This window comes from Haemaphysalis longicornis, unplaced genomic scaffold (assembly GCF_048455015.1).
Source record: "Haemaphysalis longicornis isolate Haplotype H1 unplaced genomic scaffold, Haemaphysalis longicornis Haplotype H1 scaffold_3, whole genome shotgun sequence".
Taxonomy (NCBI): Eukaryota; Metazoa; Arthropoda; class Arachnida; order Ixodida; family Ixodidae; genus Haemaphysalis; species Haemaphysalis longicornis.
Window position 1 is genome coordinate 106147316 of NW_027526335.1, and position 144179 is coordinate 106291494.

The 144179-nt window shown below is 48.4% G+C and overlaps 1 protein-coding gene across 1 annotated transcript; it reads right to left on the minus strand.

The window, feature by feature from the left end:
* Positions 1-22544: 22544 nt before the first annotated feature.
* Positions 22545-96561, minus strand: LOC144175362 (cytochrome P450 2A12-like). Its single transcript, XM_077704444.1, has 8 exons — positions 96317-96561; positions 74280-74488; positions 65972-66096; positions 59096-59202; positions 52906-53210; positions 48493-48608; positions 36965-37223; positions 22545-22680 (listed from the first exon to the last, which is right to left on the minus strand). The coding sequence occupies exons 1-8, from the start codon at positions 96362-96364 to the stop codon at positions 22545-22547; spliced, it is 1305 nt and encodes a 434-aa protein (XP_077560570.1). The 5' UTR covers positions 96365-96561.
* Between the last annotated feature and the right edge of the window lie 47618 nt (positions 96562-144179).

Genomic DNA, 144179 nt, shown 5'->3' on the forward strand with positions numbered 1-144179 from the left:
GATGTACGACAGGTGTCTCACGGCCAATATTGTATTTATTAGTGAAGCTTAAACGAGTCTGCACTTTTTCAGGCATGTTACCGACAATGGAAGCCGCATGCTCCAAACGTCAGACGCAATCGAAGGTCAGCGGCCCCTCAGGACCGCATCAATGCATCAAGTGACCAACTCTACTTGAAACCAGAAAGGCGTGTGTGACAACGCTTTCTTTATTTTCAGTCATTTCAACCACAGAAAATTGACATCACAACGGAAACTTAAACATTGCTGGGTGCGCGGTGCAGTCCGGACGGACGGATGAACAAACGAGCGAGCAAAAGAACGAGCGAACGAAAGAACGAATCCTCTCTGTCGTGAAGACGCAGTTCATATGGAGGGTTTTGTTTCCGATTTTAACAGCAAAAATTTGACATCAGAACGGTAACTTAAACATTGCTGGCTGTGCGATGCAGTCGGAAAGGGCGGATGAAAAAACGAGCGAGCGAAGCAACGAACGAACGAAAGAACGAATCCTCTCTGTCGTGAAGACGCAGTTCATATGAAGGAATTTGTTTCCAATTTTAACAACAGATATTTGACATCAGAAATGTAACTTAAACATTGCTGATTGCACGGCGCAGTCCGGACAGACGGATGAACAAATGAGCGAGCGAACGAACGAATCCTGTCTACAATCCGTGTTGCAGTTTATTTCTTCTACATCGGGCTTCTCTTGTGTGTCCCTTCCACTGTGCATTCAAGATTCTTCCATGTGCATTAGTCATCTAGTTTCGTCCTACTGTGTTCACGCCTCTACACATACTCCATCAAGCACAAGTTCGTCCCACCCGGCATTGGTCAGCGCTGTGTTTGTCTACTCCTCTGTTGTCCCGTTCTTTCGTGCTGTTAATCTCAAAAAGAATCCTCTCTATTGTGAAGACCTAGTTCATATAAAGGGTGTTGTGTCCAATTTTAACTACAGAAATTGGACATGAGAATGGTAACTTAAAGGAGCCATGAAGAGAAAACACAAGTTTGGTTCATTCGAAAGATTGCCTCGTTAGAACCATAACGCCACCACTTATAACGCAAAATTCGCTCAAATAAGCTACATAAATAGGAAAAAAGGAAATGACCATGCGACCCACCAGGTCATTTTCCGCAACAGAACCTATGATGTCACCCGAGAATGCTCTGCGATTGGCGGAGGCCGGCAAAAGCAAACGCATGTTAGGCAGGGCTTACAGTTTGCATAGCGAGCTAAATGCTCGTGAAACATACTGCACATTCTTTTTATGACAAAGAACGGTGGAGTAAACGGTTGAAGTTCCGAACGAACACGCAAGCGTGTGCGCCAATGCGTACGAAACTACCGCCGGCCGAGCTCGACATCTCGCCGTCGCGCAGACGAATTTTCGGGTTCGAGGCTCTTAGGGGCCAACGAACCGTTCCAGCACGTACAGCCGCAACCGTGCTTGGTATCTTAATCCCTTGACAGGAGGTTGGCCGTCATATCGACAACCAGCAAAGGCAAAAATAGAAACGAGGGGAGTAAGGAACAGCAAGAAGCGACGAGATAGTGCCAGTCGTCGCAGAAGTTTCGAATGGTGTTGGCTTGCTGCTGTCGTTACGAGCTCGTTTCCAGTTTACAACTACTGAAAACTTCAGTTTGTTCGAGTACTTTACAATGAAATTTCGTTGCTGCGTTTTGAAATGCCCATGTATACGGGCAAATCGTCGAGGGAGTGCGACATCCCCGCCGGTGAGGAGATCTCCTTTCATGTGCTGCCCAACGACGAACCTCGGCGAAGCAAGTGGCTACGTTTTGTGAACTTTGCAAACGGAGGAGAAAGAGAGCTAAAGGAAGTACGAGTGTGCTCGCTTCATTTCCGAGGAAGTGATTACGGCAGGGACCCTTACGTTAGCTCACTCCTGGGACATGCTGGCGCTCGTCGCCGATTTCGTCAAATCGCCGTCAAAGCACTCTGACCTTGTAGGAAAAAAATGCCGTACACACCGCGCATTGACGCTCGTATCTTTCTGGTCGAAGCAGAGAGCTCGCGCGAACGGTTTTCCATACACGACACCGGCCAACTGGCATAAGCGATACTGCTACTGAAATTGAACTATTATTAACCGTAATAAAAATACGGCACATACGTACCAGTCTGTATTCGTCCGTCGCGACGGGGCTGATGAGGTAGCGGTGCCGACGGCTGGGCGTTCGTCTGTTGTGGCTATCGCGGAATGGTCGCTTTCCCGTCCACCGCGTATCCCATAACTCTTGCCGCTCGTGCACTTAGAAGCATTGAGCGTTCTAGTGGTGTGAGGTTGTTAAATGCAAGCCCGAGCTCCTCGGCGAGAGTTTTGTTCTCCGAATCAGGCGATTCCATGACTAGGGCTGCGGGTGCACTAGGTTTTACTAGTATTTTTAAAATGGCCGCCATCTCGGTCAACTCCCGCGTGTGGGTGCTATATGGAGTCGACATACTAAGTATCTGTTTCATGGACCGGCTCGTATGACGCCATTGTTCACGTCACGAAATGTGCAATTTTAGCGGGAGATTTAAAATTTTGGCTTAAATTGCCTTATTTCTCAGTGAATAAAGCATCATTTGCTTCCGGGAAAGCGCTTGGGGTACTATGAAACACCTAATCTTTCGAGTAAAACAAACTTTTGTTTTCTCTTCATGGCTCCTTTAAACATTGCTGGCTGCGTGGGGCAGTCCGGACGGACGAATGAAAACACGAGCGAGCGAAGGAACTGACGAAAGAATCCGCTCTGTGGTGAAGACGCAGTTCATCTAAAGGGTTTTCTTTCCAATACATGCTCAAATTGGCTGTTAAGCGGAGCTAGTAATCACTAGCTAGCAACTATAACTAAATGATATCTGCAGCCAACACTGTTTCGAGTTCATTGGAGTTATCACGTTCATAGTAAACGGGAAAATTTGAGCACACGGGTTTGAGCCCGTTTGATTTGTTAACTCGCGTGGATTTTGAATTCTGAATCTCTACGAATTGTAAGTCCTTGACAGTCGATTTGAGTTCTGCGTTCATGTCAGTTCTGAGCCCGAGTGAGCTCTGAGTGTTGCGCTAGCTGCGAATTCGTGTTTGAGTGAGCGAGCACGAGGACGCGGGTTCTATTCCCGGCTTCTCGGCCGCGGCGGTCGCTTTTCTGGTGTAGAGGAAAACCAAAAACGCCCGTGTGTAATAGATTTCGGCGCACGTTAAAGATCCCTAGGTGGTCAAAATTAATCCGGAACCCTCCGCTACGGCGTGCCTCATCGCCTGCGTTGCGTCGGCGCTTTAATCCCTACAATCAATCAATGAGTTTGAGTGAGCTTAGTTGGGGTGCTCAGCAATGTCCCTCAGTTTAAGTGAGAGGAAACTCCAAAATCAATTTGTGAGGTTTAGTGAGCCCGTTAAACTCTGCCGAGGTATGCAAGTGGATGAATAGCGACAGACCAAAGAAGTAGATGGTACTGCTGCATCTTGCTTGTCGGCGGTGTCGAGGGGATTCGTGGCAGGAGCGGCTTTGTTGCGTTCAACGCCACACCCTTGGCCGTATTCTGGGCCTGTCCTCCACTTCTTGTGTTTCCTGGACACGGGTTAGCGGAGGACGCCGCAACGCTTTTGCAGACGGAAAGCGCTCTCAAGGAATCACCTCGAGTGGAGAAGTGATTCAGAATACCGAGTTCTGTCTCCCTTCACCCGCGTTTCAGATTATCCTGCGTTGCGCCCTCTCCCTTTCTCGAGAGCGCTAGTGTGTGTCAAGCACCGTCGCCAGAGCAAAAAAGCCCCACACCATCTTCCCTCTTACCGACACCACACTGCAACTTCACCGCGCCATTTCCCACCCGGTTTTCGGCACACGCCCGAAATCCTCTTTGTTTGCGTTCCTCTCTAATTATCTTCGTATCGCAGAGCCTTGGCTAAAGGCCCTGTTAGCCCATCACCTAGCAGTTAACGTCAGATGCCCGTAACGTTGACTTTGACCACAGCCCAAGCAATGTTCAACCTACTGCACGCCAGGCTGCAGAAACCCGTTTATCACGCTACAGCTCAAAGCGTAACGTTGCGCCTAAGGTGATGCCACCACATACCTTCGTTCGCATTGCCGTCCGCCCTCTTTTGCAACAGCGCCGTATGATCGCAAGTTGAAATTGATGCCTCATGATGGCACTACTGCTGCACGTCACGCAAAGAGGACATGTAATCGAAACATGGAAACCTACGTTGGTTTCCGCATTCAGACTACTTATGGAACTGCCATGCTCAAATTTGTTAAGTGCGGCTCGATATACGGTATGTCTCTAACACATGTTTATGACGTATGAACCCATACCATAGGTCCGCTCTTTATTCAGATAGAGCTTTTTAGCCGTGGTGGCGTTGATGACGCGTATTCATCGGCCATCTCGAAGCTCTGGGCACAATTTCAGCCGGGCCAAAGTTTGCCCAATTCTCTCTTCATCAGAAGTATTCACTTTTGTTGTTCCGGCGCCGTGTCAAGGCGGCAGTCGGGGCTACGGTGGCCGCTTTTCTCATGGACGCGAAAGGTGACAACGCCAGCGTGTGAAGATTCACAAAGGATAAAAATATGCATGGGGGGCGGGAATAAATTCGGTGCCGTGAAGCGAGCGTAGTAGTTCCATCAGACGTTCCCTGTATAATTTTCTTGGCTCGATCAATGTTAATGTATGATGGTATAGCGTCGTGCACATGGTTGACGAGCGGTCTTATTGTCTTGCTAAGTGTTTCTCTTGCTTACAAATATGCAGTGTAAATATACTCAGATTGAAGGCGGGCCAGTTGGTACATAACTAACTTATAAAACAGCGCTATAAACAGGACTACAGAAAGGGCCCTGTCCGTGTGCCCTTTCTGCAGTCCTGTTTATAGCGCTGTTTTATAAGTTAAATATACTCTTCCCGTTGTCATCTAACTAAATTCATCCCCATCATTGTCACTGTGTCGACACTGCAGCTAAGAGTACGCAGGCACTAGCAACAACCTCAAATATTCTGTGAAAGGAACACGAAGATACTCTGCACTTACAACCAGCGTGACTGGATATGAATTTCCTGTAGCAACGCTACGCTTAGTTAAGCAAGTCTGCTTATTCCCGAAATGTTAATTGTGCCTTCATTTAAATAATAGTTTTCAGATTGACGCAATATGCCTCGACTTCTTCAAAGCCTTTGACAAGGTTCCTTACAGGGGATTATTTAATAAATTATCACAATTAGGCATAAATTATAACATAATACAGTGGATAGGTGCGTATCTGACAGGTAAAACACACTATGTAGAAATAAAGGGCGTCAAATCTGAGTCACTAAATGTTAGCTCAGGGGTACCGCAATGTTCAGTTTCAGGACTGATACTATTCTAAACTTAAATAAATGAAGTTTCATACGGCATAGTATGAAGTACTACAGTGCGACGTTTTGCAGACGACTGTCTAATCTATAAAGAAATATACAGTGAACCTTATCATAAAACGCTTAATAACATTCTTGATGCTATCAGTAATTGGTGCACAGAATCTCAAATGGAAATAGATCAAACTAAAACAGTTGCGTGGCACGTCACCGCCCGTTTACCGTCAATGCAATAAAATATTTAGGTGTAACAATATCCAGTAATCTCAATTGGAGCACCCATTTGGAAAAAAAATTGTACGGTGACGGGGAGGAAACTATGGTACTTGCGGAGAAAGTTAAGACTTGCTTCGACTCCAGTTAGGCTGGCAACATATCTTACGTATATTCGGCCAACATTAGAATATGCCAGCATTTTATGGGATCCCTCTGAAATCGGCCTCATTAATATGCTGGAAAAAGTACACAGGCGAGCTGCCAGGTTTATTCGTTCAAAGTACTCTTTGACCGAGTCAGTATCAGAAACGTTACGCTCTCTTCAACTGCCCACTTTAACCGAATGTCGGCAATTGGCAAGGATGAAGTTCTTATTTTTGTTGTCTCAAGAAATAGAATAAGTATCAACACAACAAAATACTTAATGCCACGCCACGGAGGAAACCTCAGAGGTATAAAAGATTACACATACGAAGTGCCGCAACAGCGTGTCAATGTATATGCGAATTCATTTTTTCCAAAAGCAGTTCGTCAGTGTAATGCTTTGCCATTACCAGTGGTTCATTGCGATTCACTGGAAAAAATTGAGGAAGGGCTCAACGATTTATTTCTCTAAACATGGTCTACTATTTTGATTTACTGTCCTTTCTTTGTATGCTTACTACGAGGGCACTGTTTTTCCTTTAGCCTCAATGTCGGTGTTTCCAATGTATGCCATGTAACAACTCCAGGTTGATGTTTTGCTCTATAAATCACTGTATAATTTCAATGCATTGATGTTTGACATTCTTAGTATGTCCCACCCCTGTAACAGCCGAAAAGCTAACAGTATGCGGAAAATAAATAAATAAATATATTTTTATGTCTTCGCATATTGTGTGTACGATGTGAACTAGCTTGGTTCTGATTTTTTAAAGCAATGCCTTAATTGATCCATTCTACGAAAGACCGTAATTGTTGTCCGGTCAAGAAAATTACAGCGACTGCGAAAAGTAAAAAAACGAATATGTCATCCTGCGGGGTACGAACCCCCACCTCCATAGTAGCAGCCCAATGCTCTACAACTGAACTGGAGAATGTACATAGCGAGGATACATCGTTTCGAAATCTGACACAATAGCAAAGTATATGCTTGTGCTTTTTCCCCGTGTTGTATTCGTGTTGATATACTGTTTTGTTTTCCTTGTTGTTACAGAAACGTTTATTTCAGCTGATAGAAATAAAATAAAATAAAGATGGGTGGCTGCTTCTCAGTTCAAAATACGCGAGCGATCGCTGCTGCTCTATCCCGGTAGATCGGGCGTTCTGTAGTGACTAGCTGAAAGCTGGTCGGCCTCCCCTCTTACGTGTCAAGGTTGGTGAAAGGGGGGGGGGTGGGATTTGGTTGTGCAGCGCATGACCACACAAGATAGTACGTCGTATTGGGAGTGTAGCAAGTAGGAAGTTGCATGGGTATGTATTGAGATATACATGACGAAGAATTTCGGCGCTGAAATATATTTCGTTGTGGAGTCAACGCCATACCATCGATCGGGTGTCGCAGGTGTTGAGGTAGGAAGGAGGTGGTGGGTAATAGAGACGCGACATTCGGTTTCAAAGGCACTGCAGGCCGGGCACTTGCGGCGCGATGCAGCACTTTTAATTGAAGTTCTGCATCACACCTAACCAGCCAAAAAATATAGACAACCTTATTTTTAAAATGTAGGCGTAGAACTGATCTATGGGAGCAATTTTCTACTAAAGTGCCGAAAATTAGAAAAAAAGCTGGACCTCTTAGGTCTCGATCCCATTGGTATGCACTGAAGGCAGCGGAACTGACCGAAGGGACGGAACAGCGAGCATGTTCTAGCAGTTGATCAAGAAGCTTGCGGCAGTGTTAGAGGCCAACCACTAGATGGCGCTACGTTTAACAGGAAGTGGCCAGCCTGCAGTGGCTTGTAAACGGAATGTCTCCAATGCAGGCTTCTTTAAAGGTAGAGGCGCAGGTTATCGAATGGGTAGCGGAGTTTATGGAATTCGAATGGGTAGGTTGGACGGGGATGCTGCAGTAGCCTGTAGCCGGCAGCGGCGTGAGATACCTCATTCCCTCTGAGCCAGTAATAACCTGGTGTCCACATAATTTTAAGGATGGTGAGGGTCTTCGTCTGCATGTGTTGGCCCAAACCAAGAAACAAAACTGCCCTATCACCAGACGTTCCCAGCATTAGAAGAAAAGTTTTTGTCGTTGTGTTTCATTCCTTTGTTGCACATAACCGTTTCCGGAAATGCCTCGAACCCTAGATTGGCCTGAAATCGAGCACAGAGATTGGACATGTACTGCTGGAAGTCGTGCCAGGGAACTAGCTGCAGCCGATTATCCGGTTAAACGGCCACCTTATAAAACGTCGCCAGCGGAATGAAAGACGGCTTAGGAAAATTTACTGCCTCTCTATTAACACAAAATTCAAGGTCTTCCTTGAAATATATAGATATTATTTTCCTTTGTAACACGTGGGCCCGATCACAGTTACGTACGGCCGCTTGATTACAGTGACCAAACTACGTCAGTAGGTTTTCGAGGCAAATTGAATTTCTAAACATGGAGAAGTTGATTCTGTAATAAAAAAAGTACAGTCTTTGTGGTCATGATCGTTACCCGTACTTTCTTACTTCATTTTATTAAGCTAAACAGGGCATCACACCTACCAACTGTTATCGACTTCTGGTTTGCTTAATGGAGGTGGTCTACGGAGAGTGGTTCGGAATCATGGAGTAGCGGTATTGAAAATATTACCCCTACCCCCCCCCCTCTTCACTAAACACCTTGTTAAATCTTCAGGGCTGTAAATTTCGAATTTACAGCCCCCGTAAATTTTGAATTCTTAATCGAATCTTATCCCCGCACGGACGCGTTTAAATATAGCTTCTCTCCGCGAACAATTGAGCCGTAGAATTCGTTGCATGGCCACCTGCGCTCCGTTGACTCGTGTGCATTTCTTATCAAAATTGAAGCGTTGTAAGCCATCCAATATGTACAACGTTTGTGTTGGTTTTTGTTTATTTTCTTTGTACGACTGTACTTTGGTGTGTGTAATTGAATTTATGTACTCATACAAGAGAACTGTGTTGTGATTTATGCGTTTGGCTTTAGATTTGTGTGCTTCCTTCTGTGTTGCTACTCGAATGCCATGTAACCTTGCTTCATTTTTTTCTCTTTTATGAACAACTGTCTTCACTTGTTCAATGACTATCGTTTTCTTAGTGCAATGCATCCCACTCCTGCTACAGCCCCAAAAGGGGCAGCAATATGTTAGAATAACATAAATAAATAAAATTTACTGTTGCATGCATAACCCGACTCATCGCTGTGTTGTCAGTGATCCGCTCTGCTGACGTGAATTTTATTGAGAGACAAAGTACAATTTTCGCCACATATATTCTTGTACTTTGACTTACGCTAACATATCAAGACGGAGAAATGCACCGCGTGGGAACAAACTAAAACACAATCAATTCATAGGGCACACTCCAACTTTTATCAAAAATACTCAGTTAAATATTCAGTAGCCTATTCTAACGGCTTAGGAAGCGCAGTTCTTGCACTTGGGGAATGCTTCCACTACTAAAGGAGGGTTCCATAATAATGCACTTCCCGTCGGTGGCAGCACCAGGAACTTCTGCAGCAGGCGTGTCAAATATAGGAACACTTGGATGGTGGCAAGTGACTGACCAGGACACATCCTTCTTCCTGTGAATAGAAAAGGAAGAGGTTTCAGCCAATCACTAAATATAAGACTCTTTAGGCCACGTAGTCATACTGTACAACCAGCTGCTATTGTACGGTCGCTTCTTGGGACACAGCCATCCAGGAGGCAAAGTCAGTGCAGGCTCCTTGCGAGCCCACCAAAATTAATAACCAATCAATAAATTATTCGACAACTATGCTTTAACTGAGTGATATGGCTGCTGAAAGGGTCAGTGTCCGTATGAGGTAGCGAGCTGCTCACAACGTGAAAAGCTTCCCGCTATAAATATACAGTTGCCAAGTTGGATACTGTCGTATCGGCGCATTGTGGTAATGCCTGCCTATTTATATCGTAAATATACGTCATACCTGACGCGATCATATCCTTATGGTGCCACCTTGCTCTGTAAAAAAGCAGTGACCAACAACGCACCTGATCGGGTGAAGACGACACACACGCATATTTAAGTCTACCTGCGACATTCCACCACCGCTAAGAGTTGAGGTGCTCCCAGTACGACTGCAAAGTGCTTTCGGGGAGTTCCGACGAGTGATGGCTCCATTTCCGCTTTCCTCCTAACGTTTTCTCTTAGGCAGAACCGGTGGTTTGTGCGGTAGGCGGATGGTTTGCCCTAGGCCTCTCCGGAGGCGGTGCTGTCTGCGAGCCTTCTTAATCGTCTGTAATCATATCTAACAGAATCTTTTGCTTCGCAGTAGACACTAATTGTGAGGCACCGTCAAAGTTTCGGGTCGGCGACGTCACTTTTTCGGTGTCATCTGGTGTACTCTAAATCAGCCTGGAAAACGGAGGTGAGTTGCAAATTGTGTTTCAAGTTGGTGGTAATCGATGGGCGTTTGTGAACAAGACGCCCTCCGCACACCCCACTGTTTTCAATTTGGTCACCCTTATTCACTTGTTGGAACACAAAAATGCATCTACAAATGGTAATGGTGGCTGCTCCGCCATGTGCAGTGGGAATGCCAATACCACTGCGTTCGTTCCACATGTCGGCTGAATCAGGTCAAGCGCTATTGTGACCTCTGCCAAACGAGGGGTGCAGGGGCTTTGGCTGGTTGTGTGTACCTCTTATTTCGTGGTTACACAGAAAACGCACAGGCAAATCGCTCACCTTTTGGTCTGAGCCTTAAGAAGTATACATTTGGTTATTGACCGCAATCCTGCAACCTTCTCATCGGTTTCTGGTTGATAAAGAGTATTTGGAATGTGTCAAGCACCAACGAAGGAATTAGTTAAAGAATTTTTCCCATGATTTATGCGAGGAACTACGAAAATGTTCAATATTGATAGAAGTTCCTTAATCAGCAAGGCTCAAGTTCTGCGTTGCGCAGACGAGGCTTCAAGCTTTCAGCGTCGACAACAAACCAATAGAGTTTCTCGCGATTGGTTCCTGCGAAAGAAAGCTGCAGAACACAGCATGTGGCTTCTGGGTTTGTCGATGAAGGCACAGGAACCACTCGTGTCACATTTCGCTTGGACTGGTATTCGTGCGACTTTTGTTTAAAATTGTTTCGTAAAGTTTTGTCCACTAAAAAGAAATTCTTGAGGTTTGGTTTATGCCAAGGATAGTTCTCTCGTTTACGTGCTGCTCCGTGGGACCTAGGTCGCCAAAATCGCTTGTAATTACAACACGAGTAACCCATTGAACACGCCCCTCGTATATTGAAAACCAATTTTTCTCGCCTCGTACACTGCAAACTGTGGGTATTGGATAAGGTGAGTTCTTAGCTTGCAGTTGCTGAAGAGTGACTGCCGGTAAAACGACATGCTGTTTTCGGACCCTAGAGACTGCTCACGGTTTTGAAGGAAGCATCTGGAGAGTTCTATTAGCATGAGTTCTGCGGTTCAGTCGGCCCGTATTTAGTGCATTGGACGGAACACAATTAAGGCGTCCCCGCTCTAGGGGGGGGGGTTTCCAACTGGCGGTTGATTACTTCATTGTTGTAACACTTGTGGAGGCAGCATCCCAGCAATTTAGATTGTGGCCAGACAATACCAAGGAACGGTTTCTGGCCCGTGTAAATCATGAAATCTCTGTCGGCCAGGTGCTGCTCCAACTGGGTAAGTACTGCCAAATGCTACTTTCCGAAGCAAAATTAGTTGCGCTTAGACCTTCTGAAGGTTTTCCATACCTCAAGGGCCTTCATGGTGGACGCATTCAATGAAGAGAGAGCGAACACAGTAAGAGGAATACACTAGTACAAAAATCGAGTGAGGAATAACATAATTATATATATATATATATATATATATATATGTCAGGTTCAAACATATAAAAAATTGGGAATACATAGCTGAACATGTGTTACGTCGACACCTAATGAGTATTGAAACAGCTTGTTGTAAAATACATCCCAGTATTACAGTGGTACAGAGATACGTACAAGTGATACGAATTCAGCGAAAAAGAGCAACGAAGCTGTACACTTGCCACAACAACAAAAAAGTGACAACATACTATGCGTATGCTGACGAGACAAGAGTCTCGTCAGCATGCTGTCGCTGACAAGAGTAAAAAATAAGAAACAAAAGAGGAGAAATAAGGATGCAAAATAGAAAACAATGCAAAAAATAAAAAGAAGAAAGGCACAGGCACATTATGCAATGGCGGGCGCTGTGAGCAGAGATTTGAACAGGTCAAGATCTTTGGTCAGTACCACGTGATAGAGAAGATCGTTCCATTAATTGGCAGTAGGATAGAAATGATGTTGCAAATAAGTTATTACGTGGGCGAGGGTATGCAAATTGTTCGTTTTAACAACGCAGCTGTTTTTGCTGGCTGTGTGTCCACCATTGCTGGAAAAAAATACCAATAAAATACGGAACTCGTGAACGCGTGCCTCGCCGTTAGCGATGAGCGTCTCCGGCACGCGCAGTGGCGTTACCAAAAAAATCACGCCATATCCACGGAATGAATGATGATAAGTGGGGCGAAGCTCGAGAGGGGGAGATCATCGGTAACCGTAACTCTCCCGTGAAAGTTCGCCCATTATATCATTAGAAAGACGTAAGACTGTGTGCGTACATTGTACAAATCAACTTTTATTTTGTTCTTTTATTTTGTTGTTGTTCGTTTGTTGTTGTTGTTGTAGGGTTCGTGAGGCTGCAAGCGAGCGCTCGTATTGGCAGGCAAACCCCGATGCAGTGAGAGCTCGCGAGGCGGCTGCAAAACGCATCTAGCGAGCTCAGCCCGAAGCTGCCGACGCGCGGTTTAAGCGCGACTTTCTAGACGAGATATTTAGGGCGAACTTGTGCCCGAACAAGACGAGAGGAAACGAGCAAAGGTCCTTGCGTCTCGTTCGATCTCCGAGAACGACTGCCTGCGCTCGTGGGGTGGTGGTGGTGATTTATTAACAAAGGAGGGAAGAGAAAAGGCCTGGGGATATTGTTGAACTCAACGGGGAGTTCACCCTCATACGACCCAGTCGAGGGAAGGGGATTGGGGCTTCAAAGGATAGGAAGAGAGAAGGGGGAAGAGAAGAGCGGTAGGAGAGTGGGAGATAGTCTATATCCCGTTCGTTTAGTCCATGACTCGATGGCTACAAACTCGATGGCTCGATGGCAGCGCTAGTCCTGTTGTAACCAGGAAGTTGACTAGGTGCTGGAAGACCTCCCGTCGGATGGCGTCCGGTCCCGTGGGGAAGAGGAAGTCTTCTAGCTTGTGGCTTGGGGCACCGAGTCGCTGGAGTTCGGACCGGAGTTGTGCCCTTGCGGTGTTGTGCTGCGGGCAAGAGCACAGCAACTGCTCTAGCGTCTCGGGCTCTGGGCAGTTGGCGCAGGTGGGGGATGCTCGGCGGCCTTGGTGGTGCAAGCGCGCTCCCACGTTGCAGCAATTGAGCCGCAGGCGAAGAAGGAGCGACCGGGCGTCTCTGCTAATGCGTCCGGGGAAGACACGTGGGGCCTGGCCACTGACTACTCGGGCATCCGGATGTATGGCCTCCACCACTCGTGCCAAGATAGTCCTTGCAGCGTCAAATGACACCACATCCCGGGAGGCTGGAACCCCTGCCTGGCGAGCAGCACCTTTGGCCAAGGCGTCTGCAACCTCGTTGCCCGTGATGTTCACGTGCGATGGCAGCCAGTGAAGTCGCAGTGGACACCCCTGCGCTTCCACCGCATGAAGCTTGGCCGCCAGCGACCGCTCAACCTAGCCGCTAGAGCTGGCTGGCTGGTCGGCGGCACGCAGACGGAGGAGGGCAGACCGTGAGTCAGTCAGGATGATGGCCCCCCCGGCCTGGGTGCCCTGCTTGAGAAGAAGATCTGCAGCCAAGTGGAGTCCAGCCAGCTCTGCGTGGGTGGATGAGGCAGGGAGGGGCAGGCTGCACACCTGGCTGGTGCCGAGTTCTAGGGCCGTGCAGGCGGCTCCGGCTCTGCCCATCGACTGTTGTACAGATCCATCCGTGTACACTTGCAGATGTCCGGCAGCGTCGCCCTGCAGCAGGGCAGCCACCTCTTGGTGGACGGCCTGGGGTGGAGTCGACCTCTTACTACGGACCCCCGGCAATGTGGTGACAATGCGTAGAGCCTTCCCCGTGCCTGGGGGTGGTGGCTCCAGGCATGGCCTCTGCGGCAACGCGATTTGGCTCTCGTACGTACTGAGCAGCATGCCCATCCGAGAGTTAGGCCGGCTGCAGTAGTGCTCAAGGAGTGCCACGCCGTCAGGTGTGCCCTGCAGGCGGTGGATGTGGTGGATACCCACCTGCAGGGCCCGCATCTGGATGGGCCAGAAGCCTGCCTCCGTGTATGTCGCCGCCACCGGAGATGTGCTCGGAAGGCCCAAGCAGAGGCGGATAGCCCGGCGCTGATCCACCTCTAGCTCCTCCCACCGGCGCGGCTTGAGTTCCACTAAAGGCAGAGCATAGAGGACGACGGATGATGCCATCCCGTGGAACACCTTCAGGGCCACGGTGTGTTTGCAGCCCTGTCCATGCGCCAGCAACCTCCGCACGCCCTGGTGGACCCTCGTTGTGCGTTTCCGAAGCGCCTTCACCGCAGGTAGCCAGGACACTGGCAGTCGACCAGGGGCCCCAGATACTTGGCGCTAGTGCACCACGGAAGAGTCTGACCGTTCAAGGTGAGCGGTGGTGTCGTCTTGCGTGCTCTTTAGCCCCTCGAGTGGAAGATCATGGCCTGCGTTTTCGTCTCGGACAGCTGCAGGCCACGGCTTGTCAGGAAGGCGGCGACTGCCCACAGCACCCCCTGGAGACACGCCTTCACCTTGGAGAGTAGCCTCGTTGGTCCGTGCGCCCAGATGGCGATGTCGTCAGCATAGACTGCCATCCCCACTGGAAATGCAAGCCCAGCTGGGATGCAGTCCGGGAGTGGAGCCAGGACGAGGTTGAAAAGGAATGGGCTGAGCACACTCCCCTGGGGAACCCCCGAGCTGACATCTCTTTGGCTGCTCGTTGCTCGGCCCACCCTGACTCGTAGGGTCCGGTTAGTCAGGAACGCCCTCACGTATCTTCGGAGGTGCCCCGAAACGCCCATGCTGTCCAGGGCGTCCAGGATGGCCGTGTGAGGGACGGAGTCGAAGGCCGACTTCATGTCCAGCAGGAGCAAGAAGGCCACCTCTTTGTCGTGGCGGGCCTGCTCCAGCATAGACACCACATCTCCCAGGGAGTCAGCCGTGCAGCGGTGGCGCCTGAAGCAGCTTTGCTGCTCCTTGAAGACGCCCCGACGATCAGCAATCCACTGCAGGCGGGCCAGGATCGTGTTCTCCATCAGCTTTCCCGCCGCGGACGTCAGGGAGACCGGCCGGTACGATGCAGACTCGGTGGGCGGCCTACCGACCTTCAGCATCGGCCTGACTAGGGCCACCCGCCAAGTAGGTGGAAGGCTGCCCTCCCTCCACACCTGGTTGAAGAGCTGTAGCAGCTGCTGCAGCTGGGTGATGTCCAGGTTCCGGAGCATTTGGTATGTCACCCCGTCAATACCAGGGGCGCTTCGCCGCTTGGGGCATCGATCCAGGGCGGCCCGCAGCTCCCAGAGTGTGATGTTACCACTGCAAATGGCCACCACTTGCGGGTCCTGGGGAGCCACTGGAAACACATGCACCTGGACTTCAGCGGCGGGTAGAGCCGGGGTGAACTGGTCGGCTAGCCGCTCTGCCAAGGCCTCCTCAGTGATGCGCAAGGAAATGGCGGAGGACAGCAGGGGGTGCCGGTTGGTGACGGAAGGCTGGAGGAGGCCCCGGAAGACTCTCCAAGCTTTGGCCGGATCTCTACGTGAGTCCACGGAGGAGCAGAGCGACTCCCAGCTCTGCCTCCGCCGCTGCTTGGCTCTCCTCCTGCACTGTGCATCCACCCGTCGGTACGCCGTCCAGTCTTCCGGACGCCTGCTCCGGATGGCCCGCCGTGTCAACTGGTTGCGCCTGGCCCGGAGTCTCAGGAGCTCCAGGTCCGGTAGTGCCGTGTAGAGGGGTACCTCCCCCCGCAATGTCGCCTTGTTGGCGCTCTGCACGACCAGGAAATCGGGCTCTGGGTCCTCCAGACGCTCTGCCATCTCCTTGCGGTAGGCGGTCCAGTTGGTAACGGCGTAGACCCTGGTGTCTGCCCGCCTGCGATCGCCCCTGGGGGTGACCAGGATGGGGTAGTGGTCAGATCCCCAGGTGATGGTGGCGGTTTCCCAGGTGTAGGCACACCGCTGGGACACCAGTGTGACGTCAATGTGAGACAGCTGGCCCGTGCCCAAGGGACCAGGGCGGGTGAAGGTGGGGCTGGCTGTGTTGACCACGAGCAGTCCGCAGGCTGTGGTAGCATCGAGTAACTCTCGTCCCCTGCGGGTGGTGCGGGGGCTGCCCCAGGCTGAGTTGTGCGCGTTAAAATCTCCGCACACGACAACGTCCGGGCCCAGGTGGGCCCGCAGCCGTCCTACTGCTGTGGCATCCCAGGGCCGCGTTGGACGGACGTAGACGCTGGCCACAGTGGTGTCCGTGGACCCCATGCGCACTGTGACAGCGGCACATTCCATGGGGCCATCCACGATCGAGTCCAGGTTCACTGGAGCACTGTTGAGCACAGCCCTAACGTAGACAGCCGCCTGAGACTTGCCTGGTGGGTGGCTGGCGTCTTGGCACGGATGGCTGGTGCAAGAGCGCAGGCTGCAGCTGGTTGCGCTGGCGTGGCACACGTACCCCGGAAGCCGCAGGGTGCTGCCACAGACGTTGGTCTCCTGCAGCGCCAGTACATCAAAGTGGTCCCGCAGCAGTTGCTCTGCCAATTCCGCGTGGCGAGGCCCCAAGTGGTTGCAGTTCCACTGCAAGATTCGTGGCCGCTGGCCGGTCCTACAGGGTCTGTTAGCCATGCTTGGGGGCGGGGGGCGCAGGTGTGCCAGGGCAGCAGTGGCCGCCAAGCGTGCGGGGTCCTCAGTAGGCAGGTGACCTACCAGGCTGTGCACCAGGGCAAGAAGGATGGGCACCAACTGGTCCTGACCGGTTGCGGTTGAAGCTGCAGGCAGCTGCTCCACCCCTGTTTGAGCGGACGGCTGGGCAGGTGGGCGCCCGGCTGGCTTGCGTGGCTGCTGTTGGCGTCCCTGGGTAGCTGGAGGCTGCTGATGCTGCTGGCGTCCCTGGGTGGCAGGACGCTGCTGCAGCTGGCGGCTGACCTGCTGCTGGCTAGAACATCGCCTGGCCATCTCCGCGTAGCTTGGTGGCTGTTCAGTGCGGACTGACGCTGCGGCCTCCGCTCGGGGTACTGGCTGTGGTGCGCGTGCCATGGCTGTGACCACCTTGCGTTCGTGCTGCCAGCGGGGGCAGCGGGGGTCGGTGACGCGGTGCGGGCCACTGCAGTTGGTGCAGCGTGGGGTAGAGGCAGGGCACTGCTGCGCGGCGTGGCCCCCACCGCAGCAAGCACACCTCTGTTTGTCCTTGCAGCACGCTGTCATATGGTCCAGTCGACCACAGCACGCACATTGCGTGGGCCGCGGCCGACAACCACGCACAGGCAGCAGCAGCTTGTACACAGCCACAAACGTGTGTCGGTGCTGTGAACTATTCGCTAGAAAACCCCTCCGCAACCATGGAGGAGCCAACGGACGAGACGACGCTCCTCAAGCGCCCGCGGGACGTCTCGGATGGCTCGGATGACGAGCGCGGGGCCAACAATGCCATGCCAAAGGAGAATGGCCGAGTGGCGGCCATTGCTCGCTCCTACAAGCGCCGGGGCCGGCTCGGGGAAGCCGTCGATGCGTCACGAGCCCATGTGACCACCGCGGCCATCCTTGCCCCTCTCCCGTCAGACGACATGGCTCGCCCGGGTGAGCTTCCACCGGCTTCCGCCCCCCCTCCCAGTGGCGCCACGAGCCACCGTGCATCGGCGTTCGCCTCAAGCACCACTGCCGCTGCCTTCCCTGCTGATCCGGCTGACGCGCAAGATGGCGGCACCCAGGACAACAAACAGCCGAGTGGGCCCTTCCCCATGGAGACCGCGACCTGCGGCGGCTCTTCAGGCGCCTCCTCGGCATCGGAACTTTCCCCCGGACATCGTGAAGGCCAGTGGACCATCCAGCAGAGCAAGGCAGTACGACGGAAGGCCAGGAAATTGGCCGCTCGGCGCCCGATTGCGCAGCCGGCCGCCGGCACCTGCCTGTTCCGTCCCACAGACCGAGCCGCCTCCTTCCTCACGGCATCGAGGGAGGTCATCGCCCGTGAACTCGCCGCCACCCCCGGTGTGTCCCAGGTTAGAGTGAACACCCGGCTGAACGTGGTCGCGGTTGACGCTGATACGGACGAGTGTTTGGCTGCCCTCCTGGCCACTCAGAGTGTGGCTGGGATTGCTGTCCGAGCCGGCCGCCCCGCCAGTCGAGGCACGAGCCGCGGTCTCGTTTTTGGTGTTGACCGTCAACTCACCGTCGAGGAGATCCAGGCCAACATCGACTGTGAGGTGGCGGTGAGGGGTGTGGCACGGAAGGCTGATGGGGCTGTGCTGATCACGTTTGCGGCCCCTTGCCTGCGTTCGTGGCATGATCACTTGCGTGATCTTCCCCTCGCAGTGCACGTGCGCTCGCGCCTCCGTTGGCGAACACAGACAAGCTCGCGCTCCCGGTGCCGAGTTTGCGCTGCCGGTTGCAGCCGGTTCTTGCGCGTGGAACGCGGCGCACTTGGCGACATCTCCGAAAGCATGCGGCGGTCACGTACCACGAGACACAAGGGATGGACAGACCCATGGCTTCAGGAGCTTCGCCCCTAAAAAAAGAACTGGCAAAAACCCCCGAGGAGCCAGAAAATGGCGAGCGTTCGTGAGCGCGTGCTTCGCGGTGGTTTCGGCCCGGGCAGTGGTTTCGGCAAAAAGGAAAAGCCCCAGCGCTGTCGTCAAGGGCTACAGCATACGTAAAAAAAACTCCAGCGGTGGTGCTGAAGACGAAAGTGCAGGCTTCTTGGGAAAGGTCACCGCGGACGCCGCATTCTCTATAAGCCATTATGGATAATCGGAGACATGGCAACGAGTGTATTGCTCCTTCCCAAGACGACTTGCAGATCCCGCCCCCGCTACCTCTAGTCGATGACGAACAGCTGGTGAGAGTCTACAATACCGAGGATGACTTTGCATCCACGCCTCGTCGCGAAGAAGACGTCGACCTCTTTGATGCATACAACGACGATTTCTTCCACCGCAACTCTACAAATGAACAAGTATACTGAAATTTAACAATGTTCGGCAATGGTCACCTACAACCGCTCCGCTGTTCAAGCGTTGCGCGTGCGTGCAAATTTCCCAGAATTCTTTTGGCCCGACATTACGCATGAGATGTTGATGTGATGTAAGAGATGGATGATAATGAGTAGAGAAACCTGTGAAATAACGCCAGCCTTGCGACCTTCCCACTGTGGTTGATGGTAGGAAGGCCTGCGTCCGTTTGCAGTTTAGTGGTTTGCGATGCTGATAATTGAAAAAAATAATTGAAGGAAGTATAACCTCACAGTTTTGGATAGCTACTATTTTACAGTTAATATAACGTGGATGCGAGTTCCATTAGGCAGCATCGTAATCCTGTTTAGGCAAATTAGTGTTTTATAGGATAGTAGATTTAGGTGTCAAACGACAAGTTCCATCGAACGCTCAAATTACACCATGGATCTAGTTTCGCTGGCTATTTGTGTACGTGTGTGCTCCAAGATAGATCTTTGGTGATATAGAGGCCGAAGTACTGTACACATTTGTTGAATGTAAGGATGAGCCCCTAAGGGCGGAATGTCGTAAAAATGGCAATAATGTGCATTTTGATACGTTCAACGACATTTGCCCTCTGTTGCACCAGTTTTCAATACGGATAAGATCAGATTGCAGGTGCCTTTGGTCCTGTTTGATAATGTGGGTAAAGGACGAAGAGCCCAAACGTTAATGGCAACATTATGTTTACAACAACATGGACTACATCTGTGCAAGTATTAGTGCAATAGACTCATTTTGTTTTGATTGACAAGCAGTTTCTGCTGCTTAGTCGCAATGGCTACTAAGGGCGAAGCGGTTGATGCATAAGGTAACTTGTCGGCTTCTCACAAAGGCACCAGATCCTCCCCCTGTCGAATGCGGGAATTCGCCTGTAGCACTTTTCAAGCCAAGGAGGCAGTTTGATTTCTGCAGCGTCTGGCTTGGTCTCCGTGCCACCCTTAAGAGCTACCCTATTATTCCCTCTTTATCAGAGTTACTTGATATAGGAGCTCCGAAACTTCCCATAGGCCCCATGCATCAAAAAGTGGCCCCATGATTCGTCCACTGTTTGGAATTTTCCCGTACAGTGGCGTCATCTGTTGGTGACAAAATCAACCATACAAAGTGGTTTGCCGCTCGACGAGCTTTGCAAAAAATAACTTACGAAAGTACAAAAATAAAGAATTAGGCACCTTTAAAACAAAATATAACGTTATATTGCCTGTTGGAATAATTAATTTGTTTTTTGGATAGTGAGTGCGGTGGCCACAGTGGCGCCACCATGCACGCGATCCAAAGCGGGGGGGGGGGGGGGCAAGTGCGGGCCATTTTTTGAGGGGGAGATTCGGAACTGCGTACATCGAAGAGCTCTGCTCCTGATGGCCTCCACACGGAGGAGAAACCTGCCTTCGCCTGAGTTCTTATAGTAGTAAATGGGCATCCATTAATTGCTCCACATGCAGGTGGGTTTCAAAAGCGAGGCTTTCTATGTCTTACTGGTGGCGACGTTGTCCCAAAACACTCTGTTCAAAAGCTACTTACAATGCCGATTATGATGATTGTATGTGAAGAGAAATATGGTGGAAACGCGAATCTTTCGCTGATCGAATGCCAATGTCTTCGAAGTACAAAGTCTAAATTCAAAACCCATTCTTTGTGCTGAAAAGCACTAAATGAAAGTCAGCTGACACAATGGGTTTTTACAAACGCACATAAGGCCCCTCAGACTAAAGAAAAATGCTTCCCGTGGTCTGATTGGAACATGAGTCCCTCGCGTTATCATGCGCACGTGTGCCCGATTGCTCCATTTTGACACCATCGAAGCAGTTCGGATTTTTGACTATGACTCAGGAGGCACGGCAGAAAGCCCTTAAAGCTAGTTTTAAGCATGTTTCTCTTAAGACAGGGTGTCTGATTTTTAATGTACATACCTTTATTTGAGTGTCGCGGAATTCATTTTTGTCCCTTTCCACCCCAGAGATCATAGACCCAGTTAAGACAACGAACCCGTTCCGTGCAAAGGGCGGTGAAATAGAGCTGGCACCAAACGACACCACATATGTTAAGCTTCTGGGGCAATCTGTCTTTGCTTTGTTTGAAGCTGTTTCTATCCTGCGTGCAGAAACTATCGTGTAAAACTCTCTAGTACCAACGCACCGCGCCCGGTTTGGTTCCTACGTTTACTTTAAACTGCGTCTATGTCTGAAAGGGCGCAATTTAAGGATTTTTCGCCAGTCTCGTTAAACTTTCTCGAAATAGGCCCCGCGGATGTTTCAACAAAACCTCGAAGTGTCTGAAAGATAAATGTCGGTGAGAGTTTCGCAGTAGAAATGAAGAATAACTTGTTCCAAAACCTGCAGACGCGATTTCTGCTCCTGGTAACTCGAAATATAAGAGTGTGCACATGTGGAAACTAACCCATGCCGATGAGATATCTCATCCCACCCACTGTATATTATCCGTCTCATTTTGGGGGTTATGTAATTGCACGATAAGCGTGTTCAGCTCAGTATGCTCAAGCCGGGTCGCCGTTCTTCTCTAAGAATGCTTTCTCATCAGTTCTGATACATAGACAGTCATTACGTTATACGTGTCTCAGCCTACAATGTCCCTTGAGGAGTTGCTTGTAAAATATCAAGAACGGAGACTCTGCAATAGATGAATAACTTATTTTTATATGGCAGTTACCACTTTTTGTGCCCAGTATTCTTGAACATTTAGCACCCGTAAATATTTTGAAACTTCTGGTTAAGTTCATTTCTCAAAATATAGCGACCATGAAACAAGTAGCGTGCGGTACTGGCATCTGTAGTCACCCCGAGAGCAAAACTTTATGCACGGTTTAAATTTTTGCGTGTTATCGGTTTACACTAGAACCCCTATTATACGACTTTCTTGGCCCCGTGAAAAAGCGCCGTTAAACCCGGAATCCTAACGACAATAGTTACGCGTATATATACTTCTTGCAAGAAACTTCAATGTCAACCTCAAGCTCACGCGGAAACAATAATGCAGTGCAGGTTCAAGTCTCGCTGTAAAAAAAAACAAACCTTGTACCGCAGACCACTGCCGCTATTCGGGCCGACCATTGCGAATCACGGCAGAGATGATCGCGACTAACACATGTGGAAGTCTAAGCCTGTCACCATGACCTCGTTGGCAATTCACTGCTGCCTGGGAGAAATGAGCACCTGCGCACTGATCCTGCATGCGACTAGTGCGTTAGAATGCGCAGAGGAGCTGCGCAGACCATCAATTCCCAGCGGGGAAAGAGAGGAAAGATGACACGGAGAAGAAAGCTATGTTAGAGAGAACCGATTGAGCGGGCTGAAGGTCCACCGAACAGACCCGTGGCCCTTTCATTTCGTTCGCCAGTCGGTCGCGCGCTTAGTGCGGGTCGTCGCATAACGGGGGTCAAGCATCAAATCGCGTCGAATAACCGAGGTATTTGATGCATTGTTTCTACGGGGACTTCAACGGGACCCGCCAAGTCCGTCATAAAATACTTGTCGTAAATCCCGGGGACTAATAACCGGGATTCTTCTGTAGTTGTTATTTCAATCGGAAATAATTTAGTACATGAGATTAAACGTGAATTCCTCTGGGCGTTGCCACAATGTGGGGTCCTTAAGAACCGCCGACAAGTTTGGTATAACCGTGGATCCCGCAGGTATGAGGAAGCCGTTGTATGAGCTGTCGGCATTGGCTCTATCATGTGAAAGAAAAGAGTAACAATCGATGGCATCTTAGTACGTGTTGTGCCACAGAAAAACATTTCAATTTGTTAAATAAAATTTGCAGCGAAAATGCCATTTTTAAAAACATTTATTCGGCTTTATAACAGAAGATTCGAACAAAGTTGATTAATAAACGGTGGATTGTATCCTGGATAAACACCTGGAGCTTTCCCGTATTCCTTATGTTGGCGGCTTCGAGTGCCATATCTCCTTTGGTGATAGGCATTGTGCTTTACAGTGCTGTATTTTTAACTTGATATGAGAAAGCAGATAACGTAAACGACGGAAGCAGAAAAGCCGCGTAATGGAGCTTATTAGAAAGTCCTTGTCGATGGGCTCGAAAAGCACTGGCGCCGAATATAAGTTTAGCTTTATTAGAAAGTGGTATCCTACCTGCCGGGTACAGCCAAGCTTCAGTAGATGCTACGGTACGACGGAGAAATGATATTGTGGTGTAAAAATTGTCATTTGGCTTTAGCGCACGCAAGGAACGTACAGATAAAACGTTTTTGTGCTTGAAAGAGCACAACAGAAGCCATGGGGTTGATTTCACAAAGGACTATCAGTGGCTCCTGCAAAAGGGCGCAGGAGAGCCGCTTTGTGGCAGGACTAAGGATGAGTTTACACTTTGCAATAGAACTTCTATTCGCGATGGAAAGGTTTTTGTGCCGTGTTATTCATATTGCACCATAAACACATTTCGCACGGTGGACATAACCAGCTATTCTTTTGCTCAAAACTGAGTACTCATCGTCTGAGGCACATTGAGTAGGTGCATCACCCTTTCCGATTCATTTGACAATCCAGTGATCATTCGGAAGGAATAATGGAAATGGCTTCAGTTAACCTATGCGCAAGGACATAATTTAGAGAGAGAAACGTAGGCCTGACTATTGTAAGTTTTAGATGATAAATAACCACAGTTCAATTTCAGTGAGGAATTTTTTCATTCCTTAAACGCGACTGAGAACCATCCGACGAGCAATCCGGAATACCAAAAAAGAGACAAGCAAGCATGTCATCCATCGGCCCTGGCACAGCGCCCGAAGATCTTATGGCTGCAAGGCCAATCGCGCCCGAGTGTATCCATCGTTTGAAAACTGAGGAGACACACAGAGAGGACTTCATTTGATACCGAGATGCGCTGTGAAAGGTACACGCTCTGGACGATCTGTCTTCCTCTGCCTTCAGCAGGGATTCCCTGTTTCCGAATCATTTGGGTGTGCTCCTGCTGTGGCTCGTCGTTTTTTTTACGTTCAGCTCTCGGAGCATATTTCTCGGTAGTGCGGGATGTGAATGTATTGTTTCCATTCATGTGGGAGGTCCACCTTGTGTTGAAAGGAACTTACGCTTCTGATTACGAGTGATTGCAGAATGTGTACTGCATTGGTTGTTTTCAAAGCGAAGCTTTCTATACCTACATGACGGTGATGCTGCCACGAAACTCGCTGCAGGAAAGCTAACTTTGTCTGATGATGATAATTATAGCGGGTGAAGTTAAAGATGGTTGAAACGCAAAGCTGAATCTGACACAAAGGCTATGTCTTCACTGTCCAAAATCAAAGTCCAAAAACCAAATTGTTACGGCACAAACGCACTGCAGAAAGCCAACTTACACAATATAGTTTCCCAAAGGCACATCAAGCGCCTCAAGAAATGCGCGCCAGTCCACCCTGTTTAGGTGGTTGTAAAGGAAAGCTGTTAATGACGCCCACAACGATTACCCATGCGACGTTACTTGAACACACATGTGACTCTACAAAGAGTGAAACCAGAGACAAGTGAAATGCAATTTACTACATCCTTTATTACTTCACGAAGATATTCTTTACTAAGGTTTAATCAATGCAGGATTCTGGAACAGTGATTGCTTGAGTTGTATTGGTGAAGCACAAGAGTGAAAACGCATTTTTATAAACTTATAGGAAGCTCGAACCCAGTGTAAGACGACCACTCTTCCCCTGCGACTCAGCCGCCACGGACAGAGGCGACGAGATCGGCGGCACAGGCGGAGAAGTGAGATGTCATGCGTTGGTGTGAGCTTCATTTATTTTTACGAACTCCTAGCGCATGCGCACAGCGCGCACATGGCCGCTACACGTGTCGTGGGTAGAACGACCAGCGCCAGGAGTGGTCGCGTGACGCCATCACGTGGATTTCAGCGGGAACGCAGGGGGTAAACCCGCAGATGTGCTCGGTGAGTGCACCGTCAGTTTCACCATCTCCGCGTCGGCTCGGAACCCAATCGGTAAGACAACGGGCTCTCGCTCTGTTTCTCTATTCGTTCCAGGTTCGATTCCTGGCTGTTAGAGTAAGTTTGATTTGTTCGCGGCAGCTTTCTGTTGACACCAACGGTCGGTACAGAACCCTCCAGGGGTAGAGGTAAAAAGCTTCGCTTTAAAAAAACGGGCCATCTCCACTAACGTTAATCCTTGGGAGGGGTGAAGCATGCAATGTATCATCATCATCATCATCATCAACACCCGCCCATCAACGCTCACTGCAGGGCAAAGGCGTCTGCCATTATGCTCCAGTCACCCCGGTCCTGTGCTAACAGCGACAAATTTATCCCCGCAAACTTCTTGATCTCATCTGCCCATCTAACTTTCTGCCGCCCACTGCCACGCTTGCCTTCTCTAGGGATTCACTTTGTTACCCTTAATGACCAACGGGTATCTTGCCTTCGCATTACATGCCCGGGCCACGTCTGTTTTTTCTTAATTTTTACTGATATGTCCTCAACACGTGCTTGTTCCCTCACCCACTCTGCTCTCTTCTTGCCCCTTATTGTTAAACCTATCATCTTCCGTTCCATTGCTCGCTAAGTCGTCCTTAATTTAACTTGAAACCTCTTAGTGAGCGTCCCAGTTTCTGCCCGTAGGTGAGTACCGTTAAGATGCAGCTTTCATACACTTTCTTCCTCGGTGATAATGGTAGGCTGCCATTCATTATTTGAAAATGCCTGCCGAATGCACTCCACCCCATTCTTATCCTCTAATTATCTTTGCTTCATCGTTGGGATCCGGGGTCACAACTTCGCCTAAGTAGATATATTTGCTTACCACATCTGTTGCCTTGCCACCTATCACAAATGGCTGTGCTGTCCCGAGGTTATTGATCATTACTTTAGTTTTGTGCATATTAATTTTCAGGCCCATGGTTCTACTCTTCTTGTCCAGTGCGGTAAGCATGCTTTGCAATTCGTCCCCCCAAGTTACTTAGCAAGGCAACGTCATCAACAAATATGAGGTTACAGAGGTATTTTTCATTAACCCGTACTCCCACCTGTTCCCAATCTAATGTTCCGAATACTTCTTGTAAATATGCTGTGAATAAATTGGCGACATTGTGTCTCCTTGTCTAACGCCGTTCTTTATAGGTGTTTTAGTGCTCTTCTTATGGAGGATAATGGTAGCTGTGGACCGATTGTAAATATTTTCTAGTATTATTCCATAATGCTCACCCACACCCTGGTTCCGTAAGGCCTGAATGACTGCTGAGGTTTAGAGCGAGTCAAATGCTTTGTCATAATCTATGAAGACTATGTATAGGGGTTCAGTATACTCCGCGCACGTCGCTATCACCTGATTGATCGTGTGAATATTGTCCATTGTTGAATAGCCTTTAAGGAACCCTGCTTGTTCTTTAGGTTGACTGAAAGCAGGTGGAAGAAATTCTGTTAGCGATTACCTCGGTAAGTACCTTGTAGACGACTGACAATAGGCTGATCGAACTGAATCAGCAGTCCGATCGAAACTGCTGATCGGACATGAAGTCCTTCATGTCCCCTGTCTTATGAATTAGGATGATGTCGGCGTTCTTCCAAGTTTCCAGCACACTCGCTGTCATTAGGTATTGCGTGTACAGGTTTGCCAGTTTTACTAATACAATTTGCCCGCCATTCTTCAAAAGGTCTGCTGTTATCTGATCGTTACCAGGTGATTTGCCAACTTTGTTTTCTTTCAAAGCCTTCCTTACTTCTTCTGTCGTTACTTGTGGGATGTCTATCTCCTCTGAACTACTTTTGCGAACGAGAATCCTGGATGTCCGGGCTGCTGTACAGATCTCTATAGGGTCCGTGCGCTGGTATGGTGGCGACACCGGCGCGTGCACAACCAGCGCCACCTACGGCCAGTGGAGGCATTTATCGGATGTTGTTGACATCGCTTGCACGCTGCGCCGCACTGGCCGTGCTACGCGGCGATGAGTGATTGCTCAAACCAGCGCGATTTGTTTTAACGGTTTTAGAGAGGAGGAAATATTGGCACGTTCTTACTTATAAGAACACCGCAAAACCTGGTCGCCAGCAATAGGCCGCAAGCGATGCTTACTGCGTCCGGGAGGAGCTAGCGAGCGCAACGGAGCCGTTTCATGGGCGTGGCCCCGGGCCACAACTTTGAGTTAAATGTGGGTACAGTGAACGGTTCTGAGTTTTGTTGAGAACATGCGGCTCACGCATCGCTGCACTTTATCAAGAGTTCAGTGAATCTAAGCGAGGGGGTCAGGGCAAGCTGCACGCGCAAGGCCGGGTGCCGCGGCTCGTGTGAGCATGCTGCTGGAGTACATCTGTTCGTCAACTCATAACTGTGAACACCGGGCACCTACTGCCCAATTAAGCACCCTCTGTTTGAGCCAACGAAATCTTAGACTCATGGAGTTGGCCGCGCTATCGGCGTCAAAGCAGCGGCCGACGCCGCACGGGCCGAAGTTCCACGCGTACACGTAGTAAAGGGTAAGCAGGGATGATCGCCGTAATACAGAAGAGGAATAAACGATACAGATTGTTAAAGCATAAGCAACACACAATACTAAAATGCCGGGGTAGGCATAAGCTCAGCGACAAAAAAAAAGAAGAAAAACGACAGATACCGTCATGGCTTCAAGACACGCATATTAATGGCCTATTCATTTAGTTGCGTTGGTTGCCTGTGGAATCACTGCAGTTTCATGTCAACCGTTCATCGGCGTCATATTCCGTAGCATTCAGGGAAGATTGCTAGGGTGTATGCTGGCGCGCTGTTTTTGTTTCCGGCGAAGTTCGCGTGCCTATGCGAGTTTCGCCAGGCATCACCTGTCGCAGGTCCTCCCCGCCTCTCCCCGCCGCCACCCTCTCCCCCCCCCTCGCTCCAAAGCTGATAGCGGGGGTGCACAGAAACAGGATCCCCGAGTATAAACCACATTCACGCAAAACAGCAAAAAAAGATTAGAGTAATTCCTTTGATTGATTGAAGGGTTTAACGCGCCGACGCAACGCAGACGATGAGGCGCGCCGTAGTGGAGGGCTCCGGATTAATTTTGACCACCTGGGGATCTTTAACGTGCGCCGAAATCTCGTACACGCGGGCGTTTTTGCTTTTCGCCTCCATCAGAAAAGCGGGCGGCGCGGCCGGGAATCGAACCCGCGACCTCATGCTCCGCAGCTCAACGCTAGAGTAATTCCTACATCAAGGCCAAAAATGCCCCGGTAGAGATTTATTTCCGTATTAAACTATTATTTATGCTTCAATGGCAAACTAGAAAAACTTGCCACAAAGTGAACTTGGACAGTTCCAGTTCGTTGTTAGAAGATTGATTGATTGTGGGGTTTAACGCGCCGTCGCAACGCAGGCGATGAGGCACGCCGTAGTGGAGGGCTCCGGATTAATTTTGACCACCTGGGGATCTTTAACGTGCGCCGAAATCTCGTACACACGGGCGTTTTTGCTTTTCGCCTCCATCTGAAAAGCGGCCGCCGCGGCCGGGAAACGAACCCGCGACCTCGTGCTCAGCAGCGCAACGCCTTAGCCAATGAGCCACCGCGGCGGGTTCGTTGTTAGAAGAGAACTGCCAGAACAAAAGCACCGACTCGAAACGAAATTACATCTTGGCGCCAACAGACTCCAACTGCTTCACTGGCGCTATTATTCTATTACAATTTGAAGCGTATTCAAGCTGAAGGCGATATACGTCTCCAAAAGTCGTGCACATTACTGTCCCAGTTCGACACCTCGTTCTCGCGCTATTTCCATTTTATTGCGCATATGTGTACGTGCTTGCGTGAGTGAGTGTGTGCGCGCAAACGCCTGTTGTAAAACTTCTTGGATTTCAACGTATCCTGTTTCTGTTTTTAATGAACAAAAAAACTACGGATTCTTATGAACGCCCAATTATGTCTTGCCCATAACGAATGCACATTTCGGTATCTCTGGCAATAGAGTTTAGTCGCAAGTTTTGAAGTTATAGTCCTGGGTTCCAGGTTTAGCAATTCTGACTGTCTCTTATGTATCCCATGAGCATTTCTAATGCAAATACCTTAGCCCGGGTGGGAGAGACAGGTGCGAGGGCGGACAAAGGCAGGCCAAACATCCCCCTCGCGAGGGGCACGATCAATGCACAGCATTTCCGCGGGGGCGCGCCTGCAAGTCGTATGGATTACGTATTGGTTGCTGTTGTTGTAATTGTTGTCTTCCAGCGTAGACATTGTCGATGAAGTCGATGGTGAAACGTGAAACGTGACGTGAACCCCCTGCCGCGGCTATGACGCAACGTGGAGCGGCTATGAAGCAACGTGGCGCGGATACGACGCAACACAATACAACACAATCCACTTTAATCCAATCGAATCCAAATCCAAACCAATCCAATCCAAGCCAAGCCAAGCCAATCCAAGCCAATCCAAATGAATCCAATCCAATGCCCCTCGCGAGACAGTGTTATAGCACCGAAATCACGCCACCACACGAACGCGTGATGTTGACGTCACGATCACGCTACAGATGTTAGCGACCGGAGCGCGCGCGAACGACATATGTGGTTTAAGCGCGAACCGACCGCGGCGAGAAAGCGCGATGCGAGCGCCCCCACCTGTTCTTGCGCGCGAACCGGCTGTTGCTCAGCGCGAACCCAACGCGGCGAGAGAGGGTGTTGCGCACGTCCCCACCTGTTGTGCGCCCGAACCGAACGCGGCGAGAGAGGGTGTTGCGAGCGGAGAGAAAGCGAGGAGGACGCGGGGGAGAGGGCGCACCTGTGGCCAACGGTTGAATGAGTCAAGGATATAAGGCGCGTGCGTAACCTTCCATTCTGTGTTGGCTTTGTGGCGCAGTGGGTAGAGCACCATGTACCTTGCGTTCCGCCCGCAGAGTCGTGGGATCGAAACCTGGCGCCGGTAAGTATTATTTTTTTAAATAGTGTAGGTGGAGCGATGCGGACTACGCACGTCAACGCGGGTGACATCGTGAGTTACTGAAATGCTCTGCATTTAAAACAACGTTTATGACCAGAAGTCGATCGGCGCGTTGTTTAAATTGCACGCCGCACTGCGAGGATTCATCGCTGTCGCCTTTCCGCTTCATTTCCAGAGAACCGAGATAAACTATTTTTTTCGGCAGCCTGCTTGCCACCTTTTTAAAAACGTTGCGGGAGCCGTAGGCCCAGCAGTACACAAAAACTGGCCGCGTATCTGCTCCTTTCGTTGCAAATGTCGTCAAAAGACGATAGTCTTTATCGCCTTTTGCGAAGTAAATGCCTCCCTTCGCTTTCCCGCTCACCTCTCATGTTGTTCCTCTTGCGTCGCGCTCCTCCCGAGGTAAAGACGTCAAAGGTTTGCTTAAATAATTTTAAATATCCCGCGTTCCACTGCTTTAAACCGGGTGTCTCGATGTGAACGCTGCCGCACGGCGAAGACGGCGTTAATCGAGGCGCCCTACTTCAACGTTTATAGAACCGCGTTTTCCTACTCCACGTGCGTTGCAAGCAGAACGTGGAACCTATCTAGTGGAACCTTGCGTAACTGTTGCCGGTTGATTTCTTAAAATGGCGCCAGAAGTTATAGTGGCGCGGGCGACAGCAGGCGACGGCGGAGTGAATTCTTTTTCTACAGTTGATGAAGTATTTAATTTCGCAAAAGTCAAGCGTGTTTGATTTTTTTATAAAGGAACACTGCAAATATCACTTCTGTATTGGTTTGTTGTCTCATATTTGCGTAATGTCTTGTTCTTCTTCAACAATGTTGACAAGTATGAACCTTACACCGGACATAGACGGGTAGATTTAGCTGTGACTATATAAGACTATTGCGCAGGCATTGTTCTGCTTTGGCCGGGTGGCTGAATCGAGTCACAGACAGACAGACGGACAGACAGACATACAGACAGACCAAATTTCTGGGTTTAAGTATCCTAAGAAAGACTATCGTCTTTAAAATACGCAGTACTAATTCGACTTCTTCGCAACGACTGCGGAATCTCTCCCGCGTACCGCCGCTCCTTCGGGCTGACCATGGGGCTGACCAACATCCGATTTTTAACGGCGCCACTGTTCGGCGGCGCTGCGGTCGCTCTGGAAACACCAGCGCACGGAGCCTATAGAACTCCTCGGCTACTATGACTATTAAATGCAGAGCATTTGAGTAACTCACGATGTCACCCGCGTTGACGTGCGTAGGCGTCCGTAGTCGTAGTCCGCACCCCTCCCCCTACACTATATAAAAAAAATACTATCCGGCGCCTGGTTTCGATCCCTCGACCCTGCGGGCGGAACGCAATGTACATGGTGCTCTACCCATTGCGCCACAAAGCCGACACAGAATGGGAGGCTAAGAACGCGCCTTATATCCTTGACTCATTCAAATTACTGCTGACGAGCGCTCTCTCGTCAGCAGTTGCCACAAGTGCAACAACATTAACGTAACGCAAACTACTTAACGTCGTGCGCCCCCGGAAATGCTCTGCATTTGATCGTGACCCTCGCGAGGGGGATATTTCACTGCGTCGCCATGCGAACAGTTTGACATTATAGTTTCCGCCCGCTCCGGTCGGTGTCGCCACGGTTCAAACCACGGCAGGGGAGCTGCGCGGGCGTTCGTTGATTGGCGTGCGTTTACTAATGTCCTTTGTTTGTTTGGCCCTAGCAGTCATAAGGCGAGTTCTGCTAGTGCTTCCGGTGGAAGTTGGAACGTTCTTGTGTCGTTTTTATCGCAATTTCTGTCTTCTGTTTTGAAGAGGGTGTCGCGGAAGCTACCGCGAGTAACGGCCCAGAGCCCTAGACGGAGCGATACGTGTTTCTTTATTGGCTGTCCTCGAACAAGTCCCGATGATGAACGTGGCACGTGCTCACGCCCGCTTCGTCCTTCTTTTTTATCCCTATTTGTGATGACATTGTCTTACTGATTTTTCCCCACGCTTAAACGCTTCTTCACTGCTTTCAGGCTGCCTGCGTTCTTTACAGCATATTCGATCCTCTCCATATTACACTTTCGTATGTCAACTGTTTTACGCTTATTGATTGACTTCGAAAGTTCCGCTAGTTCTGTTCTGTCAGCTGGGGCGGAGATTGTCATGGTTTGCCGTTTCCTAATTAGATCTTTTGTCTCCTGGGAAAGTTTACCAGTATCCTCCCTAGCCATCGTGCCACGGACTTCTACTGCCCACTCCATGATAATGCGTGCAAGATTGCCGCTGGCTTCCTGTGTTGTACGCAGTGTTTAAGTGGATTCAAAGATTGTAAGCCTCTCTCTTGCCACACGATGCGCGCTGACTCGGCGCCGGAGAAGCGCCGGCAGAAGGAGCAATCGAGCGCTTGATGAGGCGGTGGTGCCCTGTTTTGCATTGGACCGGATTTAGGCAATTTGCATACCGCACCTGCCGCAGTTTGGAGTATTTCCAGCGTTTAAATCGAGCGTAGTCGGGGGGGGGGGGGGTAAAGAAAATTTATTATAGTCCACATATCATGGCGCAGCGACTAGTGCTAACAGCGCTGCCCTAAGAACAGAGAATTATCCAATCAGTCTGCATGTAACATGGTCATTATACACACTGCACAAAATTTTTGGCGTGGTCAACAAGCCACTACAAATCAAGTCACACAAACTTCACCAGTGTTCAGAAAAAGAGTTCATAAACTAACTCAGCTCAGTACGGCACTAGAGAAACGCTCAAGATGTTACTCCTGACCACTATAAAGCGCGTAGACCAACGCAAGAGGAAGGCTTCTTCCCCTAGAGCTGCCAACTCATTCTCCAAATGACTCATCAGAATCGACCGGACACGCCACAGCAGTTGGAACATTGCCCGTTGCGGCCGGGCTTGAAGACATGCAGCACCACGATTTCTCCACAGATCAAAAGCACCAGCGCACATCAGAAAGTTGACCAACACATGACCGTGCCTCGCCCTGGGGGCTCGTCGGCGGTGATCAATGAGGCCCCGGCATCGTCCACCCTACCCGGTCAGGCCTAGCGGCGAGAGCCAGTGGGCATTTCACTGCTCCAGAAATATTAAAGGGGCCCTGAAAGGCATTTTGAGCACACTAAATGAACTAGCGCAACCGCTAGATTGGGTCGTCAACGTCATCTGTGCCAAGTATTACTCTTTTACGCGCAGCGGAAAGCTCACACTTTTGTTGCAAAGTTTGTCGTTTTTTTTTCACCCTTCCCTTCGTGTTTTTGGACGCCGCCATCTTCACATGTCACATCATCGATTCCCAGATGTTCGTCATGAGCTAGACATCCTGCTATTGGGCGGCTTTTTCACGCACTTACGGCAAAGAGATGAGTCGTCTGCTCAGCGTCGGCTCGCCAGCTGATCTGCCAGCGGAGTGCCGGAGTGCTTGGGCATTTTACGACAAACCAAACAAGTGTAAAACAAACGCTTAACCGTTTGTATTGAATGCAACACGGCCATAACACGACATGGATATTCTGTTAACTGAGTACGTTCCATAAAGAAAGCGTTGAAGACCCGTGGCACTTCTTTCGTGCAATCGCAGAGAACGCCCTGAGCCGAATGCCCGGGTTTGACGCATACATTTTATTCAACTTCAAAACAATCCAGATATGTGTTTCTAACGAACACAACGTCACAACATGCGTTGCAAGTCTGAACCACGATTGACAGAGGATGGGTTGCCTCCTGCCCGTCGTAAATTCGGTACTCACCTCGCGCGCGGTTTGCGGGGACGAACAGCAAGTCACTTAACTCTGGCGCACAAGCCGATGGCTTTTAGCCACGCACACTGCACATACCCCATGCGAGGTTGAGTCGTACGTCGCTCGAGAAAGATAATCCAGACCATGGGAAGCACTATCCACCCGCAGAAGCACAACGTCGCATTTCATCGCGAAACAAAGGCATCCACAACATACACACCCTCGCCTCCTGTAATGCCAAACGCATCTCGCACTTCCCAATGGGAGTGAGTGGTACGCCTGCAGTGCCCACATGTCGCGAAGTGGGGCCCCAAGCTGAACCGGGATCACGCAACCGTAACTGACTTCTGGAGCGGTTTGTGCCTTGTTGCCAAGGCAACCGATGTTTGAGATTGTCAAAGACATGGCGCTCGCTCCAGCGCTAGAAAGCTCAGAGCCGCGGCGAAGCATGTTTTGCCAACGTTGCCGCTCTCCACCACGCGTCGCCCCAAGCTGAACTGGTCACATGATTGAAGCGTTTTGTGCACGGGTTCTGTATCGGTTTAATATGACTTTTTCACATGCCGCCGGCAGGGATTACCACCGCCGCAAAATAAGACCCGGCACCAGTGGGGGCCACATCTGATACGGCGCTTTTTGGCTAAACAGTGCGCGGTGCATCAAGGCAACGAGCGCACGACCCTCCCCGTGCGGCTGCGAGTTCGCCGCCGATAAAAAGTCATGTGCCGCCAGCAACGCACACCGCGAAAGGACAAGGCCAGGCCGCCGCATACATGCGGCCAGATTTTTCATTCGCTTTTCCAGCCTGGAGCGGAGTGCGGGATTCACGGTGTCAACAAAGCTTGCCCGTAGCAGACGACAGTCTGAGCAGCGCAATAGCGGAAGTACGTCACCGCTGCGGAGCGCAGCATCATGGGAGGCAAGGCTCGCGCGCCGTCAACAGCGGAGAGTAGTCGAAAGGAGGAGGAAACGCGGAGCGACGATAATGCACGGTTTTTGATTTACGATTTCTCAGCTAATACTCATCGCTTTAACAAAATTCTCGCGGGAGGAGATTGCAAATACATTGCTTTATTTGCGTACATGTACATCCATGCATCGGCGGAAGGTATTTCAGGACCCCTTTAACCCGTCTACAAGCAGCATCTGCTTGCGCTTGAGGATGGCTGAAGTGTACAGGGAGCGTTTCAAAAAAATTTAAATAATGCTAGTGTATTTTGAAACGGTTTTTTCCCTTACACTGTTTTCTTTTAGTATGCGTTGCGTTGCGGCGCGAAGCGTTGGAAAACGAGTGGCCCGTTGTTTTAGTACCGTGACTACAGCAGACGACAACACGAGAAGCCGAGAGGCCAAGCCGCTATGGTGCTTCGCGCCTGAAAATGACGCACCTCAGACTAGTGGTGCAAGGCTGGGGAAGCAGTAGAGCCGGTGGCCTCTCTCGCTTCGTTTGAAACCCAGCCGTTCCTCCTCACATTTATTTCCGTATTTGCCGCTTAGAGTTCTCCATGACTGGGAGCCCCGGATCGGTTGGTTGGCAGGCTTTCCCATCTCTTCCAAAGTGGACAGCGTAAGCACGCGGTAGAACCCGAGGTCAAGTCCAAAGCCGACGCCCGCGATACGAATCCTAAGGAAATGATGTGCGCCTGGAATGCGACGATAGCTAGATCGGATAGACGTCGGTTTCATAACGCGTGAGGCAGAAGTTTATTTCCGCCTACGAAAAGCGTTTTTTTCCTCCAATTGGCTATGCCTGCTGCGCATCATGCACCGGTTCTACGGAAAACATTACAGTCCTGTTGAGTTTTGTTTTGTGTATTTGTACTTTTTAGTGATGACCGCAGCGCGCTGAAGGGCTGTGCACGTTAGGGACTTCTGGTTTTATGTTCTGGCCCTTCGGTGAGCCCCGTGAGTGTGACTCCCGGGCTAGACTGAGAGCGTTGCTCTGCCCTTCCAGCTGTCATACTGTAAGCGTGCCAAGGTGCTGCACCTGTATTATCATTGTTCTCTTCACGCCAAGCACTAAAAAAGTTAATTATAGCTCCCAACTCTGCATCGTTAGAAAGAGAGGCAATTAACCTTCAAGCCACTTGTTCACCACGCTACCACTACGTAACTGAAGTCGATTGTGGGACGCCTTCGCCAATGTAACAGCCTACTGTAGGGTGTCTTCCATGTGTGTAGGCTTGTCGCTGTAGGGTGTCTTACTGTAGGGTGTCTTCTCCTTGTGTAGGCTTGTCGCCTGCAAGAGAGAGGCTGCGGTGGTGCTCTTTTTTTACGTATACGATGGATAGTCATGCGGACCTACTCGGGTAAGACACCATGTCCGCATTAGCCGTTATTGGGTAGTTGTCTTAGATCCTTTATATAGCTTTTGCCCTGGCTTCTCTTTTTTCGACATGGTGCATCGGGTGCGTGTTACGCGGTTGGGGTGCTCAGTAATTTTCTTACGCAGTTCAGGCGGAAGGTTTCACGTGAGTTGAGGCAGGCGGCCGAGCGGAGACGAGAGTTCCATGCTTGGGGGTGATTAGTCTTGAAATGTCATCGTCCAGCTTCTTGTGGTGTTCTGATGTCGTTACTATTTCTGCAATCTTTCATATTCTGGGAAAGCAGCCTGTCAACCTGCACTCGTCGATGAATTCGGCTAGCCCATTGAGGCAAGTCTCGTCAAGGTTTCTAATATGCCGTGGGGCTCCGCTGTCTACTTCAATCGCGGCTTTCAAACATCCGCCCGGAGTTCCTCGACAGTGATTCGTCCGTAAACTAAGAGGCTGTTGGCTCTGGTGTAGTCCAGAAGCTTTACCGGGTAATTTCACGGGGTGTATTTGTATGATTACTTGCAGAATTTCAGTCTTTGCCTGGTTGTGCGTTTGTCCTGTTGTGGCTGAGATCACTACGCATGTACGCTCAATGTAACACAGACGCAAGGAGTCTCGTGAAAGTCCTACACGAATTAGGCTTCAAACATTCCCCAGTGGCCTCAGGCTAAACCAGTCAAATGCTTTCTCACGCAGTCTCAGTAGACGAAGGATGACAAACTTCATGCAAGATCATGCAGTCTCGCGAGGGCTCAGACTCAAGCAGTTTCACAAAAATGCAGGCCCAAGAAGTCTCATGCTTATGTGGTGTCAGACGAGCCCAGGGTCACTCAGGCTCAAACGCATGATGTCGTACTAGTCTTACGCTCAATCAGACAGATGCACATGTGAGTTTGAGCCGAAATAAGGCTGCGAAACTGTTCTTATATGTCAGTCTCCTTAACTATGTGCACTGAGGAACACTAGGACTTTTCACTATGTAAGGGTTGCACACAGATGGAGGAATAATTTTTCTTAGGTAGTAAATTGTAACGTACCTCCGGGGTAAACCAAACACAGCCGTTGATCTCCAGCGGTACATCTCCCAGATTGTAGCCATTGTAAAAGGCATCCGGCCTGAGTCCTCCAATTTTGGAAACCGGTCTCTTCCTATGACACGGTCTATCTCTTCGTAGATGCGCCGTTGAACGGTGTCGCTCTTGTCGGCGCAGTTGAGCAAGTTCCAGTGCAACATCGTTTTTACGGTGTGGACGCCAGCATTGAAAAGCGCAATGACGTTGCCCAGCAGATTTGCATCTTCGAAAGAAATTTCAATCTAGGCGGATTAGCCTGGCACGGCGAATGCTTGGCTGCATTTCAAATTCCTAAGCTCTTAGCGGGCTACAAATGGTTGCAGCTGTTCGGCTGAAAACTTTCCCCTAGAAATACAACAGGTCATGTTTTTAGAGATTGCTGTTTTTAACAATATTATTCCCTTTCCGCGCGCACGCTTCCTTCCCTACTACTGACGATTTGTCTGATGCTAACAATTACAGTACATGTAAAGAAAGCCGCAGTTATGTGCGTAACAACGTTAAGGTATGTTTTACATACTACAAGAACTACAGTCCGTTCCATCTAAATATTTTTGTGAAATCAGAGCATGAAGGGTTTTTATGAAATCAGAGATACCAACAGCCTCATTAACAAGCATTTTCTTGAAGTCTTCTCGACGAAAACGTTTTTTATTACCTTTATGATGCAGAAGAACCACACCACGAATGCAATCTCGAATACGGGCTGCCACCAACGGGCTTTCTACTAAAGAGACAACGCAAAATTCAATATAAAACCTCGTTGGTGAGTAGCCAATATTGTATAAGTTATTCGGTAGCTGCATAAACCGTTTAACATTATCTGCAACAAATTCTTGATAACAAAGTTGTTGTCTTCTTAAAAATGCCACAGTTTCGACGGCATGTCTTTACATGAAAACCGCGGGACTGCTTTTATATAATTGAAGAAACAATGCCATCACAAGAATACAACGCCAAAATACGAATTATGAGGACCAAGACGCTTGTCGGATGTCCTACATCAAAATAAGTCACACGACATTCCACTCTCGAAGATGCGTGACTAGCGAAAAATGTTGGCGCAACATGTATGAATGAAACAGAATTTAGGTGAAATGAATGAGAATTTTATTCCCCTTCAGTGTCGACGGTGGTGATTCCTAATTCAGCCGCATAACACGTTTGTTTGACTATAGAGGCCCTGAGAATGGTGCGTATTGATAACTAATCTTCTCAAAATGCATATTCGTATAGGGGAGTGAGGCCTAAGTTGTGTTTCGAGGGAGCACATGGTTCACATCAATAACCAACCTGCTCAAGATACATGTCTAATGGTAAAATGTATAAAAGATTCATATTTTATTTATTTATTTGTTTATACATTTATTTATTTATTTAGTTAGTTAGTTATTTATTTACTTATTTATTTATTATACCCTCAGCCCCAAATGGCATTGCAGAGGGGAGTGTATGTAATTGAATAACACATTATATGTGGTGTCAGATAGTAAGCAACACTTCAGGGTACGAAGACAAAATACATTGAATTGGACTTGAGTATACTGTTAGCTAGTGTTCCATGAAAAACATGGTTGTCATTAACGTGAACAATTCAGGCACGTGCAATAAGACGTTCGGTTAACCAAAGCCTCGCCGTATAGAACACCTCGCGCTTCAAAAATAGTTGTCTCTGGAGCTTTAGTTTGCAGATCTATAAATTCATGGCACCCAAGCCATATAAGCCTCCCGTATAAAAAGCGAATAACAGATACGAGGATAATCAGAGCAAAACGCCCACCCTTCCTTTACGTTTCCATTCACATATGACTCCCTGGGTATTATTATTTTTGAACGCTGCGCCCAAACTTGGCTCGTTTTTGATCAAACAAGTTCACTCGGGCCAGCGGTAGAACCGGCTGAGGGTTATGAAACACCGTTAATTATTGTAATAAATGTCAGAGGCCCTTGCTCTTACTCTGTGACCTCCTTGGAGTGTTCGAATTCTCCCGTTTAAAAATTGGCCGTTTATCTTCTCACTTTGTGGCAAACGTCGTCTAACCACGATAGTCTTTCGCTGCCTCTTCCATGTAAATGCTACCCTTCTCTACTCCGACCACGTATCATGCTTTTCCGTTATCATCGGGAATCTCCCACGATAAACACGCAGGAGATTTCCTAACCTCAATTGAATTTTCCCGCGCTCCGCTGCTCGCGCATTTACTAGAAACTGTTGAAATTGGAACACTGCGATGAGATCCGGGCTCGCGCGAGCTCTGTTTGCAGTATTGGGTCAAGTAATGTTTTCAACGCGCATGTTTTTTTTTTTTTTGCTACCGAAATTTCAAGCGCACGTTGATTTTTAATTAACCGAACCGTAGGAGTACCAGTTGTGCGCGGACGTATTACCTCAAATACACCTTATGTCTTCTTTTTCCTCAACAATGTCTACAAGTATGAATTATGTTTTCAGATTTAGTGGATCCGAAAGCTATTGGCTGTATGTGCTTCTCGCAGAATAATTCTGATAACTTTTTGCAGGATGGTTAAAATCAAGACCCGACAGACACGCACAGGCACACAGACGTACCGAAATTGCGAATTTTGTCAAGTTGAGGTAGCGGAAGGAAGACTATTGTTTTTTAATGAATCGCTTCTGCTGAGCACGACCCAACAGGGCACATTGCTTTCGTAAGTGTGTTGACTCTACCGCCCAGAGTCCTTGCTGTTGAGTGTAGATAAAACCTTATAACGAATTTTTCGAAGCCTACGAGGGCAATGACAGCTGTAACAATTTTTGAGAGGGCCGAAGAGCCCTTGAAGTTCCTTCTCTGTTCAGCCTGCATACGTTGCACACGTTGCAAAATGATAATAATGTACGTCAAGAAGCCTCATCAACTTGTTTTTGGATGGACATTCCCCCACCGGAAAAAAACACCGCCATAGCGAACAAGAAGTGCCTCAAGGAGCCATTTTTTTACTTGAAGAGTCACCAGCTACATTGAAAAACACTACCTACTTATCAACATATAGGAATACTCTCCACACTACCGTGTCCTGGAAGGCATACTCTAGACACGTGTTGTGTGCGATCAGTACCACGTCATTGAGTGTTGACGCAATGAAATAGCCTATGCACTTCTATATATATGCACAATATATATGCACAACCCCAATATCACGTAAATGATCGTCTGTGTCCGTTAGGTATTGATTAGCGTTTTTCTCGCTGCTTTGTAAACTAAAGTATATATCTCATTAGCCTAACCTTCTACTTATTGCCCTACACCTTCCCCAAAACATCGGTGTGTTCTCCTGTGAAAGGTGGTATTCAGAACTTTTTTTGCATGCATAGCCAATTTAAATATCGTAGTGTTAACATTCGACATTTAACGCCACGTTCAGCTTACCTCTGCAGAGGGAAGAAACAAAAACTCGTCTCTTAGAAGGCCGAGCTTTGTAATCGTATAGGTGACAGAAAGTTTTTCCCTCTCATGTAGTCACCACGCCCAATGCTACTTAGCTGCTGTGATCGAAATAAAACCGGAGTCAGCGCATTCAGCATGGCATGTCCGATGGTGCAAAGAAGAGACCGAAAGTTAAACTTGGGTACGTATTCATGAGAAACCTTAGGTAACACAAATTCGCTACATCCTGATGGTCAACGACAATGCAGGGATGCATTTAGTCAAGACATTTGTTCTCTCAGGAAGATGTGCGGGTGATACAAGTGTGACTGCTTATATCTGGTCATCCTTGCTGCGCTCGCTCCCGCTACACAGCAATCTCAAGAGCACGACATTGATGATGAGATGATTGGTTTTGTCCGGTTTCTAATTTTGGAGCCTGGTTGTGTGCGGGTTTTTTTACTGCAACCGGAAAGGCCAACTGGTGGCACAATCATAAAGTCAGCATCTAAATGATCGAAAGAACCCACGTGCCTGTTGGTGTGGTACGTGACTGCACTTTAAAGGTACCTCGTTTACGTTTACCTAAAATCTAAGATCCGTTCTTGTTACGGTGTTCTTGAGCTATAAATAGTTTTTGTTTGCTAAACAAAAGCATTTTCAGGTGTAATCTTTAAAATCGTTTCTCAGGGTTTTTGGGAAACCAGGTTCCGGTAATTTGTTTATCCGAGAAGAATCGGTCCCCGCTACAGCAGAGCTTCTGGACCAGTGTCAGCGGTCAGGTCCTCATAGCGGTTCCCCTCCTCGATAGAAGGATCGAAGGCGGTGGTCTCTCAAAGCACACGTGTGCGTCTCCGCAAAACCATAGAGTTTTATATACACCTTTTTTCGCAATGGCAGCTTTTGCAGTAATACTTGTTTTATAGCATCATCAGGTTTAGCCTTATGCCACTGGATATCTTACCCCTAATAAAACAATCAACCTCGTTTGTTTACCAGCTTCCATTGTATACGTATACTCAGAAGGTTGGTGACATCTCGACCTAAACAATTGTAATTTTGGCTGCCTTTTTCATGGACCATGATCATTCGAAATAATGATCGCCATTGCCGTCTTTTACGACGAAGCAGAGTGGTTACGAAGCTGAGTGTTGAGCAGCTGAAGTGTCGTAGTCTTTTTATCGGCGAATAAAAAGACCCCAGCCTAGACAATCATTCTCATTTTGATGATCAGCGCCATCGACACGCGCTATTCTCCGTTAGTTATTTGCTCGCGTTTTTTTTTAATTCCTGAACAGACCCCCGTTTTTGGTGCACAGACTTAATTGCTCATCAGGGTTGTGTTCGCAGCATTCGGTTTTGCAGAGAACAATTGTATTAGTTTGTCAGAATAATGAAAAGCTGTTCATACGGTATGTGTGGGTTGTCAATGTTATCATTGTCCACTGAAGTGGAACACGTGCGTACCGCCCGCTGCGAAATGTTCGGGGAAGGTCCGAGAAGGAATGGCGCCACGTGCGGGTGAGTAAATGTATCCGGTTGGACTGCAATGCAGAGTTTGGAGTAAGAGCCGTATGGCGCGAACACTTCCACCAATAGCGTGATCTGCTCGAGGGGGCGGCAAAAAGCCTCAATCTTCGCTGTTTGCCTACCGTCTGGTTTGACTTGTCGCCTTGAAGCAGTGCCAGTTGTGCCTACGTGCGGAGTGTGATTGTCTAAAAATTGTGTTCATGCTTCCGCCCTAGTATATCGCGCTTAGATGACAAGCTACCTCTAGCTATGCTTTGGTTACTAGAGAAGGTAACTTTTTTATGGAAACTGTTATGGAGAATCACACTGCACTACTACACCAGAACGCGAACACCGCCTCCCAAGTTGCGTCATCACATACTTCACATGACAAGTGGCGTAGCGGTGCCAGGTACTCCTAGCTGAACAACAAAAATGAGAGATTGTCATTGCCCAGGGATTAGAGGAATGATTCGCACTCGTTTTATCACACGCACCCACTGGTTGGGGCTAACCTTTATGAGCACGCAGCAACGTTTAATTAATGTGGTCGCAGGGGTGACAATGGAAGGACTACTACCGTCATATTAGTAAGCTTTTCGCCTTTCCTTCTGCTTCTAAACATGTATTAAATACCCCCCAAAAAAACAGTAGGAAAAAAATAAGCAAATCTTCTTGCTTGAGCTGTTCTCAGAAGCTTCGAAAACTGTAGCGCGATTTTCGTACCTACACAGTAAAATGCAGGGCTGAAGTCATGGCTGGGGCTTCTGTCCCAGAATATCGCGCTTGGATGACATGGAATGTTCTAAGAAATGTTCGACAACTCTGCCGCAACCGCGTTTGAATTTTCCGCACGAAAGCTGTTGACTGACATCAAGCATGGCATTAATTTAAATGGTAAAGGCTAGCATCAAAAACTATTTTCTTATTCAGCGTGCTACATAGAACACATTGGGCGAAGGTCCTAAATACTGTCTGGCGTATCACTAGGGCGATCTGAGTGCACAACAAGTGTTTAATACTCTGAGAGATTCACACGTGTTGGCGCCCACGCCTTGGCCTTTCGTTCGTGCTTTCAGTGAGCTCTCCGCCCTGCAGCCTATTCTTCCAATTTTTTTCCCATGTTCGCCCCTCCAAAAAATAAAAAGAATAACCTGGGGAACAACACCCGCTCCAGCAACGCTATGGCAGGTTTGAAAAATAAATGAACAGGGGTTATAACCCAAACATACTTTTTGTAGAGGAAGCCAATATGTAGAATGCAAAATTAAATACACCCACACATTGGTACACTTTCGGCCAGTTCATAGCAGTTCGGCCAGTTCGTACCAGCACGGCCACGCATGTCGTCCTTCCCGTCCTCACGTGTACGAAACATGAGCGTACACCACACTAAAACATCTTAAAACTCGCCACTAGGACACGAGCGGGTCACGAATCCTGCCGTGCCCATCCGAATGCACGGGAACACTGTTTGACCACATGGCAGCAGGAGCACAACACAACGGAACAGCGTCCAGAAGAATTACGCAGCGGATGACTGTACTGACACAGTTGACTCCACGAACATCCCAGGAACTGTAGAAGAACTTGAGTTCCCTCTTCTTCATAGGCTTTGCCTTCAGACTTCGCTCGAAGGTCGTAGGGGAAGGCAGATGTCATGTGCGGAGCAAACAGGTATCGGATACTAGAGGCGAGATTCACTGTCGTGAAATGTCCGGCATGCTATTACCGACAAACCCCACCAGTCCTATTAAACTTTTCACCGCTTCTGCGTTGTCCAGTTCCTGACGCAAATAAGGAGGCTGCAGTGGGAGGTGAACGAGGCGTCTTATTCTGGACACAAATGGAACTGTTTTTGCACAATCCAGGAGGTAGTGGCTGACGGAAGGAGCACTGAGTCCGCAGAAGCACGTGTCATTATGCAGCAAATCAACCCGATGGAAATAATTGGGAAACCGTCCATGTCCGGTTAAAAGTTGTGCGAGTCTTCGGGGCGGAGGAAAGAATGGAAGGATGGCCAGAACACTTGGTACCAATCGAAACAACTCAATGTCTGTGTTGCCGGAGCACCACCTACGTTGCCACTCCAGCCGACCTGCCTTCAACAGCCGTACCCTTACAATTCCCTTCGAAGTGCGCCCATCCACTTCGGCACCCCTAGAACTTGTTCACTTATGCACTCCACTTCTGCCCTAGCCATATGTAGTCATGGACAATGATGATGATTGGGTTTTTATGGCGCAAGGCCGACTAAGGGAAAAGAGCGCCAGATGGTAAAGAGCGCAAATCATGGACAAATGAACTGCGAACACAAAAACCAGAGCATGCAAAACTGAAAAACATAGCACGCTATTCGTATATTTGAAAAGTCACAATTGCGCATTATCAGAAACGTGATGCTGAACATAAAAAACAAAAAAAAACGTTCCTATTATTCATGTATATACCGAAAAAATAACCAATTGTTTACATAATAACTGAAGCATCTACTCAATCAAAAAAAAAAACGTCACTATCAGAAAGCAAAGCTTACAAAGAGCCCTAGTGCTTAGCACCTGTACCAGTCTAGCGCTAACGAATACGTTTTGCAACTGAAAGCCTCCAATGTCAATTTTTGCTTCGATTGATCTGTTATCAATTCTCCACTCTAAGCCTCGTACATTCTTTCAAATTATCTCCCCGCCAAATCGCCAAACTCAGCTCCAGCTATCAGGCGACGACAACGAGCTGATAGAAACTGAAAAATGGGCTACAGTCCTTAACGAGTTTTTACGTCAGTAGTTTTACGGAATTACCATAGAAGTCCGCGACCGCAATGCCAGAAATACAGATTAATGCTGATGGTATAGCTAGGTTAATGAGCTGCCTAAAATTATCGTCCTCAGCTGGTTGCGATGAAATGAGCAGCAAACTGTTTAAAAACACGACTTCCTTGTCAAGCGCAATACTAGGTTTAATCTACCAGCAACCAACCAGTACGGTGAAGTGCCTTACGATTGGGAAAATGCTCAAATAAACCCGGTCCGTTAGTCTGGTGATCGATCAAAAGCATCTAATTATCATCCAATTTCACTCACCAGCGTCCCGTCCAAGTGTTTGGAATATATCATAGCAGCCAAACTAATGAATTACCTAGAATCAATTAATTTCTTTACTCCCACAAACATGGTTTTACAAAGCTATTATCACGTGAAACTCATCTATCAGTATTCACCCATGATATCTTACAACATATGGATGATCATCTACAAATTAACGCCGTCTTCCTTGATTTTTCGAAGGCCTTCGACCGTGTCCCAAACAAGCACCTACTTGCAAAGTTATCCACTCTTGGAATTTCCTCAATACTGTTACCTTGGATTGAACATTTCCTGAAATGTCGCGTACAATACACATCCGCTAACTCTTATGACTGCCCTATCTCGCATGTTACATCCGGTGTACCCCAGGGAGCAGGCTAATCACCCCTGTTATTCTTAATCTACGTCACTTACCTGCCCTCCAATACAAAAACCAGACTTCGTTTTTTGGAGATGATTGCATCATATACAAAGCCATTCATAGCATTAGTTATTACATTGACCTTCAAGAAGACATAGACACTATCATTTCGTGATGTGAAAAATGCGTCACGCCTCTTAACCTTAATAAGTGCCAATATATGTCCTTTTCTCGTAAGCGCAGGAGCACAAATAGCTCATACCATATAAACTCGGCTGAAATAACTCGAACAGACTGGCATAAATATCTCGGCGTTCACTTCACATCGTCTCTATCATGGGTTACCGATATTGGAACAATATGCTCACACACCTCACGAACGCTAGGTTTTCTTCGTCACAATCTCAGATCCGCATCGCCCGCTATTAAAAAGCTCGCATATCAGACATACGTCCGGCCTAAACTGGAATATGCTTCATCTATCTTGCACCCTTCGCAAGCTTATCTGACCTACGTATTAGAATCCACCCAGAACCGTACTGAACGCTTTATCACATCAAACTACTCGCGTATAATCAGCATCACGGAACTGAAGCGAACACTTGACCTTCCTAGTCTCGAATCACGTCGTATCATCTCGCGTGTCTGCATGCTTCGCTCTTTATACTATGACCCAATCGCAAGACACCCTCGTCTTCCACCACCGACTAGAATCTCCCCGCGTGTCAACCAGAGCAGTCCAATCACGCAAATGAATCACGCACAATCACGCCCAACTACGAGGTGAAAGATTCTTTTTTTCATAATGCAATAACCCTGTGGAACAATCTCCCCGACAATCTTATTTCGACCACTGACCGCAAGGCCTTCCGCGAAAAACTAACAAATAATTTTACCTAGAGGGTTTTTGTTACTTCTTGAGCCCTGCTAGTAGCAATGTTTAGTCATGTGTATTGCTTGCTTGCCTTCTTTTTAATAACTGTGATTTCGATTGCTGTACAATTTGCTTCTTTCTGAGCGTTGTTCCTTTGTTCTTCTTGAACACCATTTTTCCCCCTTTTCTTCCTTCCTTATTTCTATGATTAAGAGCTTCCCAAACAATGTTTGCCCCGCCATATGTAATGCCTCTTGGCCTTTAAGGCTTCAATAAATGAAATAAATACAGTGAAATGAAAGTCTGGGTTCTGGTTCGAAAGAAGTTTTGCATCCGGTCCGGTGGCCGAAGCTGTGTGTGTGTTGTGGCCGCGTTCGCTCCGCAATGAAATTCGACGGCGCGCACAACCCACTGGACTGTACTTAAGATGTCGGAATTATCCATTGCAGCTGTTTAAGCTCCCACGGAGTATGCGTAGAGTGCGCACGATTTTTTAAAAACCTTCTCGGCTTGCGCCGAAATGAAGTGACTCCTTCGCTCCCGTAAATCGTAAGAAGCCAGTGCCAGCCTTACGAGGAACAGGAGACAATCGATCTCCCGTTAATTTCGCACTTCTGTCTCAAAGCGCATGCCGTGACGATGTGTTTGTTCGAAACCATTTCTTGATTGCCTTGAAGTTGAATAAAATGTGTGCGTCAAAGAGGGTCTTTTGATTCAGGGCGTTGTGTGCTCCTATACTTCGAATACGGTACGTGCTTAGGTAAACTGATCTCTGCACATGTAATGCACGTGTTTTATTACATACTGTCGCGAAGGCGTTTGTCAGTGGTTGCTTGGGCGCTCATAAAACCTCTAGGCACACTTCTGGTAGATAGGTTAATAGGCAACTGGCTTCGCCAAACGTTCAACAAATGGCGCAATAAGCGTTACCATATCGCGACGGCAAAAGATAAGCGCTGCACGCTGTCACACGTTAATTTAACAGATGGCACCGAGTTCATCGAAGCGACTAAAAACTGCCCGTAACGAGAATGCAAATCAAAATAGCGCCCCTGTCGCTTCTCTGGCTGCGCTTTCGCATTCCGTAAGACGTTTTGTAGGTAAAGTAAAAGGGTGCGCGGCACATTCACATTGTTTAACCACCGTCTCACGTCTCGTACGGCACCAATGTCGTCGCACAGAGTCTGCCAAGTAACGGAAGTGTAGGCGGGCAAGTTGTCCCGTCCTATAAGCCGAGTGCCTGACCAGTGGCTGCGGCGGCCACGATGTTTGGCTTGGTAGGTTTTAGTTGTCCTGCTAGGCCACACCGCTGTCTCACTCGCTTCCGGTAACCATTTACGGCACGATAAAAATCATGAAATGGAGCGAGGAATGAAATGAGTTTTTCAATTGGTAATTCACACAAATGCTGAGAGGGTTTCGGGGCAGCTGAACATTCCTCTGAGCCCAACTTGCTATTAGCCTTCAGCTTCCCCTTATCTCCTTCAGTCTCACGCCTGGGTGTCCCAAGGATATGCCAACATAACTTGCTCTGGTGTATTAGCTTCTTTTCTTGATACTGTTTTCAACTCCTGGGGCATATCGCTTCCGCGTTCATGCTGACGCAGCAAGGCCCATCACCACGAGGGGTTCATACTTGGCGCTATCAATGCTAGGTATTCTTACAATGAGCCACGGTAACCGAAGTGGATAACTGCGCGCTAAAAATCCGCTAAAGTTGCACACGGAAGAGACTAATCGCGCGGCTCCAACCCTACAAGAGTGGAGGCTTCAATCCTTGCCCCCAGATAAATACGATGCCGACTCCTCCTTTTCAGAGACGTTAAGGCTGCGCCTCTACGCTACCCTTTCAGATATTCATAGTTTGGTTGCAAGGGCAAATAGTACCAACGCGTGAACCGATATAGAGCGCGGAGTGCGAAAAGATACTAACAACCCCTGTCAAGCCTACCCAATACCACATTACGTGCGCATGCCGCCCATCCCCTGCCACCGTGTACAACGCATAAAATTCCGACCATTGTTATCGCTTTTTAAAAAGCCGATGTACGAGCAAGAGTGCACTGGTCATAGCTGGAACCTCCCAAGAACCCGGGCGGAACACCAGGCCTAGGGTTTCTGAGACTATGGATACCTCACTGTGTTCCGCTGCCTTGGCCAAACAGCAGCCAACTCACTCGTTAAGATGAAGTGTTTTTCTCTCTCCGTTCTCCAGGAAGGAGATCAGCCTTTCGCGTTTGCATTTATTAGAAAAGTACGTTTTTGTTGCGTCAATGTACTTGTAAATTTTGATTCCGGAGTTGTTTCGTGTTCTATTTTCTTCAGGTACTCGCCCACGAAGTCGCAGTTTCCTTCGTTCGCCAATCCTTCTTTGCGGTGACGCTGTATTTCTTCCCTGAAATGAGATCACACTTCGAACACTTGACTTCTGGGTGCCGGAATCACAAGGCATCCAGATTACAGAACAGTTCAACTACTTCCACGCTATTAGACTAATACATTCAAAAGGTGTTTTATTGCTGGATACACAAAGAATTACTCGTTAGTTTGACTTTTAAATCTTCTTTTGATTTATATTTTCGGTAAACTGGCAGCACTTTCTCCTTTACACCACGACGAAAACAGAGTCGCCTTTTTCTTTGGTAAGTAATGTATATATTTTTTGGAATTTTAAAATACGTTGTGTCTACAGAATCTACCTGATAAACGTACAATGAAAGGGTGAACAATTCTGACCTGGTGATATCTGCTTTTTAGACACGATGAGCATTACTAGGCTCCCGAAGTATTGTTTTCGGGAAATCCTGATGTCTTCCAAAAGCATGTCATTCTGAATAGAACGATGTAGAAGCATGCCAGCACGCCCGCTCCCCTCGCCCCCCCCCCCCCCCCCTAAAATGCGCGTGTAAAGGAGCGACCGGTGATGTACGCCCGCTTAGACGTATAAGACGGAGGCGGAAATGTCGCTCTGGAGTCCCTCAAGCTTAACGGGAACACCGCCAACATGTCACACTCCAGGAGCCCTTGCTGAAGTAAACAACAAAGAACCTGTAGCTATGCTGGGTTTGACTATGGCGGGGTTTTGCTATAGTGAATTTATTTGTTATCGTTGTTGTTGGATCACTTTGGAGTTCCAAGCGGGCAAGTAGCTCTTTACATGAGAGGGATTAGCACCTACTCGACGTGGTGGAAATTTAGGCGCCAACGGTTGCGGCCCCATGTTTTGCGTCTGCGGCTTTCTGTTGTTTTCGCGCCCAATTGAGTCCGTTATCAGCCAATTGAACAACTTGTGAAAGACACACTGGTAGTGGTGAGTCGTATGAAACTATGAAAGAGTCCTTGGCAGTTGCGAGATGGAGGTAGAGGGCTGTGACAAGTAAATCATGACCAACGGGGGAGATAGCTGGGATCCTAGCCATATAGATATTCACTGCAAAAATTGGAATATTGCGCGATACTATTAGGTCGTGAATTCCAGTAGAGGTAACAGCAGTTAAAGCTTGTAGGAATGGCGGCGCCGATGAGGCGATGCACTCGCTCCCCTTTGTTAGAGTTGTCGCTTGTTTTGTTGCGTGTGCCTACGCCGACAAGGTTGAAACGTTTGGACGCCACAGAAACGGCCGATTCTCGTTAGTTAGCGGGCCGGTGTTTGGTTACGAACTTTTGGAATGACATCCTCCATCACCCTAAATATGTGGGTGGAGCCCAGGGGGACTACGAAGAAAAGCTTTTATTTACATCATTTCTGTCAAATACTTCGAGAGACCGGGAGGAAAGGTTCTGGCTGAAACAGCCGGATGGGGCGACCTGCGCGCAACTCCAGCGACGTGATTTGGAACAGCGCCAGTGCGCAGTCACAACCTATTACCGTGGCGACTTCTGCATAGTAGAGCAACATGTATTTATTTAGGTGACTGGAAGCTGTTCTGCACCCTTACGCTTCCGAGGATCATTTGGGGACAGCGCAGCGATACCTCCCCATGCACCAAGGCCTACTTTATATAAACTCTTTTCCATTTTCCCATGTGGCTTAAAGCTAAGCTTTCAGCCTCCTACTTATGTTGTCTGTAGTCCACCCAAAACGCACTCCAGGAAACCTTAAAGTCTACGGCTGTGATGATTATCGTGGGTGACGTGAAGAAAATAAAACGCTCCTTGTGAAGGTTGGCGATAGTTCCTCTAATCTTATCGTTCGGGGTGAAGGCGCTGGGTTTTAGCAGCGCTGATCTTTTCTCCGCCGTACATTTTTTAATCCAGAAATCTGTCCTTCTCCCGTGTTAGTCCCAGTCCATGCCCGGCTTCCCTGAAAAAGATTCCAGCGTGTATTATCACTGCTATCAGTGCCTTTCCGCCCACTGCCTCTCCTTCAACTTCCCTTGTTTTATTTCTCTACGTATTTTTCATGTTTTTTCCTTTCATTTTTTTAAGTTTTGACTTTATTTTGGTGTCAACACTTCATGGTGCTACGTCTCATATTTTGGAAGTTTTGTTCTGTTTATAGTTACCCCTAAACGCCTATTTTATATTTCATTCTTTAAATGTGTTTTTTTAATTAATATAACTAAAACTTCTCTTGATGAGCGCCCCTTTCCTGGCCAATCCCCTGAGTGGGTATGAGCCATATCTTGTGGCACCACTTTACCAGCAGCTCCGTTAGAGCTCCTTTGGTAGAGGTTGATGTGTACATACAGACCGAGGAGGCGGCGCAGGCGTTCGACAGTGTGACGTGTACAGGCCTAACTTCATGTTCTGAGCACATGCTCCACAGCCGTTACCCACAAATCGACGTACTTTGAGAATGGCCTTGTTCTCCATTCCGTCGGGATGTTTCCGTAAGAACCTTAGGCGTAACGTCAGATTTTAAGGTTTCAGATATTAGGCCTAACGACACATTTTGAGGTTTAATAATACTTCACAGGCACCCCTTCAAGAAAGTGCGCACTGTATCTCAAGCAGCAAGTACCACGATTCACGGTATACATCTCAAATACAAAGTTCTGCCAATGGAGTGCATACCCGAGAGTTGCTGCCGGTATTCTAGAAAAGTGGTGCATACAACCAGAGTACCACATAATCAGAGAGTGGGATTGGCCAACTTATGTTAACTTTGTTATATGCTGCGGCATGCACCACGAAATAAATTACTCAGCCAGAAATCATTCCCACTCCGTCTAACGACAATGATGCTTGTACGCGAAGCTGTGTTTGTACGAAATCAAATGGCGGAGGCTCAAAGTCAGAGCCGCTGCGATCAAAAGTCGCCCCTGGATGCGAGTCGAAGCTAAAGATTAAGGAGTGCAAGCAAAAGCTCAGACAACTAAGGCATCGTTCAAGAGAAATCTTTGTGTCAGCCATCGCCATCGTTTGACGGATGGGGTGCATGATTTTCTCTCAGTTCGTGGTGCAATGTTCCTTCGTAGATACTTTACATCGAATGTTCATTAATCCACCAGTGCTCTTTGCTTCTTTCGTTATCCGTTACGCACCTCTACCTAAAAGAACATTTACAGAAAAAAGAACTTTACGGGCACAAACGAGAGCATTACGTTTTTGTATATTACTTTAATGGCACAGAATTTTTTGAAAAATGAAGCACCCTAGAAGCTGCATGAACCCCTAGCTAAATACCACGAAGTTACCTCTTGGTTGTACCTATTTCGTTGATCCTGAATAAATTTCATTGCATGCCACGATTTCAACCAAATCTGTTGCAAGAAAGCAAAACCAAGTTTATTGAGGGAAATTAAAGAGAAAAATGTATTTTATGGTCATGCCCACGCTTTCATAGGTGCTTGTATTGCGATTGTTCATTAAATGTAACAGTCTCAAGGCGTTGTTCTGCTGAGCCAAACGACGCGGGTTCGATTCCTTGCCGGGGCAGCCGCTTTTCTGTTGCAGGTGAAAAGCGGAAGCGCATGTGTGTGCAAAAAAGGTCCCCGGATGGTCAAAATTAATGGGGAGCACCCCTTTACGGTGCGCCTCGTTGTTTGTGTAGCGTCGGCGTGTTAAAGCAAATAATAAATGAAATTTAAACAGTCGAGCACGCAGTATTTTTTGTGTAATTGTTCTTTCTTTTGCCATTCTGGCGGAGGAAATTGAAAAGTGATATTTTTGTCACCTTCACAGAGAGGCTCGCTTGAAACTGGGTGATGAAATTTTAATGCAGTAGCCTGACACCTGCCCTCCTAGCAGTGTTGTAGTTGTTGTGCCACTTGCAATTTGTGCCTAATTAAACATTCGCAGCCCGTGTGCGCTTGGCACTAGCAGAAATTTAGGATGTATATAAACATGTTTACTGTAAAATAACTCCCAATTTAGGTAATAACATCCCCACAGAACGTTTGTTATTGTGGATCTTGTGGAGAGAAAAAACATGCAATGGCGTAAAGCACATTTTTGGTTTCAAATTGTGAACTGAACCTTTCACTTTATCTAATTTATTGTTTTTGCACCCTGGCGGAAGAATTCAAATAGAGAAACAGAATCAATACAGGCGCAGCATTTTTCCCCGAAACAAATGGAGTTAAATTTATTTTGTCACCAAGCACTATCAAATTGCAAAAAAACTTTCTCCGCATTGAGCACTAAAAAAACTAATGTTTCAGCGCATGGGAAGTCGTGTACATTATTTATGCTACTGGTTGCAATATTAATGACTTCTACGCAAAAGGGTCATTATAAAAAGTACTTACTTTATGAAGAGTTCTATTTCTCGGTAAGCTTCCTTAATTTTCCTTGAACTTGTCCATGGCAGAAGCTCGGCGATCTTAACAGCATAGCTCGGTAAGGAAAACAAACGTGCCCCGGGCGTGAAGACTTTGTTCAGTTGTTGCAGCTTCTCGAACCACAGCTGATGCCTGTGATCTTCCACGTTAACACGCTTCCCAAACACGAGTGCCGCCATATTGTTTGACACGCTGCGCTTCAGGTACGGGTCCATGTTCAATGGCATGCCGTCCAATGCTGCTATTTTCTTCCCCAGCTCTTCGAGCTCGTCCTGGAGAAGAGATCGCACAATCCGCTGCATAAGCGAAGATAGAGGATGGAGTCACGTAGTTGCAGGTCATAACTGAGGAGAAGGGTTCCTGGATTTGTGGCTCACATGGGTTGAACGATATATCTCAGCCATTCTTTGAATAGCTATTTGCTGGAGCTAATGTTCTTTCCCAAATTTTCGCAAAGAGTGAGCGTGTAAGGTGTCATTAGGAACGGCTCAGGGCCGCTAGGCCCTTTTGACTTGTTCGAGTAATGGCTCCGTGGAGGATAATAGAATATTGGGTTGATTACGGTGCTAAGCGCATTAATAAAACAGTAAGAATTATATTTTGTGGCATCGTTTTCGATGTCCGTACGCGAAAGTCCTAATGTCATTTCCTGTAGAGGGGTTACATAAAAAGTGAATTGCGACATTTTCCTACGCACGTACACCCAAATACAGTTGTCTTTATCGTTAACGCAGCGCGCACAAGAAGCGACATTTTAATTGTGCAGGTTGTGTATAACATACTCATCCCAATTTCACGGGTTTCTCCTTTTGATTACAAAAATTCGATGACCTGTTGTGGGTATTTTTCCATGGCCCTAAATATGGCACACGATTATGGTGCGCTCAAAAGTTGACAGGCACAAGATCCTTCATTGGCCCTCGTAAGTCATGTGCATGACCACTCAATAGACTGTAATAGTATTTTTGTTTTAGAGCACAGTGGGGTCGAACAGCCCACCCATGGCCTGTACTGTTGACATGACCTTGATCAGGTTCGAAAAAAACATACACCAGAAACTCAGGCTAAAAGAAACCCTTTGAAAAGTGGCCCCCCATTCTGCCGGCGTCCAGTATGGTGTGACTCACATATGGGAGAGCTCCTAAATATATTTTTTTTTCATTTAGAAACGTTCACCACTCAACAGCACAGCAGGGCCTCATTGTTGTCTAACTGGACAACCGAAATATCAGCCGTCAAAAAGTAGTTACGTGTGCAGCTTCTGTCTGCCCATTCTCTGAAACTATGCGCGTGTTCGAGCGAAGCAGGCGTTCAAAGTATCTGGGCTGTAGCCATCGCCACCTGCGGTTTATACTTTCCCCGTGGCGCACTCAAGGAAATGTTCTCACGTAAAAGCGGAGGATGTTACCGAACTAGACATACCTAGCAACCACAGCTTCGTCTGTTTTGACTTTTACAACACGGTGTCGTGAAAGCCTCGATGTGGTCGAATGATACATGATGATTCCACGTGGGGTGGCATTTCTGCTTCGAGGCTGCAGCATGTGTGCCTCCACACAAGCACATCAGTTTTAAAACATGAAATACTCTTGAAGGCCCGAAACTGTGATCTCATGCATCCCAGCGTTGAGCGCACCGCAGTGAAATTAGGAATTCCGCTGACTCAACAGCGTAAATAAGGTAACACGGGCATTACGGAAGAAAGCGTTGAGTGTTCGCATAGATGTAAAACCAATAACTTGGCAACGTGCAGTATATTTTGTCATAGTTTGACAGAGATTAATCCCGCAAGATGGATAATGTGCGGGCACTGAAACATGACCGTAAAATCTAGCTGCAGATGGCATGGCGTAGGGTGAGAACTTTGTAGCACCGAAGCTTCTACCAGGAGATTATTTGTCAACAGTTCAAAAGCAAAGGAGGCAGCAACAATTTCAAATAAAAACGTTATTCCAATAAACATAATGCTGAAATTTATTACCGACAATTACCGGTATTGGAACTAACAAACCTCGATATTTTCCAAATGCGTTCAGCATAAACATGATACTTCATTAACCATGTGGGTGAGTCACACTTATAAGAGTATCGATGCTAACTGCGAAATCGGAGAGGTGGCGAAAACAGCATTAAATTTGAAAATGAGCCACGAAGGAGCCCATGCCAGCAGCAGACACAGCTTGATTGATTGAATGATTGTGGGGTTTAACGCACCGACGCAACGCAGGCGATGAAGCGCGCCGTGGTGGAGGGCTCCGGATTAATTTTGACCACCTGGAGATCTTTAGCGTGCGCCGAAATCTTGTACACACGAGCGTTTTTGCTTTTCGGTTCCATCAGAAAAGCGGCCGCCGCGGCCGGGAATCGAACCCACGACCTCGTGCTCAGCAACGCAACGCCTTAGCCACTGAGCCACCGCGGCGGGTTGCAGACACAGCTAACCGATTCTCCTTTTCCAATACGGAAATCTAGAATCGGTGACACGAGCATACGAATGGACGCTCGTTGAGCTAAATTAGTATATACCCGTTACCAGTGCAGCCTTTCATGCAACTCCCGCCTTCTTGTCCGGCTGCTCACTGAACTTTGTGCCGTTTACAAAATGCAATAGTCCCATCCCTAACTACCCACTGGTAAATGCATACGCCTCCATTGAGAAATATGTGTAACCACAGGAGCTTGTGAAGTGGTCAAGGGGATGGTTGTCATGCGTTTTTGCATGAGCGATATTTGAGAGGTACTTGGTATAAGGTCCTTGATGTCAATGGGGAGTGATGCGGGTTCTTTCCGGAAGGGTGACCAGAGAGAATGTGGGCAGAATAACGGTCACGATGTAATGGTGCTTCCACAAATTACCCCTGAGCGGTGCCCCTTGAGGAGACCGAACTTTCGGGTAAAGGTAAGGCACGGTTTGGTATCTCGGAGATGCAATAGCGCGTACGAATTGGGAGTCGTTCGCCGTTGAAGGGCGCAGACGAAGTGAGCCGCTCTTTAAATGTAATCTGAAGACCGAATGTAATCTGAAAAGTCATATGGAGCGTTTGACTGAGCGGGGAGAGCAGGAGATTTGAGGCTTTTGTTCTCGTAGTTTCGAGTAAGCGTTGAAATTTCGCGTATAACAGAGGGCCGGATCATGTACCACGGCGGTTCGAAAAGGGGAGCAAAGTGGCAGGAGACGACGACTACGTCACGTGAGAAGAAAAGGCGCCCTGCAGGTTCCAGCCGACTCGGCCAATATCGGGGGAGCAACCAGGCAAATGTTACGTTTTGCTAGTTTCAATCCGATTTACCCGCTCCTAGTCGCAGCGGCGCTGGGTGGGTCAAAGAATTCTCCTCTTTTCAATGTTCTTCACCCCGGGGCGATTACAGGCGCGGAAGCGCAATAAGGGGCGCCTCTGCTGCCGGGGTAACAGCGGAAGGCAACGCGGGAAAGCTCGCGTGTGTCCTAAAGAGAAATCTCGTGTCAGAATTCTGCGGATTCCAAAAAAAGCGGTTCCCCGTAAACAACGATGAACCACAGTAAAAAGTTTTTTCGGTTCGGGTTAGCAAAAGGTCAGGTGCCTGTTCGTACATCCTGAAGTCAAGCAGAACAGGGTTCGGGTTGTAGAAAGAGCTATGCAACTACGGGTACTGTGTTTGATTTCAGCTCTTGCTACTTCGTATTGTACATAGGTATTTCGCACCGCACGTCGCGTCCACCTACAGTTTCTTTTTCGCGACATTAGTAAAGTGTTGAAGTGCAAATGCACCTGCCGGGTTTACTCTCTAAGGGGCATAAGTCGGCGGGCTCACTCACGAATGGACTCACAACCCCCCTCCCCACTCCCCAGTGAGTGGTGAGTGAACCTCACCATCATTCTGGGCTGGTGGGAGTGAGTGCGAAAGCCACTCCTTTGAGTAGCTCTCACTACTCACGATGGCAAGTGCCACTTACGGTGAGGCCCGCCCACCACTCGCGAGTGCGACCGCCACTAGCACCGAACCCCGCTCACCACTCACGAGTGGCCAGTGCCCGATGTGCGGGCTAACCGCGTTGAGTACCACGCTTGCGCTGGTACTAGCCCTTGGCTATTTGTCGCAGGTACCGATCGCTCTGGTGGTTGCAGCTGCCGCCATTGCTAGAACGCACAGACACTAGTTAACGGTGCGGCTGAATATAGCTTCGGGAATATTTTGTCACTGCACATTATGGGGAACCGTGGAATTACCCATCCGGTAGCGTGTTGGTTGAGGAATACGCTTTGGATGGACGTCTGACGCCATAATGCCCTGATACTTTAATGGTTCATGGCATATAGAGGGACTGCTAATCACGCTCACTCCGATTGATGTTTCGGGTTCGTAGCATTTTGTGTTGGAATTGCTGTCGGTAGCGTGGTCGCACCAAGGTAAATGCACTTCGCCGACGCTGCGCGCTGCGATGGAAGCATTACGAAGCAGCGTCGTATGTTGCCGTAGTTCCTGGTGTATGTACATAATTGCCTTCCTTGCTGCACCTGTCACTATTTAGGCTGTTCTACAGCACAGATTGTGAGTGTATGTCCTCCTTGCAAGAAGGGTCACAGATTTGCACGGATACACACATCAGAATGGCAGAACGATTTGGAATGGGAGTATGGGGTGTGTCAGAAGAAGTGGCAACCCATTTCAGGGGCATTGGCGTCCGTATGACTAATTGTCATTACTTTCTGCAGTGCTGAGTACGAGGACGCGGGTTCGATTCCAGCCGCAGCGGACGCTTTTCTGGTGGAAACTAAAAGCGAAATTTCCCGTGTGTTCGAGATTTCGTCGCACGTTGAAGATCCCCAGATGGTTAAAATAATTCCCGAACTCTCCAATACTGCGCGCCTCATCGCCTGCGTAGCGTGAGCGCGTTGAACCTCATAATCAGTCATAAATTTCATTTATTGTACCCGCAGGGCTTCACAGCATTGTAGAGGGGAGCAAGCACTGACAAACATGAACAAGGCACCGGAACATTTTAAAAACAGGAAGGGGCTATCATCAGAATGTAATTGTTTTACAATGTCAGAAGGAAATATAAAGCAACTAACGATAAAGCCAGAGTGGCACATTCTCAACCCAAATAGATTATAATGCATAGTTTTAAAACTTCAGGGATCGGTGACGGGACGCAACAGATTGTTGGTGGCGAGCCATTTCGTCACTGACAAGTTTTAGGCAAGAAGAATGGAAATATGGTGATGTCCTGCAGCGAGGAACGGCAACTTTTAGTCGCATAGTCAGTGCAACTTAAAATGTGTAATGATAGGGTTATAAAAGTGAACGAAGAAGTGCGTTTTCATGGCAAATTTTGTGAAAGAGCACAAGGCACGAAATCAACGGTGAGAAGCGAGCAGAGGAATTGCAATAATTGATTTCGTCTTTGTAACGCTAACTATTCAGTGATAACCGACTAATACAGAGTTTTAACTAGCAATTTTTGACGATCCCCTACACACCGATAGTGAAAGCGGCGCCATTGCGCATGCGTGGTGCAATTGGCCATGAGCAGCATTGGCTTCCGATGCTCCCGTTGTGGTGAGCGGGCCGGAGGTGGCAGAGCAGGCCGTCAAAAACGGTCAGCTAAAACTTCCTAATATACAACTTACGACAGTATTTCAAATGGTCTCAGTTTTGCTGGCTAAGTTGGTATTGCCGTGGTGCCATATAAAGGACGCGTATTCCAGATATGCACGAATATAAATTGTGTTGAGTAGCGTTTATACTTACTTAGGGGTCGTGTAAAAGCTGCTTCACATAAATCCTAAAACTCACTTTGCTTTGCATGTGACTGCTGGTGTGATGTTTCCAATTGAGGTTGTTAGTGATATGGACACAGATATATTTGTAGGAGAAGAAGGAATCGAGAGTGGCGGCGTTAAGGAAATAATTTGGACATAACACACTATTACGGGACCTACTTATAGACATACACTTTGAAGTATTTAATTCCATATGCCGTAATTCAGATAGATTAACGACGTTGGTTTGATCTGGTTGGAGGATAGCGATATTATCATCATTAGATATTCGTCTATAAATTATATAGTGTACTACAAAATCACGGATTCTAAGATGCTCTTCATAACAACTGTAATAAGTGCCCATTCCCTCCTGCCTACACATTGGGAATAATTTTTTGCCGGTAACTTACCTCAATATTCTCCTCCATCAATTTTTTCCCGATGCCGAGTCCACGAAGCATTCGAAGGCAAAACTTTCGATTGACGCTCCAATCATCGCCGTTGAGAAACGTAATACCTAGAATAAAAGCCAGATCAAATGGATTATCATGGCAAAATATAGCACTACAATCTTGTGGAGTCCAACCAAATTGCGTCGCAGTAATTTGCGATAATTGTAGTAAGAATACAAGAGAAAAGGACCCTACTAATCCCGGACCGAATTATGAACATATATTGCAGAATAGCGGTAACCTGTTGAACTACTAACCAAGCGCACGAGGACATCCTGGCACGGCAAAAATAGAGACAACTGAAACCCTGTGCAATCGGCATTCCCGTTCCGTCAGCATTGCACTTTGCTAGTCGTTGATAATGACCTACCAGATCACCTAAGCTTCGTCAGAAATAAAGTTATTCTCTCCCTTTCTCTCTCTCTCTCTCTTTATGCTAGTAACCATTGAAGCAACTTAATGACTGTCACCGCTGTACCAGCCCACCACCACCCCCCCCCCCCCCCGCAGTGTAAAAACCTTAGAGGGGTGATGCAGACAAAAGACAAGTTTGGTTTATTCGAAAGATTGCCTCCGCCGAATCATACTGACACCACCGTTAACGAAAATTTCGCTAAATAACGCATATAATTAGGAAAAAAGGAACGGCCTTGCGACTCACTAGCGCATTAATTTCCCGCACTAAAACAGGTCAGGTAATATGCACAGCCGTGCGATTGTCGGATGCCGGCAAAAGAAACGCAAGTTAGCCAAAGCTTACAAATTGCAAACCGAGCTATGTTCGCTGCAATGCAATGCAGGTTTATTTTGTAGCAGTACGAATGGTGGGGTCAGCAATAGAAGTTACGAAATCACACGTAAACAAAAAAGCACCATTGCGGTTGGTACTGCGCGAACTACGCTTGTTATAGCTGCACAGCAGCGCGGCCCTTTAGAGATGTCTTACACGACACTGGCCGACTTGTGTACGCGACTTTGACTTACGTGACCCTGCTTGTCGAGCATACCCCATGTTTCACGAAACAATGACCTTGTGCCGTAATATAAACAAGTCACGTGCAAATGCGGTCAAAAACAGAGCAAGACCGCACAGCGGTCCGGTGCAGTATGGTGGTGCCGTCTATAGGACATTCAGTAAAGAAGGCTTCGGAGTCTGCTGCAAAGCCTACGAGCGCACTGACCTTCACGTGAAGACCTTTCCTTGCTACGTCTTCGCAGACGTCACAAAACACACGATTTGGCGGCAAAATGAACATTTTATTAAGTCTATCAACTCATCACTAAACGAAGCTTCGTTTGCTACCGTACAAGCACTAAGGGCACCGTAAAACATCAAATACTTCGCACAAAACAAGATTCTGTTTTATCTGAATGGCCCCTTTAAGGCTGCCCACCCCTCATCTTTTTTTGCCTATAGTGGGTCTTGATTAGTTAGCTCATTGATGCCCTGGGGAATTGTTTCTGACAGCACGTTGAGTTACCTTCTAGGTACGCACTGCGAACTATCTTGGTGGCCCAAATCAGCTTCCTGGAGGGTATACCCTGCTAGAATGGCAACGTAATTTGAGCTGAACCACTTGTCGTTCTTGATCGAAATATGGAGGCAGACGCACATCGGTCGCTGCAGTTCCGCAGTGATTGGTAGGTAATGGACGAAACATTTGCCCAGTGCCCAACATAAATTCCCAAATGAGGGCTAGTACTGGTCTTGGCGGCTTTCTACCAGAATGACTTGCAAGGTCTTTAGGATTTACACGGACATGACTTGCTGTCCGTAGAAATCCGCATGCTAGGTTTCCAAGTGCGACGCGCAGGTAGTCGCGGCACGTCCACATCAGTCGGCATACCATCAACGATCGCCAGCCGGTCAACCTCGCGCGAAAAAACTGCAAGGTGTTCCCAGCTATCGCTTAAACGACGCGACGGCTAGCACCCACGGAAAAATGGGAAAATGATACTAATGACGCTGTCCCGTTAAAACGCGTATGAACCGCAAGGTGCAGTAGTAGGACCCTTCAGGTAAGCCACCCTCACACGCCAAGTCACGTTATTTTATAAGTGCAAACTGATGGAGCTGTGGCAGTAATAAAACGAAGGCAGAAATGACACTTCTAAATGCTTGTCAACATGGTGCAGCTTCAAACACATGTCGACACGTTCCTTGACTAGCCAGTTACATGGTTAAGATTAGGTGTGGTGAAGCGTTTGTTTTCAAAAGGCTGTCATCGCGGCTACTCATTATATTCATGATACCTTGAAATACAGCCACGATTCTCCCTTCTTTGATATTTAAAAAGAGCGCCCAGTTCTTTACCAACGTAGCTAAAAAAATCTTCAAACGCTTCCCTAACGAGCTAAATGCTTTTTTAATCATACGGATGCTCACGATGGAGAAAAAGATTAAAAAATTAAACTTCAGTTTCAGTCAGTAGTGCCATGAAGCAGCCTGAAGGTCCTGTATTTATAAACTGTAAGTCACAACGCCGCTAGTACTTTGCATTGAGATGGTGGGGAGAACAAATCCCAAGAAATACTTTGAAGGTCATTGGTCCTGGGCTGAGGCGCTCTAGTTTTTGCATAAGACTGCATCTTGCTTGCAAGTATTCGGCGCACCCCATCTGCATCCTCACTAGCCACATCATGAAGGTAATATTTTCCAAGTCATATTGCCTCGGTATCTGATCCCCACGAATTCTACAAATTCTCGTCTAGTCTGTTATGTAGGACTGAATAACTCACTTCTTTCTTTCATGATTTTAGTTTTCGCGTCAACGTGCGTAGAATAACTTGATTTTTTAAGGTACTTTTACTGCCTGTGTTTGTAATATTTTTATAATGTCTTTTTTAGAATTCTTTGGGTGCATATATTGGTGAGCTTCTCACTTGGACATGTCTTGTGAATTTGTCGAGTTTTTTTTTTGGTACTACAGGTCACCTAGCGTGTAGAGTGTTGCAGGGTGTAACACTAAATTTGGTTGGGTTGCACTCAATTTGCTCTTGTATTTTGAAGCGAACATTTTTATCTCTTCCTCCCAACGGTTCTCTCAAGACGGTTGGTGTCAACAGAAAACTCCCGCCAACAAATAAAAAAAAGTTACTGGCACAGCTGAGAATGATTTTGGAACGAATAGAGAAACAGAGCGAGTGTCTATTGTCTTACCCTTTGAGCTACGAGCCCACGCAGACGCGGTGGTATACAGACGGTGCACTCAACAAGCAGATTTGCGGGATTACCCCATGCGTTCTCGCTGAATGGCACGTGACAGCGTCACGGGACATCTCGCGGCGCTCTGCCCTCCGCCCACGGCACGTGTAGCGGCCAAGTGCGTGCCTTGCGCATGCGGTAGGAGTTATAAAAATTAAACGTAGTTTCCACCAACGCATGGCCTCTCACGTCTCCTCCATCTCTGCCGCCGATCTCCTTGCCTCCGTCAGCAGCGGCAGAGATGAAAAGGGATATCGTCTAACACCAGGTTTCAGCTTCCTTTAAAACTATAAAAACAGTTTCCACTCATGTTCTTCACCAATACCACTCAACCAACCACCATTTATGAATCATGCATTTATTTAACCTTAGCAAAAAAAATATATCTGAAGTAATAAAGGGTATGGTTAAGTGCATTTTACTTTTCTGTGGTTTTACTTACTGTAGAGCTATGTGTGTGAAATTAAGATACGTACATGGGTAATCGTTGTGGATGTCGTTTACAGCTTCGCTTTCCAACCACCTTCAAAGGATTGATTGGGGGAATTTTGTTTTTCTTCCCGTCGGTTTTCAATGGAATGTGGAAGCCCTCACGCAATGTCACATAAAAGGGGACGTGAGGTAATCTAGTGAGCAATAAATAAATAAATAAATTCACTGCAAAATAGCGATCGGAGAAGAATGACCCTGTACAAATCTTCTATGCATGTGATTCTCAGCTCAGCCACCTGGGGAATTCAGGGAGTATTTGAGTTCCTGTGTCAGAAAAGCGCTGTCGAACGCTTTTAAGAATGAATGAATGAATGTGCTTTATTTAAAGAAGGCACAAAGCCCTTTGGTGGGGAAGGAGGTAAGTGGGGAGAGGATGAAGAGGGATGCCACTAAAGTTCATTGTGGGATCATAAGTCCTTTCATGGGCGTTTTCGTTCTTGGGTGCCGCCTAAAGAAACATATGGTCAGGCCCACTCTTTACTGCTTTGTAGAGGCAACTCTTTAGTGCGTATCGGCCTATTGCTGCGAGTAAGGATGCGTTACTCCGGAGTAGCTGTAATTGCGCGTGAGCGTCAGATGGCAGTGGCCAAATATCAAGCAGGGCGGCTCTGCCCTTGTCGTATGTCGTGCAGTGCCAAATTAAATGATACAGGTTAGGCGTTGTAGCCTGCCCACAAAAGGTACACGTGGGTGCCGATGTGAGGGAAGTGGCGCCGTTATACCATTTTCGTGTTACGTTAGTCGTTTATGCCGCGGTTTCGTAGGCCTTGTTACTAAAAATTTCTTCTTGCCGTCTGAGGGGTATTCCAGCAGGCAGGAAGCCCTGGGGGGTAATATCTTGGAGCTGCTTACGGCTTTCTTGTTGCAAGCGTTGGCGCTGGAAATGCCATGTTACTGGACTGGACGCCAGCGGAGGGTTATAAATCATAGGAGGAGAGGTTAGGAGGCACGCCCTTGCAGCGTGGTGGGCTTGCGGATTTCCATCTGCTCCAACCGTGTGACCAGCTGTCCACGCAAGTCGAACAATCGTGCCTTGTTGCAGGAGGGTCTGTATTAGTGCTATGATGTGCTTTGCAGTTGCATTGTGAGTGTAGGCCTTGTTGAGCTCGTGTAACGCTGTAACGCTGTATGAGTCCGTAATTAGTCTGAACTTGGTGACGTTAGTTGGTGAAGAGTGTTGCAGTTGTTGCAGCGCCACGAGTATTCCAAGCAATTCAGCTTCTTTGGCGAGGGCGTAGGTGTGCGCTATTTGGCGGCGGCCTTTCAGGGCAGGCTGTTCAGGGCATACCCAGGCAACGTCCGCTTGAACACCGTCAAGTGAGGCATCTGTGAAGATGTCCCAATCATCAAGACCTTTGTCTTGCTTCAGTTTCAGTATATATCGTTCCCGTACAGCCGTGTTTCGCCTTGGCATTGGTTTCCGGCGCACGATACTGGTTGTTGAACGATCCCAGGGTGGGATTGAAGGGGGTATTAGCGTGGTGTCGACTTCGCTCTTTTGCAGATCCCATCGTCTGTATGCTTGGCCTTGCGGTGTTAGGGCAAGGCGTTTCCGGTGCTTTAGTTGCGTTTCCTCCACTATGCTGGTGAGTGGTGGCAGTTGAGCGGTCTGTTCGAGGATATCAATGCAGGTATGTTTAGGGAGCCCAGTGATTGTCCGGATCGTTGCACGGTACAGGACATTCAGGTCCCGTATATGTTTTTGTGAAAGAATGTACGCTGGTATTCCATAAGTGATTCTGCCGACCACCACCACTCGCGCAAGCGTAAGACAGGCCCGTTGGCTGGATCCGCCGAATTCGCTTGATATGCGGGAAATTAGGTGTATTGTCTGTCGCCAGGTTGTGCGTAGGGTACGAATCCACGCGTGGGGACTTTTGCAGCTACTAACCTCGACGCCGAGTAGTCGGATAGTGCCATTTTTCGAGGTTAAAGTTTCAGTGCCCATTTGAAGTGTCAGTTGTGCGGCCGGGTTTGTTAGTCGCCGTCCATCTATACTCAGGAATTCTATTTTGCTGGGTGAAAGTTCCAAGCCAAGTTCTGCGAGGGAGTTTTCAAGCTGAAAACTTCGCCCTGTAGTTCAGTTTGTATGTGCTCTCTGCAATTGTAATCAGCCGCTTCCGTCCAGACGACAATGTCATCGCCGTAAATAGCAAATCGGGCTGAGGTGTTTCGCTCTAGTGCGCGAGCCACTCTGTTTATGGCCAAGTTGAAGAAAATTGGGCCGGGTATTGATCCTTCGGGAACTCCCCTATCAAGAAAAAAAGTTTGAGCTGTCCACTGGGAGCTCTTACTGTGGAATTAATTGGTCGGTGCTCCAGGAAGCTGCATATACAGTTCTGAGCTTGCTGACTGGGGAACGCAGCTGCAAGTTCTTGAAGAATGACATGCTGGCTGACGTTGTCAAATGCCTTGCGCATATCGACGGCCAGAAGGTAATCAGGTAAGTGTGTTCGAGATTTTATATTATCACTCTATAGATTTTCTATATTATACTCTAGATTTTCAATTAATCACAAAAATATAGTCGTGGGTACTCACGTCCGGCCGGAAACAGGTTTGGGATGGGTGTAACCAGGCCGTTTGCTCGAGATGGTATTGCAGCCGGTTGTTGATGATTCTCTCGGTGAGCTTGCAAATAATAGGTGTGAGGGCAATCGGTCTAAGGTTTCCAGGTTGACGAGAGTCTTTTCAAGGCTTAGGAATGGGATGAATGATGGTTAGCTTCAGGTCTTCGTTGACCGTTCCTTGCTCGGAGGATTGATTGATTGTAGAAAGAAGAGCTTCTTTAGCGGCTGTGGGCAGATTGTCTTTCAAGTGGAATAATTGTGGTCCATGGCCGGGACGAACGCGGCTAATCAATCTTCTTATGCTCGGGAAGGCAGGCCGGCCGGCCCTAAAACGAGCCAGGGCCGGGCCAAGTCCTGGAAAATCGGCTCGTACAGTGCTCTAAAAGCTCCATTTAGATGCTTTCTTTAAAAAAACAAAATGTGTGCTTTTAATTTAAACTTAAATTTATATATGCCGAGACGTACTCCCTCCGTGTGATGAAATGACAAATCATTTGGATAATTGTGCAGCTATTGGACGATAAGGCATAAACGTTGAACACAGCGCTGGGCTTGCTGACCCCTTACCTTTGAACTCGGGCTGCCCAGTTATGCTGTTTTCGGGCCGATACAGCAATTCGTCCCGTGACAGCACCTCCTTAATTGACTTGAAATTGTTGAGAACCACAACGTATTTAGTACCAACCGTAAACCTGCAACAAAGGTAGAGAATGAACATCGTGTTGGGCACAGCCTGACACAGCTTTCGATCTGCGTATGCGCTTGAGGGATCCGCCATTACTACCCGTGGCTCTCCCTTATCGCAGATACCGTCTTTACCGGGTGTGTTAGGGACACGGGGATCAACTGCATACGGGAGCTGCTACATAGCATAAGTCATCGAGCGGTCAGCCACCGGCATAACAAAAGGTACTAAATTTCGTCAACAGCGGGCTCAAAGAGAGACCTTTACGCATGAAGTTAAAAATCAAAGCCGTTCCATTCAACGTGCAAGCTGTCGGGAGTGCAGAGCAGTGATTGTGATTCGCCCTAATGGGCTGTGGCGCCGTTATACGCTTACTGCTACGACACATCACGCTCTTCGCCGTCTAGCCTCACTCCTCTCCTGATGAATTGAACAGGGGTTTGTCCAACGCATTTAAAACTTGCCGCCTCCGCTGTGCTTGCGCGCCCGCTGCCACAAACAGCGCGAGCGGAAGTTTTGTTTTGTGTGATATTGCTTTTCATTCCGCACGTGCCGGCGCCTTACAGCACATTTTGGAAAGCGCCATGTTTTTTTTTTTTTTTGCGCTGCCACTTTTCTCCGCTTCCTATCATAAAAACCAACCCAACGAGCATTCCCAAATCAATGAACGCGGGGGCTGCCAGTTAATCACCTGTATTTTGCCTCAATTGTACCTGCAGGTTTCTTTGCGCTAAACAACGGGGAGATGAATGACAAGCGCAAGCGGTTCATGGGTTTCCAACGGTTATAAGTGTACAAACGGCTTTTTTTTCTAAGCTTGTGTGCGACTCCATGATCACAGTGCGCCGTGGGGCGACCTACGACGAAAAGGCGAGCTTTTGAAGTGCGTTGCACCCAAAAAGCGGAGAGCGGTGTGAGAGAGAGAGAGAGAGAGAAACTTTATTTGAGCCCCATGGGGCTAGTCTGGGTGGCGGGTGACCGGCGGTGGTAACCGGCCGGTGACCATTGCAGCTCGCTGAATGACCTTAGCCTGGACCTCACGGTCCGAGCTGCACAACGCCTTCGCCCAGTGCTCTCCGTCTGTGAAGGGGGGGAATGGGTTTTGGGGGCACTGCCACATGCAGTGGTCTTGGGTATCGAGGGACCCGCAGTCGGGGCACAAAGGGGTGGGGTACAAAGAAGGGTAGATAAGGTGAAGTCGATATCGGCAGGGGAGTACGTGTGTCTGGGTGAGTCGCCATAGGCGTTCCTCTTCGTTGGAGAAGGTCGGAGCGGCTGGGGGTAGTTGGCGGCGGGAGAGGCGGTAGTGCGAGGTTATGTCGTTGAAGGTAACAAGTCTGTCGCGGGCTGATAGGGCTCCGTGGAAGGGCTCAAGGCCAGGACCAGCTCGGACGGTGAGCTCTCGAGCGGCCCTGTGTGCTGCCTCGTTCCCCCACACACCCGCATGGGCCGGAGTCCATACCAGCTCGACTGGGGTGGTGGGAGAATTTTGAAGAAGGATTTTGAGGGCCAAAGGCGAGATCATTCCTTTGGCGAAATTTTGAACGGCCGTTTTGGAATCGGAGATTACGATGGAGGGGGGCGGCCTGAGGGTAAAGGCTAGGGCTACTGCCGCCTCTTCCGCGGTCGCCGGGGAGTTAGTGTACAGAGTAAGGGAAGCAAGCGGAGGGGCGTCAGGGCCATTAATGACCGCTACCGCATAAGCTTCACGGCTCCTGTATCTCGCAGCGTCGACGTAGACGGTGGAGGGGGTGATTGGGTACCGCTTGGTTAACGTCCTCGCCCTGTGCTCCCTGCGCGCTCGATGAAACGTCGGGTGCATATTGCGCGGTATGGGTCTAACCGTTATTAGCTCATGAATGTGGCTGGGAAGGGGAATGGGCGCGTCGATAAAGAATGGGCTGTCAAGGCGCAGCCGTCGGAGAAGCATTCTGCCTGAGAGCGTGGCTGTGAGACGAGTGAGCTGACTCAAGAGATGCGCCTCAATCAACTCTTCGGCGGTGTTAAAGACCCCAAGTGATTCAAGGCGGGCAGTGGATGTGCTCTGAGGTACCTGCAGCGCTGTTTTATAAATTTTCCTAATTAGACAATTAATTTTAGCTAATTCGGTGGGCGAAGGTAGCAAGTAGGGAAGAGAGTAAGTGATGCGACTAATAATGAAAGCCTGTATCAGCCGAAGGCGCTCTGCCTCTTTGAGCCCCTGATTTCGGGTAGCTATACGACGTATGAGATTGATAGTTTGATTCACCTGAGAAGTGAGGTGTGCTATGAACGTGGTGTTAGCACGGTTGCTCTGTATGTATAGGCCTAAGATTTTCAGGCATTGCACCTGGGGAACGGGCTGTTCGTGAACTCGGATTGTAATGTCCGGAGGAGAAGTGCTTCTGCTGGCACGTTTAGCAGGAAGGATTAGTAGCTCCGTTTTCTCCGGTGAGCATTCAAGTCCAATGCCACGAGCGTAGGCAGCGACGACATCTGCTCCTTGTTGAAGGGTATCCTCAATGTGCCCATCACTGCCCCCGGTCGTCCACAAGGTGATGTCGTCGGCATAAAGACTGTGATGAAGGGATGGTATGTTATTCAACTGCTGGGGGAGATTAATCATCGCTATATTGAATAACAGTGGTGACAGGACAGCGCCCTGCGGGGTACCTATTGAGGGTAGGTGTATTATGTCAGAGCGCAGGTCGTTGATCTGAAGGACTGCAGTGCGATCGGTAAGGAAATCGCGAATGTAATTGTAAGCACGAGCCCCCGGGGCTAGGGCTGTCAGGTTTTGCAGAATGGCTTTGTGGGAGACTCGGTCGAAAGCCTTTCGCAAATCGAGGGCGAGTATCGCTGCAGAGTCTACACGAGACTGGGGAGTTATAATGTCGTGCTTTAGTTGGAGGTGAACGTCCTGAGTGGAGAGTCCGGCCCGAAAGCCGAACATGGTGTGGGGGAATTGTCCTGTGTGGGTGAGATGCTGAACCAAGCGTGCGTGAATGACATGTTCAAGGACTTTTCCTACACAAGAGGTGAGGGAAATGGGCCGGAGATGCGCGAGGTCGAGAGGCTTGCCGGGTTTAGGAATGAGCGAGACCTTTGCGTGCTTCCATTCGGGGGGGATGGTACCGGCTTCCCAGTGATGGTTGTAATAGCGCGTTAAGATCTCGATGGATTGATCATCCAGGTTGCGAAGGAGCTTGTTGGTAACGCCGTCTTCCCCAGGTGCCGAGCCCGGGCGAATTTTTATTAATGCGGCGCGAACCTCCGAAACCGTGATTGCGCGGTCCATGTCTGAGTTTTCAGAGCCCCCGTAAACAGGGAGGGGCTCCTGAGTACCCTGTGCTAGGTATAGGTCCCGGAGTCTTGATAGAAGTTGCTCGTTAGTTCCGTCAAATTTGTGTATGATTGTAGTTAGACGATTTCGGCTAGTCGTTTTAGAGTGGGTTGGGTCGAGCATGTTCCTTAAAATAGCCCATGTACGACGCATGCCGAGGTTACCTCTCATGCTGTCGCAAAATTGCCCCCACTGAGCTCGGGCTAATTCGGCTGTGTAGGTCTCAATCGTTTTATCGAGGCGGGCTAGTTTTAGTCGTAGACGGCGATTGTGTTTTTGTCGGCGCCATCGCGTTTGGAGGCTTGTGTAAGCCTCCCATAGATGTTGCAAACGCGTGTCGACTGTTTCTGAAGGAATGTCTGGGTCCAAAGGGAGGTCATGAGTTTTCTTAATATCTATAAGGCTACTAAGCCAACTCTGGACCGACATATCATCGTCGGGTGGCTCCTGCCCCTGACAGGTCTCCCTGAATGCTGGCCAGTCGGTGATGTGGGTCTGCCGTAACCGTGGGGCGAGTGATGTATCGAGTTGGAGAGTGGACTGAATAATAAAATGGTCACTGCCCAAAGTGTGAGGAGTGCAGTGCCATTTCAGTTCTTTGACTCGGTGCGAGAGCGTCAGGTCCGGGGAGGTATCGGTTTGGGCACTGTTACCGATCCGAGTGGGGACGGTGGGATCAGATTCGACTGCGAGCCTTCGCGCCTGCACCACCTCCCAGAGCAGCCTCCCTTTCTTGGTTGTACGCGTGTAACCCCAGGTTGTATGCGGGGCGTTAAAATCTCCAAGTATAATTAGAGGGTGGTGAGCAGCCGCTCGCTTGGTCAGCGTAAGTAAGTTGCTGAAGTTATGCGTGTGTGCTTTGGGGCTGCTATAGACATTGAGGACATATAGCCTAGAGGCAGTGCGCTTTGGCGGATAGAGGACGACTAAATCATGCGGAATAGAGATACTGTCGAAGACGTGATGGTCCGCAGGAATGTTGCGCTGAACAAGCACCGCTGTGTACGGGTTGTTGGGAGTATGAAAGGATTGATAGCCTGTTAATTTAATGTGTTTACCAGGTTCTTGGATAGCGATGAGGGTGGGAGGAGTAGCTTCTGTCGAGATTAGTTGTTGAAGGTTGTGTCGCTTGCGGGTGAACCCTCGGCAATTCCACTGCCACACAACCAATGGGCTACGGCATTTAGACATCATCCTCGTCCGCGGGGGGGAGGGGGGTATTGTGAGCTACGGCCTGAGACCCAATAAAGTTGCGGAAATCGAGGCGCATCATCTCAATGGTAGACTGAAGAGCCGTCTGATTTTGTAGGAGGACGTTGTGGAGTTGTAGGTATTCCTCTCTGTGGCTGGCGATTGTTTGTTCCAGGATTTCTAGCTTTTCATCCCGCGTGGAAGCGCAGGGCGAGTCGCCGGTCGAGACAGCCTTGCGTTTGGGCGGGGGAGACGCGGCGGGCTCGGTGGTTTCAGGAGATTGCGAGGGGGGAGACAACTGTATATCCATTTGTATGGGCTCATTCTCAGGAGGAGACGTCGGAGAGGGTTGCTTTTTCGCGAGTTGAAGTTCGCGTTTAAGAGACGCGTTCTCCTGCCTGAGGGTAGCTACCTCGGCACGAATGGCACGCAGCTCCTTAATAAGCTCTAAGTGAGGGTCGCTGTTGTGGGGGAGGAATGGAGGTTTCGACGGAGCGCTACTGGGCAACGAGCGTGTGCAGCTCACCTGGTGATGTTTCTTGGCAGCGTCTTGCTTCGTGGCGTTGTGTATGCCAGCAGTCTTGGAGGGGAGCTTGTTCAGGAGAGGCGGAAAGTCCTCCTCCTTGGTGGCGGATGCTGCCTTGGAGTTGGCCGCCTGTGCGTACGTAAGCGGCTGCCGGCGAGGTTGGTAGCGGCGAGGACACTCAGCTGAACCAGTCAGGTGGGGACCGTCACACACAATACACTTAGGAGTGCACTCGTGGTCGTCGGGTGCACTGGAGAGTCCACACTTGGGGCAGCGCTGGGCAATTTGCGTGCTCGGGCAAACGTCCTGTCGGTGTCCGGGCTGCCAACACGCCGTGCAAGCCTCAGTTTTGCGTCGGAAGGGCTTGCAACGGTAAGTTGCAGCACGATATCGGACCCAAAAGGGCACTCGGGTTCCATTAAAGAGGATCTTGACAATATTGGAAGAGTTGAGTCGGCGGGCATCCAAAATTTGTAAGTCAGGATTGTAGCGGCAGACGCTATCGAGGACCTGCTCGGCCGTATCGGTCTCAGGAACATTGAAGATGACGCCAGTTGTGGTGTTAGCCGGGGCGGCGACGTGCGTAGAGGTAGCGTATTGCTTGCCCTGCACCGTAAGCGTGACGATCTTTTCGTAGTTGCGTGCGCGATCTTCAGACGGCGTGCTTACGATGATGAAGTTAGAAGTCGACTGAATGCGCACTTGGTCTTCGTCGTTGTGAGAGACTCCGGCCTGTCTCTGGATGGCATCGGCTAGAGCGGCTACCGACACCGTCGACAGAGCGAGACCCCCTCTGGGCCTGAGAATTATTTTGACGTCTTTTTCGGGCAGGGGTGATGCGGGTGGGTGGCGCTTGGGCGCGCGCCGGCCGCGCGTGGGTGGGGAGCTAGCAAGATGGGCACGTGCCTGCGAGGCGGCCCTTTGCTCGGCCTCCTTGAGAGCGAACTGCTTGTGGCGGATAGTGGCCCAAGTCGGGTCGGACATTTCAGATGGATCAATGTCCTCACCTTCTACTATTGTTTCCATGGGTGATTGGCCGGAGTGGCGGAGAGCTACGAGTTGCTGCATAGCCACGGCAGGAGAGATGAAACGACGATCCTCCGTCGATCTGTCAAGGCGAGTCGAGGGTCCGCCGCGCTAACCCTAGAACCAGGGCTAGCGCTGCCACCGCCTTGGCGTGGTTTTCCGAGGCGAGAAATTCGCATCCAGTGGTCCAAATGGTCGGTCGGTGGTGTCCGGTAGGTCCTTACACCTTGCCGATTCACAGGGTACCACTCAGAAACGCCAGGGAACTGATGAGCCACAAATTAAACATTGAAAAACGGAGCCGACGTGGAGCTTGTCTTCATCGCGTGGCCCCCTGGCGGGCTTCCGAGCGGTGTGAATGCAACTCAAGCCTCGTGGCTAACACCGCGGACGTGCTTCGTGATTCGCAATATTGCACAACAGTGTTACGGGCAACTATGGCCAAAAAAACCCCAGTTGTGCTTTTCTTATTGCCTGCTACGAGCGCTCTACTTGGCCAGGAAGAGGTCCATTGTTGCTATATAATTTACTAAGAGTGTTGCCGGTCTAAAGCTAAAGCTATTAATACAAGGCGGGGCGCAACTGGGGGTTTTGCGGTCGCAACGAGGCTGTACCTTTAATAGCGTTAATCAATGACAACTGGTGGCTTCGAGGCACTGGCACGTCACTAACTAAGCATCATCTATGTATGTAGGCACCCGTACATGATGCCTTTTCCCGTCCCTGTAAATTTTCACCCTCAAATCTACGCATTAAGCATGCGACTTTATTGCTGGCTCACGAAAACCGAACTCATACCTTTGCAGGTTTACGCAAGCAGAAACACACCGTCAGGTAGCATAAGGTGCCGAGGAAGTATAAATGCACATCAGGTTGAAGTAGCGCCGGAGGAAAGGCCTCCTCCACTGGATTTCGGCTATTTCGGCGCAGTTACACTGGCACTCTCTGCATACACAAGGGCCGGCCCGAGCAAGATTCTCATTGGAGTATCGTCTAAATATAGTAGCTATATAGCGCAGCATGTATCGAAGGTCGTGCGCTCTACTTTGGAACCAAGCTATTTACATGTCGGTTTCCCGTTGTACCGTGCGCCAATGAAAGTCGCGTTCACAAAAAATCACACGCGGTCGACCCAGAGTCTAAAAGGGTCCGTCGACCCCATTCTAGTGCAGATATTTTGAGTAAAAATTATGCTGACTGGCCGTTCAGACGAATCCACCATCACGCCGAGTTTCATTACTTGTCGTAATGAGTGGCTCAATGGGGGCGTTGTATATCCTACTGAATTCCCGTCTGCTGGCAACACATTGCCGTGTACGAAGATAGTATGGTTAGAGGAAAAGGCTGTAACTGTGTGTTTGTCCAAAATGTCCTGAACTAAGTTATATGAGAGATAGCCCGTCACGTGTCTCTCACTTTACGCAGAGTTTTATCCACTTTTCACAAACATGCACCTCACAGTAAAGTTGTCAATCTCTTTAAATTTCCGTCTACTCTCAATTCATGACCTTCTACGGGGTGGGAATGGACAGACCGATGTTTGTCCCCTAGAGAAAAACTTTAGTCCTTGCATGTAACATTCAGATATATATCTTGGAAGTACATTCGATAGCAATTTACAAACAATCTTTTGTTTCGTGCACTCCTTGGACAGCACGCGGCTTTGCTCGTCATCCTTCTTGACAGATTGGAAAGGCAGTAAGTTTTTTTGCTTTTTGTTGATATATCTCTGTACTTTTGGGTGGAACGATCGATGGTTGGTTTTCACGCTGGCTGGAGCTGTAAGCAGTCACGTGCATTTACTGCAATGGCAGAGGTAGACAACCCCGCTTAGGACACGCAAATGGTGGAAGTGCGCTTTTTTGACAAACCAGATAGAAAAAGCAGTCTCCGATATATTCGTACAATGCGTAATCTTTAGAAATTGAGCGCGTGCCTCTAGGCTCTTGGATGTAAGCTTTCCAGTCTCGTTTACGTCATTTCAGCAAACATGTTTCGCGAAAAGCGCATCTTCAAAGCAGCGTCTCCTGCGTAATCCACTGGGAGGCACGACTGCTTACATATAAATGTGCTTAGTCTTTACCTTATTCTATTTGAAGAGCAGTTAGCCCCTTAAACTGCTTACCCTATAACTGGTCCGTATTGCTTGGCCAGCTCTATGCACCTTCGGTAGTTGTATACGTTCTTTTGGTAAAGCAGGTGTCCAATGATCGGAAGCCCCTTCGGGCCAGGTGGCAGCTTTTTTGCAACAAGACTTCGTTGCCTCTTTTGCCAAAGTAAAAGCTTGATGGCGCCTGCCAAGATGAAAAGATACGCCCAGTCCACACAGCTCTCCTGAAAATAATACATAAGCATCCGTTGAATACCTAAACGTACAAATCATCAAGGATCAAACAGGGTTCAACCGACATGTTAACATAATAATGCAGAATTTCAGGAAAAATAAAAACTGTACAAGCTGCAAAACTTATTGAAATGCTGCAGCACGGCGATCCACAGTTCACTCTGAACTTCTCTTTAAGGGCTTACTAAGAAAACTGTCATTGGTGATGGCGCACAATAATTTAAACACGATACTGTTATAAATGCAAAATACCAGTGTTGGCTCTACTGTGGATCCAATGCCGAAACGTCTGAGCACGTGAACTGGAAGCAACATGAATATGATAACTTGTATTCTATGTGCATTATATATACGTCTTCGTTACACCTCAAAATATCTGGCCTGGAGAGTTAAAACCTTAAAAAGTGAGCAATTCGACAGAGACTGAGGGATGAAAATGTTGGGCATCCCACGTCAAACCACTTCTATCATTTATTTGCCGCAATCTTAGTGAACAGGAAAACCTATACTTTACATTACAGCAGGAAAAAAATCTCTGACTATTACTATACGCCTGGAGATTCGCGATCGCTGCGCCGCATGCCGCCGCTTCTCCCTGGCGTTTTCTGGATGAGCGCAGCGAGGCTATGATAATGGTCATGGGCGTTTTCCTTTTCTTCGCTTGTTTTTGTCGTACGGAGCCCTCAACAAGTTCTTATGGTGACACCTCTAAGCAAATAGTACGTTTCGGGCACTTTAACAAAACAGGTGCGTCTTGGTAGAGTGCTCGAAAGCCAGCAACAGCTATCCGGGGTCACGGTTCTGTGCCCTTCTTGGCCGCTCTTGGGGGCATCGGCGACGTCAGAAGCATATCACCACTGTCACCTCCGGTTACGCCAGCAGGATTGCATTCTATTGTCACTCTGTTTAGACGTGATACTGGCACATTGAGAAGTTGGTTTCGTTCAGCAGCGCGGACAATGAATGCAGTTTTGTTTCGAATACATACGCCATAAAAAATATGACTCAGGGATGTCAATAGCAAATGCTTGGTAATAACTATTTACGAATAAATTGAGAATGAGGGCAAGGCATGTAATACGGAGGCTGGATAACTGTGGGTCACATTAAGGGTAGTGGATGCCTAGAGAAGGCAAGCGCGGCAGGGGGCGGAAGAAAGTTTGATGGGCAGATAAGATCAAGACGTTCGCGATGATAATTTGTTCGCAGTTAGCACAGGACCGGGATGATTGGAGATCTATGGAAGAGGCCGTTACCCTGCAGTTGGTGTAGATAGGAAGATGAGGATGATGATAATGATATTACACGGCTGCGCGTCCCTCAATGTGCGCCCATTCATACCTTATAGGAAGAACCAATGAAAGTTAATGAAACCCCGAAAAAAATAAAGCATCTACAAGTCCATAAGAAACAGAATAGCTCGAACAGGAATGAAAAAGCCCAGTACAGCTTCGGAAATGCTGAAGTCGTATGTCTCTTAGGGCTCATCAGACCAAAAATGAACTGCTATTTCGCACGATATATGGGGCAGAGAGATGCGTAACTATACTTGTGTAGAAATGCGGAGCTAAATCAAGAAATAAACGCCTTAGTTATCACAGACAATCTGGACACTCACTTTCCCTTTATTTTTCAACTTGAAAAAAAAATTGATCCCTCGGTGGACGCATTCTTCGAAGTATTCATAGTAAGCAGTTCACAAGCGATAAAGGGTGTCTATAACATAAGAGGAAAGACCAAGGGCCGCGACGTCCTGATGATATGGTGGTGGTTCTATTTGCAAACTGGCGATGAGACGATGACGAAGCAGCTAAAGCGAGAGCTTCTCACGTGTGATGACGGGCACCGATGAAGGTAATTGAATAGGTGCCGCGATAAGGAAATAAAGAATTGAATTGAATTGAATTGATGATGATTATAAGGATTTAACAGTGTCGTTGGAAGAGTCAGGTATCAGCTAAGGCACGCTGATTTCAGTTTGTGTTAAAATGTTGGCTGGGCACATTTACATTACATTATGCTAAATTTGGAGAAACATCCACTTTCTTGCACACTACGGAGGGATGTACTTAGGTATGTTCATGACCGAACAACTGAAACATTACATATCCAATTTCCATCGGAACATGGGAAAGAATTTTGACCAGCTCGTCTCGTGAAGACACACGGGAGCTGATTGGGCAAGGGAAGGAGCTGCTGCATCCATGGTCCTGGATTTCAAGTTCCACCCTTGAGCTCTCGGCGAAGCCCTGCGTGGCCTGACCCGCACCTTTCTCGCAGGACGAATTTATAAAGGTCACTTCTCTCTCTCTCTCTCTCTCTCTCTCTCTCTCTCTCTCTCTAACATGTTTACCAGTTTTTCAATAGCTCCAGTACTCCTCCAGCAACAAAGATCTTCACTCTCTTTCCCTCTTGGCAAAAAACAAAAACAGTCAGTATGGCATAGATCGACAATGAACGATTTGAAACAAACACACTGCAACCTTCTCGCTCAAGCAGTCCAACACCCTGCAGTCGCAACCTTTCACGCTCACATATTAAGCCACAGAAGCAAAGAGGGCCTCAGTCTCTCCTGAGGCGCCGCGATTAAACACACTTGCGACAAGCCCTCCTCTCGCTGACCTTCAGTGCTCGTGAAGCGTAGATTGTAAATTCAGCAATTTCGTTCCAAAGCGCTCCCTAAGAGTCAAAGTAACGCTATCGCGTCCTACATCAGCATCTTAAAACGAAAACGTGGATATCATCTCCAACATTTATTTGCTGATTAGATATTGTTGCCCTGTTTATATTCCGCTGGAATATGCTGCTTGAAATACTTTTGCTCTACATCTCTAAGCTTTTAATGCTGCTTTTCATGCAATCTTTTTATCGAAGCCGAGCATACCGGCGTGTTCACCACTTACAGTAATTACTTTGTTGATTCCTACATAAACCACAGTGTGTTCATCGGTATGCTGTTTGCAAAAATGGCTGTGCAGGTATGCAGCCCAAACTAAATCCTCGCACCAATATATCAATAGTCGCACTTGTGTGGAACGGTAAATACACTCTGCGACTGCTGAGACTGAATTCATTATGCCTGCACAAAAGGCATATTTGCTGCTCTTTCTAAAATTTCCTCAAGGTAAGTTGCCAATCTAGCTTTTGTTGTACTTAGCGATGCTATGCTTTTGTTATTAGTGTTATAGTCAAATCTGGATACAACGAATTTAAAGGGACCGCCAAAATCATAATAGTGAAAATAATCGTAATAGGGACAAAATAAAAAATGCGCGGTAAAAATTGTGAGCATAATACAAGCATCCAGTTACCTTTACTGGGAACACGTGCACAATCGCGTTAGCCACTAACGCAAGTCTGTATGCACGTTTATTTGAAGAATGTGGTGATCTTTGCCTGATGTGTGCCACTCAACTGCTGCAAGACGAACGATTTGAAGCTGTCCACGCTGTTGTGCACTGCCTCGCTGGCATTGGTGCACCTGCTGAAAAAAGTGCGCATTTTTGCTACGCACTGCAATCTGCGTTAGACACGGCTTCTTTGCTTTGGCTTGCGGGCCCAGTCTCTTCGTCGTCGTCGTCGCTCTCGGCGTCCTCGTCGCTGGATCCGTCTTCGCGAAGAATGGTGTTGACGATGTCTTCAGTCGTCAGTTGAGCAGACCTACATGCTTCAGCGTCGCACTGCACGTAATCTTCAAAGTTGACTACAGCGTCCACGGCGAGCTTTTCTGCGACTTCATCCCATGCATAGCATTCTTCACTGTCTTCTCGCCGCCACTGGCTAGAACATGGCGGAGAGACCCCCCCAAGCGCTGGCTATGGCGATAGAGCTAACGCACATTTAGTATGCTCATGATGATAGTTGTACATGCCCACCATTAGTCGTCGTTCACACCAACACGAGTGATTTCGGACACTCGGAATTCGTTATTTTGAAGTGTTGTTTTTATCAGGAAGATAAAATTCGATATGTCATTCTGAAATAATCGCTGTTCTGAAATTCGAAGTAGTGAAATATTTTTACGTAGAAATTAATGGGGATACGGTAGGGGATTTTAAAAATGTTCGTTAATCTGAAAAAATATTAAGCTGGTGTTCGCAATAACGGGGTTTGACTGTAGAACGCATGACTGTGGCGAGTACCTCTTTATAGATGAGGGAATTTGAACTTTGCTCTTTGTTGTTGGCACAATAAATTTTCACTTTACTCTCAGCAACTCTTCCTGCGCCTACTCAACGTGCCTCTGTCCAAATTCTAAGCTGTGGCTCCAGGAAAGGAAACAGTTGCTACAGCAACACTTGTCACTGCATGTGACAACACCATAAACAAAGTGGACTGACGGCGACTTCATTGAATAGGAAGCATGCCGGTGATCACCGCTTACAGACATATAGCTCCCTTTGTACGTATCTAAGTAGGCCGCAGTTTGTCTAGAAAGTACTGTTAAGCCCACAAGGAATTATTACCACGTTTTGTTTCAGCAGGTAAAGCTCTTCTACCGTTGTATGTGTACTGTTGTCCCTTCTTCTCTGGTACGACATAAATAAATCCTACTGCAGTATGTTACAAAGTATTCATTTCACTACATTTTTTATATCTCTAGCTTCAAATATCATCCATCAGACGCTGAAAGTAATCCACAAGATTGCATGGTTAAGGGTGGTAGCAGCGATTGTGCCGCGCTTTGTTCACACCGAAGAATACAGTCAGCAGATTAGCATCGGAAAAGGGCTGTGTTGTGCTTGCAAGCCCGGGACGGCCTAGCAGACAATGGTTGCACTGGCGGGATCGTTCTGTGCAGGCGACCTACCATCACTTTTTTCGCATCTTCCTACCGAGATAACGTACTTACCCACCGCTAGTCGATGCACCAGCAATATTAAAAAAATCACCTGCTGCACCCACATACCAACTGCTTCCAAAGGATTTTAAGAGCAGAGAACTTTAAGGGCTCGCCTTGTCGTCGTAGCTCTCTCCCTGGACCCAAGTAGAGCCAAACGGCGTTCCGTCGTCGCGGCGTATCCTAGAGGCTTCGAAAGCCAAACGGTTTATATAGTCATAAGCGTTCCAAACTCGTAAACTTGTGAAGCGCTGGCGCTTGTCATACATCTCCCCGTTGTTTAGTGCAAAAAAAAACTTCATGTACATTTGAAGCAAAATATACGTAATCTAAGTACGCAAAATAATGGTCTGGGCTTTAGAAATAGCAGGGTGGACCTACAAGTTGAGTTTGCAGAATAACCTACGCATAACGAATACCTTCTTCTGTAAACAGGAGAGCTGGAAGTGGACGTGGAGGAGCCCGAATGGGGACCATAAAAATGAAATATAATTCATATTATGCGATAACCCTGGCGTCCTCAACGATGTGCAAGTACTCAGATGGGTAAGGTGTAGTGGCCATCGTATGGTAAGATCTCGAGTTAAGCTTGATTTGAGGAGGGACCGTAACAAGCTAGTACGAAAGAAGCCGATGAATAAGCTAACAGTAAGGCGTAAAGTAGAAGAATTCAGGATCGCGCTGCTGAACCGATAGTCAGCTTTTACCGAGGAAGCCGAGGTTACGACACAGGAAGCCAGCGACAACCTAGAGTGTGCAGTAGAAGTCAGGGGCACGATGGCTAGGCAGGATACTGGTAATCCTTCCAAGGAGACGAAAGATCTAATTAGAAAACGGCAAACCATGGCAATCTCCACCCTAGTTGACAGGATAGAACTAGCGGAGCTTTCGAAGTTAATCAATAAGCGTAAGACAGTTGACATACGGAAGTATAATCTGGAGAGGATCGAATACGCTGTAAAGAATGGAGCTAGCCTGAAAGCAGTGAAGAAGCGTCTTGGCTTGGGGAAAAAATTAAATGTATGCACTTAAATATAAGCAAGGTAATGTCATCACAAATAGGGATAAAATAGTCACAGTGGCCGAGGAGTTCTATAGGGATCTGTACAGTAGCCGGGACATCCAGGATAATGCCGAACAAGAAAGTAGTTCAGAGGAGATAGACATCCCACCAGTAACGACAGAAGAAGTAAGGAAGGCTTTGAAAAAATAAAAGGGGGCAAAGCACCTGGTGAGGATCAGATAACAGCAGACCACTTGAAGGATGGCGGAGAAATTGTACTTGAAAAACTGGCAAACCTGTATACGCAATGCCTAATGACCGCAATGGTACCGGAATCTTGGAAGAACGCGAACATCATCCTAATCCATAAGAAAGGTGAGATGAAGGACTTGACAAATTACAGGCCGATCAGCTTACTGCCAGTCGTCTACAAGGTACTTACCAAGGTAATCGCTAACAGAATTTGTGCAACCTTAGATTTCAGTCAACCTAAAGAACAAGCAGGGTTCCGTAAAGAATATTAAACAATGGACCATATTCACACCATAAATCAGGTGATAGAGTAGTGCGCTGAGTATACTGAGAAAACATTTGACTCGGTCAAAACCTTAGCAGTCATTCAGGCATTACGGAACCAGGGGGTAGATGAGAATTATGTAAAAATACAAGAGAATATCTACAATGGGTCCAGAGCTACCATTATCCTCGATAAGGAGAGCAGTAAAATACCTATAAGGAAGGGCGTCAGACAGGGAGACACAATCTCTCCAATGTTATTCACAGCATGTTTACAAGAAGTACACAGAACGTTGAATGGGGAACAGGTGGGAGTAAGGGTTAACGGAGAATACCTCAGTAACCCCAGATTTGCTGATGACGTTGCCTCTCTAAGTAACTCGGGGGACGAATTGCAAAGCACGCTTTCCGCACTAGAAGAACAGAGTCGTGGGCCTGAAAATTAATATGCAAAAAACTAAAGAAATGATCAATAACCTCGGGACAGCAAAGCAGTTTAGGATAGGGGGCGAGGTAGTGGAAGTGGTAAAGGAATATATCTACTTAGGCCAAGTTGTGACCCCGGATCCCATCTATGAGGCAGAGATAATTAGAAGGATCAGAATGGGGTGGAGTGCATACGGCAGACATTCTCAGATAATGTATAGCAGCCTACCATTGTCCCTGAAGAAGAAAGTCTTTGACAGCTGCATCTTACCGGCACGCACCTACGGGGCAGAAACTTGGAGGCTCACTAAGAGGGTTCAACGTAAATTGAGAACGACTCAGAGGGCAATGGAGCGGAAAATAATAGGTGTAACATTAAGAGACAAGAAGAGCGCGGAGTGGGTCAGGGAACAAACGCGTGTTAAGGACATACTAGTAGGAACCAATTAGAAGAAATGGACGTGGCCAGGGCATGTAATGCGCAGGCAAGATAACCATTGGTCATTAAGGGTAACAGAGTGGATCCCTAAAGAAGGCAAGTGTGGCAGGGGGCGGCAAAAAGTTAGATGAGGAGATGAGATGAAGAAGCTTGCAGGGATAAATTGGTCACAGTTGGCACAGGACCGGCGTAATTGGAGAATAATGGGAGAGGCCTTTGCCCTGCAGTGGGTGTAGATAGGCTGGTGGTGATGATGATGATGATACGTAATCAACCGCCAGCGCCCTCGTTCTGCAGTTAGGAACCCTCGTTGTGTCGGTTTTTACGACAGTAAGCGAACAAAAAGTGCCAGTGCAACGCCGGCGCGTGCGGGAGAAAAAGCAAGCACAAAACGAACAGAACTTCCGCTGGTGCACTTTCAGGCAGGGGGCGCGCGAGCACTTAGAAAACCACAGGTCTACGTAACGCAATTAGCCCCATGGTGGTTGAACTATTTCAGCGGCAGTGTGTCCTCGGTTATTAGTATGAAACTTTATGCTTAACCCAGGCTAAGCGATTGTGGCGCGATGTGGACGCCCTAGGAAGCGCCGTTTGCCCTACTGTTTTTAAACGGACACTAAAGTGTGAAAACAAGTTGACCTGTCTTGATAGATTACGGTCCCGAGAATGTAAATACACAGTTATCGCAACTATGAGTTGTTGATTAAGGGAGATAACGCCAAAAACATGAAAACGGGTGCAGATGCCGCGTTTGATTTTAGGTACTACGGTTTCTGATGTCAGGAAAGTTGTGAAGAGCCAGAGCTCATTGAAGAAGCATCTATAACTGTTTTCCTCAAATTAACAGTTTCTCAGCGGTGAAGCACGTGAAACCAACGCAAATCAATGCTCACAGTGAGGTGATATAACTAAAAAAACACAGATTGCAGCTTTTATACATCGGGAGACCTGGTGTCTTCCTCGCGCTTAAGCAAGTCATCATGCTTTCGGTTTCGTTTTGCATAGGCATTGGTGAACCGTGAGCGCAGTCAATAGAGAGTTTTAGCTCACCATTTCTGACGGTCCGCTCCGCTCCGATAGCAAGCGGGAGCGCCATTGCGCATGCGTGGCGCGCTAGCGCGCTACCGGAGATACCGGAGCGGGGCCCCGCTCCGCTAACCGGGGCTTCTTAGCGGACCGTCGCGGCAGCTTACGCTACCGTGCGGAATTATAACTAGCTGCCCCCGCGATGCGAGCGCGCTGCAGCGAACTTCCTTTCTTCATTTCAAACACGAGCGACGAAGCCGCGAAAGCGCTTCCGGATAGGCGATGGTGCCACACACCTCAAAGATCTTTAGAACGGAAGCGAAAAACGTCGACCGAAGCGCGGGGCTGCTTCTATGCAGCGCTGAGAAAGGCAGCCTTGGCTTGGTTATTCCAAGGTTTATCGGCTTCTTTATTGTTATTTAGAAAAATCGTACTATGTCAGCGACTAAATTATAAAAAAAAAAAGGTTAATTGAGGCCAAGAAACACCGTATTTTCCTTTGTTTGGGCGACCGAATACAAATTCTTATGTTTCCTTTAGGATGAAGTTTTGGTTTACAAGCGCACGCGAAATGACCAGTCACGCGAATCATTCCCCGTTGAGGGAGATAAGGTTATCGCTTAGCTAAAAGCCTTTCGGCTGCTTACGCTCCGGTTGTGCTGAGCGGGACGTCGGGAGCATAGCGGAGCGTCAAAAACGGTCAGCTAAAACTCTCCAATAACTTGGGACGGGAAACGCCGGGGCTTCTGCATGCCATCCCTCTCCCCCCCCCCCCCCCCCCCCCCCGCTACCGCAAAAAGAACCGGCAAAAGAAAAAAGATGTGGTTAAGTGACCCGTCTGATCTAATCCTCCATTCTCCGTGCCCGGATAACGCCATTGTTAAAGCGTGCCAGCATTGCAGGTGCTTTGCTAATGGGTCCGACCTTGTGCTCTTCCGTTCTGCGAGAGCCGCTGCTGATAAACAATCCGTAATTGCGTGCCCCGCATACCTTTGTCCTTGTTATTTAGTTTCGGCCCGAGACAGCCCGGCCCACGTACGAGGAATACTCGACATGGCTGGCATGCAGAGAGCATTTATGTCACGCTAGGATCGCGCGAAAAAATGGAATATGACATGGGCGTGATCGCAGGCGAGGTGAAATGAGGGCGCCGTCAAGGCGGGCACGACAACGCACCGGGCGGCCACGCTTGCACAATATTCGATACTACGCTTTTCGCTTCAGGAGGGCCTTCGCTCGAGGCCGGCTCGATGATTTATGGGTGGTCAGTGTAGGCGTGCACCGCGGGTGCTCGAGCACGTGAAAGGATTTTAAAAACGATAGTTTTTCATGGGCTACTTAAACCCAAAAATTTTGGTCTGTTTGTATGTCTGTCTGTATGTCTGTCTGTGACTCGATTCAGCCACTCTGCCAAAGTGAAACGAAGTCTGCGCAATAGCCTTATATAGTCACAGCCAAATCTAAACGTCAAAGACCGGCTTATGTGTTCATACTTGGAACACATTGTCCAACAGGAACGAGACATTACGCTAAAATAAGACAGAAAATTAATACACAAGGATTATTTACAGTGTTTCTTCAAAAGAATTCATGGATGCTTGATTTTTGCGAAATAAAATACTATAAATCGACTGCAGAAAAAAAAAACCCACTGTCGCCTTCTGTACTCCGCGCCACTATAGCTTCTGGCTGTATTTTAAGAAATCAAGCGGCAACAGTTATAAAATTCCACGTTCTGCTTGGAACGCACTTGGACTAGGGAAACGTGTTTCTATAAACGTTGAAGTAGCGCGCCTGGATTCACGCTCGTCTGCGCCGTACGGCAGCGCTAGCATCGAGTCACCCGCCCTGGAGCAGTGGAATGCGCTAAATTTAAAATCACTTGAGCAAACCTTTGGCGTGTTTACCTTGGGAGGAGCGCGACGCAAGAGGAACAACATGAGAGGTCAGCGAGAAAGTGAAGGCAGGCACTTACTTGGCAAATGTCGACAGACTATGGTCTTTTGTTGACATTTGCAAAGAAAGGAGCAGATGCGCGACCAATTTTTTTTTTCGTTCTGTCTGTGACACATTATTAAAGTTCAAGCAAGCCTGCGGGGCCCGAGAAACGTTGGGGTAAGGCATAGCATGTTGAAGTAAAAGCTACCGTTGCCAGCTTAAGAGTGCGTAGCACCCACCGGTTTCGCTCCGGACCGCACTGGTGCCTCGCTCAAACTTTGTGGCGCGACGGCTACGTCACGGAAAAATTGAGAGGGAAACAGGACAGAGAAGGGCCAACTTAATTTTCTTATTAATCTAAAAATAACGCATCGTTGCTCGTCGAAGAAAAGCTGAGAGAGCTACGAAACATGAGATCTTTCAGTAAAAACAAAGTTCATTCAGCCTTTAGTGTCCCATTAATAAAGTTGTTACCTGTCAATGTCTCTCTATCTCTCACTAACTCCGTGCGCAGAGGAAGGAGCAGGTTGTCGCATGGTGTCACATGTACGGTGTCGCATGCACGGTGTGGCGTGGACGGATTTGCCCACCTCCCGCTGTGGAGGCAGAAGGGAGGGAGCTTACCCGCCGCGGTGGCTCAGTGGCTAAGGCGCTGCGCTGCTGAGCACGAGGTCGCGGGTTCGATTCCCGGCCGCGGCGGCCGCTTTTCTAATGGAGGCGAAAAGCAAAAACGCCCGTGTGTACGAGATTTCGGCGCACGTTAAAGATCCCCAGGTGGTCAAAATTAATCCGGAGCCCTCCACTCCGGCGCGCCTCATCGCCTGCGTTGCGTCGGCGCGTTAAACCCCACAATCAATCAAGGGAGGGAGTTTCGTGCCGCTGACGCTTGTCTGAGGGTTCCCTTGCGCTAACCGTTGAATTTGCACGCGACGGAACTGCCGTTCTTGGGCCAGACGCCGTTGACGTTCGAGCGAAAACTAGAGACACACAGCTCTGCTGCTTCAGATTTCACACTGTTTGCAACTAGGTCCAATTTCTTATGAATAGGCACGATACACTCAAATTTTCGTCGTAACGGCAACTGACGTGAACACCGCGATAATCTGGACATCAAAACAAGAAATTTAGACACCGTGAGTGCATTGCTTCTCAAAACTGGGGGGCTATTCCAGAAGGCCCGAGTTCCGCCTACTCCCCAGTTTCCAGCTGCCTGGGTTATGATAGTACAGATAGGGGAGCATTCGATACACCTCGAGTGAAACCGCCGTAATCGCGCGCAGCACGGCTGCCATATTGAGCGTGCTGTATTGGGTCCGCTTATGTTGATAAAGTACGGCTTGTGCTATCTTCCGCATGCAGCACCACCTGAAATCGATCTGAAATACGATTTCCCTAGCATAAACTAGATAACCTCAATGCTATTTTCACATACCCAGCCTGGCTGTTGGCCACTCCCAGCGCGGGGCGGTCCATTTTCCTCGGTGTTCTGGGGTGCTATTCCAGAAAGCCCAGGATAGCTCGCTCGCGAGTTTTAAGTTGCTAGAGTTAACAAAGTAGTGATAGTACAGCATGCGATAAAGCTCAGGCGAAACCGGCGCAATCGCGCGGAGCACGCTTGACATTATCAGCGCGCCCAGTTGGGTCCGCTGACGCTGAAAAAGCACGGCTTGTGCGAACATCCGCGCACAGCACCATCTAGAATCGAGTTGCAATATGTCTTCCGTTGCGTAAAGTAGATAACCCAGCTATTCCTTTTAAAACTACGGACTGGCCCCAGCCTCCTTGTAAAGCTCCGCCCTCTATAAGCTGCGCGGGGCGGCTCCAATTTTCTCGGCGTTCTGTTCTTCCACTGAAATGTGTTTTCTACGTGGTTTGAGGCTGGCTGTAGTGAAAAGAACGCGCTTCTTGCGACTGTCAAACGTGACAGAATTTACACGCGGACGGCGGGCGTAGTATCAGACATCGCCCCAATTTAGCGTGTCATGAGCGTGTTTCAACATTTTACGAGTGCATTTTAGACGTTGAAGGGGGTCATCTGTCATCGACTGTGTTTTTGCTGTGTATGAATAGCTGCAGTATGAATAGCTGTATATGAATAGCCGCTACTATCGTTCGGACTAGAGCGAACTCTTCGTTTGGACCGAACACCCCCGCGAATGTGGCAGCATTTGACTGACGGTAGCCTGGAGATTTTGTTCGTTCATTGTTTGCTGCTAAGCTTTGCTACTGGAGCATCAAATGCAAGTGACTTCGTGGATGCGACGCCACCCGACCAAAGAGTGGACGCCGTGACAGCCATAGTTGGGTGGGGCTTCGGTCGCTACGCCGTGCCCACGAATGGGTTGGGTGTGTGTAATTGACACGAGAACTCGACCGAAACTCTGGAGAGATATTGCCCGGCCGAGTTGAACTCGTGACGCTTATGTTGGCGGCTGCTGCGGCGTGATTCATTGTTCACGGTCACCGTAGCAGGCATATATCTATCCCGACAGAGTTTTGTTTTTTGGAGGAGGCATTTCAAGACCTTTTTCGTATCTCGTAAGTACTATGCATTGGCTGTGAAGCCATCTGGCACCCGACCCCTTTGCGATGACTTTGAGGGGGCTTTCCCTCCATGACCACCGAGGAGCAAGTTTTGTGGGCGCTGCGGTTTTACGCGACGGACACCTTCAACGGAAGTGGTGGTAGTGACCGCACCAGTGACCGCCCCAGTCGACAGTCAGCCGGTGTGTGCGGAATAGGGTTACTGCAGACGTGTTTTTCGACTTTTTTTAGGTGGTTCGTCGGACATGGCTTCCGCAGGTTATACCATGCGTTTATCCGTCTGCAGCCGGCGCGTACGCTTCAGTCGTGACCACTCCATGGAAAGGAGGTTTCCATTGAGTGGCCGTGCTTCAGTTATCGTCTGCTAGCAAAACTTTCCAATGTGGCGTTGCATGACCATGCGCTTCATTTATCGTCAGCGCGGCAGACGGTTTCTATTGAGGCATTGCGTATCAAACAATTCTTGCGAAAACTTCATTCGCAGAACAGCATGTAATCAACGGCATGTGTTCATTATCGGAGGCGATCTTTACGCATTATAACGGGTTTTGTACGGCCTTTGTCATCTGTCAGGAGGTGGAGCATAAAAAACTTGGGAAGGGAGTTGAGACTGAAAGAAACAACTTGACGCCAGAAGGAGGGCGTAGGTATAGAGTCCATAAAAAAACGAACGACTGTAGAGAGCTTAGTCGAAGAAGAGCTGTAAAGAGCGATTTTATAAGTGAAATAAAGGGAGAAAAAAATTGAATAGGTGTGGTTGTTGCTATTCCTTTCTTCGTAGTACATCCTCAATTGGGTGACTTTCCTTCAACTGGGAGCTTTAAGGAGAGAATGGGCTCGGTTTTTGAAAATTCATAGAACTGTGAATTGGAAAAGCAAAAGTTGTAGAATAATTCATGACACGTCAACCGGATGACACTGAGAAGGACAAGTGCACATCAGTCGCGCAGAACCCTGATTATAGGGAGGCTGTGGTTTGTGCCAGTCTTTTGCTGACGGGTTCACGGCGAAATGAAAGTGAAGAATGTGACGCAAACATGGTATAGCAGAAAAGAATCCGGCCGAAGTAATGCCAAAATTCCTGCAGAAAGACACAGAAACAAAAGCGAGGAAAAATTGGGAAGTGCAATATAGCAGACAAGAATTCCCGCAAGTACATTTATGAGTTGTTAATAAGTATCGCAAGTACAATGTATCAGACTCGCCAGTACAATGTATCGCAGTACAAAGTATCGCAAGTACAATGTATTAAGACTCGCCAAGCTTCCGCCTTTAAATAAGGTAAGCAGATCTAAGTGCCCCTAGGAAATTTCGTATCTGAAATCGGACGGAGGGTTTCGATAACACCGAGCAGCAATTAGTTTGAGTATGGCGCGTTTCCACCACCCGCTTTATTTTTTTGCCAGTCGGCTTTATTCTCGTGATAGCATTTTGTGACACCGACGGCAGAAATGGGCAGAAAGTGCTACTTAGGACGGCCAATTTCCAAAGAAAATAAAAAAGAACACCTAAAATAAAAATTTAATTGATTTTGCAGTGAAATACAGATTAATGAAATGAAAGGGCGATAAAATATACTAGTTGGATTTGCTTGCCCCGAGCAGCCACCAGTGTAGCAGTGGAACGAGCGAAAGCCGTGAAAAATGTACTCCGCCCTAGTCGCGCCTCCTTGGAACGCGCACGGCTGGACTGGAGAAGCGGCGAACGCGAAAGTGCGCGCCCGCCGCTCCTCCAGCCCGGCAAGGAACGCGCTGCCCTTGACCAGCTACGTCACCCCAATTATCAGCAAATAGCATGAATTGCTTTTTTAAACCGCTTGAACTCCGCCTCGAAATATTATCATTACGTTACGTGGGCGTCGCTAGAGCTTGTGTTTTCCGAGTGTCGATCAATCTCGGGCATTTTGGAGTAGCACTACTTGGCTTGAGGGTAGACCCAGTGCAGCTCTGCGCACACACAAATCCAGTAATCAAAGAGGTCCATTTTAGCGAACGGAACGCGCCCTGCTCCCAACCATCAATAATGGCTTTTGTTGACGGCTTGCTTGAGTGTGCACGGCAGGCGCTTAAAAGAAATCGTCCCGTGTCAAGAGCGTGTTTGAGCATTGGCGAGTGCGCTTTGGGCATTGAAGTGGTGTCGTTTCTCGTCGACTGTGTTTTCACAGAGCATGAAGAAGGCTCCCGTGGTAAAATTGTGTCGTCTTGGCCTCCCCTATCGATTCCTACAATAGTGAACACCACTTCGGAACGAACACCCCCGCGACTATGGCACCATTGGCTGGCGGTAGCTTGGGGACTTCATTTTTGTTTTGGGCTAAGTTCTTGTCGCTGCTAGCGGGCATCAAAGGACGACTTGGTGGATCGTTAATACGACGCTACGTCCACACAAAGTGGACGTCAGACGTGGGTATGGCTTAGGTTGTTACGCCGCGCCCACGAATGGGCTGAGTGTGTTTGACTGACATTAGAACTGGGAGGAAACTCGGGCATGGTTGTTAAAAATATAAGAAAAGGAAGAGGTGGCTATTAGCAGCTGTCCACAACTATCACCATCATTGTGCAGTTCCATCCACCATTAAAGATTCCCCCATGTCCCGCGGCCCTCGCATCGGTTCTTCAACAATATGGTGCCGTGACCAGGATGGGAAGATCTACGCAGTTGAAGAATGGAGTGTACGGAGCGCCATCAACGATGACGTTAGTGACACGGCTGCGATGGGACTAAACTGTGACCACTGACCACGGACCGCAGTCGGACGTGAGTACCCAAAACTCAGTTGAGGGCTCACCAAGCAACTAACGATCAGACGCCCTCACCAACGCTGCCGAGCGGACTCCTGCGGGGACCAACGGAAGAAACAGCTTCGGTTTCTCGCCTACCATGACTCTTCTCGGCGACCTACAGGTATTACCGACGCCGAGCATCGACATGGAGGCCCTTTGCGAACGAAGAAACCTCACCCGCAACGACGCCACTACATTGATCAACGACATAAAATCACGGATGAATTCCGAGACACCATCAATCAGTGAGCTCATTTTCCTGAAGAAATGACTGATGGCAAAACATGTGATACTGAAGAAGCTGGACAACGAGATTCAAGAACTTCTCGACTTGGATCATTTAGAGAAAGAATATGAAGCCGCCTATGAATTCGAAGATTTTATACTGGTGACCAAATTTAGAACGGAGCGATTTTTCCCAGGGTTGCAGAAGTATTCCACCGATGACATTGTACAGTAGCCTTGAAAAAGCAGGATGGTATCGTAAACGTCAACGAATCGGCTTTGGAAAACAGTCATCGTCTAAACAAAAACAGCGATTTGACGACGCCTCTAAAAGAACATCATGAGCCAGAAGTCAGTGAACAAGTTGTTTCCTTCAAACAAGGGATTAATTCATGTAATAACCAAGTGGAGGCACCCGATGCTGTTGCTCGGACAGACGACTACAACCCCAACAATGAAATTCCTCGATTACCGGCAACAAAAACAACGAATAGTTCGATCAACGGGAAGGCTGTGCAGGAATCTGCAGATCGGTCTTCTGTGCAAGGTTTTTTAGGGCAAGAAAACAAGATCAATGCGCAAGAAACGACCTAATGAAAGACCACAAAAACCACACGTTAACTCAGGATCACAGTAGAGTTATCGACACCACAAAAGAAACCCTGGCGCACATATGAAGACGCCTAATCGACGCCATCACAGCAGCATGGCTTTAGAGGGCCTTTCGTTTACTAAGGTAAAACGTGGAAATGGTCTGAAAACCCCTACGTCCAAACGAAGGCCGCGAAGACGGCAAAACCGAAATGTCCTACGATGTGCAGGCGTAACTTCCCCTGACACAGCTTTAGCAAAGCACGTTACCAAATGCCGACTCGTTGCTAAAACGAAAAAGAAAAGAGCAGCCTTACGAAGAAGGGTCGTTCTACACATGAAAAGAGTCAGGCAGTACGTCAATTCCTCGACACGACTAACGACCCGACTCTCACGCCACACGAAGCATGCACGAACACTGTCAGGTCACCCAGAACAGACGATGGTCAGGACAAGCCACGTGCCCTGGCCCAATTCCACAAAACGCCCGTGCCACCGAAGGTGGAAACATAGGTGGAAGCAGAAGAATGAACTATCATCGTGCGGCTAACGCGGACCTGGCGCCGTTTCTGATAACAACGGACTGTTGAGTGAACTTGGACAAGTGTTTTTTACGTTGGCTCCATATAAGGCAGGATAGCTGGATAACCGCTGAAAAATTAACTCCTCATATCAAGTTAACCTTCTTCCACTTATCGGCCGGCCGGGAGGATGTTAAAAATATTAGAAGAGAAAGAGGTGGCTATTAGCATATGCCCTCAACTATCACTATCACTGTGCAGTTCCATCCGCCATTAAAGGTTAACCCACGTCCCGCGGTTCTCACCTAGGTTCTTCAACAATGGTTTTGCACGGCCGAGTTGAACTCCGGATGTGCGTGGTGGCCGATGCTGCGGAGTTTTTTTTTTTTTTTTTTGTGGTCGCTGTAGCAGGCATAATTCTACCCAGACAGGTCTTTCAAATGAAGGAGTAATTTCGAGCTCGTTTTTTAGCTCTCGAAAGGTGCTGTGCATTGATTCTGCAGCCGGCTGCGACACACCCCGTTTCCGACGGCTTTGAGGAGGCTTTTGCTACATGACGGTCGAGGAGCAAGTGTAGTGGGCGCAGCGGTTTTACGCGACAGGCAGGTTCTGCAGAAGCGTTGGTGGAGACCACACCCTAGACAGTCACCAGTCGGCGATCATCCGGTGTGTGCGCAATACGATGAGTGGAGACGTCTTTTACAGACCTCGTCTTTCTTTCCGGTGGTTTAGCGGACATGGCTTCCGCAGGTTCCTAACGCGCGTCTATCCGTATGCTGCAGCCAGAGCCTGCGCTTCAGTTATCGCCTGCTAGCAAAACAGTTTCGAACAAAGCGTTGGATGGCTGTGCTCTTTGTTTATCATCAGCGCGGCGGACAGACTCCCTCGAGGAGTTGCGTGACGCATATTTCTTGTGAAAAGGTTATATACAATCAGTCTTGGAAGAGAGCCAGACAAAAGGATTGGAGCAAAATTGCTTCCCTCATTCCCACCCTTTTTCCCATAACCCATCCCGATGTCCAAGTTCCCGTTCCCAGCAACCCACCCTATTCGGCTGCTTTTTCCTAGGGGGGACAGGAGGGGTCCCCCCGGGGATTGTCCCCCTGGCGGTGGGTCGCAAGAAAGTCTTTCCCGTTAATTTCTCTCCACCTTCGTGTGGAGAAAATTCTCTTTGCCGGTTGGCCCTATTTTTGTACTGTTGCAATTGGGTGTAACCGGTTATACTTCGTGTGGAACCGGGGAGCTATTGAAAGCTCCATTTACTCATGTCAAGGGTACAGTCGACGCACCGGTAGCCGATTGAGGTGGTTTATTTGCAGGGGTGAGGTAACCCAGCTCATTTCTCGCGCATGCAAATTACGGGGTTTATCTTCTTCCCCTGACACGTCTTCGGCGCATATCCTCGCGTTTGGATAGGACATAATCCTACCTTCCGCTTCCACATGGTTGATGCTGGTATGGCGCATATCCCGATAGCTTGATGGCCTGTTGCATCTGTTCATTATCCTCGCTACAATGCAATCAACGGCGCTTGCCTATTGTCAGAGGCAATCTTTACACATTTCAACGGCTTTTGTTCAGCGTCACCGTCGTATGGTAGGAAGCAGGGCATCGAAAGCGAGTAAAGAGGAGACCTAAGAATTAAAGTAACCTCGTGACGCCAGAGGGAGGGTAAGCTGCAGTGCAAAGGGCGCGAAAGATGAGAGGATTCTGAGAGGATTGAACTCTGTGAAAAAAGAGGCGACTGTGGGGAGCTTTTTAGAAGGAAAGCGGTGAAGAGCAAAATAAAATAAAGGACACAAATCTGAAAAGTTGTCCTTTGCGCCGTTTCTTCCTTCGTAACAAATGGCCACTTGGGGGATCGGCACTCAACTGGAAGTTTTGAGGAACTAACGTGCCCTGCTCGCGAAGTTCATAACACTGTGAATTTGAAAAGTAACAGTTCTAAAATAGTGCGTGTAGAGTGAAGCCTGAACTTGACGTTACGGGAGTAATACAGCTGCACACCACCCTGGCAGCACCCCGATTCTAGGGAGGCTGTGGCGTGTTCGAGTCTGCTTGCACACAAAGACGAACAAATTAAATAGAAGAAACTGGCGCAACCACGTGATAGCAGAAAAGAAGCCTTTTAAATTAATTCGTACCAAAAGAGGAAGAAACGAGAGCGAGGAAATAGGCGCAAGCACACTGTATTAGAAAAGAAGTTGCTAATACGTCTTGCTACACGCCGAGGTGGCTCGGTGGCTAAGGCGTTGTGCTGCTGTGCACATGGACGCTGGTTAAATTCTCGGCCGCCGCGGCCGCTTTTCTAATGGAGGCGAAAAGCAAAAACGCACGTGTGTGCGAGATTTCGGCGCACGTTAAAGATCCCCAGGTGGCCAAGATTAATCCGGAGCCCTCCACTAAGGCGCGCCTCATCGCCTCCGTTGCGTCGTCGCGTTAAACCCCACAAACAATAATACGTATGGCGAGGCTTTCGCCTTAAAAGCACGTAGGCAGACTGAACCCCGCCGAGGGAATTTTTTGTCGGAAAGTGGAGGGTTTCGATAAAGTAATACGAGCAGCAACTATTTTGAATGTGACGCGCTTCCATCACCCGCTTTCTTTTTTTTTTACAGTCGGCCATAGCCAGTCGGCCATAGCCACGTTTTTTTTACAGTCGGCAATAGCTGGACCGATTACTTCACTTGAATAATCAGCAAATAGCATGCATCGCATTTTTAAAGCGTTTTAACCCTGCCCCAAAATATCATCAGTTTATTACTACTACCCCAGGTTCGCCTTGCCCGGGTTTCGCTCAAACTCGGGCCTTCTGGAATAGCACCCCTGGACGGGTTACCGTGGCAGGAGCGGCGGAAGAATGAGGCTTTAGCTCTTCAAGTGGCCTTAACACTCTATCGCGCATTACATTTTTATATGGCGTTGCCGCCAGATGGAATTGGGGAATTTTTGCACTGGGCCAACTAACTTTGGGACAAGACAAAACTGTTTGGAAGTATTGGTTAAGTGATTAGGTTTTTCGGCTTCATTAGTTTTTCAAACCTTGATTTCTAGACAATATAATAATGCTCCTTCTAGAGAGTTTCTAGCCATGGGCGCGGATCCAGTGCGTTTATTTCTGGTTTTTTCCTTATGTCTGTTTTCTACTGCACGCAACTGCACGTGTGCCTTATATATTTGTATTTCTTCCAATCAAATACCCGTTGTCAGTCAGCGCTCGCCTTGTGTATTTATTTATGTGCCCTGCTTCTGTTTGCGCTGAAACACATCAAGGTGAGCACCTGAAGACCCGCGAAAATTTTCACATTGTCACCTACAGTCCGCTCCCCAAGATCACTTTCAGATCAGCCTCACCGCATTCAGGATGTTTACAACTGTCGATAGCTAGAAGTTGTGCAGAAACAGGTGCGAAACAGCAAAGAAGATGCCGCATGCCCCAATATAATATTTACTGTGCGCCATTATTTTTGCGGGCGCAAGACTGCGCGTTTTCTTCGCCATTGATATGCATGCGGCGTGGAGGGATGTGGCTTGCCTCTTCGAGTTGCTTGTGTGGAATCTTATGTCAAGCACCTGCCTCCAAGGAGAGGCCGAACCATCAGGCTTCACTTAGCGAATAATTCGCCCTCTTCCATCTGCTCAAAACTACGGGAGTAATATGGATTGATAACTGGCTCCGAACTACGTAGGAAGCATGAAGGCGTCTTGGCAAATTGCTGCGGCGAACTATGTCCGTATTTAGAAATAGAACTAGGTCGTCTGTACTCCTTGAAGTTCTTAACTAGTGCTATTGAGAACCGCGTCTCTATGTACACCATGAGGTCGGTGGATACGGTTAACATGAAATAAAAAACACGTTGCTGGTAATTTATTCAGATTCATATTGCGTTCATAATGCACCAAACACTAACGTTACCCCATGAAAATGATGGAGCCCACAATAAAAATATAGTATCGTCAAAATTGTAAAACCGTTATATTATGTTGCAGTACTAACGCACCTTTATGTCGAACCGACGCTTCGCATAGAATCGGTAGTGGATGTTAGTGGTAGAAAAAAAAAACACAAGCGAGAATGAAGTTTTACAAGCAGTGCTGCGCCAGAATCTCCGTTAGTCAAGGAAACCCGTAATGCTGCTAAGTTTCAAAAAGTCCGCGTAAACAATAAGCCCAACCGTCATTTTCGCAATTTTCGCCATGATTCCAGAGTAACCTTGTCTACGCGCCATAGAGTTTTAGGGAAATCAATTAACTCCTACTATCTGGACCTAAAGGGAACAACATGACTCTAGAGGACTTCTTGCTGATATTTATCTTTCACATATTGCAAATTTTTCATTGTGAACCATGCATCGAGTCAAATTCTTGTTTTAATAACATTTGCTAGTAACTAAGCCGCAGACTGTTCGAATAAATATATGAGGTGTATTTGCTTTTATATTGGATGTTTATATTCCACTTGTTCACAATAGCGGCTGAACAAAGTTGCAGTTTATGAAGCTCCCGCACCTACTCTAATTAACAAAAAATTGATCGATTTGTTTTGGTGTTTTGTTTGTAGTTTTGTAAAGTACACTGCCAGAAAACACAGACTGTGCGGAATAGCTACAAGAAAATAAAGACTTACAAACGTAACGCAAACAATTCGTTACGAGGTGAATTGGAACTCCAGACTTCGCGTGGGTAAAGAACAGTTCATCTATTACGCTATAGCAGTTGGCTTTGCTTTCGCCGCCCACCTAATGGCGGACCATGTTTGTCGCCTGACTTTCTGGCCCGCTTGGACTATGGGCTTGTAGTTCATTTTGAATCCAAAGGGTTTGCTTCCAAAGTTGAACTTTAAATTAACAATTTTTGCTTGCAAAGAGGGAAACCTTCCTGAACAAAAAAAGATGGAATAGAATCGTTTCTAATTTGACACCCAACGTCGTTGGCGTTTTAGGCTCAGATTAAGCAGACATTTTACCTGATTCATTTCTCGAAGCTGTTGACTAGAAGCGTCGCAGCGGGCCATCTAGAAGAGTCCAATATCAGGATCGGGTTATTGGGAAATAAATGTTCTTTCTTTGTCCCGGAGTATCCTAGAAAGGCACAACAGGACACCCTAGTATACGTTTTTTACAGCTTATATAGATGAGTTGATTTGGCAGAAACAAAAACTGCGCGCAACTCCATGGGGGAAGAACGTACACGGAGTTAATTGAAAAAATTTCTCTTATCTCCCACTTGTACCGTTAGCATGCATTCTCTCTGCGACAGCTATTCGTTTGCCCTGACCCGCCGTCAGGAAATATGTTTTAACACCAGGAAACAGCTGTTACAGTTATGTGTGCAAAAAATGGGAGCAAACATATTTTCAATTCTGAAAGCTGAGCGAATAATTGTATCCTCCTAGCCTCAATCTTGGTAAAGCCCAAACTGTTTATTAATTTATTTATTTTAAGCTGATGGCTAGGATTTGCATTGGCATCTGCAAAGGCGGGGAAGCAAGAGGTAGAGTTATACAGAGACTAATTCTGAAACGATTAACGAGATTCCAAATAATGGTGGCATTGCATTTGCACCAGTAGGAAAGAGAGACAATAGGAAGAGAAAAGAAATACAGGAACACATCTAAAACAGCATGATTAAAGTTTAAGGAAAAAATAAAAATATCATAACCCATAATATCATAACCCATAGGGTTTAACAGCGATAACGAACTCCATGCAATACAGTAATGTAATTTATTCTTGATGAAGTGGTAACACGAAAGCGCATTGAGGGCGCTGAGAGAATTGCGCAGCCTGTACTTCAAAATTCGCAGTTGTAATATCAATGTTAAAGAAACCAACGACGAGTCTCTGTGCTGTTGCGACCGGGAGGGCCGACCCGAGCCGAGCTCCGTCGCCTCCGACATACGTGTGGTAGCGTGGTTTGGAAGCGAGCGGCCAGCCGCTGTTGCAGCCGTGAAGAAGTCCAGATGCCGTAGGCAAAACGTAACGCGAGGTGAGCCGAAGCTAAACAACAATGCCCGACGGGCGAGGTAACAATACAGGACTCGAGCAGAGTGAGATCATTGATTCACAGCTTAAACGCTTAAACAGGAATGGAACTACAGTGCTTGGGGAGGTCTATTTATACCCAAAAGTGCCAACGGTAAAAACAGCGTTCCCTCTAGATTGTGCACACGCCACGAACGTCACAGACACACACAACACTTTTTCCAAAGTTCGTGAGCAGTCGGTAGCAACGGCGCACGCTGAGCCCGAGAGAGGGGAGAGAGGAGGACTCCGCTGCGGGCTTCCGTGTCTTTGGGCAAGTGTTGGCGTGCCTCGCCGGCAACCGCCGAGGTTTGAAATGCGCCGACAGCGAAGCGTCTCACACGGGCTTGTCTAGACGTGAAAACTTGAGTCACCGACACGGAGTTATTGCTAGAAAGGCGCACGTAGTGGAGGCTTCACCGCACAGCCGAGGGGTGTTGAAACGAAGCCCAGCGACGGGCTCAGTCGTAACAGCTTCTCCGCCGGGCTCCGAGATCCCGATGGATAGGGTCTTCAAACCGTTGTCCGGAGGGATGCTTTCAGAGAGAAGTGCTCGCCAGATGCTCGATCCCAGGCCTGCGCTGTACGACACCGCGATGGAGCTCAACTGGGCCGGTCACTGGACGAATAGTGGCTTGCCAAGAACTTCTCTGGCTTGGTCAGGCAAGCAACCGAACAACATAGGAAGACACAACAGCATCGCGGGCAAGTGCGAAGACAAATCCACACTGAAGCTCTACCAGGCTTTTACTTGCGATAAAATACGCTAATAACTGACTACACTAGTTATATTTTAGCCCAGCAGTACTTTAGCCAAACACACAAACCTGAAAGGTGACATTTCGCGTGATTGGAAATGTCCCAAACAAAAAGAAATATAATCGTAAAGGGCGAAACCTGCTCCAGGAAAAACAATATCATTGAGAAAGTCAGGAGTTTACAGGCCACTCCTCGCGCTGAGAGCCGTGATTTGAGCTCTGGTCATTGCCCTGAGTTTTCCCCGTTTTGTACCGCACTTTAGGTGCGCCCGCTCTCTGAAAGCGACTGAGACCGGTCGAGACGACTCCGGTCTTCTTCCGAGACGTACCTCGAGCGCGCGGAGGACCCTGCTCTAATTTCCACCGCTGGAGCAAGGCGTGCGCTTTCGTTCTCGGCCGCTCCGAGGTCCGCTGAGACCCGGTGCAAAGGGAGAGTGCGGCGCTGCCACTCGGCAGGTGCGCATGAGAGCTCTTGCCACATTTGTTCGCGACACTGTCGGCAAGCGAACACCGCAGGGTGCCTTCGCTCTCCTTTCCGGCTGTCAAGGCCAATCTATGCACGGACAGCCCGGTCTCAGAATACGGCTCACCCCCAGGCGACACCGGAATGACTACGAGCATGGCTGGCCGTTGCTCAGCATCGAGTATCTGAGTTGGAGGTGGAACGCTAGCGACTCGCTCAGTGGCGGCGTCGTCGTTAAGCTTAGCTTCCCCGTAAAAACCGTTGAGTGTCTCGACTGCCGTCTCTGCCACAGCATTGCTCGGTTCGGAACTCGCGTCCGGAGAAACCGCCTTCGTTTCAGCACACTCGTGTTGCCTCCTTTCGCTAACGTCACGGTTTTGGCTTTCCCGCGGAACGCCGTTAGCCTGTGAACTGCGCGCGTTCGGGTCGACAGCCGTTTTCAATGCCTCCCGTGAACCTGCGCACTTCGAACACGACGACGAAACATCTCCGCTCACTGTAGGGTCCTTAGACACAGTGTACTTATGCTGCGCTCTGTCGTTAGCCTCCAGAAATGCCCCATCCTCGCTCTCTGTCTGAGTCTCGCCATTCCACTCAAAGATGGCGATACTGTCGTCACTTGAGCCCTTTGCAGCGAGGTCAGCTGATTCTTTGCTCGGCAGTTTCTCGAAATTGTACCCCTTTTCGCGTAACAGCTGATCTGACCTATTCGAGAATAGGTACTTCTATTCCGGAAGAAGCTGTGGGGATACTGCCACCTGCGTGACAAGTTCACCAAACGGACCTCTGATGCTGACTTTAGCAATCGACAGGCGCACGTTTCGTGCTGCTACGGCCTGCTTCACCCAAACACACTGTATCGTCAGCTGATCCGGTTCAACGTACGAAGAATGGATCATGTTTCCATCGCTGCGGAGTCGCGAAGAACTCGGCACGGTTTACCTTTGACCACTAGCTCACGTACGTACGGCTCTAGAAACTGGCTGCTGTCCTCACTCTGATCTAGCACGTGAAAGAAGAGGTTACCCTTCTTGCAACTCGAAGCGAAATGTCCCGTCTCGCCGCAGTTGTAATACGCAGCTTGTCTGCGCTTGTCCCGCATTACTGTGGTAGCGTGGTTTGATGCGAGCGGCCAGCCGCTGTTGCAGCGGTGAAGAAATCCAGAAGCCGTAGGCAAAATGTAACTGTTTATTTCATAGCGAGAGGTGAGCCGAAGCCAAACAACAATACCCCGACGGGCGAGGACTCGAGCAGAGTGACAGCATTCATTCGCTGCTCAAACAGGAATGGAACCACAGCGCTTGGGTGATGTCTATTTATAACCAAAAGCGCCAATGGTCAAAACAGCGTTCCCTCTAGATTGTGCACACGCCACGGACGTCACAGACACACACAAGACTCTTTCCAGAGTTCGTAAGCAGTCGGTAGCAGCGGCGCACGCTGAGGCCGAGAGAGGGGAGAGAGGACTCCCCTGCGGGCTTCCGTTTCCTTGGGCGTCTCGGCGTGCCTTGCCGGCAACCGCCGAAGTTTGAAACGCGCCGAAAGTGAAGCGTCTGACCCGGGCTTGTCGCGACATGAAAACATGAGTCACCGACACGGGAGTATTGCTTGAAAGGCACACGCAGTGGAGGGTCCGCCGCACAGCCGCGGAGTGTTGAAACGAAGCCTAGCGACGGGCTCAGTAGTAACAGTGCTTAAACAATTAGCTAAGAAACGAAAACACCACCATGTAATACTTTCGATGTTGTCAGAACTGCGTAAATTAGAAAATGCTTCAATCTCTTCCTCGGCCAAATAAATATCTCATTATGGTTGAACTACGAGAATAACTGATTACTGTAAGAGCAAAGTGATTTTTCTGGCTATGTGAGACTTCGTGGAGGGCCTGTAAAGCACCCCGAGCAGATTTTTAAGTGCGAATGCACTTCTTAAGCGATCCTGAATCACGCGTCCACCGCCGTCCGTCCGTCCGCACCACATACCCACTTAGGGCGATTGGCCAAGAAGAGTTCCTAATTTCTTTAGCACATACCAACTTAGGGCGATTGGCCAAGTAATCTGAATCACGCGTCCACCGCCGTCCGTCCGTCCGCACCACATACCCACTTAGGGCGATTGGCCAAGAAGAGTTCCTAATTTCTTTAGCACATACCCACTTAGGGCGATTGGACAAGAATCGGGCGTGAGAAGGGCTAATGCACCCGCTTAAAAGAGTACTGACACGAAATTTCAAAGCTGAGATCCGCTCTAGCAATAAAGTACAACGACAACACAAATAGGTGTCTGTGCATGGCACATACCCAGTGGGGGATTGGCCGGGAATCGGGCGTGAGAAGGGCTAATTCACCCGCTTAAAGGAGTACTGACACGAAATTTCAAAGCTCAGATCCGCTCTAGCAATCAAGTACAACGACAACACAAATAGGTGTCTGTGAATAAATGCATCTTTCTTTCTTTGTAGTTGTGTGTGTGTGTGTGTGATCTCTCTTTCGCGAACACTACCGAACCGCGCAAATTCAACTCCTGCATTCGCACTTTCACATTCTTCCCCTCGGGGAAATGCGGGGAAATTTTCTTTAAAATCATTGTGCAGATATGGAACGGTCATTGATTGTATGCGTCCGGCAGTTTTATTTGCAAGTCTCATCGAAAAGTCATTTGCCCACAGTTCATATTCCAGTGTCAGATGGGAGGCTTGATATTCAGCTACTGTGTTAGACACGCAGTTATCATACTATTTTCCAATGAGAGCGAGAATTTCGAATAACAGTTCTCTCGCGTACTACAAAGGCGCCCAAACATTCTAAGCGTACAAACGAAGTAAACAGCTAGGCATGATGCCGGGATAAAAAAAAACATTTGAAAATTGAAAATGGAGACACAGAGAGGCCACTTTTCTCTGGAAGAGAAAGAGATGTTCACTTTGCTCACACAGTATTTTGAACACTTGTTTTTGCACATCTGAGTTGCGAAAATATGTTCGGATGCCGTTATTCGTCACACTCACCATGGGGATCTGCATTCCCGTTCTTCACTGGAAAACTGCCGAGTAGTTCGTTGCAGTTTTTTGCCGTGTAACGTATTACCCCTTTTTGGGGCCGTTGATTCGGTTCTGCATTCCTGCGTACTCGCATTGATCATTCCGAAGTCGTATTTGGGCCAAATATGAACCCGGGGCGTTATTAGTGCAAACGCACTAGACGACTATGTGACTCCCAAATTCGAAAACTATGGCACGTCAAAAGTGGCCCTCGCATGGTACTCTGAAGGTGGCCATCTCCTGAAAGGCTTCCTGCTTTCTTTTTCTTGAAGGAATCGTGGAGTGCGCATTGGGAAGTGTCTTGCCTTTTCAGGCACGCGTACCATTTCACCGGCGGTTGCCCCTTCCCTTCGGACGTAACCGGGGGGGGAGGGGGGGGGGGGGGGCGGCTCGACGCGCGCTTAACAACATTCAAAGGCTTGTGCAAGGTTCCTGGATGAGACACTGAAGGCGGGGAATACCCGTGGTGCAATATAACAGGATCATGTCAATTACACAATTAGCCTTAGGCGAGTTGAAAGTATGTCCCCGCTACTTGTCATCTTTTCTTGGCAACGCGAATTTGGGCGGTGCACAGACATCGTAGCAAAAAGCAGAAAAACGCAGAAAATGCAAAGAACGGTGAAAAGATTGAGAATTGAGAGGACGCATTTAAATTCTGCAATTGGACAGTCATGCTTCTTAATCACTACATCATAAGGAGTGTTAAGGTGTCCTCGTTTTTTGTGATGCAGTAGCCAGAATCCATGGTCTTATCTTTATGTTACAAAACACCGCCTAAAATTCGTGTTGACGTTAATCGGAAGAATTGCACGCGTTGCAAGCGCTGCCAGGTTACCACAGGCACGCCTCAACCTTATCCTGCCTCGAAAACTGTTCATAAATTTAATGTGGTGTTGTAATACTATAGAAGAACGGCGTGGTGTACATTTCAGCAACTCGACTTGGGATTAATCCAAGTAACAAACGATGGCGCAGCACTTTGTGGTGTGGCGCACATGAGTTGTATGACCGAAATTTTATTATAGGACCATGGACGCAGCTGGGGTGCCCGCATTTAATAGGAGTGGCTGAACACAACGAAAAAAAAAATGACAAATATCAGTCAATGGGATTAAAGCGGTATATTCTCTGTGGTGGTCTTTCGGGTTATCAAAATTCTTTGGAGAGGCAGTCTAAGTAATCGTGAAGGGAGACAGTAACATAAATATGTCCGAGCCAACCAACCGCTAGTAATAGCAGCATTGCATACTAGACGTTCACGCCGACGTTTAAGAATTCATTGTTAGAAAGTGCACAGTAACGTAGAAAACTACAGTGGAACCCCGATGAAATATTGACTATTTTGTCATAAAATCCGCGTTGGCGCAAAAACGACAAACAGGATTTTACGATGGACTAGTCGAGTACCGGCGAAATACCAGTAGAAACAATGCATTAAAACCTTGATTTTATGCCCCACCCCCCTTATCCGACGACCTACACGAAGCGCGCGACCGACCAGCGGACGAAATGAAAAGACCACACGCCTGTTAAGAGAACCTTCAGCCCGCTCAATCTGTTCCCTCCAACATATCTTTCTACTCCTTCTCATCTTTCCGTTCTCTCCCCAAAGCAGCTCCTTTGTACAACCGCTGTCTCTTGTTGTAGCGCACGTGTCGCAGGACCAGCTTGCCAGTGTTTATTTCTTCCACGCAGCATTCAACTTCCAAAAGGAGTGACAGGCCTAGACTTCCACAAGTGTTTGTCGCGACCACCTGTGCCATGATGCCGACTGGCCGGCGGGAGTCGCGGCTGTGGACTGCGGCACAAGGTGTAGTTTAATTCATTGTGTCTGGAACCAGCACTGCAATAAACTTTTCGCATTTACTTTTTTTAGTGAATTGGGATTCCGATACACGCAAAACATTAGTTTGTAGTTTACATTGACGTCTCTTGCAAATACGTCGCGCGAAATAGTATAGATAGCTGTAATTATTGTTGTTCAGGTTTTACAGCTCACGCATTCTCTACTGCAGTAACATCTGTAAAGAGTGTTCGGAGCTACATGACTACATCGTAGTTGTGAGTTTGGCTTTATTGCTTGTTTTTAGAGCGCCGACGAGGCAGAATTCCGCTTCAGGTAGTCATTCCGCAAAAATGCGGAGTGGTGATGTCGCAAAGGTGCCTCACGGCCCATATTGTATTTATTAGCGTAACTGAAACGGGAATTTCCGGTATGTTACCGCAAATAAGTGGTGCATGCGTCATACATCAGACACGACCAAAGGTGGGCAGCACCTCAAGACCAAATCATTGCATCAACTCACGAAATCCAGCAAAATCTAAAAAGGTGTCCGTGAGGTCACTTTCTTTATTTTCAGTAATTTAAAAAAACGGAAACTTGACATCAGAACAGTAACTTACACATTGCAGGCTGCGCACGCAGCTACCAGAAGTAGGAGGCGTATCAAAGAACGATCTTATTGGCTTTCCGCAATATTGAGAATCGTACGTGAGGTTCTTTGATAGCCTTGTTTATGCTCTGCATTGAAATACCAAAACCACCCGACAGAGGTTTTATACAGACGACTGGGATGTGGTAAACACGGACATTTATCGCCCATTCCTCACGATGCCGTACCGGGCGAATTGGAACAGAAAAATACGGGGAAATAAAAAAAAATTGCAGGTGGCATCTAAGTTTGGGTTTTGAGATGTATGACGCGATAGCATTACATCGACTCTTACGTGCACTGTAGAACAGGATTGCTGCATTTACAGTGTATAGTTCACGAGCGAAGAGAGGAAGACTAGCAGCAAAGGTGCTTTATCGCCGTTGCCCACGAGGGACAGAGGCCCACTGTGTTTCTGGGGCTTCAGATGTGAGCGTGAAAGGTTGTGGTGGCGGGTTGTTGGTCAGTTAGAGCGAGAAGGGTACACTATAAGCGTTTCAAAGTGTTTATTCTCAAAGGTCTCTGCTAGACTGACTCTATCTGCTTTTTTGTGTCAGACCGAGAGAAGAAATTAGGGTTTAGAAAAATGTGCTAAATAGGTGGTAGGGAGCTCAAGGGTGGACCCTCAAATCTAAGAGCCATAGATGCAGCAGTTTCTTTCCTTGCGCTGCCAATCAGCTCGTGTTAATGTAGAGCTAGTGAGCTTGTAGAAGCCCCCTCCTATTCTCGAAAGAAGTGTAACATTGTCACGTAGCCAAAGACGACGCAGCTGTTATTGGAGCGAACTTGAGCTCCGCTGACAACTGAAAGAATACACAGGCGGCAAAACAGCAGTGAAAAAAGCGACGTGCGCAGAGTGCTGTCGGCGAATCAAATACCACGGCACCTGCTCCGCAGGCTTTTATCTCTCGGCGCGAGTGTTTCTCGAACCGTCGATTTATATTCAGAACATTCTAGATCAAAAAAGGTAATTCCAGGCTATTGACGTTAGGGCGAAACGCTGTCATTATCAGATTGAGATAACCCCTGCGGCATAAAAATAAAGGATGGAACACGTGCTTCGCTTGGGACACAGATAACACAGGCGGGCGCGACCAGGCAGTAAAAACAAAACATAAACAAGCAAACCAAATGCATGGTTCGCAGCTATATGTCATGTTTGTATTGGTATCCCTTGAGCATGCTCTTGAACATGGGTTGGTTGCGTGGAAGAAAGTGGATGTATGATGCCGTATGTTCGCACTCATCGTCTTCGGCCGCATAGATTTGTAGACACTTGCTTTGGTTTATGCTTCACAGAGTTTGCTATCCTTCGGCATTTAGACCCCTTCTATCACGGTGAGAGTTGGTGTTCCTTGGCGTAGGATGTGGAGACCTTTTTAACGGTCTTCGGGGAGGGGAGTTCGGCAGCGTTGCCTGGTTAAAAGGGGCTGCGACACTAGCCACTGACTAGAATTTCACCAGATTTTACAAGCGCTACAATCCGGCTGTTTTAACGTAATTCCGGCATATGTGTCTCTTCTGTGTATGCACTTTGCTTAAAAAAGCTGCTTTAACAAACTGATTGTGGGGTTTAACGCGTGAACGCAATGAAGGCGATGAAGCGCGCCGTAGTGGAGGGCTCCGGATTAGTTTTGACCACCTGGGGATCGTTAACGTGCGCCGAAACCTCGCACACACGGGCGTTTTCGCTTTTCGCCTCCATCAGAAAAGCGGCCGCCGCGGCCGGGAATCGAACCCGCGACCTCGAGCTCAGTAGCGAAAACTGCGTAGATGGGGGAATGCTTCTATCTCTTAATGGTGCCAATAAATAACGCATTATAATAAACTGCGAGAATAACACAATAACACCACACAATAACACAATAAAAAGAAACGCCAATTTTCGCGCTATTTGGAAATTAATACAGGGCGTGTTAACAAGCCTGAGCAGATTTTCTTTAAAATCATTGTGCAAACATTCAGTAGTCATTGATTTTATGCGGCCGGCGCTTTTCAAATTGTGCGGCTCATCAAAAACTGATTTGCCCGAAGCTCTCATTCGAGTCGGCGGGGACAGGCCTGCGATGAGCTTCGGAGTTAGACAAATAAGTATCAGACTGTTTTATAGTGGGAGCGGAAAATTTTTTTTTCGAACAATAATTGTCTCGCGTACTACAGAGCCGCCCAAATATTCTTATCGCACAAACGAAAGGAACACCTAAGCAACAGGCCCCGATAATCAAACGTTTGCGAATAGAAAATTAAGACACATACGGGCAACTTTTCTCGGGAAGAAAAAAATATAACCTCGCTCATACAGTTATGTTTAATACTTGTTTTTGAATATCTGAATTGAGCAGAATATGTTCCTAGTTTGTTAGTCGTCATGCGCCCCATGAAAACCCGAAATCCTTTTCTTCACTGGAAAAATACCGAGTAGTTTATTGCTGTTGATTGCTGTTTAACCTATTATTACACTTTCGTGCCATTTATGCAGTTCTGCATTTCTGTGTACTGGCATTGATCCTTCCGGCGTCGTATTTGAGCCAGACATGGTCACACTGCGTTGTTAGTGCAAAAGCACTAGTCAAGTATGTTGCTAGAAAATCCGACGACCATGGCAAATTAAAAATGGTCATTGGATGGAACACAAAACACAGCCTCCTGCTAAAAGAATCGTTGTCTCCTTCTTCTTGAAGGATCGTGGAGCAATGCTTCGGCAGTTTTCGTTCGCATTCAACCACGCGTACATGAGCGGTGGTCGCCACTTTATGCGTAACCGGGTGGGATGCGGCAACACGTGCTCGCTGGCTTGGCACGCTCGCCGTCGTTGAAGGACTGGTGCGCAGCCGTTATATAAAACGCGGAAGGTGGAGCATGCGCGTTGGTGCGCCTAATACTAATTGACAATCAGCATTAGGCGAATAGCATAGCACGTAGATGTTCATTGTCATGTTTGCTTGGCGATGCGAATGTTTGTCATCGCAGAGTCATTGCAACGGACACCAAAAAATAAAAGAAACAAAAACTCAATGAAACATTTACGACAATTTTAAGAGGCCACATTTGTGTTGTGACATTGGACAGTCATGCTTTCACAATCTTTACGTCATAAGGATTGCTTAGGTGTCCCAGTTTTTTGTGATGCAGTAGCCAAAATGCAGTTTTTGTTTATACATTGGAAGCATTGGGCGCGTTGTAAGCGCTGCCAGGTTACCGCAACCACTCTTCAAGCTTGGCCTGCAATGGAAAGTTGAAACATTCAATGTGGGGTTGCAAAATGCTACAAGAGCGACGCAGCGTAGATTTCAGCAATCCGAACCCGTTCATCAAAGTAACAAACTATGCCGCAGCACTTCGAGGTGTGGCCGGCATGTGTGGGACCAGAAATTTATTACAGGGGCTTGGATGCAGTTGGGGTGCCCGTATATATTACGAGCGGCTCAACCAAACGAAATATTGGCAAATATTAGCCCTTGAGTTTAAAGCACTGTGGTCTGAGTGGTTGTCTTCCGAGTTGGGATAATTCTGTGGAAAGACCGTACCAGCGATTCTGACCGGACATTTAAATGTAAATGCGTCCAAGCCAACTCCATCATTACATCCTTGCTTTTCACGCCGGCATTTCCGCGTTGATTTTAGGAGTTAAGCGCTAGAGACTATACAATAACGTATGATGATGGTGGCTAGTGGATAATGGCGCAATGCCAACTACGACAAAAAACGCCAAGAAAGAACGCACGGGTAAACAACTAATAACTCTTACAACCAGCGCTGTGAATTGCAAGTACGTAATTATGCGTTTTGCTTAATTTCTTTCTTTGTACAGCGCTAATGAAGGAGTACTTCGATAGCGCAAGTCGTTCTATTAGAAGGCGGAGTTATGTACAAAAGGTATCTCACGGCCAACCTTGTATTCATTAGGGAAGCTGACAGGAGTCTGCAACTTTTCGGATATGTGATCGCAAATGGCCGGAGCTTGCTTCAAACGTCTGACAGAATGGGAGGTGAGCCGCGGCCAGGACCTCATTGGTGCATCCAGCTGCTAAGTCCCATTGAAAAAGTTGTCCGTGGGATATATTTGTCGGAGAGATATATATACAAAACGATATCCTTGAGATATTTTTATTTATTTTCAGTCATTTGAACAGCCTTGTTGTGACCAAGTGGAAATAAATTTTCAGACATTTATACTGTGGCTTGCATATGATTCTATGCCGACGTGGGTTCATTCAGACCATGGTTATACCCAATCCAAAACTTGTGTTTTGCTGTGACGCCGAGCTTTTTTAAGTTTCCTCTCTGTGAAATTATTCACCGGGAAGTGTTGTGTTGCGGCGACTTGTCCATCTTGCCCAGAGCAGTCATTCGGCCCCAGGCTCTGGGTTGTTTATAAGGAACCGCGCCCACTGTAACCGGAATAAGCACGAGCGCGGAATGCTCAACCGCCAACCGTTACCGCACTCGGTTAGTCGGGTAAAGTCTCGCTGTAACGTGCCCCTTCTTACAACGTACGCATAGTTATCTTCAGCCCTAAATCCTATGCTAAGCTGAGCAATATACTAAATAAAAGTCGTTCTAGGAGCTCTAACTGCTAATTTCCTCTACAATCGATCCCAGTACGTTAGCTTTCACTCGGCGTACACACCTTTATTGACGTCACAGCAGAGGTACCCCAAGAGTGTGTTCTTTCCCCATTGATTCTCATTTTGAGTAAGAACTTCCCACAATAGTTCACTTGCAAACTGCGCCTGTACACCATTGACTTGGGTAACTATTTTACAACCAAGGTTTCTTTGGTTACAGCAACCATTACCTACACTCAGGCTCCCCACCTCCTCAAGGTTTCGTTTAATGCTTTTTGCTTCTAGTGTGATACTTGGTAGATGAACAGTTTTTCATAAAACCATCGCAAGGTCATTTAATACCAGAACGCAGACTGCATTATTCCACTGCTCTTTCAATGATTTAATACTCCAGAGGCTTAACCTCTCCTATTTTAACCTCTCCTGTCCAAAACCTACGAGCTAGGCCTGCGCCAAATCCGTTAAAGAACTCGACTACCTACAAAGCTCCCTCAGAAGAGCACCAGAAGAAACTAAATTACTAATGTACACATGGCTAATTCGTCCGGTTCTTCAATATCTCAATCGTTCGGTGCCCGTACAAAAAAATAAACATTAAACAAATAGAATGTGTGGAAAAGAAACAATCCGGTTTATGTGTCGCCGCTATGACCGTGATTTTTCGCCTACATCAGCAGTTTTATCTTTAAACCTGCCTTTACTTTCTACGCGACTCGGTAGCGATTCACTAAAATTCTTTCACGGTATCGTTCACTCAGCTAACCACCTGACCGATAACAACTATCTCACGTATGTCATCCCAAACAGAACTCGAAGTAACCATTGAATTGTAGGGTTTAACGCGCCGACGCAACGCAGGTGATGAGGCGCGCCGTAGTGGAAGACTCCGGATTAATTTTGACCACCTGAGGATCTTTAACGTGCGCTGAAATCTCGTATACACGGGCATTTTTGCCTTTCGCTTTCATCAGAAAAGTGGCCGCCGCAGCCGGGAATCGAACCCGTGACTTCGTGCTCGAAAACGAAGTAACCAATGCCACGTCCCCCCCCCCCCCCCCCCCCCGAAACAACCTCACCCCATTTCATGTGTACACCAATGCATTCAAATTGAGTGTTTTCACAAACGATTAAACAGGGAATTTGCTGCCGGCAGACATCAGGCCCGTATTGGTAAATCAATTTATGATGTTTATTTGAACTGTGTTCAACAAGCCAGTTACTTTTGGTTTTTTTCGCGCGTGTACTCCGTCTTACACTACCCACTTATTGATTGTATAATCGAGGTTAGTTTATTTCATCCATATTGGCATCTACAGGAACGGGCATTTAGTATTGCATAGAGTCGTAAAATCCCCTTTCTAGTGTGCATTATATTAAATTGCAGTCTGTGGGCGTATGGGCATGTTTTTTCTCGTTCCCAAAAGTGTATCACTACCACTCGTCACTCGTTATTGTAACTACTCCTGCTATAGCTATTAAGTGGCTGCAGTATGTACAATTAGGTAAAATTCAAATAAACAAATAAATTTACCTCCACCTGTTTCAGCAGCACCTCATTCAGGTTTGGCAATGCCTTGTGAAAACGTACGGCAACGTGCATCATCTCTAACCTTTCCGAAAGCACAAATGGGGTTGACTCTAGTCTGGCTTCCCGAATATAGGGATGAGAGAACGCAAGCGTCTCAAGACATGGAGAGCTCGACGCTATCCCCGAGTTTCCTAGGCCGAAAAACGTAAGCGATGCCATTCAATCTCTCTTGCTTGCGACTCTAAGACCAAGGCTCCTGTGACCAACACTGAGCTGATGGAGCCTGCCCGTGGAAACAAAGTGGTGCAAGAGTACAGCATCGGGCTTCTAATTTTTAGTATTGTTTCGCGATACGTGCACACGTATACACGTCTATCAGCACACAGAAGCGTAGTATTAAGTTAAGACCGATACAATGTAGACTCGAAATCAGGTCGGTATATTACACATTGGGGGCTGCGGATGCAGTTACCGGAACTAATAGGAGTACAAAGCATGGTCTCATAAGCTCTGACCAATGTTGAGAGTCGTTGTTGCTGCTCTGTGCCATCCTTCTGTTTACTCCGCACGGAAATACCGAAACCGCCGTACACAGTTTAGTAAAGACGACTGGAATGGGGTAAACACGTACAGTAATCGCCGATTGCGCACGACGCCGGCCCGTGAGACTTGGAAACATCACCGAAGGAAGAAATGTAAAAGAGGGAAAAGGCTAACGGAAACAAAGAGAATGCCTTTGGGTAAAAACGGGCGACATTATTTTCAAAAGCAAGCATCCGAAAAATTTCGTGAGGACAAATTTTCTCGCCGGTGCAGCAGCCAAGAAGGATCGTTCGCTGTTGCCAAGAATCCCATGCGGATCAGCAGCGACCGGAAATACTCAACAGGTCTCGTCACTGGACCCATACATGCTCCCGAGCTAACTCCTTACCTCCAAATGAAAAACGTGGCAGGGGAGACAACATATTGGAACCGCGCCCACTGTAACCGGAATAAGAACGAGCGCGGAATGCTCAACCGCCAACCGTTACTCTGTCACGTTGGACACTGCCGCTTTAATTCCAGAGGCCACGAGTATGGCTCACGCAGCGAGAGGATATCTTGTCACCATGATCCCAAAATCCTGGCCTCGAGAGGGCACCCCGAGTTGAAAGCTGTGGATGTTCCAGAAAGACACAGAAAGGCTGCTGGGGGCGGAGAGGCGTGAAAAATCACCCGGCCAACTGGAGGAACCACGATATACACACTGAGGAGAAAGCAGGACGACGAACCATAATTTCGTATAGCTCGTCCATGTAGTACTGTCCTTCTGCCAATCGACGGCACGCTGCAAGCGTTAAGCAACAAAGCCCACCGGCCCATGCAGACAAGTTATTCCTGTTTGGAGCCCGGCTCATCACAAAGGAACACTTGCAGCCACCACCCCTCGAGCTCTAGCGGCGGTCTTATACTCCAGAACAGAATGGAAACGCTCTCCAGGACCGGAGTTAGGGACCGCATACCGTTTTTGGCACACCAAACACGTAGCTGCTGAGCTTCGATTGGTCCTCCCTTTCATGAACTCGAGAGGCGCGCACGATCATCAAAAAATTATTTGGTGTAGCGATGTTGCTCAACATTCACCTTAAAGAACAACATCGCGAACGTCAGGTCCAAACGAAGACAGGAACATGGACAGAAATGCCCGCCCAAGTTTGTCCGGATCCGGAGCGTGGTCTGTACCGGAGTGTTGATAAATGGCTTTAGCTGCACGTTTTGCACTTAAAAAAGATCGTTGCTGTTCACTAGTGCGCTGCTTCCATCCACCTCCTACGGTTCTACCGAATCGGCAAGGACGCGAGTTGGATTCCCGATAGAGGCGTCCCCTTTCCTGATGAAGGCGAAAGGCGAAAACGTGCGTGTGTCCGTGATTTAGGCGCATCTAAAATCCCCAGGTGGTCAAAATTAATTCGGAGCCCTCCACTACAGCGCACCTCATCGCCTGCGTAGCGTCGGTGCGCCACCCCCCCCAATCAATCAATCAATCAATCAATCAATCAATCAATCAATCAATCAATCAATCAATCAATCAATCAATCAATCAATCAATCAATCAATCAATCAATCAATCAATCAAAACAATGCTGTAGGGGCATAAATACTTCAACTGGCACAAAATATTTAAATACACTTAGAGGAGCACAGGCAAAGCACTAATTATTTATCTTTTCTAAAAGGAAACGAGACCTGCCCTGCTTTTTTAACGATGGCACATGGCCTCCGAACTCTTTTAGGTTCGTATATGAAGCATACTTGGCTGGCCAATGGAGGACACCTAGTGGCGCGGGAGTTGCTCATTTTTTAAGCACGCGTTTTTAGGCCGAAAATAACAAAGTGCCTTACAATATTTGTGTATCCATGCCGTATATATAATATCAAAACCGGCTTCCAATATTAAATCTAAATGTGTTTAAGAGTGGGTTACCTCTATAAAGGCTAAATATGCACGTGTTACAAAGGGCAAATTGAATTTATTGCGCGTTACCATAGGTACAAAGCGCCGAATTATACTGAACTGAAAACATGTTCATGCATTGCGGCCTAGCCACCATAAAGTGAAAACACCGCGCCTTCGCACGCTCATTCTTGTCTTGAAGGGGGCGAATAGGCCGTAGTTGATAAAAACATCGCAATTTTCTAAGATGCGTGTAATACTTCCTTTAAAGCAGTAAGTGAACACCAAAGCGATTGAGATGCCGTTCAACAAAGAGTCTGAGCAAATATAGCTTCCCCAAATTCTGCCAAAAATATCAGTAATTCTTCTAAAGTTAAACTTCATGGGTGGTTGTTCCTAGAAAATAGTTGCGCCTTCCCGCAGGACGTTGGATTCAGGCAGAAGGCGCAACAAAAAAACTCTTCAAAAAAACCCGCCCGCATCTTCCCACGGAGGGGAACTCGAGTAAATGCGTCGGAGAGTGGTGGGGGTATCGCGTGAATGTTGCGCAATTGGGTATGGTTTGGGAATGCTTAATTGATATTTCGTCTGTATTATTCCTATTTTTTGAATGAAGGAGAAGCGAAGGCAAGGAGTGTAAAGTTAAAGTCTGTCTTTATTGCTTGGTGCCATCAAGCAAGGCGTCAAGTCAAGCGAAAGCCAAGCAAAGAGGCCCTTGACTGAATTCCGAACGCGCGCTCCGCCGCTTATATACACACCGCTAGCGTTCGAGGGAGAGGAGTACGGGGGAAAGAGCGCATGCGCACACTTCCGTACACAAGCGCGCGAACTTTCCACGCACCCACCACGCCGTTATCACGTGTACACGCCCTGCCGCCGTTACTGTTGAGCGCGACGCAGCGCACGGGTAGCTACGACGCATGCGCGCACAGACGCGCTCCCCCCGCACTGCCGCAGCTGTTGTTGAGAGCGACGGAGCGCACGGGGTAAACGCGCTCCTCCCGCACCGCCGCACCTGTGGTTGAGAGCGAGGAGGGTATGGGGGAGAGACGCGCACCTGCGCCTCGACGCGACGCGCATGCGCAGTGAGCGTGTGGACGGCGCCGACAACATCGACGAGTGACATCGCGAGCCTAAGAAATGCTCCGCATTTAAAACTACCACCTCCCCTCGCGGGAACCCCTGTGTCGATGCGACGCATAGGGGGTTCACGTTGCAGCGTTGGACAGCGGAGGAACGGCGCTGGAACGGTGGAGCGGAGCGGCACAGGCACCGCGTTTTATAGCGCGCATAACGGTGAGGGGACGTGCCGGCGCCAGTGCGTCTGCCGCGGCTATGACGCAACACAATCCAACACAATCCACTTTATTCCAATCCAATCCAATCCAAATCCAATCCAAGCCAAGCCAAGCCAAGCCAAGCCAATCCAATCGAATCCAATCCAATGCCCCTCGCGAGAGAGGGGCATCGGAGAGGAGAGGGGGTGAGCGGCGGAGAGCGCAGCTCGCGCGGCGAGGACAATGGGGGAGGGACGGACGACAACAACGCCGACGACGCTGCATGGACAAGGCGAGTGAATGAGATGCAGTCGCACCTAAAAAGACTGCGAACGTTTGTGGGCTTCATGGGATTTCTGACTGCATATCTACGATGTGACGCTGTCCTTGGCCACCTAATGACTGAAACCCGGGGGTTTGCGTTGCCCTAGGAAGCAGAAGCCGTCTATATCCCTATTTTATAACGCTTGATAGACATCGGAATAATTACAACCTAATTTTGATTTCCCTCTGACATCCCTCATAAATATCACAATTGTGAATCCCGCACCTTTACAGGAGACTGAACCATTAGTATTGATTTTTAGTAGGAACACGCCAACTGTCACTCCCGTTAAAGCGAAACCTTCACGCCCATGGTTACAGATGTTCAAACAGAAGACTTGCATCACCCGTTGCGTTCATACCCAGACATTTGTTACTTTGACAAACCCCTCTTAGGTGAAACGCACTTTGTTAGCAACGAATCCACAGCACTGACGGGGTTTCCATATATCGACGAGCATACCGTGCCTCCCAGTTCAGCACTTTTATAGGAACTACAGTTGCTTAGAAGTTCAAAACATAATTGTTTAGTCTTAACGTCTGTATGAATCCTCAGTCATGTATCATGTTGGTAAAAAATTCCCCGCATTTCCCCGAGGGGAAGAATGTGAAAGTGCGAATGCACGAGTTGAATTTGCGCGGTTCGGTAATGTTCGCGAAAGAGAGATCACACACACACACACAACCACAAAGAAAGAAAGATGCATTTATTCACAGACACCTATTTGTGTTTTCGTTGTACTTGATTGCTAGAGCGGATCTCAGCTTTGAAATTTCGTGTCAGTACTCCTTTAAGCAGGTGCATTAGCCCTTCTCACGCCCGATTCTTGGCCAATCCCCCACGTGGGTATGTGCCATGTCAGCGGCCAGGCAGCGCGCGCCCATCTCCCCCCGTTGCCAAGGAAGACGAGGAGATTCCTGGCCAATCCCCCACGTGGGTATGTGCCATGTCAGCGGCCAGGCTGCGCGCGCCCATCTCCACGTGCGCGGACATCGCCGGTGGACGCAGGTTCAGGGTCGCTTAAGAAGTGCATTGCACTTAAAAAATGGGGGATGTGGTGATGTCGCTTCAAATATTGTCACCGTAGCAGTGTGCGGAAGACGATTTGTGTGATTTGTCCTCACGTCTAGGCGTTAATTCTCCATATGCCCTTTAGTGCTTTCATGGAGGTCACTGTTTTCTTCAATCGACCCTAGACCTGGCTATTAATAGATGACTGTAGATGATATAGACTATAAAAACACCCGTCGTATTTTCTGATGATTTCTTCCTATTTAAAGGCAGTTTTGCATACGTAACATGTAACGTATGTAATGTCACAGCTGTGAACAGTCCACCTGCTTATACTACTACGGCTATATGATTGTTTCCTCCTCTACCTCAGACATTGACATCCACCTTGAACGCCTTTCAGCCATTTGTAACGTCTTCTGAGAAGATGCGCTTCAGTTGAACTCATGGTAATCGCCCTTCGGTCTTCGCGAGGTTCCTATACTTGGTCACTAAGTTGACGCCAATGAAGTCCAACTAAAACCAGATGAAATACACACCATCATGTACTTTGCCGGTTCGCGCTCCCAAAACGACGTTCGTAATTGTGCAGGCTTATGGCCTGTCTTCCGCCGCTTTATGAAGGATATATCAGAGATATCATACTCCGTTACGGACCTGCTCAAGACAGATGCGGAACTTTGCTGGGTCCAAGGGCATTCCTACGCGTTCTCCAAAATCTTCACTCTTGTCGTGACGGAATCTTCTGATGTTCACTTTGACACTTCGACCCACAAAGAATTCTGGCCTGAATAGTGGCTATGGGAGCGGTGTAGTGCTATTCCAATCCTAAGACGGCAGCGATAGGGTGATTGCATCCACCGTGGTGGCTCAGTGGCCACGGCGTTGCGCTGCTGAGCACGAGGACGCGGGTTCGATTTTCGGCCGCGGCGGCCGTTTTTCCGATGGAGGCGAAAAACAAAAACGCCCGTGTGTTCGAGATTTCTGCGCACGTTAAAGATCCCCAGGTGGTCAAAATTAATCCTGAGCACTGCACTATGGCGCGCTTCATCGCCTGCGCTGCGTAGGGGCGCTAAACACTACAATCAAATCATCAATCGATAGGGTGATTGCTTACGCTGGCGTGTACTTTCCGCAACCGCTGTATCTGAGAGCGCGGGTAACTAAGGCTTGTGTTGGCAGCCTTCACATTTTCACGTTACTGTTCGCTCGGTGTTTATTATAACGTGCTGTTATTATAACAAGGATGGTGTTGTCTTCAAATTCTCGCATTTTCGACGAGCGTCTTTGAAGACGGTGGTGCACGAGGCCATCGGAACGTTGCGGTTAAAGCAAAAGTAAAAAAACTGTGGTTGATTTATCTGTCATAGCAATCATTAACATACCAAATTGAAATGTGCAGTGAAATCTGCAGCTGGGAATATTTTGCGGTTCGGTGGATGTCTTGTGGGTCTGCTTGGTAAGCGACGTCCTGCTGGCGGGTCACTTCGGCAAATGTGATCTCGCGTCATTTGCGTGACGGATATGACGTCAGTGACATCTTGAGGTATTGTGGCACAAAACACTTTTGTGTTAAAATACCAAACCCCAAAAATGAATAAGTATAACATACTCCTTATTACTAAAGGTTTCTTCCCCGCGAGAAGACCCTGTGTGCAGGGGTGCAACATTTACAGGTCGCTTGATTCGTTGCACTGGCGTCACTTCAACACAAGGGCCGCAAAAAGCTGTTTCCGAGAGCGCCTGGTACCCGTGTGGGTCATTTATATATTTCGCTTGTATGTGTACCGTAAAGCTTTCAGAGCTGTAGCAGAGTTTCCAATAAGAAGAACCAGCCTGGCCATCTCGGGCGAGAGAGCCTGCGCCTTCAAGAATTCGACATCAGCATGGTCTACAAATCGAGCAGGAGGCGTTAGAAACCCTACTGCTTATCGTGTGGGCATGTGGTCCCTTCACTACAACACTCTGATTAGGACAGTTCGTTTTGCACAATGATGACACAGAGTGACGTAGCTCCCGAATAGCGTGGCGACCGCCAGTTGAGTGTCATGATGGATTATCTCGAAGGAAGCGACGTCGTTTTTGCCATGGGCTTTCTAGCATAACGGTATCTGCATTCTACGTCAAAACCTTTGCCCCGTCAAGAGAAAAACATTGACCCAGGGAACGACAAAAAATAATACTCTCGTTGACCCCATGCGCCATCGTGACAAATTATTGAAGGAGCTCTCCGACGACTTGTCTACCGGACACCCTGGAACGGCACTCACTTTAGGAAATATCAAGGTGAAATACCACCTGCCTGCCTTGCACGTCATGCTACCCACTACGTCTAAAGGTGCCGCGACTGCCGGGGACAAGGCTCGGCGGACTTTTTCAGTCTATCGCCGCACCACAGAGTACTTAATTTGAAACAATTCGGGATGTGCCTTTGAGGTCTGTTCCATACGACTCGAGCCGAGAGCAAGTGGGTTGTTGTTGTGTTGTAGTAATTGACCGAGTTAGAAACCACCACTGATCCTAACGGGACTGCTCAAAAGGGTGCTATCTTTTTCAGTAAGTTGGGCACCGACATAGACCCCTGAAGTCCAAGAATTCACGAATCGCCTTTAACTGCAGATCTCACGCAGAGTCTTACGCTAGAGCAACACAGATAACCCGAACAACCCGGCGTCCACTCTTAAACGAACAGAATAAGTCGGAGCATGAACAAGAATATTTTGAGTGTGCTGTCTATATACGCCAAACTTGAAGATAAATCTTGGCACCAAATGTTCCTTGATCTCACTTTGCGCATGATACTGCGAGGGAAGCAACGACACATATTTCTCCTTATGAAGCTTGCCAACGAATGACAGTCACTACAATGATCGATATTTTTTCAGGGGGTGGGGTGTGAAGATTTTTTTAATTGCAGGCGTTTTTTTGGTTATGTCCAATTACAGCTTTTGTTCTCCGCAATTTGTACGTTTGGTACATTGATTGTCCTGTAAGTGCTTCGTCGTCTCTTCTCGCTGTTATGTAGGACTAATGTTGTGGTTATAATTTGCTTTTCTATTTTTCTGCTTGGATTCCCCCACAAGGATTCCCAATCAGCGATGTAGGTAATAAATAAATAAAATGCCAAGCGGCCATGCACAGAAAGGTCGAAACCTCGGGTGTTCAAGAATATTTACAACGGCGGCATTTTGGACCACACCTAATTGAGTGACATGTTGGCTGATGTATTGACAAGGTCGTCCCGGACGCAGCTACGGAACATCACGACAACGCAGGTCTGGGATTGTCCATGCGTTCACCTTATTAAGCGATGCCAGTTTACAGAACAGGCTTAGTGTTTTGCGAACTTTTTGTTAGAATCTGGTCAATGCTCTGTCAAAAGGAGAACGATATATGCCTTCGATTTGTGGGGTTTACGTTTTGCCGCGAGCGAATGGCCCTTCTCTTATACTGTGTGGTAAGGGGACTGGGCGCTTGCTTCTTCATTTTTATACCGCTCCCGTCTATCTCGTTTGATAGGGAAAGGGTGTCGCCTTGTGGGCACAGAACTAGAGTGTCGTTCTTTGTTCTACGATGTTCTCGAACTAATTGCATCGTTCTGTAATGGACAGTGTTCCAAGGTAAACGCCTTCAAACTGAGCACTTCGGCCTTGCTGCTACCGGAAAAGAACGGACGCTACAGTAGTGATTTCAAAAAGGTGCGGCTTATTCGCTGCTCAAACTCTTGTTTTCTAGTGGCAGGGTCAATATTCTAGAACTGGGTGGTCCTTCCAGAAGTATCGGCAGTGGGGTTGGTGCTAGAAGCCTTCAGAAGTGTTCGTCGGCGCTTTCGCCCAGAGGCATGGTTGGAGGCAAGTCCCACTTTCAACGGATCCTATTGCTGAGCCCGTGCGGCTGTTTCCCCATGTCATAGCCACCCTTCGAACACCCGTGGCTTCTTCCGTAGCTTGAGCTCTATAGAGGTGATGTCCGGTGTGCACCTCGGTGGGTTTTTCTGCAGAACAGCTACCGGGCTGGTGCGCACAGCCGTTTTAGACAATTTCCTGGGTTGGTGCGCACCCTTATATGGAGTTTTGACAGCGCAACACATTCTTCGCAAGCTTAATCACGACGATATGCCGTGCGCACCGTTAGCACGCGTGCACTTAAACAGGAGCCTGTGTACAAGAACAGGGCGAACTGCGTGGACTCGTTTAAGACCAAGCGCCGCAGTATTCAATTCGCTCACGCTGGTATTTGCACAAGAGTGTTTTGGCTGCCTTTCTCGACGTTTTTTTTGTGCTTCCTTCTATTTAGTTGGGGAGCCCCAATTTCCTCCAGATGAACTCTATTTCTTTGAAAGAACGCTGCGTTGACAATACCTATACTCGCGTTCGCACCCATCCAAGTAACTGACAAGTCAAAGCAAATCCCTCGTGGGCGATGTTTTAATGGCAGAAATCAAGTGCAGGTGTATTGACGCAATGTTTATGTCCAAATGTGTTGCGCAGGACTATACGCTGAGTAAAGAATTGCCGTCAAATGATACAGTATGTAGGGTGTTATTGGTTGTATTTCATGCTAGAGTATTCCCTGCAGAAAAATGGTGCTTTCGATTACGTCTGCAGCTCTAAACGTCGACGTTCTGAAGCTAAAAGTCATGTGTTTTATCTCACAACAACGAATTGTTCGGCGTAGTAAATGTCGTGTTCCTTTCCATGGTTATATGGCACCGACAGCACTGGGGCTTTGGAAGGTGAGAGGTGATAGCAAACTGTTTAAATAACGGAAACCACTGATACAAAAGCGGGGAAATGGGCTGCCGAGGGCGCAGAGCACACGTTATCTCGGTTACCGCGTGATGACGATTAGGAACTCGTTATTGCTTCAATGGTCTGAAAGGGAACATTGAATGATTATAACGGGCAATTGTGGCATTATGCTAAACGTTACACAATATTCTAAAGCAATATTAACATCTGCAAGGAATACTTCCCACTGTATGAGAGCCCCGCAATCGAAAGTTATGCCGTCATTTCTTGCTATAGAGACTAGCCAGCATGTTTAAGCGATAGCAAAAATGCCCGTGTGCACGAGATATCGGTGCACCTTAAAGATTTCCAGGTGATAAAAATAATCCGTAATCCTCCAGCGCGCCTTATCGCCTGCGTTTCGTCGGCGCGTTAAACCTTACAATCAATTAATCAATAAACGTTTAAGACACATTTCAAGAAGGATGCACTCAACGTATGGCAAGAAGAGGTATGGTCTAGAAACGTTTGCGTTTACCAAATATGCAGTTGGGCCCCAAGCGACTAATGTCATGTTTTCGGGCATTGACCTTTCTGAGAAGTGGTCCCATATAAAAATATTGTATGGTCGGCTATAGAAAATCCTTTTTATGGTCGTTTTTAGCTATTTGGCCCAATAATCTTCAGACTTTTTTATGGCTGTCTTTAGCGATTCGTATCGCCATTCCTATGGGTGTCTTTAGCTTCTTCTATAACCGGTTCTACGGCTGTCTTTTGCTATTCTTATCGACATTCCTATGGGTGTCTTTAGCTTATTCTATAGCCGGTTATATGGTTGTCTTCAGCGATTCGTATCGACATTCCTATGGGTGTCTTTAGCGTCTTCTATAGCCGGTTCTGTGGTTGTCTTTAGATATTCGTATCGACATTCCTATAGGTGTCTTTAGCTTCTTCAATATCCGGTTCTATGGTTGTCTTTAGCTATTCGTATCGAAATCCCTATGGGTGGCTTTATCTTCTTCTATAGCCGGTTCTATGGCTGTCTTTAGCTCTTCTTTCGATATCGCTATGGCTATAGAAGAATCTAAAGACACCCATAGGAATGTCGATAGGAATGGCTAAAGACAGCCATAGAAATCTCTAAAGATAATTGGGCCAAATAGCTAAAGACAACCATAAGAAGGTTTTTCAATGGCCGACCATACAATATTTTTGCATGGGCTGCAGCCAGAAGAGACTCACCACTACTTGAAACACAGCGACAGCAGCAGCCGCTGAGAAATTATTAGCACGCTGCCATGCCGGCATAGAGCCTTGCAGACCTCTAGAACTTCTCCTGTGGCACTTAGGTTGTGTGCCTAGATGCATTCTGTAATATATGCTCCGTGAACACGTCAGTGATATAGGGGGAGTGCGAGGTTGCGGTTGCAAACACTTCGCCAGTTTTCATTCACAAAAAGCTTACACACAGGCATTCAAGGAAAGCAAAACCAAGGGGTTTATTCATTCCATTCATTACATAGAGGGCTACTATCTACGCTACTTCACCACCAGTAAATAGTTCACATACGCCGATCTAAAAACACAGGAGACGCATTCCAACACTCGGGCTCACGCTTAAGTGACTCGCTCGACAGCCACACTACGCGGCACATTCTCCGCGAACGCCCGCCGAGACACAAATACCTACAGGTGCTGGGTAGTCCACAGAAAAGAGAGCAAGCACTCAGAAGTCGTTCATTACACTCAGTACTCAACGCACACAGCTGCAAGTACGCTGGCTAAAATGGAAATGCACTCTCAATAAAACAATGGAGACGGTCGCACACAATGCAATGATAAAAAAAAAGGTTTTTCCAAGTTCACTCAATTATTTCCTTGTAAGTTTTCTCAGTTCGCGAAAAAATAATTATTTTTGTCACATTACCGCGGCCAAATCTTCCCTTCTGTGTACGTTGCAATGCCCATGTGGTGCATTTAATGCATTTCTCGCACTATAGAGTCTTCAGTTCGTAAGATCACTCACCCTGGAGTTTTGCGTACGATGAAATTCCTGTCACAGTATCGCAGGTATCCATTTTCGCATGACTTGAAGTTGATGTTGAATTAATCGTAACACTGTCACCGTAAACACCGAAATTTACGACACCGAAAAGCGACACATTTGCTTGGCGTCACACCATCTACACGAGTACATTGCCGTCGAGTCGTAAATTCCCAGCACCAGGCAACACGTGCCATGCCCGCGCACATGAGCAAGGAGACGAAATGTGGCTGACTGAGTACATCCAGGTATAAGCAGGTCCATCGTGATAGCAAGTAGTGCAGAGATACGTGCCCATCTTTCGATCTTTTTCTAACTTGTTCGCTGGCAATTATTTTTTTTGGTAAATACAAGATCGCTTAACGTTTTGTTTTCTTCAGCTGAAATAGTTGTTATCTGTTCTCAGTACTCAGGGAAAATTGCCTGTCACTAGCATTGCTGCACGCTGGAATACTAACACAGCGCGGGCCGCACTGCCGTGTCCTTCGGTACTCATCGCCAAAACCAGTATGCCAAACAAACAGAAAATAAAACAGGAAGCAGGGGTGTCCCCTCTACCTTTTCATCGCTTCCCAGAATTTCCTCACCGCGCCTCCTTTGGTCCGGCATGGGTCGCTCTCCCCCTTTCTCAATGACTAATCTGAAAGTGGGCTCCACGGGAGAAAGAATGCGGTTGTTCGCAGCTTCCACCATATTTCTGAGAGAGCGTACCGTGGGCCGCGAAAGTTTTTTCCAATCTGCTTCGACGCTATGAGGGCCGTTTTCAGAAGGGCCGCAGAGGAAGAATTCTCCGAAATTATACGTCTTTCGGTCAACGTTCATTTGCAAGCTTTGCCGACGCGCAGTATCCAAAGTTGCAACCTGAATTTGAGCGTAAATCAGTAGGTTCGTTTAATTGTACTTTTCCTGTATTGTTGGTATAATAAGTACCTAACCTTATTGAACAAATACGCTCATATAACCGGCCAATCAACCTCATCATCGTTATCCAATCTGTGTTGTAGATGTAGCTAGGTAAATCATGAGTATATGAATTTCGCGTCATAAGTCATATTGAAGCCAGCAGAATAGGATTTAGTGGTTGCTCGAATTATACCTTTATAGGCTAACACTTTTAAGTGTGAATACACTTTATAAGCGACCCCAAACCATCCACCGCCGGCGTCGGCGTCGGCGTCCGCAGTGCTCCTCTATAAAGAAACAGCATCCGGCGCCAGGTTTCGATCCGCGGACTTTGCGGCCGCAGCGCGACGCTCTACCGATCAAGCCACGGACGCGACGGTGATATCAGTGTTGACGCGCCTTATATCTTTAACGCATTCAAACTACGTCGTCAGCGGCGTGCGTTGGCGACTCAGCGGCGTTATAGCGGCTTGATAACTGCGTGGTGTACACGTGATACTACAAACCCGATGGAAGAGATGGAAGAGAAGGCGGCGAGGCGGTGGGCTGCGGGGGCCGAGCGCAAGCGCCGCAAGCGGGCCGACAACCGTGCATTCGCACTTTCACATTCTCCCCCTCGGGGAAATGCGGGGGAATTTTTCGATTAGCGGCTGGAGACTTCGAGCCTTATGTTGCTATGTAGTTAGCTAAAGAAGCCTTTATGGATGCAGGCTTGTAAGTTCTCCGCCAAACGCTTTCTTAATGCTGGCATAATGTTGCTAAATTATCACACGTCTAAAGGTTTACAGTTATATATTGTACTGTACCCAGCCGCAGAAGCTTTTATGGCTGCCTCTCTTTAGCTTTATAGCAAATTCTCTCCAATAGCTGGCAGAAGACAGCTGTATGGTTCCAAGTCTGTAGACTTAGAGCGACACAACGGCCTATAGCCAGCCATATGAGCTTTTATGGCTTTCTCTCTATAGATTTAGGATGAACTCTTTTCAATAGCTGGCAAAAGACAGCTGAATGGTTTTGAGTTTGTAGAGTTAGAGCTAAACAACAGCCCATAGCCAGCCAAAAGAGCTCTTGTGGCTGTCTTTCTTTAGCTTGAGGATATATTTTTTTCCAATAGCTGGCAAAAGACAGCTGAATGGTTTCAAGTCTGTAGACTTAAAGCTAAACAATGGTCTATAGCTAGCCAAAAGAGCTTTGCCGCGGCTGGTCTATAGAACTTAAGCCATACATATTTCTTTAGCTGGCTACAGTAGCCTGAATAGCTGTGACTCTATAGACTAAACACACTAGGATGTCCTATAATCATCTGAAGAGAATTGTATCGTTTACAGTCTTTAGTGCAGGATCTATAAAAGCTTCAATAGCTGGCTATAGCCTAATTTATGCCTTTTAATGGGTGACCATAGAGACCCATAGGCTGCCATAGCTCACCATACATTTTTCAATAGCCGCCCATAAGGCATTTTTGTATGGGGTTCCTGAATAATTTTTCCGCCGTGCATGTAGAAAATGTATACGACGGCGGTTAGACAAGCTTTGAATATCCGTCCGCTGCTGCAAAAATACGGGTACATTGAATCCGCGACACCCACCTCATTTGCATTGTGAGCGGCGATGTTTTTTACTGCACAGTACGCATATGGTTTTCTCGCACAAATCTTTCAAGAGCAAATAACCTATATTTTTCTACATTTTTCTGAAATGAAAGCTGCATTTCAGGTGATTTAGACGAACCGATAAAGAATCTGATTAGGGTACTGTGTTCCGCTAGGTGGTTTGAACGGAACGTACTAGAAAACGACGTGAAGACGCAACTGCACAAAAGCGCTCGTGCTTTGCGCTCTCCTAGTGTTCTCATGCAGAGCTGTTGAATTTACGCCCGAAAAAAAGCATCGCTTTCCTCCGAGAGCACAACCTTTGTGTGCACAACTTGATTCTAAAAGTGCAATTCAGTGGCTTTTTTGAACTGGCAAAGGCGAATAGAAAAGTTGCAAAAGTTCCTGAAGCTACATGACCCGAAATATCATTGTCTTAGTCATATATGGACGTGAAATGTTTCGATTGCGTGCAAATTTATGGAAGAATGGGTTTATTATCGCAGACCGTTTAGCCACCTACAAATATATACAACATTCAAATGTAATAAGGGAATGTTAATAGAGAAGTTTATTTATTTTGCGCAATTTTGAACCATTGTCATACCCGCCATTTGTGGAGCGGTTAGGCTGAGTGAAACGTTCAGCGGTATTCTGTCACCGCAAAGGCGGTGAGTATCAGGAGTAAAGTCACTATTCGCTCGTAGTGGCTTTTAGTTCGACTTCAATCTGCCTTGCCATTCAGGTACATTGAATCCGGTTGAACTTTCAAAAAGCAGATCCGACGCTACGTATAAGCGGCTAAGGATCTTCACATAAAGAACCTGTGAAACTTCAAACAATTAATTTTCATCGACTGCAGTCGAAGCTCAAGAAAAGCACTCACGGCAAAATAAATTATTTTTTTCTCTCTTGAATAACAAGGACTACATGTAGAATAACCCCATGACTAAACTGTCTACTTGTCGCATACACTCCAAAGATTACAGTTATCTTGAACTGGGTCAAATGTCTTCGTAGTTCTCAGGAATTGTCTTTCAACTTCCCAAAAAGAATTCATGGCTCAGGACCTTATGAACGACAAAACCTGGCAGATGATTAAAAGGCGGATTGAGGCAGCACTACAACAACGTTTAAAAGGACAGTGATGGTTTTCTAGCCCTGCATCGCAAATCTTGTGGGTGCAAACCACAGCTTTAAATTTGCGAGGTCGTAGAAAGGAGTGGAAGTCACACTACGCGTGAGATGGTTAATAGAGGCACTTGAAATTGTGAGAAGGGCGGCAATCACGTTTCGCGAAAACTGCAGTATTCATTTCTAACACATGCTGTACTTTGGATACGCTGGTATCTATATGAATTGTCCCAAGTGCGTGAACGCTTTGTGATGTGATGGTGTGTTTTTCCCTCGTTTTTTGGGGGTGGATCGGCTTTTGTTTTTCATTTGTTTTTTTTTTCTGTCGCTAACATGATAGGTGCGCATAAAATGTGCAATTTTCATGATAATAAATTTTGTTAGAAGTGAGAGCCTGTCCTTGTGTTTCCTCGTATCTTTGTTCCTTTACGGACTGTAGCTATTTCAGTATGAGCTACCAATTCACCCGACAGTGAACCTTGTTGAGCTCTTTAACAGGTGGGCATAAAAATAAGTCAGAAGTGATTCGAGTACCTGAAAAGGCGATAAAAACTAAGCAAGTGCAGGACGATTCGAGTAAGACCAGGATAAGAGTAACCTGAAAATGTACAGGAGGCAGGTCTGATGCCCACAATATGATACTTGTGTACTCAGTGGTGCAAGTCACTGCAAGCCTGTGTACTCAGTGGTACACAGGCTTGCAGTGACAGCCCTAAAGCCGGAAACATAAGCTTGACGAAAGCGATTGGCGTACTGGGTGAACTCCAAATTATATTTAGCCAAACCTGTTCCTAAGTGGGCAAACCGCCTGTCCTAACACAGTGCATAGAGTTACCAATGGCTGCAAAGTGACGGGCGTGGATACTATTTCCGGATGTAAAATGAGCCTATGAGAATGCAGATAGAGAACCTTGATAGATCCTGTACTTGAACAGAGTGGATTAGGCGCGGGTTTTATACAATTCGTGCAGAGAATTAGTAATTGCGGGAAGGTAGAAATTGCCAGGAAGGCACTGTGCATGAAACTGGTAGTTTTGGAAACATGTTTAACGCGAGGTGGCCTTTTACTCCACTGCTCGCTATGCTGTATAAGTCAAAGCGGGAGCGAAAACAAAGGAGCAGTAAAATAGGTTTCAGTATAAGCTATAACAGCAATGAACAGGAAGACGAGTAAGAGAGAGAGAGAGAAAATGACTTTATTGAAGGTTCCTGCGGAGGGTAGGGGCCTCGGCCACGCAGGGCCTGCCCTTCCTAGACGAGTATTAGGTCGTCCCCGAAGCAGTGCCTCGCGGGCGTCGGCGCGGTCGCTGCGTGGTGGGTGTTCGGGTGTTGACCCGCCGACCCCTCGACGACGCTTCCCTGCGCTTCTGCCCTGCGAGAGCAGCCTCGAGCCGCTAAATAGTTCGTAGTTGCACCTCGTGCTCACCCGAGTTCATGGCATGCGTAACGTCCTCGGGCAGGCGCGTTGCACCGTCTGCCTCCAGCGAGTGTCGTTCACATCCCCACAGCAAGTGGGCTAGCGTTGCGTTCGTTCTCGCGCACACACTGCACAGCACACTTTCGTAGACCTCTGGACACACGTGGCGCGCCAGCACCGGGGTGATCACCGAGTTCGTTTGTAGTTGTCTGTATAGCACGGCTTCCGCTCTGGTGAGCTTGGGGTGGGGGGGCGGCTTGAGTCGCCTGCCGAGCCTGTACCACTGTAGTATTTCCCCGTACGACGCGAGGGGTTCTTGTTCGGTTTCTGGGTGCCCGTCCGCCGGGGAGGAGCGGGGGGGCGCCTCGCGGTTGGAAAGTTCTCGCGCGGCGGCGTCCGCTGTCTCGTTGCGGTTGGGGTGACTGCTGGCTTCGACGCTCGTCTGCGCTGGGAACCAGCGGGTGTGGGTGACCGGCGTCGCCAGCTCGCCGGACGTTGCACGACACTGCACTGTACTCACTGCCCTATCGCACACTGTGTTCTTAGCGTAGTTCGCGATGGCCGAACGCGAGTCACTAAGCACTGTGGTACACCGCGGGTGTGTTAGCGCGAGCGCGATCGCCACCTCCTCTGCCTGTAAGGCGCTCGGAGCACGGACACTGCACGCACTGTACACATCACCAGTTGTAGCCTTCACCGCCACGGCCACGTAGGTGTTCGGGCGGTCTGGGTATCTCGCTGCGTCCACGTAGAGGGCGCCCGTGTCGTTTGTGTGCGCCTCGGTGAGGGCCTTGGCCCTGGCCGCCCTGCGTCCCGGATTGTGATCGGGGTGGACGTTGCGGGGCAGCGGGAGTACCTTGATGCGTTGGAGCATCTCTCTTGGGAGGCTCTGTGTGTTTTGCGGTTCCGTCCCCGCTCGGCCGCGGCCGTAGCCGAGCCGTTCGAGGATATTCCTACCGGCCCTCGTGGATGAGAGGCGGTCGAGTTGCGTTGTTCTCTGGGCCTCGCTGATTTCCTCCAGGGTGTTATGGAGGCCCAGTTCCAGTAGTCGTTCTGTGCTGGTGCTGTTGAGTAGCCCCAGCGCGGCTTTGTAGGTCTTGCGAATGGCCGAGTTGATCTTGTCTCTCTCGTGTTTCTTCCACGGGTGAAAGGCCCCCACGTAGGCCACGTGGCTCATGGCGAAGGATTGTACCAGCCGTAGGAGGCTGGTCTCTTTCATTCCGTGACGTCTTGTGGATATGCGTTTGATGAGGCGGGTGGCGATGCCCAGCTTCGTGATGACGCGGTCGACCGTGGACCGTGGCGCCGTTGCTTCGGCTTGCTTCGAGGAGCATGCCGAGGACTCGGAGGTTGCTCACTTTGGGGATGACGGTGCCGTCGCTCGTGCGTAGTGTGATCGTGGTGCAGTCTTCCTCTGCTTTCTTGCGGTACCTGCCCGGTGGTGGGATGATGAGCAGTTCGGACTTTTGCGGGGAACACCTCAGCCCGGTGTTGGCCAGGTGGTCTTCGATGGCGTCGACTGCCTCTTGTAGTGTCGTTTCGATGTGGCCGTCGCTCCCTCCGGGGACCCACAGGGTAATGTCGTCGGCGTAGATGGTGTAGCGAACCTGTGGGATCCCCGAAAGTCGCTGGGCCACGCCGATCATCACGAGGTTGAAGAGCACCGGCGAAATCACCGAGCCTTGGGGGGTGCCTACGCTGCCCAGTTCCCTCTCTGGTAGCTGCAGGTCGCCCGCTTGTATTTCCACCGTCCGGTGCGACAGGAAGTCGCGGATGTAGTTGTATGATCTCTGCCCCAGGCCCAGGCGCGAGACCTGCGCTAGGATGGCTGAGTGACGCACCTTGTCGAAGGCGCTCTGTAGATCCAGGCCCAGCACCGCCCTTTTGTCTTGGGTAGGGACGGTCACGTCAAGGATGTCGTGTTGTAGCAGGATCATGGCGTCCTGGGTGCTGAGCCTTTCACGAAACCCCAACATGGCGTCGGGGTAGAGGCCTTCGTCTTCGAGGTAGCGCTGCCATCTGTTGTTGAGGACGTGCTCGAGAACCTTGCCCACGCACGATGTGAGAGATATCGGGCGCAGATTCTCGATGCCAGGTGGCTTGCCGGGCTTGGGGATGAGGATCGTTCTGGCTGCCTTCCACTGTCGCGGGAGGGTTCCCGCGCGCCAACACCGGTTGAAGTATTCCGTGAGGGCCGCGATGGCCCCGTCGTTGAGGTTGCGGAGGGCTTTGTTGGTGACCCGGTCCGGACCGGCCGCCGACTTGCAGTTGAGGTTCTGTAGGGCCGCCCGGACTTCCCACTCATCGATGTCGCGGTCGAGGGTTGGGTTGGCCGGGCCGTGATCTCTGTCGTGATTCTCGCTAGGTGTGCTCGGGAGGTAGCGTTCGTTGAGGCGTTTGCACGTCTCTTCCTGCCCCAGCTTCTTGATGGTAGTGTGTATGATTTGATCCAGGCGGTGTTGCTGGTACCCTTTGCTCTTCGTTTCGTCGAGGAGGTGGCGGAGTAATTTCCAGGTTCGACCCTGGTGGAGCTGCCCGTCCGCCTCGCTGCAGATGGCATGCCATCGCTGTGCGCAGAGCTCGCGGCTGTACTTTTCGATGGCGCGTCCGAGTTCGGCCACCCGCTTGCGTAGTGTGCGGTTATGGCGTTGGCGTCTCCATCGTCTCTGTAGGGATTGCCTGGCCTCGATCATGTGGGCCAGGCGGCTGTCGATTTGCTGCACGTCTTCGTCCGTTTCCACTTCCGTGGTCGCGAACGAGGTTGCTTGCACGATGTCTTTCGACCACTTCTCGATGTCCGTGATCTCGCCCTGCGGTTCCAGGCACTCCGCTCTGAAGCGGGTCCAGTCGGTGAGTTTGTGTTTTCGCCGGCTTCCGTTGGACCCGACGGCGGAGGTCGGTAGGTCCAGCTCGATGATAAAGTGATCACTGCCCAGGTTGTGGCCCGTGTTCCGCCACTCGACCCCCTTCTTAGCCGACGTCCTCGTGCGGACGAATGCGAGGTCCGGGTTGGTGTCGCGCGTGACGGAGGTGCCGATGCGGGGGGGGGCGCCGCTGTGTCCGTGTGAAGGGTGAAGCCGGCGTCGGCCGCCGCGTCCAGCAAGTCTCTGCCCTTGACTGTAGTGCGGTGGTAGCCGAGCTCTTTGTGTGATGCGTTAAAGTCCCCACAGATGGCGATGGTGTCTGTCGGTGCCGTGCGTAACGCCTTGTGCATGAGTTTCTTGAATTTTTGGTGCCGGTGCGTAGGGTTACTGTAGATGTTGATGAGAAGAAAGGACTCCTTCTGCTTCTTGCCGATGACTACCTCGGTCGCGCAGTGTTCGATGGTGCTACGTCCGAGGAAGTATTCGTGCTTGAAGAAGGTGAGCCCTTTCCGAATGAAGGTGCACACCCCTTGAGCGGCCCCCTTACCGCAGTCCCTTGCACTGGGGGGGCTTGCGTGCGTACGGTAGCCCGGGAGGGTTGGTGCGTTTTCGGTGTGAGTTTCTTGAACCATGATGACGTCAGGGGGCGCCTCGAGGCTCTGCAGGTGTTGCTGTAGTACCACCTTTCTGCACTGGAACCCGTTGGCGTTCCAGTGCCAGACCTTTAGGCTCGAGCATGTTGCTGGTTTGACGGCCATGATTCAGGTGGTGATTGAGCGGGGTGGTTGCGGTCGTTTGGCGCGTCGTCGTCGCGGCCCAGCTTTCTGTAGAGAAACTCCTGCAGTGCGTCGAGGCGGCGTTCCACCGCTGCGAAACGTGCATTTACCCGGTGCTCAAAGGCGTCCATGCGCTTTTCGAGTCGGTCGATTCGTTCGGTGCAGCGGCGGAGGCGCACGGCCACACTGATGCCTCCTTGGGTGCGTGATTCTTGATCGTCTTCCCTCGCGCACGGGGAGTCGTCTTCTTGTTCCTCCATTGCCGTTTCGGCAGGCGGCGGGGTCGTGGAGGTCCCCCGAGATTGCGCTGCTGTCTTCTTGGGTGGCGGTGTTGGCGGCGTGGGTTGTGGGTTGGTCGGCGCTGGCGGTGGCGTTTTCGCGCGCTGTTGGTGGCGTGGCGTCAGCGACGGGGGGAGCGGGACTTGACCTTGAGCCCACTGTGGTTGCCGCGCCGGCTGCAGTTGCGGCGTTCGCTTTTGCTGCGCTTGTGGGTTTTCCAGGAGTCTTATGGCCTCGTCCAGTCGCTGGCTGAGGCGTGCGTTCTCTGCCTTGAGGGCTGAGATTTCTTCGCGTAGACTCTTCATCGTGTCGTGCCGCTGCGTTGACTGCTCTCGGCGCTTCTGTGGCGTTTTGGATCTGGCGTGCGCATTCGGCGCTCTGGTGACTTCGGCCCACGTCACGCGCTCGCGCGATTGTGACGTGGCTCCTCTCTTCTTGCTGTGACTCCTCCCCCTATTGTTACGACTGGCGGAGCGACTCGCCGAGCGTTGCCCTTTCTTGCCGCTGCGGCTGCGTCCGCGTTGTTGCTGGGGGTCGAGTGGCGGGAAATCGCGATCGTCTTTTCTAGAAGGTCGCCCCGCTTGCGGTGACGTGGCGTGCTTGCTGTTCCATTGTCTCTTTTTCACCAAGTATGGCGTCTTGAATTTGTTAACGCAGCCTGCCGTACCGGTGGGGTGAGGTCCCCCGCACAGTTTGCAGTGCGGCTTGCACTCGTTTTCGTGATTTTCTGCCGGGTTCGTCTTCCCGCAAGCGAAGCACACTCGTGCATGTGGTTGCGGGCATACGTCATGGTGATGTCCGATTTTGCCGCACGTTTTGCACACCTCGTGGTGTTGCCTGTAGAGGCTGCATCTAACCAGTACGGCTCCGTATTTAACTGTCGCAGGCACCTTGTTGCCTTGGAAAAGCACAACTACCACGGTCGAGCTGCCGATTCTGTGCGCGTCGATTGCCATAGGGTTGTAGTCATTAACGATGTTTGCTCTGATTTCTTCGGGGGAGTCTTCGGTGGAAATGTTCCGAATTACTCCTTTGGCCGTGTCGTCCGATGCCGCGTGATATGCGAACACCTCGTGTACTTGGTCCCCGACGGTAAGCGAACGGAGCTGGGCGTATAGCACTGCTCTTTCCTCGTCTGGAGTGCTCATCACGATGATGTTCTGTGCTATGTTTGGGCATATGGTGTCCCGCATAGCCGCCTCTCTTGTGATTCCCGTTGCTGCCATAATGGCCGTCATTAGTTCGGTTGCCTTTGTTCTTCCGGTGTGCATGCCACCACGTGGTCGAATGATGATCTTGAACTCGCTGCGCGGGATATTGCTCGGCATGCGTGCAGCTTTCGTTAGGCTTGCAGTAACTTTCCTGGCGTATTGCGCTCTGGTAGGTGGGGATTTGGGTGCCTTGCTGGCGGGCTTACCGGGGGTTGAAGTCTGCGATGCTTCTCCCGGGTGCTGTAGCGGTCGTCGGCGTTGGATGGTCCAACCCGCGTTGTCGTCCGGCGAGGGGTCCTCTCCCGGCACGATGACGGTTGTTCGGCCGGCGTTCCGGTCGAGTTGAACTTGTGGCGTAACTTCTTGGACAGAACTTGTATCCATAGCGGCTTCCATTTCGTTCGTCGCGGGGACGGTAGCAATGTTCGACGGCATAGGCTTAGCGGCCGCCGCCGGAGGCGGCGTGGCCGGGTGCCGAGCTCGAGCTAGGCCTACGTTAGGCTTAGCAAAACGGCGCCGCCGAGGAACGTCAAAGTCTCGTAAATCCGCAAAAAATGCTGGGTCTCACCGAAATGTGGTATCAGCGGTTTCCGAAAACGAAGCCTAACACATGTGTAAAAGTTGGGACTCTCTGGGGCTGGTTGGTCCGCCGAAAATTCGCATAATTCACGGAGCCGATGTGAGACGCGTCCGATCGCTTCGGCCGCTCGCAGCGCCCCCCCGAAGACGAGTAACACATCCTGTGCTGAGGGCTTCGAACCAAAACCGGAACCGCACCAAAACTGCAATCTCACCCAAATTTTTGCCCTGAACCGGAACCGAAGCAAACCCGTATTTTTTTTCGCCGTTCTGGAACTGAACCCGAGCAGGAAAGAATTGAAAGAACCGTTCCGAGCCTGTTCCAGGAACGGTTAGAGTGAAAGAAAGAGAAAGGGTTGATTGAAACAACAGGGAAGGGGTGGTACGAGAGAACCAATTGGCCGCGTATCTTCTCCTTTCGTTGCAAATGTCAGCCCAAGACGGTAGTCGACTGGCTCCCCCCGGCGAGTAAATACACCCCTTCTCTTTCCCGCTCCTCTCTCATGCTGTTCTGCTCCCGTCTCGTTCCTTTCCAGATAACACGCTAGAGGTTTGCTTAATTCACTTTACATTTACCGCGTTCCACTGGTCCAAGTTGGCTGCCTCTATGCCAGCGCGGCCGTAGGGCTGAGGTGCGCGTGAATCCAGGCATCCCACAACCACGTTTATAGAACCACGTTGCCCTACTCCACGAGCTTTCCAAGCGGAACGCGGAGCTTATCTAGTGGAACCTTTGGTTACTGTTGCCGTTTGATTTTGTCGAATTCTGCCAGGTAGCTCGGCAAAAGCAGGCGGCAGTTTTCTGCAGTTGATGTAGCATTTTATGTGCTATCGCAAAAAGCAAGCATTCGTCAATTTTTATTAAGAGAACACAGCAAATATCGCTCGTGTATTGCTTCCTGCCTTATATTTGCGTAATGTCCTGTTCTTGTTCAAGAATGTTGACAAGTATGAACCATAGCACTGGACTTAAACGTTCAGATTTGGCTGTGAGTATACAAGACTATTGCGGAGCGTGTGTTTCACTGTGGCTGCCTGTCTAATTCGAGTGACGTACAGACAGACAGACAGACAGACAGACAGACAGAGAGCAAATTTTTTCGCCCAAGCAGCACAAGAAACACTATCTTCTTTAAAAGAGTTTGGAGCTGTGGGAGGCTATCCTAGTCCGGTAGGCCGCGTGCCGCGGCTGTCATCCGCCCCCAAAAGATCAGCCACTCCTGGTCTTCGAGCTGGCAGCTCGGCAACGCGCACTCCCACTGCTCAAGGGTAAAAGATGTGGTTGGTGAGGATTGGTGGGGCACGCACTGACGAGATGAGCTGGGGTGTTACGCTCATCGCATTGGGGGCAGTTGACTACGTAGTTAGTAGGATAGACATGGTGGAAATGAAGGTGGTTGTAACACGTTTTGGTTTGAAGTCGGCGCCAAATGCTGGCGTCTGCGGTAGGAAGTGAAGGGGGAGGAGGAGAATAGGTGCGTCGGGTTGCTCAATAGTGGTAGGGGATGTCAGTGTAGGATTGGGAGAGGGGTGTAAGGGAGTTTGCAATACCAGTTGCGTTGTTGGCCTCTTCTGCAAATGCCCGGTGGAGGAGAGCTCGGGAGATGGCGTGTGCAATTTCGTTGCCAGGACGGGCAGTGTGGCTGGGTGTTGTTGCGACCGGGAAGGCCGACCCGAGCCGAGCTCCGTCGCCTCCGACATACGTGTGGTGGCGTGGTCTGACGTGAGCAGCCAGCTGCTGTTGCAGCCGTGAAGAAGTCCAGAAGCCGCAGGCTAACGTAACTGTTTACTTCATAGCGAGAGGTGAGCCAAAGCCAAAGAACAATGCCCCGACGGGCGAGGTAACAGTACAGGACTCCAGCAGAGTGACAGCATTGATTCCCTGCTCAAATAGGATTGAAACTACAGCGCTTGGGCGATGTCTGTTTATACCCAAAGCGCTAACGGTCAAAACGAGCGTTCCCTCTAGATTGTGCACACGCCACGAACGTCACAGACACACACAACACTCTTTCCAGAGTTCGTGAGCAGTCGGTAGCGGCGGCGCACGCTGACTCCGAGAGAGGGGAGGGAGGAGGACTCCGCTTCGGACGTGGGGTCTCTGTGCACTTCGGGCGCATTGAAGCCTGCCTCATCGGCAACCGCCGAAGTTTGAAACCAGCCGAAAGATAGGCGCCAGAGACGCAGGCTTGTCCAGACGTGAAAGCATGAGTCACTGACACAGCGGGGCTGCTTGAAAGGCGCACGTAGTGGAGGCTTCGCCGCACAGCCGAGGAGCGTTGAAACAAAGCCCAACGGCAGGCTCAATCGTAACAGTGTCCACATTATGCGGGCAAGAGGGTGGGTGGGGAATTGAGGAAGGATCGCCAGGGTAAGAACCGGGACTCCTCCAACAAGTCCCAGCATAACTGTTAGAGTGAACGGAAAGATAGCGAGTCGGTCGGACCAACCTCGATATTTTTAGTGTCATTGCCATTTCCAAAGTTTGCGGCGCTCTCCCGCTCAAGCAATAAGAAAATTTGGTTGCACACGAAAAAGCCGGGTAGTTTTTGGGTGACGACAACTTAAATGTTGTCAAATGCCATTCTTTAGGCACGCATTGGGATGTTATGTTGTTTCTAGCGTAAGATTGACATCTCACACTGAAGTTGGTAAATAGTTGTCTAATGCATATTTTCCAGTGTTGTACGGAACGGCGTTCCATGGAACGGCGTTCCTGGGGCAAATTCCTTTTTTAGGAACGGAGGAACGCCACCATTCCAGTAAGGGTCGGTGGAACTGTAACGGCAACTCGTTATGTTTATGAAGAAACGGCAAGAACGGCGTTCCTTCTGCAAACGTTACATTGCTACGACTTGGCTGTTTTTGATGCCAAGGCTCGAGTAAAAAAATCCACAAGTCGCTACTGTGTTTCGCTTCCTACAAGCTGGCCAGTTTGCCCACGCTCTTTAGCGGAACGTGCTTCCCCGAAAGTCAAAGGCAGAAGAATAACCACGCAGCGGGCCGCAGCTTGTGCTTGCATTCATGCCGGCGGAGCGTACGCGGCATTCGAAACGGTGAATAGCGCAGCCGCGAGGATGCTTTTCACCGTTCATCGTTTCCCTGGAAAGGCTAGGATGTGCGTCTGGCCGATAGAATTGTTCCCTGCCGGGAAAAGGTTGTCTAAGTCTGAGCGGCGCTGCAGGTTCCTCGTGAAACCACCGTGTGTGCATATTGTCAGGGTTAATTACCGCATTAGTGCGCATGAGTGCGTTGCTATGCTATGCTGAGGTGTAAAGGGGGGGATTAGATGGGTGAAAAGGGCCCGAAACGGTCCGGCGTGGGGTGCCGACGGGTGAGTTGCGCTCGCTGTGAGGTCATTCAAAGTGTCGCCGGCTGTGAATACGGCTGGGCGCGCCGCAGTGTCTCGGGATGCTGTACTACTCGGAGTTACAGAGTACGCTTGCAGTTCGTCACGGCGCTCTCTCTGGGTCGACGTTAGTGCCAGGACCTTTGGTATTGCACGCGTTGTGTTGGCAAAGGACAGGAATTTCGTCTTTGTTGAGCATAATTTCGTCGCGTGCCGTATGGACAATACCCGAGAGAGGCCGCCCGAACGTGGACGACCAGCGTTCAGAGTTACTTTAGTCGGTCGGTTTAAACCAGATGAGTGTATTTTATTCCGTGAAATCTCAAGCATGCAATATCAAATAGAACTTAACACAAACCTGGACAATATATACAGTTGGTGCAGCTGAACCCCTCAAAATGTCACTTTGGCCGCCGGCAGATAACCATCTTTGGCCATCCTGCTGTCACTAACGGTGTTGAACCAGACCTCGAAAAATTACGTGTCTCGAAGTAATTCCCTTAGCCCCGCCCATCGAAACAATCCCGAAGTTTTCTCGATTAATCCTCTTACTTCCGGCATTTACTACGGGATCTTCTGACTTCGTGATCCTTATGACAGACCATCTTAAGAGGGATGTTGAGTTCACTCGGGGCGCATCTCAAGCAGAGGCGTTTGCTATGTTGATGTCCACCTTCACCCCCTTCCTTTTCTTGGCTCACTTCAACCCCCCCCCCCGTCGCCACTGAAGTCCTCACAGATGCTAAGCCCAGTGACAGGACGACAGACACCATGCTACTGCATACGCCAGCGGTCTATAGGCATCCGCTGAACAGAACTACTTAATCACGAAGACGGAGTGCCTGGCGCTGGTGTGGGCTGTAGCAAAATTTCGCCCGTAACTGTCTACGAGTGTGTACCATTCTTGTGCCGCTTGTCTAGAGTGCGAGTTCTTTACAGCTAGATTTGGCTATTCACAGCGAAATCTAGCTTTGCAACTGGACACGCTTTGCAGCTTCAGTTCGGCTTTGCCACTGGACACTATTTGCTTCCTTAAGCTCCAACTTCAGAATATGTTTCAGCTGTAGTCGACCGTAACGACCATTCTCCACAAATTGCCCGGTCTAGCCTCCTCTAATCACAGTTTTTTTAACGGCGCTTTCTGATACCCGACAACGAGACCTCTAATTCTCACCTGAGACTCTTGCTCTTTTGTGGTCGCCATTCCGCCGCGTGGGGCTGTCAGAAAAACGCAGAAAAACCCTACCGTGGGATACGTTAAGTGGTGCCTGTCCCATATAAAATACCTCGAGCCGCCCTTCGCGAACTAACCACCATGGCTCCGGATAAACAGACATTGTTGTCCACATTCCCCGCCTCAAGCCGTACTGTCTCCTTCACTTGGCGTCGCCGTCGGAATAATCGAGACGGTGCTTCTTGCTGTGTAGGTTACGTCGCAGTGTGTGTCACGCGCTTGGGAGCTCACCGATAGTAAATAACCCCAAGCATTCTGGACATGTGGTATGTCTCAGCTAAAAAGAAAGACGCTGGGCACGCTGGGCTTCAGAGGGGCCCGCTGGAAGTAGAGGAACAGGAGGACCGTGCTATGGCCAACACGGAGCTCGCTTCTCTGTAAATGAACCTTCATTTTCACGTATGCCTCTTCGTAACAGTATGTAGCACGGTATTGTGACGTATGAAACCGGAAATAAAAAAAGGTTTGTAGCCGAAGGTTCTAAACCACAGGTTGTAGTGCGTCGCAGTGAACAGGTTCGCATCCCCGATGTGACGTCTTTTTTTTAAGTTGAATTTTTAAACAGCAGAGCTCTATAAGCTCGAGTTTAGTCCGGTGGAGTTCGCAAGAAATATCAAGAAAAAAATACCGAGCACACGTAAGCGTGCACCTAGTGAGTGGCGCCCGGCGTCGCCGCGGCTGGCGCGTGGAGTTGCGCCACGTGAGGATCTCGAAAAAAATTACAAGAAAAAAGCGAGCGCACGTGAGCGTGGTGCAGGGCGAGGAGCGCCCGGCGTCATCCAGCTAGACCTTCGACAACGCTCTGCCCAGTGTTCGTGGCGTGATCTCTCGCGTGCTCTGCTGCTCGCCAGTTCCCGTGGGTGCTCGCCTGAAGCGGGGAACACAGACGCCGAGTTCGGGCTACAGACGCTGCGATAGGAAGCCGTTTGCCGCCGTTTCTAGCGCGCGCTAACGCGGTTTGCTTTGGGAGAGATACGAAACCATGATCTGGGCCTTCCAGTAATGAAGAACTTTCAGCGGCAAGTTCAGAAATCCATGTAAATTGTCACAGTTGGGACTCCGACGAAGAGCAATGGGCCTCAGCTCTGCTTTTTCTCGAGCCTTGCATCACTGGTGCAAGCTGTGCCATATTTTTGGTTTGATAATGTTTTCTACCTCAATAACCTCGGGAGAGCACAGTGGTTTGAGGTAGGTGGCGAAGCTGTGGGATTGGTAAGCGAATGTGTCTACTTAGTCCAAGTTGTGACCCAGGATGCCAACCATGTGGCTGAGATAATCAGCAGGATAAGAATGGTGTGGAGTGCATTCGGCAGGCATTCTCAGATAATGTATGGCAGCCTACCATTGTCCCTGAAGAAGAAAGTGTATGACAGATGCATCTTACCGGTACTCACCTACGGCGCAGAAACTTGGAGGCTCAGTAAGAGGGTTCACCCTAAATTGCGGATGACTCAGCGAGAAATGTAACGTAAGATGATAGGTGTAGCATTAAGGGACAAGAAGAGAGCGGAGTGGGTCTGGGAACAAAAGCGTGTTAAGGACAGATTAGTAGAAGTTAAGAAAAAAAATGGCCGTGGGCAAGTCATGTAATGCGACGGCAAAATAAGCGTTGGTCATTAAGGGCAACAGAGCGGATCCCTAGTAAAGGCAAGCGTGGCAGGAGGCGGCAGAAAGTTAGACGGGCAGATGAGATCAAAAAGTTTGCGGGGATAAAGTGGTCGCAGTTAGCACAGGACCGGGGTAATTGGGGATTAATGTGAGAGGCCTTTCCCCTGCAGCGGGCGTAGATAGGGTGATGACGATGATGATGTGGTTGTTGTTGATGATGATAATGATGATGAATCCTTTCTACGCTCCATTCACCATTTCGCTCTGCAACTTTCATTGCTCCACGAGTGGGTTCGCAGACTCCGTGCAGACTGACAATGACGCACTTGCGACTTCGCGTTGACGTGGTGTGGACGTGCACACTCACAGGTTGCAGGGACTGTGGCGAATCAGCCAACTGTCTGCCTTTTGCGAACATGCCCCTTACGACACAGGGAAGAGCCAGTCAAGCTAGAGCGGTAGTGAAGCACCTCGCAGTTGAGCGTCTCGGATGACGCGAAGGACGTTCAGCCATTCGGTACACCTGGGATAGTCAGCGTTAGGATTCTAAGCGGTGCTGGCGGGATTATCTGACCAATTAAACAGCGGACATCACGGCAGAAGCGTGGTATGCAGATTACAAAAAGATATCGTCAATGTCCAACCAAGCATGTTACACAGAAGCTGCACCGGAAATGGTGCGAATTCCATTCTTGGACATCGTCCAATCACATCGAATTTCAAATACGCGTCACTGCTGTTAGTTGTTGCGCCCGCCGGAAAGGTCGCGGGATGTTTTTTTTTTCTTTTTCCAGGCATTATAAATGAATACTGCATTATAGACGGATTAAAGGAAATTTTTTTCTTTATTCGAGCCAGTCTGAATCATGCAAACAAAACAAGAGTTTGACAAATACACTTCAGTGTCCCTTTAGGTTGGGAGCGGTGTGGTCATCACGCACGCAAGAACGAACGTAGTATAGACCCCAGAAGAAAACTACCATAGGGTAGAAGTGATTGGGAACACTGCAGAAGGTTTGGTTTCATGCGTGCGAGATGACGCCGTCCTTAATCACAGCTTATCTTCTGATGGGCTGACAAGAGCTCTGCAATGGCACTGAGAAGTCGTTGTCAGTATAGAGCACAGAAAAATACATTTTTCCGATGGGATTAAAGCCATTTTTGTTTACGTAACTTGTCGAACTTCAGGCATCAACAACAAATCAATCAAGTAAGTAAAAAAGTTTCATTCCGCATCTGCAGTGTTTCAGTCCCTTTAAAAAGGTTCCGAGAATATTCCTAATATTGCTTCACGGCGGCTGCATAGAAGGAAATTCTGAAAGAACCGTATAGTGCTCAGCCATGAGTAAATATGAATAGTGATAAGTCTGAGGCTTCAATATAATAATTTATTGCTGTTCTTTTACCGCTTGAATTTGGAGTGTCAGTCTCCCCTCCCCCCCAATATCACTCTTAAATCGCGATTATTCTTTCACCATGATCTCAGGGTAGCGATCTTGAAGACAGCGTGGCGTCAAATACTCCCAAAGTTCATGGCTCTGCCTTTTCAGTCCCAGATAATTTATGGTAATTTGTCGGCGAAGACTTGGATTCTATAGATGACGAAGCACTGCATGAGGGAGAGAAAAAAAGAGTTAACATCAGAGTTAGCATTAGCTTACTGCGAGAAATAACGGTAAGTAAAGTACGAGGTGCCATTGTTGCGTTTCCGAAAAAAGCACAGGTGTTCACGGAAACGGTGGATAGAATGAGAATTGTACTAAACGTGTACGTTGTGCGGAAGACAACAATAATACGTCTGTTTTTCAGGGTTGCCTAATAAATACGGAACACAATATATGGAATTGATCTGTGTTGTTATATAATTATTTACCCCACCACAATGGCTTTCCCTATGTGGGAAACGAAGTTTACTCCCAAAATTTCTGAGCAGCTGTAAACTTCAGGCTCAGCCAAGAAGCATGGATGTATGCGCGCACTCAGAATGACCTAGGCTCGTCATGATTCAGACGGTAATATTGCTACGGGAGGGAAGAAATAGGCAGTGTACCAATGCACTATGTTAACATGATTGAGAAGACGACGAAAGCAATGCCACACACTCCGGTGTTTCTGCAGTTACGGCTCCTCATAAAAATTGTCGCGTTATCAATCAAATTTCGAATCCTCTGTACTGCCGCCCCGAAACAGTATCACTACACATGTAATTCCAGCGTAAAAATCAGTGTCAACGTTGAATCGTCAAGCGTGTTATGTACGCTATATGCCCTTGTGTTTGGAACCATGAGTTCAAATGAATGTATTATAGGGGTTTGAATAGAATGAATGTATGGGGTCATGCTATGAAATAGATTGCGTAATAAGGGGGGTGTATTATATATATTACTATCTGAAATCAGAGAACTTTGAGGCGCACTTTCACTAGAACGACGTTTTCTTGGCGTCGGTGGCATATATATTTCCTCCGCTCCACCAATGCTGGAATGCCGTAGCACTACAGCGCTAAAAGACTACTAGCTCCCTTGGTTTCCGTTCTACCTAAATTGAAAAAGAAGCAGGTAAAATGGCGGTGGCAATCATAGGGGCTTAATTTGCGGTCCACAAACCATAGGTTTCTGGTTAAGTGCTTAAAACCAACTGCACTGCCAGATAATGAAATTGCTGGTACTTTTAAGTAAGGTTTGTTTATGGGTCCTGGAGAAAGGTTTGAAGACAAGAGAGCATTTAGGCACCACAGTCAGAAGATTATCCTGCGCATTTTACTTGGTGGCGAAGTGCTCGAAGCTTGAACCTATTCACGATTTTTGAGTTACGTGAAGTGAATTTTTAAACGAAGTGTTCCAGTTTGCAAAAGTACAACTGTTTCTTTGTTTATGATCATTCTCAAACACAGAGAAGGCTTTTAGCTGATTTCTCCGAGCGTTGCTGGGGGTATCAGACGTTTTATTTTTCAACTCAGTAAAGACATTTCTGGTGAGTTTCATTGCGTATGCTTTGATAAACAAATGGGTGTATTTTCTTCTCAGACCCTCCCGCGGAGTAGAACATGCCATTAAACCAAAATTTCCTGAGCGTTGATGTTTTTATCGGTGGTGATGGTGTGATATATGTGTGCTCGACGTCAGCTGCCATGTCAGAGGTGTTTTATCCTAACTAGGCAGCAAAATACATCGGGTACTCAGGTATGCATGCGTACGGGCTTTAAATGCGAGAGCCAAACGATAATAAAACTAGACACCAGAATTTAGGCAAAATGCCTTTTTTGCTATCTGGCATGCTGTCTAAGGTTTTTGAATGGTAGGAACAGTATAGCCATTGACGAGTCATTCTCAGCAGCTTCGCTGGACTTACAATTCTGCCGGACAGCAGGACTCAATTTTTTATCCGCAATTATTGCACTTTTGCTGCGCTATTCATGCAGTTCATGGGTGCTCTCATCAGGAAGCAGTTACCTATTGTGCGTCACTCTATAGAGACTGTTGGTAACCCCCCATTTCGCACGTCTGAGGGTGCCAGAATTTCGTAACAAACACTTCTTGGTTATTCATAGCGTTGCAGCGGAGAAGAGCGTCGCCGCCCAAACCATGCTGTAACATGCAATACTTGAGCGGAACTTGGCACAGTCGTCTGCTTTTTCGCATCCTGAGCACAAAGCAATCAGCTATGAAGAACTTGGGCACCACTCTAAATCAGAAAGAAGTGTGGATCACGTGTGCTGCCCTCCGCGAAGTACCGGTTGCTGACAGTGCCATTCCGAATCTTAAATCTCTCTAGGCCACATCACAAAGCTCCTGAATACGCTGCACTAATAGAACTTCCAAAAGTTCTGAGCGGTACACATTGATATTCCAGATAAAAGTAGGTCATAGAGCGTTCCAAAATGCAAGTACGCTCCATTAACGCTCGTGAACATTGAGTGCTTTTCTTGCACAAAAATATTTACTGAAAGAAGGCACAACGTACGCCATAAAACATTCCGGTGGCTGGTATGTCATTGTTTTAAGACGTTATTTTAGTGCCGAATCACCGAAATTTACGCAAATCTATTAAAATGGCAGATCTTGTATGGCACATTTTTAAGAAGAAAATAAAACTACTCCCCCAAAGCACAAGATATGCCCGCTCTCTGCATTGCTATGGAACAATTTGTCCTAAAATAAATTTCTAAAGGAAACACGAATCGGGCCTACATATCCCAATACTAGAGTTTTTGACGCCCATATATATCTAAATTCGCATTTCTTGTGCCTATTATAGGCGTCTAAAATCGAGATTTTCCGTGCCTAAATCGCCTGGATCTACTTATACCAACTTCTTCACCGCTACATTTTAATTTCGTATCTTTCTTCTTTCTCGATTCTTTGCCTTTTGGGGCGAATAAGTTCCATCTGCTTCCCTTAGGCTACACCTTGCGTGTGTCTCATTCTCAGTTTTCGTTTGTTCATCATACGGCGGGAATCACGCGCGCAGACCGACTCACACACCTCACAGCGACCCCAGAATCAGGCTTCTGCGCGGCTGGTGCGGACCTGTTACACTTCATTGCCATAGCGTTCAGCCGTTTTGCGGCAGGCAGTACTCTAAAACTTTCAATGCATCCAAATTGCAGGTTTGAAAATGTCTTGAAGCGGACACATTCGCCTCTCAAATATCCCGATTCATGGCCATTGCCCCAAGTGGCTATGTGCCACGAAAAAAGCAACAAAAATTTTCGTACAACAGCTGTGAACGTGCCCAGATAAAGCAATGGCTGCTAGTTTGGAGGAGCGGTATTAAATCTCACCCGATCACACAGCCTTTCTTAACGACCGTTAGGCGGCGGCGGCCATTTTCTTGAAAGGACGGCAATAACACCAACAACGACGACGGCGGATCTCGGAAAAAGGAGGCACTTAACATCCAGACGTAAACCTCTTCTGCCGCAGCTCTTGGTGTAGTATGGAAATATTCTGTACCTTACTTTTATCGAAACAGTTTCTTACAAGCACTGCTGTGTTTTTACATACTTTATAATGAGCAGTTCAGTGTGCATTTTAAGATTTTAAAAAGTGTACTCTTAAGCATTGCTTAATATGTGGTGGATCCGAAACCATTACATTCCGTCGGCAAAACATTTCCTCCGAATGTCAGCGTATTATTTTCCCTTGTTAGGCGTATGTTAAGATCCAAGCCTACGTAGCCGTAACGATGAGCCGTGTGAAATGTTAAGCAACATTGAACTCATTGTACGGGAAACTGTGGGCACCG

What these genes read in the sequence shown, in the direction of transcription:
- LOC144175362 (XM_077704444.1), bottom strand. Translation starts at nt 96,364, where the DNA reads ATGGCCCGCTGCGACGCTTCTAGTCAACAGCTTCGAGAAATGAATCAG. An exon ending in AGCTTCGAGAAATGAATCAG is followed by an intron (nt 74,489 to 96,316) that starts GTAAAATGTCTG and finishes TATTATTTTCAG; the next exon opens with GAGAGCTGTGTGGACTGGGC. An exon ending in TGGGCAGCCCGAGTTCAAAG is followed by an intron (nt 59,203 to 65,971) that starts GTAAGGGGTCAG and finishes CTTTTATTCTAG; the next exon opens with GTATTACGTTTCTCAACGGC.